The 144,179-nt window shown below is 37.9% G+C and overlaps 7 protein-coding genes and 2 long non-coding RNA genes across 9 annotated transcripts; 5 read left to right on the top strand and 4 right to left on the bottom strand.

Moving 5' to 3' along the window:
• The first annotated feature begins 9,650 nt into the window (after window positions 1–9,650).
• Window positions 9,651–11,503, top strand: LOC124172136. Its single transcript, XM_046551543.1, has 2 exons — window positions 9,651–9,683; window positions 11,169–11,503. Exons 1-2 carry the CDS (start codon window positions 9,653–9,655, stop codon window positions 11,501–11,503), a joined length of 366 nt encoding a protein of 121 aa, XP_046407499.1. The 5' UTR covers window positions 9,651–9,652.
• Window positions 11,504–30,046: 18,543 nt separating this feature from the next.
• On the bottom strand, window positions 30,047–43,307 carry LOC124172290. Its single transcript, XM_046551717.1, has 4 exons — window positions 43,224–43,307; window positions 39,784–39,873; window positions 31,639–33,137; window positions 30,047–30,615 (listed from the first exon to the last, which is right to left on the bottom strand). The coding sequence occupies exons 3-4, from the start codon at window positions 32,959–32,961 to the stop codon at window positions 30,580–30,582; spliced, it is 1,359 nt and encodes a 452-aa protein (XP_046407673.1). The 5' UTR covers window positions 32,962–33,137; window positions 39,784–39,873; window positions 43,224–43,307; the 3' UTR covers window positions 30,047–30,579.
• Window positions 43,308–47,153: 3,846 nt separating this feature from the next.
• Window positions 47,154–49,939, top strand: LOC124172316. Its single transcript, XM_046551755.1, has 3 exons — window positions 47,154–47,579; window positions 47,843–48,088; window positions 49,543–49,939. Exons 1-3 carry the CDS (start codon window positions 47,433–47,435, stop codon window positions 49,888–49,890), a joined length of 741 nt encoding a protein of 246 aa, XP_046407711.1. The 5' UTR covers window positions 47,154–47,432; the 3' UTR covers window positions 49,891–49,939.
• Window positions 49,940–52,421: 2,482 nt separating this feature from the next.
• On the bottom strand, window positions 52,422–68,952 carry LOC124172135 (protein ALP1-like). Its single transcript, XM_046551541.1, has 2 exons — window positions 68,785–68,952; window positions 52,422–53,225 (listed from the first exon to the last, which is right to left on the bottom strand). The coding sequence occupies exons 1-2, from the start codon at window positions 68,950–68,952 to the stop codon at window positions 52,422–52,424; spliced, it is 972 nt and encodes a 323-aa protein (XP_046407497.1).
• A 9,466-nt stretch (window positions 68,953–78,418) lies between these two features.
• Window positions 78,419–86,854, bottom strand: LOC124172134 (zinc finger protein 2 homolog). The gene is made up of 3 exons (XM_046551540.1): window positions 86,795–86,854; window positions 84,323–84,386; window positions 78,419–81,053 (listed from the first exon to the last, which is right to left on the bottom strand). The coding sequence occupies exons 1-3, from the start codon at window positions 86,852–86,854 to the stop codon at window positions 79,408–79,410; spliced, it is 1,770 nt and encodes a 589-aa protein (XP_046407496.1). The 3' UTR covers window positions 78,419–79,407.
• An 8,454-nt stretch (window positions 86,855–95,308) lies between these two features.
• LOC124172132 lies at window positions 95,309–107,081 on the bottom strand. Its single transcript, XM_046551538.1, has 4 exons — window positions 107,000–107,081; window positions 106,149–106,268; window positions 95,425–95,544; window positions 95,309–95,314 (listed from the first exon to the last, which is right to left on the bottom strand). The coding sequence occupies exons 1-4, from the start codon at window positions 107,054–107,056 to the stop codon at window positions 95,309–95,311; spliced, it is 303 nt and encodes a 100-aa protein (XP_046407494.1). The 5' UTR covers window positions 107,057–107,081.
• A 2,986-nt stretch (window positions 107,082–110,067) lies between these two features.
• Window positions 110,068–111,231, top strand: LOC124172288. The gene is made up of 3 exons (XR_006868116.1): window positions 110,068–110,279; window positions 110,359–110,433; window positions 110,529–111,231. It is a non-coding gene; the product is annotated as an uncharacterized LOC124172288 (long non-coding RNA).
• A 24-nt stretch (window positions 111,232–111,255) lies between these two features.
• On the top strand, window positions 111,256–112,801 carry LOC124172131 (soluble scavenger receptor cysteine-rich domain-containing protein SSC5D-like). Its single transcript, XM_046551537.1, has 3 exons — window positions 111,256–111,449; window positions 111,537–111,747; window positions 111,832–112,801. Exons 1-3 carry the CDS (start codon window positions 111,356–111,358, stop codon window positions 112,799–112,801), a joined length of 1,275 nt encoding a protein of 424 aa, XP_046407493.1. The 5' UTR covers window positions 111,256–111,355.
• A 5,883-nt stretch (window positions 112,802–118,684) lies between these two features.
• Window positions 118,685–137,345, top strand: LOC124172435. Its single transcript, XR_006868166.1, has 3 exons — window positions 118,685–118,724; window positions 131,664–131,867; window positions 136,571–137,345. It is a non-coding gene; the product is annotated as an uncharacterized LOC124172435 (long non-coding RNA).
• The last annotated feature ends 6,834 nt before the right edge of the window (window positions 137,346–144,179 follow it).

The raw sequence follows: 144,179 nt of genomic DNA, 5'->3' as shown, positions 1-144,179 counted from the left end.
AGGATTAAAAGCCCCTTACTAGCACGAGTTCGTGGTCAACTGGCTAAAATGTAAATGCAAAATATATGAAAATATTTGTTGTTCGCACCGATTTTTTTGCATTCAAAATGAATTTTGTGTTTTTTTCTGAGCGTGCAGAAATTTTAAACGAAGTTCTAACATTGATTTAGATGGATTTAATTTATTTACTAGTTGTTCTATTACTCCATTGAAATTAATGTTAGAATTTTGTTTGAAATTTCAATGTGGTCAGCAAAAAAAGTTGAATTCATTTCTAGCATTGAATTTCAAAAGTAAGCAACAAATATTTTTTTGGAAAACACACTGCAAATAACAGTAGTTGACTGCGTGGAGAGGATAGGAAAGGGTCGACCTGAGCGGCCGAAGATGGGACTTGGCTCGTGCTAATGCGGATCGTGAGGGGCGACCGCGTCTGTGGGTCTATTGTGTCCGCGACGGTCACTTTTTTCGACCTGTGCCACAAAGGCGCGGCATTCGTTGGTTAGGGTAAGAACATTCAGGAGGCACTGGTGTGGCATTCGTTGTTTAGAGAAGAAAATCCTTCTGCACAGGTGAGGCATTCGGCGCGAAAGGGTTAAATGCTTAACTGTTGTAAAACTTACATTAAAATTTTTACATTCCCTATACAAACCAATTTGTTAGTAAAAATTGTTATTTGAAACAGGATCAAAAACTGATGCCAAAAACACTTGAGTTATAATTGTTATTATTATTTTGTGTCAATATTTTGCCAGATCTAAAAAAAAGCCTTAAATGTTAATGTTGGAAGGCTAAGTAGTGAGTAGCCATGAAGTTTATCCCACTTACTCCTTTTCTCAATGCCTTCTGCAGGCGATCAAAATTACAATTTTTCACAAAAGCACACACAGGCTTTTTTCATTGGAAAAATAAGAAAGAGGTTTTCCGTGTTTTTGTACGGTGGAAAAAGTCTACATATTGTCCGCTACTCTAACCTTTCAACTTCTTCTTATGGTAGATGGAGAATTTGCTCAATAATTTATCATACCGAACTGAGGAGTCTTACATTTGACATTCTATGTCAAATGTAAGACTCCTCTATATCCTTCCCATATGGAGTCTAATGTAGCTAAACCATTGATTTAATACTTATAAATTGTTTAATATCCCTCTTATCTTTCTCAGACTGCTGAAGCACAAAAGAGTTGACAAAGGAAATATTTAATATTCTGAAAAATACTGCCATTGGCAACCTCCCGTATGTGTATCTACAGTACATTTTGTCTAAAGTATCTGCACCACCTTAAGCTGCATTGTAAAATTCAATTACTACTGATTTTCCCTGGCTCTATGTCATGACTCACCCTGCAGTGCATAAATTAAACTAAGCAAACAGCCTTATATATTTTTGGACATTGGATATTACAGTCTTGTTCGCCGAGAATCCGCAAAATGAAGAGCCCATTGTGCATCCTTTGGATGATGCAAAATCACAAGATCTTTTTATTTTTTTGATCGTACCAATGTATTCAATTGTAAAATCTGCTCTTCAAAAATCTGAGACTAATAATTAAGAGGCCTTACCTAGTTATGTAATGTGATCCTTCGAACCAGGTTTCAGAGCAATGGTGTTATGGAAGGGTATACGGGTTTTGGCTCATTTGATGACCACATATAGCGATTTCTCTCGTAAAAATTGTTCATGCCTATGGAGATCTTTTCTACATCACTTCTGTCATGAAGAGTTGAGGATTTTCCAAGGATGTGGCAGTATCACTTCGACCAAAGGATCTGGAGATGAATGACCGCCTAGAAACATAAATGTTTAAAAATTAGGCAAAGTTAAAAGATAATATAAAAAAAGCAGTTGCAATCCCAGGTCGTATCAGATATAAATATGGAATGACAGTACTTCTACCATGAAAGATCCCCACAATTTGCTAATAGTGGCTTTACATGAGGTTATGTCACACCAAAAATGTGAGGCTTTCAGGTGCAAGAAAGTTGTCATCATGAGAGAGTGGGGACAAATTTTCGATCACAAATAACAAGAGCTTAATTAATCCTTTCAATTCTCAATATTATCACCATTTACTCTATTCTCATGACTTCCTTTTTGATTACAACTAATTTTATTTAATAAATCACTGCCCCCTTTCAGCAAAAAATATCCTGAACACATTACTGTTGTTACACTTTGGCTACAACTAAAACAATTTCTGAACTGCAATGGCAGCAAATCCACAAAAGTAAAAAAAGAACTTGGAAGAATGCCATGTCCCCTGTAAAAATGTGAATATTAGCATAGGAGGATCACCGTTAGTCCGCATAGATTATTGTACGCTATACAACGTCAATTAGTGCATGATATGAGCATGGATGCAAGCATAACTAATGCCAGGGCGCCATAAACCTTATCCCACCAGATAACAGAAGCTACCATTATAATTTCACTGTCATTAAGTCCTAAAACTATAGTAGGGTACACATTAACACTTTCACCATGATCATAAAAACGCTAATTCACTGCACAACTGTATCTTAATATAAATGAAATAATACAAGTTTTCCCTATCATTATAAGTAACTATTCGTGGTGGTGCGATATATTTCCTCTACTTTTCTGTACTCACACAAAATTCTTCACTAAATATCTAAAGCCATCCATTAATTGGAAAGCGAGCTACGAAATCAGTGAGGTTTTAAAATAGTAATTAAGTACAAGAGCACAATTAGTAAAAACTGATGGAACCATGCCTCCACGGCAATGTGGCATGATATTATTTCGGTATTATGTGAAAAACATGAACCATTGAATTCCCATGAAGATAAAAATAAAAAGTTCTCTAAATAAATGAGGAAGGCTAATATACTCTGGCTAAAATTCACTTCAGCCAGTTAAACAACCATAATCAATAAAAACACCACGTGGGAGAGTGTGAGATGGAATATAACTTATTCAAACGCATGAAGCAAAGGCAATGTAACTAAGCTTGAAAAAATAACCACGAGAAATTTAGTGAATAAATATCGCATGCTTTGCCATATCCACCTCTTTAAAACAAGAGAAAGGGCATGCATGGAAGAGTCAACAAGGCTGCCATTGCAGATACTGTAGTATTTCCGCCATCTATTTGCACCGCTTATTTATTCTTAGCGAATAACCCATATTTTCAATTAAAGAACGAGGTCACTGAGATCTAAAACCATGAAACAATTACCAAATCAACGGTATCAGTAGCCATAAAACTAACATAGGTAACCCACCGCATTTTAAGTACTTACCACTGCTGTAAAAAAGCTGTTATATTCAGCTCAGCCTTCCTTCCTGGTTTTCCTGTATCTTGTAGAATTATTAGACACAAAAAACCGCTATGCATGGACCATCTTCAAATTTAATAGCTTTTAGCAACATAAGACATATTCCAAGTGACGACTTTCACTGGTTCACCGTTGAAATGAATGAAACAGCAATGTTAATCTGTGTATATAGTAAGCACTCGTTCTTTCGTGCACACCCGCAAGCCATCAGCAAAGAGCCCTTCCACAACGGGACCCTCCCCTTACCCCCCTTTCTTCCCCTCCCCCTCTTCCCCAACCCACGGTACAGGACCACGTCCCTCCAAAGGAATCCTCCCACTCCCCTTTCGTCCCCTCATGTCTCATCGTCACGTGATTCGTGGTGTTACGGTATTGCTTTTTTGAAATACTAATTTTATATATTTAAATTATGGTTCAAAATTAATCTATGCTGAAAGATATAAATTTTTTTGCAAAGTAAATACTTAAAAGTTTTATATTATTTGCGCTTGAGTTAACTTTAACATGGATTACTCGACCCCAAACTGTAATACCCATAATAACTACCATTTGAGCGCAGTTTAGGTTCAAGTAGGGCGACTGCTATTGCAGTGAATAATTTCCAATCATCCTGCAGGCTTCAAAACATAAATTTCACAGAAAAATTATTATAAAAAACATAATTTTAAAAATTTCAATTTTGAAGAAGCACTTGAAACATTACTTCCAGCAAGACTGTAAAGATATTGTACAAACAAAACGAGATTTGTGTATGGCAATGTTTAGAGTCCAGCGAAAGAAAATATACTTTTATTGGTTACGGGGCTTTATTACTATTTCCTCAAAGAGTAGTCAGTTAAGATGGTGAAAAGTGCCCCCTGATGTTTCAAAAGATAAAAAAATATACACTTACAGTGCATCCAAAATTATTTGTTTCCCCAAAGTTTCAGGCCTTTACCATGGATGATAACCCCACAAAATTGAGACACAATTTTTAGTTTTCTATCTCCAGTTTTTATTTTTGTAAAATCATTCCCTTGATTTTAAAATTTAAATACAATTACATTCTACCATCCTGTTTTTCATAAGTTTTTGACCAAAAACTAAACTTTTGCATAACTTTGAAGTTTTCAAATTAAATTTTAAATTTTAGGAAACTATAGACATGCCGAAAAAATATATGTTGTTACCCCAACTGTAAAATATATTCCAAATTTTTTTTCAAATTTTCAAATTGGTGGAACATTGTCAAAAGCACGAATAACTGCTTTGCACCATTTGCATCTATGTAATCCAGGATGATATTTGATTTTATTGTTGAGAGCAACTATTGTTGATCAGTTTCTTGTATTATTAATTAAGAATAATAATTAACATAAAAAATGCCAATCACACTTAGATTAATCTTAATTATTGTTTATAACTATTCTGTTAAGCTTTATTTTCCTAAGAATGCGTGAAACTGACGGAAGTGGTGATAATTGGTATATAATCATTTCGAATACGCTTAAAGGGAAAATTATTGAGCTGGTTAGTATTAAAAACATTTGTTTAAAGTGCAAGAATCTGAGCCTGAAATTTTTCAAAATATCTGGGCACACTTTTCACAATCCTAGCCTACTCGACCCTTTGTATGGCAAGATATCATTGATTTTGGTCCACCTCCAAGCTTAGATCATTAAGTTAACTTTAACACCTTATCTCTTATACTCTGTCTAGGTGACATATGAGTATTTCTTCCACGCAATGGGTAGTGTCAAAAACTCTCCTCTCTTATCTTGCAGTCCTTGAAGAAATGCATTCCTAATCATAGACAAGTCTCCATTGGCCATGGATTTTTCTTGATTTGGCAAATGCCTTGTAATCTGATTGTCTTCTATAAGCACTATTCCAACTTTCTTTCAGCCTGCCTATAGGTTGCTTTCCTATTTCTTCTAAAACAACTCGCAACCGCATTGAGGACTGATTCTTTGGAAGAACCGATCATTTTACCAGAATTAAATATTTCCAACGATGAGTAATGCCCTTCCGCTGCAATTGAGTGCCAAAAGTACACCACATCCAAGGCTTGAGTGAGGCTGGATGAATTTGGGGAAAGAAAAACGAAGTGTATATAACAGAATTGAATTACATTGATTATGAGGTGTGATGTAAGATTGCCTCCAATTACCACCTTTTTCCCATCTTGTTGCTTAAGAATTAGAAGCAGGTAATTTTGGCCCAGTCCTTATAAATTTTAAATTTAAAAAATTGTGTGGAGAACTATAGTGCAAACTCGTCATACTCTGAAGAACAATAAAAGAGATAGTAAATTACTTGAGCCCACGGCACAGAGTAGATATATCCCTACTCTGTGCCCACGTGCTCAAGTGACCTTAGTTTTTGGATAATGTGTACGAGTTGTACTTAACAACATACTGTACAGTTGATGAGTTAGTTAGGGCATAAAAAGGCCTCAATTTCCTTCGGCAACAGACGTCATATGATATATATGCAATCATATCCAGTTTTAGGCTATTCCTGATGTATTTACAGATGAAAGTTTGCTGAGTGATATAAAAAACAATCGTATGTGTGAGTTAATTAACCAGTACTTCTGTCGATGGTGACTTTCCAAACCTCCTAGACTTGATCTATAGTCAACCTACTGCCTATAACTACCAGCAAAGCACTGAACTACATCGCTTTGCTGAAGTTGTGAGCTTGCAGAAAACCAAACCTCACATCATGTTTCAGATTTTGGGCTCAAATTGGCCCACAGAGCTCAAGTAGCCCGTGAGTAAATCACTGAACTTGTTAAATACTTTCAACACAGGTTTTTAAGTAGCCCATTTGATTCAAACTTGCCAACATTGTCCTTTACCTTCTACTGAAGTTCTTATGCTTTGTATCTATTTTCATATATCTTCTTATTTATATATCTGCTTATGCTCAAAGAATACTTCTTGGAACAGCTCATCTTCATTGCCCAAGTGCATGGGCGACTAACTCAACATGGTGAGGATGTACTCATGTGCTCTAATTACACAGCAGTGTACCACAAGAGACCCTTTCATATGGCCACAAAAGTAAAGAACCTTTTGCCGCTGAGCTTCATGTATACTCCTCCGAGATATGAGTTCAAGTTTAAAATGAAACGTCTTTGTGTGGTTTAAGTTACTTCAGTCTAAATGAGTTTTTTGAGGTGCATTATATCACAAGACAAGTTGATTGTGTCTTTTTGTCTTTGCATGCATGCATTGTGTTTGACTCATGTTTTACGAAGTAAAATTTTGGGACCTATAAATCATGTCTGGTAATGGCATTGAATTAAGTCAAGTGTAATCTATATATATAAAAGAAAGTCGAAAATCGTGTTAGTTAGAACACTTATAACTCGAGAACGGCTGCACCGATTTCAATGAGATTTGGTTCTTTGGATTCGTCACAGGCGGGGTTAACATATAGGCCATTAAAAAAGGATAATTTCACACAAAAAATTCATCTCTTTCCTATGGACATGCATTTTGGAGTTATAGTAACACAACAATTGATAAGTCGGTCAAAACTACAAATTAAATAATTAGTTTTGTTTTTACCACTTTAATAACTGAATTTAGTAACAATATTACATTTTAATTACTAAATATATTCAAAATATTAATTAAAATGAAATTACATTTTTAATATTTAATTCGAGCTGATTGTAAGCCCAGCCGTGGCCCAGATCGAGTTCACACTTCACTACCGTGTTTGTAAACAAATCTCCAAGCAATTGTTGACAAACGGTAATGTCAGTGTTCCTGTCGAGGAATCGAGTAGTTTGCTCATCAACAAAGAGTTCCAGAATATGATTGATCACCAAAAGAATCAAAGATGGTTGATTTAGTGAGCAAGAACGAAGATGTGGATGACTAAAACGAGGTAAATTCAAATAGTTCGTACTCTGCATGGATTCGAATCTTTTAAATGTGTAACAAACGAAGACGAAATCACCAACTATCTATCTGAATATTTTAAGTCCTTGGACGTACCTGGCTTACCAAGACACGATTTACAGAAAAATGTAGTCTCTGTGCTCATGATCTTTCGAAGCCTAAACCAACCATAACTATCCAACGGAAAGTGTTTGATCATTGAAAAAATTGGTGATGAATGTGATTCACGCAACTTTACTCAAAGGAAAATTCAAAGGTTAGGAAGTCCTCATTCCGTAGATTCCATGATCTCAACTCATATGCCCTTTTGAGCTAAAACGTATTCAATTTACAATTCGTGTTGCATTCGTGATAACGATTAAAAAATCGCATGGTCATTCTTTCAGTTTTTGTGTTGTTTGTGCTCATGTGCTAATGAAAACCCATGATTTTCTCATGGTCAATTTAGCGTGCTATGTTCACGAGTCGATAAACCATCCTCTGTATTTCATCCTTCGCTTCAAGTGCGTAGCTAGGATAGGGGGTTTTGGGCGCAGCTAATACCACGGGTCTGTAGGGTATAGAAAACTCGCTAAGGTAAGCGGGAAGTGTGGGGGCACTTCCCTCAGACATTTTTTGAGATAAATGGTTCAAAATAGGGGGTTTTGCGGCTGTGTGAATAGTTAAATATGTTTTGTTTGTTAGTCATCCGTCCCCCTAATATTAATAACAAAATCTTTCATAAAAAAATTCTCTAAGCTCTTGGGGGGGGGGGGTTTATCCGCCAAAACCTCCCCTCGCTGCGTCACTGCTTTGCTTCGCTATATTTATTTATCCGCTTCATCTTGCGCCTGATAACAAAACAAAAACTGTTGTTTCTCAAAAAGTGCTTGACGCAAGACATTAAACCCGAATGTGTAGGGCTCACCGTGGTGCGTTTACGCATGCAGTACGTTTACGCAGTGCATTTTTTCCAAACAGAGATACTAAAACTGGCGCGCCTTAAGTCATTTAATGCGAATGCTGCTTCATAGGGGCTTTTCTTGCACGATTTTGAGCATCAGTCAAGCGTCGGTCTGGGGTCGTGTCAACCTGCCCCCTGAATGGGCCAAGTGTATGCAACAGACTTGGACCTAAAAACATTTTTTTACAGCTAATAACGCAAATAGCCAACAACTGAATGCGTATAATTTTTATTTCATGAACTGCTTTATTAAACCACAATGCCCAAAATTTCTTAAGCTAAAACGTAAGAAAATTTGTTGAAAAAATCCGCGTAAACGTGCTCCGATTCACCCTATGTAGATTCAATAAAGAAAATGTCTTTCTGACAAGCAATTTTGGTACTCATTTACGTAGTTTTATTTAATTTGTACCCTTATTTTATTATAATAAATTAAACATGATTAAAAACGATACAGCCGCTCCTGATTTATAAATGGTGTAAGTAAACTGTAAGTTCATTGATTGTTAGGCGGTACGAAGTTCGCCGGGTCAGCTAGTATTAATATAAATAATAGTAATGGCTGAAACTTGGTGAAATCCTTAATTGTGGGAGTTGAAGAAAGAAAACTTGGCTATTTCTTTATAGTGATTTATTGTGATGAAATATGGTTTCATTACAGTGGAAAATCATCAAGGTGAGGAATAAACCTAAATTTGGTGTGAAAAACTCATGTGAACTTGCAAGCCATCTCTCACATCAAGTGTTAGTTGCGTATTAGTTTCATTCGACATAGTGAATCTGCAGAGCATGTCAAGAAAATAAGTAGCGCATTTAGTGGAAATCACCCTCCTCTAGTCAGATACACCCTGTCCAGTGATAAGTGAACTTCGTGAACTCCCGAATTGGTGCAGAAATCAAAAGTTTTTTCTTCATTGGCAAGCATTACAAACAATTAGATTAGCTATGGGGTCACCGATGTCCCTCATCCTAGCAGAAATTTATAGTAATAATTTTGAAAAACTTCAGTTCTCTATTATACGTCATTACTAAGAAAAGCAGAAAATGGTATCGATGTGTAGACAGTGTGTTATCTGAGTGATGAGGAATGTCATGACAGCTAATGCCGTTTCTGAGAGTGCTCAAATCACAGGATAAATGCATTCAATTTAGTATGGAGGTTGAGAAAGAAGGCATGCTATGGAATGTTATGGATGTAGACCACAGACTCAATTGGATTACGTGTCCACTGCTGGTTATGATTTTTATCGTTTATAAGGATGGTAAATCAGATTTCCTTACATTTGCTGTCCTTATCAGATGATCATTGAGAATACATTTTTTATCATAATAATTACCAATTTACTTCTTGTTAACATGGAAAATATAAGCTATTATATGAGTTTATATGGTTTAAGAATTAGTTATATTTAATCACCTGCAAGGATGTTTCCAATTCCCTTTCCATTAATATTTTGGTGATTACTTTCAGTTTAATTCCGTGGAGAATGGAGAGCTGATTCAGCATCAGGCAATGGCCATGGAGTCTATGACGGAGTCATTGGGTAAGTGCTCCTAAGTGCTTGAAAATGACTCTTCACAGAAGAGACTTCTAACTAATTTTGACCAGGCAAATGTCCCAAAACTGAATCTCAGAATTCAATCAGCTTTTGCTATCCTTGCATGAAATTTTTTCATACTTTTATTCTACTTTCTATTGTACAAAAGCCTGTTATTCGTCAATATTTCTATAAATTTCACTGAAATTTTTATTTTTATATTTAGCTCGATCCCCTGTCCTCGAGGTGATGACTGGGCATCTTAACCGCTTGACTAACGCTCACCCTTTGCAGGGTGGCTCTTATACATTATTACATTTGACCTGTAAATGTTTAACTGGATTTGTAGTTTAAAATATTGGTTATACATGTAACTCTGTATGGGGGGTGATTCGAGGACAACTCGCAATGGACTATAACAACATAATTTGATTGAATTCTTTGACCAGGTTTTTGGACACTCCACTTGGGAAGGATGTAGCATGTGAATTTGTCATCCTTCTATACTGTCTTTGGTTTATTTTAAAAGTTCTGCAGGATAATTTAATCAGTTTGGCTATTTGCTAGTAAAATTTTCTTTATTTTTCAGTGAAATAAAGCAATATTTGGAGTCAATTGCATTTCTAGGGAAACTCCTCCATACTTAACCAAACAATATTGCCTTTAAGATTGGCTAATAGATAATAATTAAAACTTGTGAAGAATGCAAAGCATGAGATTCCAACTCCCACGTCATTTGTGTGGTATCGATAAACAAAGTTAACATGGAGCTTGTTGAAATGAGGATAAAAGGTTTGGTTCAATTTTGAAATAATGGGAAAATTTGGCATTGATACATACCCCATCCAATTCTCTTTTTTGTGCTCATGGAAACTGTGCTTTATTAGGTCAAACACATATGCGTGGAGGAAGTGGAATATGGGAAAAAATAATTTGGCTAAAAATAGGCAAAACTCAATTTCAATGCCATGTGTGCAGAAGTTCTAGTTCTGGAGAGTAATGACAGTAAGCGACCAGCCCATGCTTATTTATTCTTGTTAGCTAAGATTTCATGGATATTGTTTCATCGAAATTTTTAATTGTGGTACAATGAAGTACAGGGCATTACTCTCATTGAGGGTGAATATGAGAAGTTGAATAATTGGTATGTAATTTTACATATAACTACTAGGTAATATTTTTCATCAGAATGCTCTAGTACCATATTCCGTAAAACTGTGCACTGGCGTGTTTTCTGGTGTAGGTATTTTAAGGTTAGTGCGTAATACCTTACTGAACTTCTTTTAGCAGCAGCAGTGTGCATTTGTGAAGAAATGTATGGAAACTACCATAAAAATTAATTGCCACATTTGTTATGTGTATGACAACTAACCAAAAGATCGGTTGAAGTTGCAACTTTCATATCTGTGTAACGAGTATTATAAATTAGGTCAACGAATCATAGATTATATTTCTGACTTCACTAACTTTAAATGTGAAATTCTTTTCTAGATCTCCCAGCTCCTGAAAGAGCCTCAGCTTTGTTTGGATTTCTTGAACCAAAAATTAGATCCTCACTTTCAAGGAAAGGATTGAAGGTGATGGATGAAGACATTGAAAAATGTGTTGCCCTGCTTACTGATAAGAGAACTTTGTGCTCAATTCCTGATGATGGACAGTTTCATTCAAAATGCAGGGGTGTGTCTAAAATCAAAGTAGATAGAGCAGAAATGACTGTTGCTGAGGAAACAAGTGGTTGTGATAACCCAGACACCACAAAGGTTTTCAAGGTCACTGGCAGTAAAAAGAGTGGCCCCAAGGCAGTCACACGAGAAAAAAAGACATAAAAACTAGCATGATCAAAAATCCAGGTAAGCGTGCAAGATCAAAGAACAATTCCTATCATTGCTTCAACTGTGGGGATGCATTCAATGCCAAACATGATCTCATCGAGCACCTGAAGATTCATTTTGGTTCTGGCAATTTGGATATGGATGCTACTTTGACAATCGGAAAAGATTTCTCAAGGCAAGGGGTGAGACAAAAAGGAAATGGGCTTCTTAAGGTAAACTTTGGAGTAACAAAGGAGAAGAAAAAATTGAGGGAAGTGAGGAAAAGCTTCATTGTGGATGGGAAATCATTGACAGATAGTCCACAAAAACCAAAGAGACCTTATTCCTGCAATGAATGTAAAAAGTCATTCTCTTGGAAGAGTCACCTTATCAGTCACATTCGGACGCATACGAAGGAGAAAACTTATTCCTGCGGTGAATGTGAAAAGTCTTTCACTAACAAGAGTGACGTTGTCCGTCACATTCGGACTCATACGAAGGAGAAACCTTTTTCTTGCAATGAATGTGATAAATCTTTCTCTCAAAAGGGTAACCTTGTCCTTCACATTCGGACTCATACAAAGGAGAAACCTTATTCCTGCAATGAATGTGAAAAGTCTTTCTCTTATGGGAGCAGCCTTGTCCGTCACATTCGGACTCATACGAAGGAGAAACCGTATTCATGTAACGAATGTGAAAAGTCTTTCTCTGATAGGAGCAACCTTGTTTGTCACATGCGGATTCATACAAAGGAGAAACTTTATTCCTGCGGTGAATGTGAAAAGTCTTTCTCTCTGAAGAGTAACCTTGTCCGTCACATTCGGACTCATACGAAGGAGAAACCTTATTCCCTTGGTGAATGTGAAAAGTCTTTCTCTGCTAGGAGCAGCCTTGTCCGTCACTTGCAGACTCATACGGAGGAGATATCGTAATCATACAATGAATGTGAAAAGTCTTATGCTACCAAACGAAACCTTGTCTTATACATGCGTGTACATAGGAAGCCTTATTGTTGCATTGATTGTGAAGAGACTTTCTCTCAATTGATTCTCCGATGAGAGAAAAATTCCCCGATTTCTCTCAATGTTTTCTCTCATTTAAAACAGTGTTCGGTCTTAGTATTAGGTTAATTAATTAGCGTTCATTAGTCATCAAGATAAATAAATCTCATTACTACGATAACAGCATGTTTGAAATCGAATAATTTCCATTAATCATCAATCAAATCAAATAGTACAATAATATTCAATTAGGTCTGTGACCTAATTTCTTAATGTTCAAGTATATTTACTCTACTATATTGTCAAGGATCAATAAATTATTCATTTATATTTAACTGCTATTTTTAATGGTAGTAAAGTTTTTAAATTTGTGGCATTTTTCAGTGAACCTCTCCCCTTGAATTTCTGGTATCCCCCCCAGAAATTTCTCTGAACTTCCTCCGAACTTATCCGCAGAACTTCTCCCGCTAATGACTTTTCGCGCTAAGGTTTTTCGCGCCAAGGATTTTCGCGCAAAGGCCCTTCGACTCAAAGTCTCGGAAACTCTTGTCTCCGGAAAATCTGACCTCCGGAAAATCCTGCCTCCGGAAATCCTGCATCTGGAAACCCAGCACCCGGAAAACCAGCCCCGAACCCAGCCATACCTGGAGAGCAAGACTTATATAGCACTACTGCGGAGGAATACCTATTCCTTGGCAATTAAGGGGAAATGGGTGCTGAGGCACCAATATGGAGTTTGGAGTGAGAAGAATTACCATAGCCCTATCACTCCTCTCTTTCCCTCCAACACCTCACCCCACTATCTCTCTCCCCTCCATGTTTTCCAATGAATTTCCCTCTGATTCGAGTGATGTCTCCAACCCAGAAGATTGAGAAAATTCCGGCCTGCACGCTGTTCCCCGCGCCTACCCCGGGTAGGATGACTAATGCTTGGCGGAGCTGCTAGTCAACAGGGGCAGATACGCAGCTGACTGAACATCGCCCTTTTTACCCCTCCACTTCTTTGCAAAATCCCTCTCCTCCACCCTGACAGGTCGTGGAGTATGCAAGCCCTCTCTTCTGCACGGGCGCTCGTGGTGGATGGATGGCGTGACTGACATGGGTGATTTTAGAAAAATTATAGAGTTGGTACTTAGTTTGGTAATGTTTCCTATGGGATCATTGGTTATCCTCGTTGTTTTCTGTAATAATTCTGATTTTGAATACTTCTACTTGAAATGGATATTGATTGAAAATAACTGTAAAATATTTTGACAATTGTTTCTTGAGTACTGATTTCTTGTTTGTGGAGTCTTTCCCTGAACCAGCTTGTGACCGACGACTGGAGTTCCCTATGTCTGGGCTTACGTGGACAATCTCCAAGATTTAACGACGCAACGCTACATTTATATGAAAGCCATTCATTTCAACACTTTTGATAAAAGTTTGAGGCACTAAGTCTCAAGAATAATTTTCTATGTGGCATTAATTTTAATTGTATGATTAAATAATGTTTGTCTGTCTCATCGATGTTAGTTCATGTAATGCTTCTATGTAATTTTTAGGAAAATGTCAAGTTAATGATAATGTACGATTGATTAAGAGAGATCTAAAGTATACAGTAAGTATACTATAGGGCTAACGTCATAGGAGGGAATCGTATTGACTATTTTAATTCTGAAAGAGCCGATAAATGGCCGAGTTGCCGCTGAGTTGCGAGCTAGAGGCGAGAGATCCATCGTTCAAGGTCGTTCTAAATCTCTCTCTTCTCCCCCTTCCTTCCCACCCTCCCCTCTTCCAAACTCTCTGTCCGTTTAAACTTAACCAATAGGATCTCTGTCCGTCTTCATCGCCTCCGGCTGAGGGAAGACGATCTTCGCCTCGGACCGAGAGAATAGTCTAATAGTCTCTCTCCTACCAGCATGCGGAATCGGGACCTTGCGGCAGGGTCCCATAAGAGGGGTTCATTCACGCTTGACGAGCTACGTCTTCCACGAATCCTTCGATCTTCTCTTCTGCTTTACTTTCCCCATTGTCACTTAAACAATATAACGATTTGACCGTTGGATTATTCTTCCTCATAGAATAATCCTCTAAGGTCGTTAGAATATCAATTGCGTACGCATGGTTTCGCTGATGGTAGACCTGCCCGCCTTGTGACGGTGCAGGATTCCTCGTCCCTTCCTTCCTTCCCCGTCCTTTCCTTGGAGGCGTCGTCGGGCTCCTATCGCGGTGGCGCCTCCTTTCCTTGTTCCTTCCCGTCCTTCCCCTTCTGGGGGCAGAGGAGAAAAGCTAATCGCTTATAGTCCTCGCCTCAGGAGTGTATCCCGCGAACCCGACCCAAGGGTTTCGTTACCATTGTCACTTAAACAGTTTTACAACGTGCAGCTGTGAATAAAGGTTGAAACGGTCACATGTACGTCAAAGATCGAAGTCTGAATGCCTGGCAGAAGAGGGAGGGAATTTTCAGGGGGGCCTTGGGCTCTATAAATATATATTCATAAACTGAACGAATAGGATTTCAAGTTAATAGCGTCACGAAAATATTCACTCGAACGCCACGGATAACGACGAAATTGTGAGAGGAGATATGCTCGAACATCGAATGGAGATTGGAGGGGTTTTTATATTCAGCATGCTTATAATATGCGAGACATAATGATTCGTTTGAAAAAATACTGCAGCCTTCCTCAATGCGGTATTGGAACATAGGCAAAAATGAGATATAATATCGCCAATGGTGTTTTGGCGGAAGACGTGGTAATGAGCCTCTTTTTGAAACTTTATGGGCACAATTAAAGAACGCAGTTAAATATTACTCGTGAACATGTGTCTGGGCTAAATATTAATATTCCTGAATAAGGGAGGGCGGAGAGTCCATGAAAGAGGGCGAGGTTAAGAAAGGGCAGGCAAAACGTAATGATTTTTGGAAAAGAAAAAATGGGGGAGGGCATGAATGGGTTAGAGAGTTTTGGTGTCCCATTGAGGGAATAGCTAGTGTCGGTGGTGAAGGAAGGGTCGGGAAATTACACAGGGTAATGACACGGTAGGTGGGGCTCAAAAGGGAGTAGAAGGGAGAGGAATGCAAATAACATCGGGAAATTGAAGCGGTGCGAGTTAGCGCCGCGCAGTTGTGCGGATCCAGAAAAATGTGGACACAAATGATGTTTTGGACTTTGTTGAAACCCTCTTTTGCTATGAGAGTTATGTTGCTATATGCCTGGGGCACCACACTTCATGCTTACTTTTTTATGAAAAAATTTAAAGTTAGATACATTGCGTCATTTTGCACTATTTTACCGGAAACGTGCTTTTTCTGTTTTTCGAAAATAACGTATTTTAGATATTTTTTTTACTTTATTCCGCCTATTATTTCGGAAAAGAAACTATGTACTATATTCATTTAGACAGTATACTATCATAAATTCTAGATGTCAACCGTTAAGCGATGTTGATGACTGCATCAGGAGTGAGTGAAGAGGAGTAAATGTTTTCGGAAAAAATCGCATAAATGTTGAGTTATACAAAAGTGACGTCGATTTGCGCGAAAACCTAATTTGGTGACAAGAAGGTACAGTATTATAAATACATAAGTTAAAAAAGCAGCTATAAGTTTTTGCAAGTAACCGAATAACAGCGATTTTTGTGCATATCCGCCGTACGTACGAGCGTCAACACGCGAGCATCAGCGCAGAGTAGTCACGTGGTCAAATGTGTCTTCCTATATTTCATTGAAAAGTATTAAAAAATTAAGAAGTTAAATTGAAAGAGAACAAATTCCCCAAGGCCGTACTCTTTGGTGGGCAAAGTGGGGAAGGGGTTGGGAAGGTAGAGGTCTGACAGGGGGGGTAAAACACAGAAATCAAGCTAAAACACTGTGAAAGCAAACAATCGCGCAGCACAAACGCTCACCTTGCAGATTTGCTCTAAGGAACAAATTTCCGCGAATACACACACACATACTTCCCAACACCCACTTTGCCCACCAAAGAGTACGGCCGTGGGGAATTAATTCTCTTTCAACTGTTCAACAGACGTAGATCGTTCATTCACTTATAAAAAGAAGTTAAACATTTTGTATTATTTTCTATTTTATCTCTATCCAAAAATACTAAATTTAACGATAAAATAATTTTGTTGTTCGATGTTAAGCGCATTTTTGACGCAGAGAGAGGAGGATAATATTTTATTTTATCGCATGCATGCACGACTTCAGTCGCGTTTTGGTAGTCTTATGATGTAAAGACTAAATGCTGCTTGCACTACGTTTGGGAAAACCCACCATTGACTTTTGTTTCTTCCGATCCGAAGTGGCAGAAGATCCGTTACTTGAACACCTGCTGCACCCAAGGGAAGTGGGAAGCGGTCCTCAGTCGGGACATTCTGCTATTTCGCAATGGAGCACCACCCAACTTGACTTGATTGCTACACTAGAGGCAGTTTGACTGCAAGTAAAACACACGTGTTAACACTAGAATGACCGGGGCAAGCCGCATACCTATAATGACCGCCAGCGGTCAATTGACCGTTCGCCCTTTTCTTGCGCTTTCTCATTCGTTTTCCCTTCATAGTTAAACGTAACGAGAATGGAAGTGTTCTGATCACCTTTTAATGTTCTGATTAGTTTCACGGTCAGATTTAGTGTTTACCTTACAAAAAATATCAATTACACCAAAAACTATTTCTTTCAAATAAAAATGTGTATCACTTGCACAGTTACAAAATAATACGTGATGTGTTTAAAAACTCAAGTAGCATTTCAGAACACGTTATTTGCTGAATTTTTCTGGGCAAAAATTTGTTTGTTAAAGAAAAATTTGCATATCCCGTTGTATTGTAACTATTTCAGTATTTAATGTGACCATTCAGAGCATTCATGAAAAATAGGAAGAATGCATTTTTTGTGCAGCTAACGCTTGAGGTAGGATTCCACAATAGATCGTAACTTAAAAGTTCATTTCCGGCATTTCCTTCCGTTTAGCTAAACGCGCAAGTGATTCGTTTGTTTGAATTCAGAAGATTTCATAAAATAAAATATTTTCCTTTGATATTTTTCCAGATTTATTGAAAAGTCCTTCAAAAACCAATTGTGGCCTTTAAAACGCTTTTGTGCTTCTTTGGTTATTACCTGTTGTGCAAATGTAGTTTCTATGCTTTAGGAATTTACTACTATTTCCATGTCTTTGACGCTTAATTTTTATTTTCTACCACGACAGTATTACATAATGTACGTAGAAGAGTTTTTTATTCTCAGTACCTTTATTGAAGTTTCATTTGTGACCACATGTAAAGATAAATTTCATCAATATTTTTCCTATTTATATCTGCATTATTTCACAATACATTTTTCATTAATGAACGAAAAATAGTATTTATCGCGGTTGTGACGTTAAAAATTACTGTTTTCCACTAAATTAGAGGGAAGTTTCAATTTTGTTTAAACATAACTCCGAAAAATGTCACTTAATTGAAATCATGGACAGTGATAATAGCTGAAACCACATTTTTGGTATAATTGTTTTAAATTACTGCAATGCCTTCTATGGTTAGGTATTTTTTCCTAGTTTTCTTTCTAATGAAACTACAAAAAAGGCATTATCTTTCATTTGGATCTTAGAATTAACTATTTTTTTGGACTATCCTAATTGTGGATGGCGTCTAGTGATTAACAGTTTGGGAGTGACAATAGTTCAGCTCAATATTCAGCGGTATCTTTCTGAATCCTTGAGGTATAGACGTAAATAAAAAGCATTAAGTAGTCGTAAAGAAAACTTAGCGCGGGATTAACCATAGCCCAACGTTCATAGGAAATATTGGCATGGAATCTGGTTTAAGTAAAGGAAAAATTACCATTTGATTTGGTCAATTTCGAAATACCCCGAAAAATATCGAGCACTTAGGGTCGCAATTGTTTACTCTTTGTGATGATCATCCGATTCTTTCAAACCGAGAATGATTGAAGAATTCATGTACTCAGCCGTAATAAAAAGGTGATGGAAAAATTCTTGAACTGAGTCGTAATAAAAAGATTATAAAATAGAGACTTATCCGCAAGCAGATGTTGATTACATTTGAGACGCTGATAGGACGTATCCCTTGAGCAAACAGTCGAAGTTTCGATTCAGTTTTCGTGTGGTATGAAGTCATTGAGGATGTTATTCAAGCCCATCTTCCAAATTCTCATCGCTCTGCAAGTATTCCAACTCTCATGGCTTAACTCATTTTCAGCGTCCAAAGATGAATGGAGAGGCATTGAGGTCGGGAATACGAATATATCTCCGTTTGGGATACCCTACCTCCCCACCGCATTGACTCTGCCTTCATCTGTCTTTTGTAAATTAAGAGGAAAAGCCTCCAAACATACACATGATGCAGAAACCGCTTTATAGAAATGATGGGCAATGGGGTGGTTTCCTATTATTTTTTTATTGCCTAAATCGAAAGATTTTTAGTCCTGGAATACGTATTTCACGCTTTTAGATTTTTTAAATGACGATATCTATTTTTCGCGATCAAATGAAAAGTGAAAATTTTTAAGCGCGCGAAAACGCGACGGGTAAGTATAAATACCGGGAAATCTCCGTACGACGTCGTTCTGGTTCCCGCTGCCGCAAGTGAGGTGACCTTAGGGTAAGGCTCTTGAGCGCTGATACAACGCAGGATGCTAGCAGTTAGCAGAGTACCCTGCTAGCTGGTAGCGCTTGGCTTAAATGAGGATTATTAATACTTTATCAAGCAAGGAAAACTTTCCGTCCTTAGGCAGTTTATTAGATGATTATTAAAACGTTTCCCTGACCTTAGTGCCTAATGCATACAATGGTAACCTCAGACGATGTAAAACTCCTATCTATTGGTATAGAAACTAGGTGGTTCCTGTGACGTCACGTGGAGTGGCATCGCATGGGCACCAGTCTGGCCTTTTTCAAATGAGGATAAAATTGATCCTTGCCAATTGTCCAAACCGGTATTTCTAAAACCAAATAATTTGTGTATTATGAATACATTAATGGTGGATAACGAATCGCAATCATTGTCTTTCGTTTTCTTTGATGAAGGAAACTACCCTATTATCCTTTGTAAGTGGAAGCACTAAAGTAGATGGGTTCACCTAAATACAAACGGGAAATAGATTTACACGCCGCACATATGGGATGACATAATTTTCTCCACATTTTTCCTATATAATTTCAAAAAATTCTGGAACCGGAAACTGAAGAAACCAACCCCATACTTATTAACTAACCCGACTCATACTTCACATTTTTTATTCTCCTTCTTAGTCTATTGTATGTATCGTATTTTGAATGCCTTTTTCCTAATCTCATTATGTCGTAGCACATATTTTTGCGAATTTATGATTTATTTACGTCTTATGCATTCCTATCTCACTTTGACATTTTTTTAAAGACGACATAATTTAGCATTTGTATGCAATAAATTTCAAACATACTTTTCATTCAACTTATAATTGGATGGAGCCATACATGATTGATTGGAGATCAATCTAACTGCGCAATTATTTAATAGTTGTTACGAAATCATATTATTCATATTTTACAGCCTTGAACTGAGAATTAAAATCAACAGGAAGAATTGTCCCGAAAAAATTATTTAGGCATTTGCAAGTGCGGATTTGTGTTTTGATTTAGTTACATTAGAAGGTTATAAACTCAATTAACTACTGCCTGATAACATAATATTTGACCCCGCCTCGTCGCAATGGAATATTTGGGATATATACCAAAGATTACGTTCTCCCAATGTAATATAACTGTGCGGTGAATGTGTCGAACGGGGGGAACAAATGGTTCTAATATAAACGAAGAGTACCTATAGTTGTGAACTGAAACGCATGTCAACTGCGTGTCAGTCTGAGTTCTGAGTCCTTGAGGTACGAGCATAAAAATGCCATTATTTATTCGTAAAGAAAACTTATCGCGGGATCGAGCAAATATATCAAGGAAACGTTCACAGGAAATATTATTACGGCAGCTTTTTTAAGTATAAGGAAAATTAGCATGACAGCTCGGTCGGAAAAGTTGAAGTACGACTTTGTTGACTTTGAAATACACCGAGAAATAACATTTTATGGGGCAATACTTACTTGCTATGAGCATACCACAACAGTGCTAATATTTAATAGTTATTTTATCAATTTCTCCATATTCTATGTTATTGTAATAAGAATAAAAGTACCCAGGAAGATTAATCCCAAAAATATTATTTTAGTTAGTTGCAAGTGCGAATTTGTGGTTTGAATTGGTTACATTCTAAAATTATAAACTGCATACACTTCGGCTAAATCATGTAATATTAACACGTTTGCAAAGTTGGAATGAATATTTACAAAAATTAGTAATCTGCCAATGTACTAAAAATATACGGTAAATTAGTTGAACGAAACGGAACAAATGTCAACGAAGAATATCTATAGTTCTGAACCCAAATTGATGCCAAGTGCACATGTCTATTGTCATGAATTAGCAGTAAAATACTCTTATTTGCTGATGACGCTGTAATCCATCGATAAATCAATGATCGCTCTGACTTTGAAATACTATCATCAGATGTAAACAACGATCATTTGTGCAACTGTGATTGGGGACTCGGACTTAATCGGAGTGAACGCACGGCGGTATATTTATTGCGGAAGTCGTCCAACTATCCACATGCTTATGCTGTGGATGGTATACGCATAAAGGCAATAGTGAAAGTGAAGTGCCTGGGAGTATTGATACCTTGGAACCTATCGTGGAGAACGTATGTATGGAATATTTGTGGCAGATCCCTAAAGAAGTTATTCAAGCGTATTATGGGAAAATTTTCGGACGAGAAAGAAAAAAATACAGATACTATTTCGCACTTGTTCGACGACACTATGAATATGGGACGATAGTATGTGGGATCCGGTTCAGAAGGAGTCAATCCGTGAACCAAACAAAATACACAGGAAAACTGCGTTAACTGAATCCGTGAATTGAATAAAATACATACGAATACTGTGCGATTCGTCAAAAAATGTACAGATAGTGTTACTAAGATGTTAAGTCAATTAGTCTGGGAGCGGCTAGAGACTCGGAGGCTGCGCGCAAGGCTGAAATATGATGTTCTCCGTGTCGCTCTTAAAGATTTCTATTCTCAATTGTTCAAGCAATCTAAATGAATAGAAGCAATACATTACGAGAGATATTTTTCCGAATGGATAAATATGGGATATCGTTTTTCTCCCGAACCATAAATGGTTTTAATAACTGCTCGTCGTAATCTTGTTTTAACATTTGCTTTCTTTAGGTAGACGGCTGGTGTCCTAACAACCCGTGCCACACGCCTTTTTTTTGGGGGGATTGCGAAGTAGTACGTAGATGTAGATTATGGATTGAGAAGGAGGAGATAATGCATTTTGTAGACACATTGCGAAAGTGAAGCAATCTATTTTTACGTATAACTTCAAACACATTGCAGAGAGGTTCCAGGGATGAGAGATTATGTTTGAATGAGATTGACAGGATGGAAGCGCAGTGAATTAGAATTGCGAGAAGGAAAGAAATCCAAAATGCACGGAGCTGTGTTACTTCGATGAGACCAATGATGAAAGCCACGAGGGACATTGTCTTAAGGCCACTTTCACCGATGAATTCCATTGCCAACGAAATTCACGCGCATGATGGATTGAGCCGACTGCATATCATTTCGGAGAATTTTTAGCGCAGATAATATACGAGGTTGTGTGAATAAGTTGTCACTCCAAGGCAAACTACGGCTATATTAGCAAAGATAAGTTCCAACGAATAAAAATTTTCCATCTCCAGCCATTTTCTTGCAAGCGAAAATCAAGAAAACCCGATTGCCGCCCACCTTCCATGAGTTGATGACGTCACGAGGGTTCTCGTTCGTGGTCAACCCAACTCATGGTTTGAAAGCCTAGATAATTTAGGGCTACATTTCCTTAGCGTTGGCTCTGCACGATTTTTCAAACAAAAAATATGAAATGCTAAACTCCGAGAAATTCTAAACAAGTGAAATAGGAGAAGAAAAATCAGATCAATGTTTGCGAAAAGTGTAGTAACAGCTCTCGATACGTTAAACGACGATTACAAGTGATCACAGAACTTATAGCAATCTTTTCGGACCACTCTAATTTAAAATACGTTTTCTCTTTTTCTGCCTTTTTTGAAAATTTTCTTATTCTGTACTAAATTATTTCCTTATCATTCATTGCCAGTCGTGGCCAATATACCGTCGACAATGAAATATTACGTTTTTCTAGATAACGGGATATTTTTAAGTAATATAAAAAAAGACCTCAGTAGACCTTGGAGGAATACATCTACATAATACCCTGCGAGCCGCCTCTAGGGTGTTTGGCAGGGGGTGATCAATCACCAGCATGCAGCTTGCTAGTGGAGTCCTGAATGCACACCACACAGTTCAAACAACGTCACGCATTTCAACAAATTATACAACCATATGCTGATATAAATAAAAATAAAATTAAGAAAAATGCATTAAGTTTTACATAGGATAGTAGGCTAAACTACAATCCATGCAATCTATTTATGAGCTACATCGCTGCCATTATAATCTCTTATTGAACGTGGAAAAAAGACATTCTGAATCTATCTGATCTACTAACTATCTCTCTTATTTTGTTTTTTATGATCAGATCTTCCGAAGTATGTTGTCTGCCGTAAGATATGGCTAACTTCGTTGGAAAGACACTGCCCTTGAATTTATCTAAAAGATTTAGACTATTTTTCAATCTAAGGTCTGACAGATTCCCATCCGAGTTAATTTAAGAGGTCAGTTACACTAACAAGACTATAGTAACGACATTTCAAGTACCTGGCAACTATTCTTTGCACGCGTTCTAACTCTGTTACAAAGCCTTTTTCATGAGGGTCCCAAACACTGGCAGCGGTATTCTAAATGGGGTCTAACGAGGGAGAAGTAGCTAATTTCTCTCACTTTGTCGTCGCAGTTTCCTAAAACTCTTTTAACAAAACCCATTTTACGATTGTATACGAGTATATGATTGCGATGATGTTAGGAAACAAAGCTACAATTTATGCTGTTATGACCAGATAACTCAAAATGCCAACGTTGCTGTGTTGCAGAGGCCCAGCCAAGAATTAAGGCTAAGGGGGGGTGCTTTAGGCGCAACTAATACTTAGGGGTGTGGGGGTATCGCATACCCGCCACGGTAAGCAGGAGTTGCGAGGGCCCTCCTCCAGAAAAAAATTAAGAATAATGGTTAAAAATTGGGAGTTTTACGACTTTCTGAGGGATATTTGATAAATCCTAACACTATTCTTTGAGTAATACCGATCCAAATATGTAAAATGGATTAAACTGAAAACATCCTCTGAGATCTGGGGGGGGGGTTATTCCCCAAAAACCCCTTTCGCTGCGTCACTGATGCGTTGGATCCATATCTGTATCATTGCATGTGTGTGGTTTGACACAGGCGTAGGTGGTCACATACGCACGATTCTATCTAAGGAAGGGGACAGAGAATATCCGAGAAAGATTATAAGGGGATGAGTGGGAGGAAAAGAGGAGGATACGAAGGAGATGATAGATCAGTGGCATAACTAGACATATGCTTTGAGGGATGAGGGATCTTTGGGGGGGAAGTTTGTGGGGGCTTCGGGGGATGGGGGATGAGAGATGTAAGTGGGAGCTGGGGGCGCAGCTAGGAATTAAGTCTGGGGGGGGTTAGGTGCAACTAATACCGTGGTTTGTGGGGGTATGGAATGCCCACCAGGATATGCGGTAGGTGCGAGACTAATAAATTGCGGAATTTTAAGATAAATTGTTCAAAATGGTGATTTTTACGGCTTTCCGAGGGATATTTTTATTTATCCTTGCACTATTCTATTAGTAATATCAATCCAATTAAGTAAAATGGATTAAACTTAAAAAAAACTTAGCTCTTGGTGGGGGTTTTTATCCCCCAAAATCCCTCCCTCGCTGCGCCATTGGTGGGAGCTACCCACCCAGAAAACGGGGATTTCAGGAAAACTTTTGAAAAATACATGTCTGAAAATGCATTTTACATCTTTTTGTCCCTTAAAATTTAACTGTTATCAGTTGCAGTTATTATAGATCAAATCCAGACAAGATTTTCAAATAATTTTTTGATATCTCTGAGGCTTTGTTTGGGGATACATCCACCAATCCCCCCATAATTACGCCACTGTAAGAGATAAACACGATGGAGATAAGCAGAGCGACGGCGCATTCTTGAGAGATTGGATCTTGTGAAAGGGGGTGTGTTCACCATTCCAAGGCAACGCCTTCGACTATAGAGATTTTTAACATTTGGGGAAGCTTAAGTGATTTGTGTTCCAGTGAGGGAAGAAGAGGGGAGAAGACAGTGCGGAGGGAAACCCGACGGTAGTTCTCTCAAACAAACGCAAAACATATTCCACGTTCAGCGCTGAGCATTTCCAATACAAGTATTTTAAAATTCCTGTTTGAAATACATTTGTAACTGTTATTTAAAATACACGACTAGCATTTAGTATTTCAAACACACATTTCTGGTATTTTCCCATCCTTAAATAAAAAATTAAATTTTAAAATACTTTTGAAATAGCTCAAAAAACACTGTTGTAACGTTATGTTTCGTAGATTGCTTCGTTTTCGTAGGAATATAAACATGTGACTCGACGTATATATATGCGACGCATCCACGAAGTATGGAATATTCTAAAAAAGGAGTCCCCACCATCGTCGTACATACTCGGAGGTACCGATTTCGAGTCGTCAGTCTGACTGTAGGCGATTGAATGAGTCGACCGAAAGAGTTGATAATTTGTATTTTCTTTGAAGAAAGGATAGGAGGCAGTGTGTAGGGAAAGACGGTGTCTTCAATGAATGAATTCATGCGAAAGGCACGATAGGTACCAAGTCTAAAAGTTCCATCCGAGGGACAGATTGTTGTGCTTCAACTATCCCTAGAAAGTAACAAAGCAGACGCCTGGAATTTAAGAGATAATAATTTTTTAATTATAGATTTTAACGGCAGCATTAGAACTCACGAATAGATTAGATGACTAGTACTGGACCTTATGTATAACTTAATGCATGTTTCTGAATTTACTTATTATTTCTAACGGTATGTTTTGCGTGATTCTAGCTTTGTTGGCAGGTAACCTTAATGAATAGTTCGCAAGTTTGGCTTTTCCATGAGTGCGTTAGTGTATTTTTTTTAGTTAGCGTGTCGTTTTTTGGACCGTGCGGTGTGCATGTGGGAATCTAATTGCATCCTGCATGCCACTGATTGATCACCCCCTGCCAAACACCCTGGAGGTGTCTCGCAGATTATTATGAAGACGTAGATGATTTCCTGATTGACTTCCGCTAGCGTAAGCATTTGGTAATGATATAGTACCCACTGAGACGACTTATTTTTTGTAATTGTTTTTATCATAGTAATCACTTTTCTGACTTTATTTTTGTATTTTCAATGCCTATTTCCACATCATATTATTTTTGAACATGGATTTTCTTGTGTATCCGTTAGTTTCATGTTTGCCTGACACAAAAAGCTTTGCTAACCGACGGTTGATTTTAATTTCCTTGTGTAAACGTATTTCTTTTTCAGTCTTTCAATTGATGGAGCGGTACGCGCTCGGCGGGAGCTCATTGAAGTGAATACTTCTGTCATATTTTATTTATAGACATACATTTTACAGCCATTTTGGGTGGATGTGGGATTACGATGGTCCGAAAAATTTTGTCGAAGTTGAAACCGCAGGTGAACTTTATTATTTGTAGACATAAAAAAACTGAGCATATATAAAACCTAAGCTTTATCGCATAAAAATAGATCATGTCAAATCTTGCTATAAAAATTGGACTGTATCTTTAAGACCACCGTCATTTTTACTGAGGCGACCTTGGTTACAATTTTGTGTTACAATGGAAGACATTGTGGACATCAGTTACATATACTACTCTTAGAGACCACTCCCAGTTATATAAACTACTACGAGATAAATTATATAGGTCCATTGACTGTGTTAAATTTGAATTCGATTCAAATGGCTTGAGGTGACTTTAAAGAAGCCTACCCCGCAATATTCGCGCCGTTAAAATAAATTTTCAATTTTGATGCGGCACGGAAGCCATCAAGGTGATTTTTCAGGTTATTTGCTTACGATTGAGGTTAAATTACTACTGTTTCGCGAAAATAAAACGCTAAGCTGCATTTGGATATTTAATTTAAACTATAATTTGGACTACCCTCATTCCCTGTCGCAGACTAGCGATTAATCACCCCGTGCCCAACATCCTATCTGGAACCTACGTAGGCTTAGAAAAAATAAGTAAAATAAATCATGGGCTTACTTGGTTGATTTTAATTTTCAGTGTATACGTATTTATTTTTCAGTCTTTCAATGGATGGAGCGGTATGTGCTTTGCGGGAGCTCATTGAAGTGAATATTTATGTTTTATTTTATTTTTAAACATATATTTTACAGCCATTTTGTGTAGTTGTGGGGTTGCGATGGTCCGAAAAAAATTTCGAAGTTGAAAACGCAGGTGAACTTTATTATTTGTAGATATTCGAAGTCTTAGCACACCTAAATCCTAAGCATTATCTCACAAAAATTGATCATGTCAATATTTGCTTCAAAACTTATAGTTAAATTATATAGGTCTAGTGACTGCGTTAAATTTGACTTAGATTATAATGGCTATAGGTAACTTTTACCAAACCTACCCCACAATATTCGCGCAGTTAGAATAAATTTTCAGTATTGATGCGGTAGGGTCAAAGGTGGAGCCATCAAGGTGATTTTTCTTGGTTATTTGCTTTCTAACGAAGCTAAATAACTACTGTTTTGCGAAACTAAAACACTAAGCCGTATTTGGATAATTTAAGCCATAATTTGGACTAACCTCAATCTATCTGGAACCTATGTACGCGTAGAAAAAATAGGTCATAAATACATCGTGGGCTTACTTAGCATGTGGAAAATTATTGCGGAAACTTGTTAAACTAACGGAAAATTATCCATGATTTAGTAGACTATGGAATACAGCGAAAATTCTCGAATGCGTTAGGATCGTGATAAATCGTTCCATCTGCTGTACATCCTTGCTGCTTTTTCATTCAAACCGTGCATCACCGAAGAGTTCTCCCAATCCTCGAATTCTGCTCCATTATCTTCTTCAATGCCTGTCCCTCCAACCTGAAAATTCTAGTTAATTTCTCGATTTCATTTCTCCGACACCGCTTCCCTCACCTCCGTAATTCTTCTCGCTCGGAATTATTGAGTGGAAAACATAAAAAAAGAATTGAGTTGACTATCTTCAATTTAAATGTTTCAAAAGTTTTTTAATAATTTTGTGTGGGAAAAACAGCGTACTTCTTTTATAGGTATTCTATTGACGACAAGTCACATTTTGCGTCTGTCAATGATAGACATCAGAAAATTTCCGTTTTTCTAAATTTTTTAGCTTATCAGCGACTTCCACAACAAGATATTGATCGACCGAGGACGATAAGGCGTGATTTGGTTACGAAATCATTGAGCCAAAGCATATTTAGATTATTGAAAAAATGAACTTTTCCAATAATTCCTGTCTGGACGAAAATGACAATTTGTAAATTATGGCCGATATTTGATGACTTGAATTAGAAATTCTTACTATTCGGAATACTTGGGCTTCGTCTGTCAATTGATGAGCAAATGATACCTCACTTCGCCACGGTGCAGAAATATTCTCTAAAAACAAACCTTTCAGATTTCGCTTTAAACTTCGGTGATTATGTTCTTCAGACGGCTTTGGGGTTCAACCAGGCGATGGGAATTGACTTTGATCGAAGGTTAGGCAAGGAAGCAAATGTTACACGTGAATTTGTCAAGGCTATCCCTAAACCCTCTAATAATCGTATGATTTTCAATGACTCCTTTACATCGTGCAAACTTTTTATTGTTCTGAAGGAAAAAGGACTGTTTGACACTAGAACCATCCGTGAAAATAGAACGGGGGAGTGCCTGATAAAATAAAGTAAAACCATCGGCATAAAACCGAGAGGAACATGAAAAACAGCATTTGTTGAAGCTGTAGACAGCAGTACATGTTCAGTGCTTTCATTGGGCAGAGGGAAACGTTTCAGCAGACAAAAAATACTGTTCAACAGCCTCGAGTTATTGGGGAGTGTGGTAAATAGATGAAAGGTCTGGACCTATGTGATAATGCAAATTAAAATTACCGCACTATAATTCTGGGGGAAAGGGCCCTAGTTCATAAACCCATGATTGGAAGGCAATACCATTTAACTCCAATGACTGTGGGATGAGCTGGATAATTATCATTTTTACTCTTAAAATGGATTGATACCATATTATGAAAAATTGAAAAATATAATACTAGCTTTGATTAGCGATTGGATTACAAATTTTAAGGCTGGAATGGGCTATGGAGCACAGCACTAAAATGTCTCATGGCAAATAGGAAATGAACATCAGGAGGTCCTCAAGCATCTTGTTAGAAAAAATTGTCATAATTGAATCTGATGGACCATATGGGATACATATCTCAAACTAAAATAAAACACTGACTCTTTTAGCCATACAAAATTTATTTTATCCGTATGGAGCATGATATGCAATATTGGAAAAGGCTCCACAACAGTTTGGCGCACAAATTAAAAAAGTCCTAGTTTAGTCATATCACATTTAATGAAATGCTATTTCTCCAAATGTGCCTTGAATGGAATTGTAACAGAATACAATATTATACCACGAAAGAAAATAATTCACTTACACAAAAAATGTGCCTACCGTTACAACCACATGATAATGGAATTAATTACTTAAAAAATAAATATATTACTCCCATATATTATCATGACATTTTTAAAAAAGAATAATAAATGTGAAGTAACATAATGCCAAATAAATGAGAACAGGTAATAATTTAAGTGAGGATATCATGCCATTCATCTCCAGAGATAAGCCAACAGATACGGAAGGGAATAATTCAGAGATGCTCAGTTTAGCTCATTGATATGCACTCATTATCCTAGGTTATCAATTACAAGTAATAATCATAGAACAATTAACATGTAAAATATGTACCATCAGACATGATTATAAAATCTTTTTTTTTAAATCCACATATAATGACACTAATGCAAATTAGTTAATGAAATAATTTTATTCTATTTATATCTAATGGAACATATTAACAAAATCTGGATGGTCAATCTGGCCTTACTAACTGGAGTGGTGTAGCACAGGTAAAATCATCAATTCAGAAATATCTTACAAAAATATTTACTGTGAATGTATTTCCTATTGAATAAAACAACACTTCATTAGAACCACATCTCTGTTACTCCGAGGTAGCAGAGAGATGATAGATATTGTTTGACAAATAATAAAATTACAGAAACCAAGAGTAACAAATAACATTGCAGAAAATATAGGAAAAAGTAAAATTGTGAAACAAAATATAAAAAATACTCAAACCCATTTACCAAATGGAAGATTTGACAAATAGAGAGCCATTATAAAAAATAGGCCCTATATATACTATGAAACCCGAAGAATGGCGGCCTCACAAAGGCATGAAATAGAAATAGCTACATTTCATATAAAGATATGGGTAAAATGTTCACCCATTATATTCACTTTAATCCTTGAAATAGCAGCAATTGTGAGGATTAGGAGAAATTGACTGTTGCTAAGAAGTTAGCAAATGCCTACTATTTCGAGTACACCTAATATTATACAAAGGATAAGTGATTGTTGAAAATATATACGTGCATCAATGATTGCAATGATTTTCTCTAACATCAGTAAAAATTTGAAAAGGACCAACTAGAATAAAAATGGACTAAGGTCATAATCATGCAGGAAAATGAATTAAAGTTACTTATTTACATTTCTTAAATGTCGTAATTAAGTAATTGAAAAACATGTAAAAATGGAAAAATATCCCATTTTAACCTTTGTCAAAGTATGACTTAAGATTGCATAATACATTCTACATCACATTTAAATTATACACCAATAAAGCCAATAAAAACAGAGGCTTAAAGAAAATAAATGAATGTAAACATAATGTTCATCTTCAGGGCTGGCTCCATCACAATCTCCATAGTATGTCAGGCCAAATTCGTCTCTAAAACAAAAAATATAAATTAATGGAATGAAAAGTATTGCAATCGTAAACAAAATGCAAAGTCAACATTAGGTCACTTCTCATAAGGAGATAAAATATAACTTCCATTTACAAAAATGCAATGGCAGTAATTATAAGCAGCAATTATTAAATATCTTCAAAGAAACCCATAATCTACAGGAATAATTTATTTTATAAGTGAAAAATATTGGAAGACTTTCACTATTTTTTGGAAGTTACATATAAATCACTGTATCGATATGTCATGGATTTGTATATAGACACTTCAATTTCCTAATATTATTTCATCCTTAACTCAGATATGTATCCATTAGATTAGATTTGATGGTTTTGAATAGTCACCTTCTCAAACTTATAACATAAAAGAACATACAAGAGCTATAAAAAGTTATCTTTTGAAAAGGAATCTGCATCTCGGAATATGGAGAAGTAGAATGTTTGACTGAAATAAATTGCATTTAAATATGTAAAAATTAAAAAACCCTACTCCCATTAAATCAAACTACTCATAGAACACATGAGAGGAACATCTAAGGATTGATGAGCCAATGTACCTGAAGTTTCGTTTCACCTCTACAAACCAAGCATCTCCAGTAAGTGGCCCACTTTTGGGAAACCATGGAAAATTAAATCACGAACTAATCTTTCAATTATTCTTAACCCTATTGATAGTTAAACATATGGATTTACAATTCATTTGCTTATGAAGGTTCAAATAATGATTTGAATGTTTTAATTAAGACAATGATACAATGAAGAATGCCATGTAAGCAAAAACTTTGTATATTCAGGTAGATTATTTTTCTTCTCTTTTACCCCACAGCAATGAAAATAAAGACTGCGGACTAAAATGCTAAGACAGCCAAGACAAATGCATTCAATTCAATTATTGGCAGTTTTCAGATTGAAATGGGGGGCGAAAGGGATGCCAATGGATAAAAAGCAAATTATTTCAAAAGAAATATTATTGGGAATGATGAAGTTTAAGAAAATGGAACTCACCTTTGTCATCGCTAGCAGTTTTCGCATCACGTTGCTGAGGTACAAGGGCAAGAGAAGAGGGGCTTGCTTCTTAAGCCTAGCTCTTCCTTCTGCGGATCCATAATAAGCAATAATATGAGGTACAACTACGGCCAGACAACATACCCTTGCCTGCAGTGTCTTCCCATCCAATGCGTAATTGATACCCCCACTTAATCCCCCTCCCCTCTTCCTCCTCTCCTCCGCCTCCTCTAGAGCCCCCATCCACTCACGCTCTCGTGCCACATCTCCTTTGCGATAAGGCCTCCCCTCATTATCAAAAACTAACTTCAGAGATAATTGTGAGAGGTCCCAAGCTAACATAAAACGAACAACTGTCTCCCTATCACCAGAACATTCCTTTGCACCCACATATACAGTCTCACTCTCCAAATCACAAAATGAAATCCAATCACTCCCATTCGACCGAGTCCCATCCAATTCCACAACCGTCTCCTTCATCCTTCCAATGCGATCAGATTCAAAGTCCACCATCACTTTCACCCGATCATCCCCACTTAAAAACTTAATAATACATGCAGTGCATTCATCTTCATCATACAGTCTCTCATATATCTTACGCATTCCATCAACTCCATTCCCATACACTATCCTTGTCCTATGCATCATGCCTTCCACGCACTCCTGCCTTACTCTGGCTGGATCGGATGTAGGTTGACCTAAAGATGCCTCCCCAATAAGACCACACTTGATAGATGTCACATCCTCCGCTGTTGACGTCACGGCCTCTTCCAGACAACGCAACAGTGTGTCACGTCCACACACCTGTGCCTTGAGTTCCTCCAACGATGAGCTCAGCTGTCGCACTAGAGATTTCATCTCTTGCCTCAATGAGTCCACGGAGGACTTGAGAGATGCAATATCACATTCTGGGCTAGCCACGGGTGTCGCATGATCAGTGCTCCCACTCGAAGATGCTTCCAGACGACGCAAAATAACTTTGTCCCTCCTTTGAACCAACGTCACCAAATTCAGAATTTTAGAGCGTTCTACATCATCAGGGAACTGCCGCACCATCTCCTCAGCCGAAGATAATGCATTCTGTTGACTGTCATCCATTATGACAGTGTCAGCCCCTCTTGCAAGCAACTCCTCGACCCAATCAGCTTTACCAAGTCCCACTCCAAGATGCAAAAGTGTTCTTTGCCATGGATAACGAACATCTACATCTTCCAACATGCCCAGTAGGTCTTTATGCTGGAGCAAAGAACCAGTGAACAAACCGACAATGAGCCTCTCTTCGACATATTTCTCTGCACCGCTAGCAGAAATGTTGCTCACCATAATTGCAAAACTATGAAATAACTACTTAATAAATGTTAGATTCAGAATACAGGAAGTTGCCAAAGTATGTTGGCATTAGTATGAAGGAAGATGGCAGTGGGAACCAAGTGAGGTGGAAATGTTCAGCGAGGAGTAACAGACGATCTCAGCGTTGGTATGAAAGGATGAAATTTTGACTGCAAAGAAACAGAATGAATATCAAATTATTACCATAATAGTTATCAATAGTAGTATAGGAACATAACAACTAGCATAAGCTTGACTACAGAAAATATATCTTGCTTAGTATGCAACCCAGAATAAAAAGGAAAATGCTCTAGAGTGGCATTTTTTAAATGCAATCACTCACAACAACCGTTTCTTGGAGGAAATAACAAATCCACTGGAGACCAAAATTGATATACCAACGCTAAAAGATGTTGTGGACAGTTTTCTATGTTCAAACAAGAGGGAGTACCAATCGTTAATTACGGAACCTAGAATAATGAGCAAAGTGACGTTAGAATGAAAACAGAGGATATACACAAAATGTATGATCTGACATGATGCAATTGGAAAATAGGACGATTTAACTAGAAAAAAAAGAAATTAGAACAGCAGAATAAATTCAACAGATGCAGGCGATATATGGTCAAAGTTCAACATATTTAAAAAAAAGATGGTAGCACTTTTGCACTATATTAAATATACAAGTCTCATACCAGATGACGGCTCCACGAGCCGAAAACCGTTGGGTGTTTTAAAATATGGTGATAAAGTGCAAGTGGATGCAGGTGCTACATAGTGGAAGTCCAAAATCTTTAAATTTCAGCACATTTCCACAATATTTAATACACAACACTTGTACCAAACTATGGCTCTGTGAGCTGAAACACGTCGTAGTCGCAATTTTGTGGAAAGGTGCCACCATATTTTTTTCAATGGAGTAAAGCCGTGTCCCAACTCGTTAGCCATTAGGCATCATGTATTTAGCCAGCTAGATTCTGGGCAGCCAACCACAAGGGAGCATGAATTGGGACATCCTTACGCAGGTGCTGCCATCTACTGGGCACTAGGCCAATGCAAAACAAGAGATATTCGGAATTATTTGAACAAATGATGAACAAAACCCACCCTAAATTGTTAAAATGTGATGTGTCAAGTGATTTTGAGTATTAGATGTCGGAGAAGAGTATTTAATCATAATTTTAGTATCTTAGACAACCTTTATGTAATAGTACAGTAGGGGTATACTTTCAAATTCGTATTTTTAGTTCCGTATGGTTTTGTTAAAGAGGTTTTAGCTAAGTTTGTGGCAAAATGTTTGCGTATATTCCTTTTAATTGGTTTGTAATATTTCAATCATCTCTCAACAAAGTACTTTTTCGAATTTCTTATATTTTAGCAATTTAATTTCTAGTTTTGTATTATTAAGAACAGGTCTATTTAGTCTATTCAAATGGTTACCGCCTGACTTGGAAATTATTTTCAAAATCTATTAAAAGTATGGTTTACGTACATAAATCAGGATTCGGTATCATCTTGTAAACACTATTGATTTTAATTTTTATCACTTATTCCGATTCCAATTTCAGGACTTTGTCCAATAGCATATAATAATAATTGTTTATTCTCACGGGTGTTAACCTAATGTACAAAAAAGTGTTACATAAATAAGAATTTAGACATAGTGTTACTTAATTAAGTATATATTAGAAGCATTTAAACATCAATAACCATTATTTAAAAAAGTAAAAGTTAGCAAAAGATAACATATGATGGGTATAAAAAGTTATAAAATAAAATATACATATATAAGAAGCATATAAACATTAATTAGCATTAAAATGAATGCCGACTTTCCTTTAACTAATTTCCCCGTAATTCTTACACTTCTATTAACGCAATATCATCATAAACAAAATAATAATTAATAATTATTCGAACAAGTCTCAAAACATCAACACTACTTGCAAACAAGTACTATCCCTTGTTGACAGCCATGATGCCCTTTCTCTGATTTCTTCCTGAAGACGCTTTGCACGCTTTGAATCATGGGAAAAGTGGGGCGAAGGATGCACTCCTCGATGCCTAAATCTGGCGGCCGCGTTAGCCGCCTAAATTCCCTCCCTTATGCTGGCTAACGAGTTGGGACAAGATGGCGTCATGGCTGAATCCTGGAATTGGCATAGCCAAATGGCCAATTGGGACACGGCTTAAATGTTCTTGAGTAACAACTTGATGGCGACACCGGCAGCGGTGGAAATATACCTCGAACACTATCAATCTTTGCTAGGTTTCTTTCTGGAGGGCAACTCAAGTGTAATATTTATTTCATCAAATGAAACGCAGTCTTATTCCACTGGGTGCTATCCATGGAATGTATGTTTATGCCAGGTCTTCCTCCTCACCACCTTCTCTCCTCTTAGAAATGCAAATTACCTTAGCTATCAATTGTCTTCCCTGTAAACACCATTACATTGGCGGCAACTCCATGGGGCCTGAGGGGGCCCAATCCCCCTCAATAATTCATTATGGGTGTGAGAAAAAATGTGTCAGGCTTGTCGATTTTTCCCTGAGTGTCCAGATGTCAAGATTCGAGATATGAGGGCTCTAATGTTGATCATATGACTCTTTTAAAATGCTTAAAAACATAACACTCACTACTTATAAAATTTCATGGAGTTTGGGAACTCGGTTTGGGTACCCCCAATATTTTTTGTAAGTCGGCACCCCAGCACCAATACTTATATTATGTTACTTTACTTAACCATGGGACTACCAAACTGTGTAACCTTGAAATATGTTGAAATGGACAATAGCAGCTTTTAAAAGATTCCGTCTGTCATGCTCAATTGGTGATCCCATTACCTCCATCTATTCACCACTTCATCTTTACGCTGAGGTGAAGACGTGTAGTGGAGAGAAGCATTTTTAAAATGGCGATGAGTTCCATGGCAAGGTAAAAATCCATTAAAAATCATGGGCGGCAACATCCTATGAAGAATGCATAGTAAATCGTGTCTACAGGTACTACCAGATCCTCAACCACCGAGGCAAATCAGTCCAAAGGACACAACATGTGTGCCCAATGTTTAGCAATGGAACAATTTCTAATCAATCACTTTGCCTTGTGTACATAGGTTGAGAAAAAAAACAGCCCATGAACATTACTAAATTTTATAAGCTGAGAAATTCTGAACTCTGTCTTAAAAAATTGTTATTTTTCATAGAATTTTCCAAGGTTTAAAGATGAAGAATGGCTTCAAAACTCTTTCCACGCAAGGGATTCACTAAATATTCAAAGGCCCCAGCCAGACACCTTGAAAGTAGACACCTTGATAGGAATACTGTAGGGTTTTGTCCACATACGCCTGGGTTTGAGAGAAAAAACCATTTAATAATTTAAAAATACACTCACATGGAATTTAATTAAAAACTTTTGCCTATTGTTTCATGATTGATTTGGCCTAGTGGTAACATAACTGCATTTTTGTTTTCGAAAGACCAGGGTTCAAGACCCGGAATAAATTTCTTCCAGTCTTCCATTTTCTACATTCTATTAAATTTCTTCCATATTCTTCAGATTTCTTGTTTTCGGATGTTTTACATTTATTTAACTAAATCAACATTTATGTCACTGACTTACCCTTGCTTTGAAATTTTCTTCCTATTGCCAAGATTCATCCAAGCAGGAGGGATGAAACTGTGGTGCTGTCATCGAAGTGAAGGAAACTCATTTCCAAAGCAAATGATTTTAAACATACTGTATTCCCAGAGTTTCCAAGGTTCCATACGGGAGAAAAATATAAAATCAGGGGGAAAAAAACTCTACAAGCTTGGAGTGATTGGCAGAGGGGTATACTATCACTTTGTGGAAGCCAGGAACAAGAGTGAACTGGGTGATGACCTGGACTTTACAAGAATAGGCTATTTCAGCGTAATTTCAGCACACATCTCCAGGATTTGAATTCACTGCCAGTGCTACATGGGTTGCAAATTTCAAGAGGAGATACCTAATCGTGTAATTATAAATAACAATATACGTGTCACTGAACAAGCAAGTGCCAGCTGAAGAAATATTTCAATAAGCAACGACCTTCCAGGAGCCAACAAAAAGCCGTGTCTCCAACTGTTATTGGGATTTCATAATTAAAATTGATCAGACCGGGTGTCCGTAGAGGGGGATAAAAAAGGAACGCTCTCCAGAAAGGAGAAAATTGTTCGGGAGGCTCTTGGGAGAGTGACCAAAGTAAATCAATCACATACAGCGCAGTATGCCATTTCGGCCTCAGGAAAACTGCTTCCTTAAGTTTTTATTGTCTATGCCTGGAGGTGATTTTAGTCCATTAGTGTGTGAAGAAACTGGAGAGTGAATTTTAAAATGTTTCTATAGTGTATTCTAAATCTGGGTAACTTATGAGAAGGTTTTAATTCAAGTTTTATAAAATATGTTCTCAAGCCATACATTTGCAACAATACATTTTTATTGCATATTGATTCCTAGGGGACAAACAAAAAGTTTTATTTATGATGAACTATTAATCGATGAGGAATGAGAACCGATAAGCAGCAAAAAAGTTATAACACCAAAGTGCACATCCATATGCTACCATGCGATGCATATTTTTACACGCAAGTAAGGCTGTTTATTTCACGAATCCAGAACTCCATCTTCCTCCTTCAAGAGAAAAGAGAGATTTCCTCATGTGAGGATAGAATACAAATCCATACAACCGCGCATTATGCATTGTCCTCACTAGCACACAATTATACGCACGGTATGCCTCACAGTTAGTAGAGAATAGAATTATTTTTAGAACCTGGAGGGAAATAGGTTTCCCTAAAGACTTAAGGAAACACAAATGCTATTGCTCAGGTAGCAGTTTTATATAATGACCATCTTGCTTTTCAATTTTGTGCTTTTCGTTTTTTATGACAATTCTCATTCAAATTCCTTGAATGATATAAAGGGGCCAAATAATGAATGAAGATTGGAAAATTGTAGACGGCAGAGCTTTTTTCAGTATTATTCAATTTTATACTTTTGTGCATTATATTATGGAGGTATTTACTCCAATTAATGGTCTTTTTAATGCCACAACAATTTCTCACGGGCATAAGGTCTGATTAAAGGATGAGAAAACCAAATAATATTGCTGCAGGAAAAAGCAAAGAGTGGAGGAAAGTGGTAGTCTGAAGAGGCCATGGAAAAGAAAAGGAAAGAGACTAGCTGATGAGCAAAACTAAAAACAGGACCAACAAATGGACATAGACGTCAACCAGTGCGGGCTATGAACCATTTTGAGTTGGCCAAGTAGCATAGTATGGGTAACTGAAAGTTCACATGTATCGACAATTCATTCCCTAGCGTTTACAGCTTGTTTGAAAGCTCTAGGCACATAAATACATGTGAGGAAAGAATGACTCTCAAAAAGAGAGAAGAGTAAGTTTGAGGGAGGAAAGCATACTTCGCCCATTGGTTGGAATAGGGCATAATGGTTTGCAGTGTAGCCAAAAATGGCTTTTTGGTAACTAAAAATTCCAACTAAGCATAACGACAGAACTCCAACCTCCTGTCCTAGCTATAACATGCTACAAGAACTTCAATCTATTCATCTAGCTCTTCAACTATTCAACCATTGAGAACAACATTTCTTTTGTCCTTTCCAAAATCCTATTACACAGAATATCTTAGCCTTTTAACTTGGAACTCAATATCTCCGGTCTATCGAATCCACTTGAATAGGACCTTGGCAACAAAATACATGGGGCAAAAGTTATTAAGCAACATAAATAAAGTTAAAAAGGCATTTCCTATCAATTGCCAAGTTAAATAGACTACTGGACAGAAACAAATGTTAGAAGAGCAATAGCAACGTTTAGCACTCGGAGTGATCAAACTTGATCATATAGGTAGAGCATGGGTAAAAATCTTCCCTCAGGAGGAACCGGAGAAACTTTTCTCAGACGGGTTGTATGTTTAAGATATTTGCTTTGGAAATGAGTTCACTATACTTTAATGCCAGCTACACAATGTTATCACTCCCGCTAGAATAAATCTTGGTAACAGAGTCAGCAATTCGAGGCAAGGGTTAACAAGTGGCATGAATGTTAATTTATTTAAAAAAATGTAAAACATCTGATTATGAGACATTACAAAAAATGGAGAAAGTGGCAGACTAGAAAAACATTACTGCCGCAGAGTCTCAAACTCTGGTCTTTCAAAGCAAAAAAGCGATCACTACCACTTGGCTAAATCGACCTTGAAATCAAAATTTTTTATTCAAATTCAACGTAACCACATTTTTCATTTTTTAAATGCTTTTTTCTCTCAAACCCAGGCATATATGGTCAAAACCCTTAAACTAACCCTTCAACAGTATTCCTATCTAATAGTCTACTTTCAAATAAAAAAGGTTTCCTCTTCTTTCTTGACTTCACTTACGAAGAGTATCTTTGTCAGCTACTCAACTGCCTGTCGCAAGCCCCATTATCATTGTGAAAAAATGGCAACTTTGAAATAGACTTCAGACCACTCTATGGTAAAGAAAAGCTATAATATACCTAATTGTGACATATAAAAACTGTACGATGCATTTTTTTCCATTATTAATTCAATGAACTTGGCAAAGAGAGAGAACAGAAGCCATTCTCAAACCAAAACATTCATCAGGCAACATCAATACACTCTAGCATTTACATTGCCAATAATTAAAGCAAACACGAAGCTAAGACTTAATTTTCAAATAAAAACCAAAACAAAACAATGACTGCAATTAACCAGGGCCATACTCTGCAACACAAACACCATATTCATAATAAATTGATTATGATACTCACTTGGAGATGGTGGAGGTTCAGTCCGGGGAAGCTAAGTCAAAGCAGACTGGGATGGCTAGATAACCACAGCCCAACCAACACTATAGAATCCTGAAAAGGAAAGAAACACACCATGTATTAATACAACCGAGTATCACAAAACAAACGCATTGGCAGTATCTTTCCTCTTTGTACAAAACAGAATACACAGCTACAACTGTGTAATATGTTGTCATCCTATGATGAGAAAAGTTGGAAATTTAAGATGAAATCTAGACAACAATGTCATCAGGGCAGACAAATAGTCATTGCAGATATAATTCACAGCAAAACCATTTGGATTATTAAGTAATGAATTTCATCTCACAAGGGGAGACCACGAAACTTGCTCCGCCTTTTTCAATGCCGTATTTTTCATGGCCTTCGGAATGGTGAACACATCCCTGAACTAGTAGTGGTTCCATTGAATGGGCCTTAGTTTGGCTGTAATTAATTAATTTTCATGCGGTACTTTTCGCAAGCCGCGTATAGTTCCATGATATCGCATCACTTGCCAGGCGGATCGGGTGGGGTAGTGGTTAGCGTTTATGGCTATCACCCGGGGGACCAGGGTTCGAGGCTAGGTGAAGGCTGTATATTTTGTTGTCTTCATTGTGATCAAAAGGCGTCATCTTTTTCTCTAGTTTTAATTGCTACAAGCATAGAGAGGAGACTATTTTTTTAATCATCATAATGGCGTTTAGGTAATTGAGCAGTGTCATTTCAAACACGGAGATACGACGACTACACTAGCAAGGGTTGGTGTGTGCCAAAATGTTTATTTTTCTTTGCTTATACTAATCAACTTCAACATTAAAAACAAAAACCACTCTAACGAGAGCACATGCCATTAAAAGTTTGCGGCGATCAACAACATGCATGCAGACATAATTAATAAGAACACAAAACGATTATAAAATGCCACATTTCTCGAACACTTGTAATTCACTTTACTCCAAAGGGAGTTTACTTACACAGTACCTATGTGCTAAAAGGACCATTCCAAAATATAATTTCCATTAACAAATAGGTTGAAATAAAATTTGATGACCATGGACCGGGCGTGGTGGCGTATAAAATACGTCAATCTTCGAAAACCAAGGATTTCAACATCGTACGTACATTCTGGGCTAGAATGGTGTCGTGTATTCCTACAATGTACTTTGACTGTCCATTGTCTGTTGAATTGCATATTCAACCACAGTTAGTACAACAGATGATAAAATACATGCAATGAATCTTCCTAGTGAACAATGGAATTAATTTTTTATAACAAAGACACAAATAAAGAGGAACAATATAATTATGTCGAAAGCTTAACAAATGTTAAAACATTCACCTTCATATTTATATAAATAATTAATATTTCATGAAACATGATGAATTCGAAGGATTAAAATTATGTTATGCGAGTAGCGACAGCTAAGTTCTCCATGTTTAATAATCACATTTTATTTCAAAGTTTTAAGCTGATTACAAATTTCAAAATATTACTTTTTTACCTACCATTTGAAGAAGAACCACAGGAAAAATAAATAGAGGATAGAATCACAATTTACAGAAAATTAATCGAAGTGGAAGGGTTTAATTGGGACTCTCAGCCCAAAGTTAAGCATTCAAATCATTAAATATCGTTTAGTTATTGTAAATTTTTTAAAAATATATAAGCAAACGAGACGAAAAAGAACATATCTTAACTTTAAACATTCAGAATGTTTTTTTTCCAAATAACCCTATTTAGAGAATTGATGTAGGTGAATTCACTTACTTTCAACGTTAATAGTAATTATTTGAGCATTAGCATGAGTTACTATACTTCAAAAGTTTTTATACATGATCTTAAAATTGCTAGGTGGATGCCAATAGCAAGATGGACGCCGCACGCTAATATCATTCAAGGAAATCCTTCAAGCAAATAAGGTAGTCTCCTTCATCAAAGAAAACGAAAGGCATTGATTGCGATTCATTACCCACCATTAGTGTTTTCGTAATATACAAATTATTTGGTTTTTGAAATACCGGTTTAGACGAATGGCAAGGGTCAAATTTTATCCTCATTTGAAAAAGGCCAGATATGCACCCATGCGATTCCGCTCCACGTGACGTCACAGGGACCTAGTTTCTACACGAGAGGATAGGAGTTATACATCGTCTGAGGTTACCAATGCATGCATGAGGCACAGAGCTCAGGGAAACATGTCTTAATAATCACCTATTAAAACTGGCTAAGGTCGGAAAGTTTTCTTCGTTTGATGAGGTATTAATAAACCTTTTTAAAGTCAAGCGCTACCAGCCAGCAAGGTACTCAGCTACCCTCTAGCATCCTGCATCCTATCAGCGCTCAAGAGCCTCGATCAAGGTCACTGCACAAGGTGGGAGGGGGAACCAGAAATGCGTCGCACGGACTTTTTCCCATCATTCCTACTTACGCGTCGCATTTTCGCGCGCTTGAGATTTTTCACTTTTCATTTAATTGAGAAAAATAAATATCGTCATTTAAAAATCTAAAAGCATGAAATATGTACTCCAGGAGTAATAATATTTCGATTTAGGCAATAAAAAAACAATAGGAAACCACCCTATTGGAACACACCTGAAATTTCATTCAAATACCAGGAATTTACCTAATACAGGGTGAATGATGGTCATTCACAAGATTATTCGAATGACTTTTCGAATTAAAATTCACCTTGAGAAACCACCTTAATGTAATACAATAGAATGAATAACAATAACAGACTTAATCTTTAAAACCTTCGATCATAGGTCTGAGAATGTAGTGCACAATTTTTTCCCAAGTGACACTATTCAATATTAGGAAAATTATATAAAAAATCATTTAAAATAACTGCACAATAATAATATTATTAACGGCCAACTATGTTTACTGAACCACTTTCAAATACTAACTAATTACTACTACTAGCTATGCTGGAAGGACACAAAAAAATCAACATGACACTTGTGCTAGGGCTTCAACTGGGCCATCATACTTCTGAATGACCGACATATAGATGGGAGAAATTCTCCACACAGCTTATCAACTGACTGTCACAAGCACCATGGTTCTTAAAAATACACTCACAACAAGACATTAGACTTCCAACCTCCCACTGTGATAAGATAAAGCCACGCTACGATTGTGGTATTTTAATAATCTAGATTTTGGATGCATTTTTCCCATTGTAAATGCAATGAACTAAGACATGAGAGAGAGAGAGAATAGAAGCCATCCACAAACCAAAACATTAATTAGTCAACATTATCATTACCTAACATTTATTTCACCAAACAGAATGGACACCACACATGAAAGACTAACTGCTTAAATAAAAACCAGGGCCAATAATGAGTGCAAATTAAAAGTTCCACACACTGTAGCACAAAATCCATAATCATAAGGAATTGATAGTGATACCCACTTGGAGATTATGGCGATTCTGTTCAGGAAAGCTAACTTCAGGCAGGAAGGTATGGCTAGATAACTGCAGCTCAATCGGCACGACAGAATCCAGAAAATGAAAAAAGGTCGCCGTGTATTAATAAAATGGAGTATCAAAAAACACACACAAAGGCAATATCTTTCTTCATCACATGATAATGCTAATCATAGCTATGTCTAAGGCCGCTTCACACGGTGGATGATCATGCCATAATTCACGACATCATCCGAGAAAAGTGGAATAAATAATTAGTTCTGATATACACTAAATGATCGTCATTGTGACAATTCATTCACGAATTATTCCGTTTTAGACGTCAAATGATTTCATTCACATGATCATCTTCGCCATGTATAGTGGACTTACATGCTATGGTAAGACGAATTGGAAAGTTAATATAAAATCTAGACTATAATGTCATCAGGGCACATAAATAGTCATTGCAGTGCTAATTCAATGCCATAAGGATTGGATTATAACGTCACAAACTAGACGTACCTATGTTACAGGTCTAAGAATGAATATGGGTTATCTACGCCGTGGGCAAGAGATAATAGCTTATTCCTAATCCACCAAGTAATTTACAATCAATGACAGCCCTATACCAGCGAATCAATTCAAAGCATTTCCTTATTATCAAGTACCGTAATTCCTTTCTAAAATACCATAAAGGTGTATTAAATTGACAGATTAGCCTAGAATAAGGTATTCGTACAGTGCGATGTTACATTTACTACTAGCTCTCACTAATAACTAACCTTTCCAGATACGTACGTAACATTGGAGAAATTAAAAGGTACTATACATCAGACAAGTCCGTATCACAATACATACAACATAGCCTGAGAATCGATTCATGTCTATTGAAGGTTAATAACACTCGCCATGAAGACATGATAATAATGAGCCTGAAGATTGTCATGCCTCTAACAAACCATCCTATCAATGACCTGAATACGTATCTTCACTAATCATGGAAACACATGATTTCAGGCACACGCAAATAAAATGAAAATAACACTCTCGTTACTCATGTCCACTACTTCCTTCAGAAGTACTTACGTCATCTTCATAGGCGGATCCAGGGGGGGGGGCACGGGGGCACGTGCCCCCCCCCAGACCCTTAAAAATATGATAGATTTTTAATACGGTCCCATTATAATTTCGCTCGTTTTGTATAACAAGGTATCCTTGTGCCCCCCCCTGAACAAAATCCTGGATACAGCCTTGCTTGTGCCCCTCCCAGAAAGAAATCCTGGATCCGCCCCTGGTCATCTTCACGTACCCAAATCTTCGTACAATCACCTTAGTTTGGAACATGGCTCAGAGTATTCAGAATGGCCCTTATATCCACTCAAGCGTAATTTCTAATTGTTCTACGCATAAACAAGCAATCTCAAATTTGTAATTAATCACTATTGAAAAAACTCATAAGCACTACACCTTAACAATCATATATATTTTGAGCTCGATCATTAATACGAACAACTGAATACCACATGAATCATGACCATTGAAATACCAAATGAAATGATATGGCTTCTGAAATTAACCTCACTCTAACACAACCGTAACATAAAAATGGTTACATGAACTTACTCAGGCGGGATTCAGACTCCTACAAGCACTGATATCGGGACATTAAATAATGTTGATGGCAGCGATACGAAGGCGATGAATCCTCAGAAGACAACGACTCTGTATATGTTGACCCTTCGAAAGCTGAGCAGGAAATGATAAATTTTTGGCGCGCGGGACGCTATTCAGAACGAGTATCCAAAATATTCCAGGAGATGGCGGGTGAATTGGAATTCCCCTCCCTCCCCTCCATAGAGGAATAGAAGTTCCAAACCTAAACCCCCTTCTCTAAAATCCTCTCCCCTCCACTGTCCCCCTCACAATACCTCAGTGCCTCAGTCCTCGTGGGTATGACTCAGGGTCACGAGCAACCCCCAAACCCGCTCCCTCCCACTCCCTTCCCCTCACCAACTTAACAGGGCGTGGGAACGGCATCTATCCTTTTCTTAGTTGTTTCGTTCTCCGAAAAGATTCTGTCTTACTTCCTTATTTGGGAAGTCTTGTACATAAAACTTTCGACGATCATTCAATATTATAGTATATTTGCAAATAAGGGCGGTTTTGACATTGCGGACCTCGGTTCAACTCCGAAAACATATCAGCCCACGCGAAAAATGGGTTTTGTTAAAAGAATATTAGGAAAGTGCGACGACAAATTGAGAGAAAGTAGCTACTTTTCCCTCGTTAGACCACATTTGGAATACGCTGCCAGTGTTTTTTTGCACATGGATTCACCGCGCCGAAGGCGCGAACTCTGCAGCTGTCCCGGTGAGCGATTGCTCACCCTAACCAGCCAGTTGACATAGTAATAATCGTAATGGCTTGTGTGTATCGTTGTCTGTGTAGTGTTTTGTTCGCGAGAAAAAAGAAACTTAAATCTAACCTTATATTTAGAAATAATCTACAAACTAAACAGTAGACATGGCATAATTTTTAAATTTTTTGAAAATACAATAGAATGACTTTGAGAATTGGTGACATTGTTATTGCCACAACATGAATATTATAAAATAGAGAAATACTAAAGCATAGTCTATGGAATATAGTATATATTTTTTTTCTTTTTTTTTCCCCTTGTAGTGGATTTTTTTTAATAATAAAATATTTATATATATATATATTTTTTCAATTTTTTCAGTCTTTTTTTGCGTTTTTTTAATGTTCTTTTTTATAATTATTTTGTTATTATTTTTTTTAAATATTTTTTTCTTGTATATATATTTTTTTTTCTAACCACTGCTTGGATATTTTTTTTACAGTTTTTCAGACATATGCATACTAAATATAAGAGTTTTTTTACAGAGAGCCAGTTGGGCTAATTGGCAACAAACAAAAGATCTTGTGAAGTAGTGAAATTATTCTTAATAGTTACGCACCGGGTGAATAAAATTGTGACTGAACTTAAACTAGAAGAAGTAGGAAAGACTCATAGGAGAGAGTTTTGATGAGGCAGTGTATACTTTGTATGGATACTGGGATCGTAGTCCCATATGTCTGTAAGTAGTGTATTATTCGTGCTCTTCAGCCTGGACTTGAATTTAATGACTAGGGAGGAAATAAAATCATTCATTTTGGGAATGTTATGGGCGGAGAGATCGTCGGACATACGGATAAGTTTGCTGATTTTTAAAAGGTGGCGGATAGACTTGTTTTGAAAAGATTCAAGTTTGTTACGGATCCCTCTGTTCTTAGCGTAGATCTCACACGCGTAAAGTACAACTGGTCGAATAATTGATTTGTAAAGTCGTGCTCTTGACTGGTGGGATAGAGGGGTGGAAGGGGTACACAGACAAGAGATTGCCTGCCGGACTCCGATGGCTTTAGCGGTGACGGATTTGAGGTGTGGGGTGAAGGTTAACTTACCGTCTAGCAGAACGCCTAGAAATTTGTGCGTGGAAGCTCTTGGAATCGGTTTCTTGTTAATGTGTGGGGCTGTTTGTGGAGAGTTTTTCTGTCGTCGTGAGAAGTGTAGGTGTGAGCTTTTTGTTGCGTTTATTTCAAATTTCCAAGATGTTGTCCATGAGTGAAGAAGATTTAAATGCCTGTTGAGTTTCCGAATGTTTGCGTCTCCTGTACGGGACGTGGCTGCGATTGCAGTCTCGTCAGCATACATGTGTAGAGTTGTGATGTTTGTGCTTGGCATGTCATTGACGTATAGTGTAAATAGCAGCGGACTCAGAAATGAGCCCTGTGGAACACCTGCTTCCATAGGCCGAAGGGAAGAGATTACCATACTTTCGGCGACACAGAATTTCCTGTTTTGTAGGTAGTTGGCAAGGAGGAGAATGTCGGAGGGAGGGAATTGGAGTTGGTTTAGTTTGTAAAGCCGGTTTCACACGGTCAAATTTTGCTTCAAATTCTGAGCAAGATTCATTGATCAAGGTTTCTCGAATGGACATGACGTCATTGAAACGTCATGATAGCGGCCATGCTGTCTTGAAACCTCTTTGAAGGCTTCTTCGCAATCAAATTTCTCTTGTCTTGAACGGTTCTAAAAATTCTCGAATATTGAATCAGTTTGAAGTCTCTCAGCCAATAGCGAGCGACCATTGGCCCTCCCAGAATGCCACTTGCTTCTCCTGCTCATCGTCCCGCATTACAACGATCAACATGGCCTCCTGGAGTAGGCAAGCAGTGGAGCTTCTAATTACTGCATACGAAGAAAATAGGTGCCTCTATGAGGTATCATCCCCTGACTACCACAACAAGGAGAAGAGGAATACTGCCCTGAAGGAGATGGCTGCTTTTATAGCAGATGTAAGTAAATTATTTCAGTATTATATCTTTCAATGCATTGAAGTTGACGATTAAATTGTTATAGAATAATATTCGCTTTTCGTTAGCATTATCAGGTGTGGGCGACCATCGCCAATCGTCCCTCTCCATGACTGTTAGTATGTAGTAACTCTTTAAGTCTCTTTACATTAAAATGTTTACATTTAATTGTGAAGCAATTTCTTCTTCGATATCGCCTCTTGAGTTTTGTTCAAATTATGAATGCTGCCTGTTTTTACTCTCAGGTGCGACCCGGGACATCCCAGGAAGATATTAGGGCCAAAATTAATGGTCTCCGGACCCAATTTATGGCTGAAAGAAATAAGATGAGGAAGGGGAAGAAAAGTGGAGCTGGCCTGGATGACATCCCCAAGCCCACATTGTGGTGCTATAATGCATTGCAATTCTTGGAGAGGCACAGTATGCCCAGGCAGAGTGTCTCAAACCTAGTTGAAGTGGGTAATGACAATGGGTCTACAAGCAGCTGTGAGGTGAGTAGTCATTGAACTAAGTGTCCCATTCATGACTTTCAGTGAAATTAGATTTTATATACGTTCATACAGTGGATATTAAAAAAATATGTTGTCTTCCCATGATTAGCTTCCATTTCTCTATTTACATTGATCCTCATTCATTTCTATTCATATCTCAGCTTCCCATATTCCCTCTCTATCTGAAACCCAAGGGCTGAAACCCTTTATCTGAAATGACGAGCACGAAAAAAGTTTTCTGTAACAAGCAACGACAGGTTACTATATTTTCTTTACCAGCCTATGACCTGTGCTTTGCATTGCCATATTCTAATTCAGTAAGGAGGGACTAAGATGTGACTTCCCCTTTGTTAATTAATTCCATCTGTAATTTGTGTGCAGACATACATTTATGTTAGCAGTGCTACTTTCATGTAAACCTCTCCTGTGCTTTCATTGCATTTATGTTGGTTTCAGTAATTTCCACTTCCCACTGTGTTTACTATTGGAATATTATAACAAGCTTTTTCGAGGTCCAACAGTACTGTGTATGTTGAAAAGTTTACTTAACTTATCTGCAATTTAAACTGTGGAAGTACTGTCTTCTGTTGATCTTCCTGCTCTAAATCTAGACTACACAATCTTTTGGGTAAAAGGGCATTTCCGGCTTAAAACTGGATGGGAATAGCTTCCTGAATTCTAATTCATGAGGGAAGGGGTTAGAACCAATGAAGGAAGGGAGAAAAGTGGAAATTATTAAAAAAAATATATATATATATATGTTTGAAAAATTAATTTTGAACAATTGTGGAGGGAGGTGGTACATAATGTCATACAATAAATTCACAATGAAACATTTTCCATGTTGGTAGGGGGGCAGGGCATTTATTTTCCTGAGGTTCAGTGAATTCAAGTATGATCTCTCCCCCTGGATGCATTCTTGTTTGGTAGTCAGAGTTCAGCTTCCCCCAATGGACCATATCTCAGTCCTGGACCAATTTCATTCTATCCTCATGACTGTGTCTGACATTGTTAAACATTTATTGTGCATCAGTCACTATTGATATCTGTCTTATATCTGTGTACTTGATATTATGCCAAAAATTTTCAGTTAAGTGCCCCAAAACCTACCAGATCACCAAGTTTAATCCTTGAACCTTGTATCTTTGTCATGCACTTATTGTCCCAATGTCATCACTTATTCTCTGCAGTTTGTTGGTATCCCTCAGATTAGTCTGGCAACTTATACTACTGAATTCCTGATTGAGGCTAGTTGTTAGTGTCAGCAGATGGTCATTATATTTATATTTATCTATCAACATTACATGTGGTTGATATAATTGATCATTACCATGTTGAAGGGCTGTAATGCCTTTAAATGATTTTTCCTACTCTTTATTGTGGTGTTCAGTTGCATCCATTTATTTTTCTCTGGTTCAGTGAATTCAAGTATGATCTCTTTTCATTTGCTTTAGAGCCCAGTTATATCACCCTTTGACAACGGTAGCTGTGTGGTAGCGGAAATGAGTTCATCATCAGAGGGGCAAGCAACAGATTTTGTGGCCTTGGACAAGGTGGATACACCCACTACTGGGTCAGCCCGTATGGCAAAGAAGAGGGGCCAAGAACCAGATATTAGACAGTTCCTGGAGCGAGCCTCTAGTGCCCTTGAAGATACAAAAAGAAGACACACCTCTAATGAGCACTTTGGCCTCTTCGTTGGCATGGAGCTAGACAAATTAGATAATGCTATTGTGAGAAAAAAGGCAATTTGCGATATTAATAATGTTTTAATGAACGCCTTTTTAGAGGACCAAAATTAAAGTACTGGACTTTGAAAATTCTGTAAATAAATGCTAGATATTTTCATAGAAGAAATGTTTTCGTTTATTATTGGTACATGCATAATCATACTATTTCTCTTCCTAATCATTTCCTAAATGCAGTCTTCATAAGCTTATCCCCCTGCCAAACACCCGAAGTTGGCTTGCAGGATATTACATATGTAGATGTAAGCCTCTTGTTTGCAAGTATGCTGGCAGGTAAGGTGTTAATGATTTGAGTTGAAGGGAAGGTTCAAGTATAGCCATAAAAAGTGATTTAGACCATATACGCTTGTTTCTGTTGTTGAATTACTTAGATACATTTATTTCCTTATGAAAAGGAACCTATTGTGATGCTGACAAGACAAATTTGGTTTAAAAAGTATTGAATCTAACACCCTCAGGTTGCCATGTTTGAGATATTCAATAGTTACCTTCATGTATTCCTTGTTTCAGAATGAATTATTCGTTGGCCACTTTTCCAGTCCAACCCTGGATTACTTATTTCCCTCTCCATTCTGCATGATTCACTTCTGCTTACTTCTCCTTATCAGGAATTGAGTTCTTCTCTTCATTTATTTTTAAGTAGTTATTTATTTCATTCACGTGACATCTGTGATGGAAATTATTTCGCTAATTATTCAAGATATTATGTATAAGTTCTACCAAGTCTGCCCTGATATAACTTGATTTAACTACTTAATTCCATTTCCTACTTAAGGTATGCTAATGGGTCTGCATTGCGTGAAACCTTCTGCCTTAATGTTTCTAATTAATATACTGCTTCAAATAATCAGTCTTTCACGTTATTACCTTAATTTTTCAACAATTCTGCATGTATATCATCCACATTGGTTGTTATTTAACCTGTTGGGGAAGGTAGTATTGATGTTCTTCTTGATCGTTTAGGGTACATAGTTCAGGAAGGGATTTGACAAATATTACAGAATCCAAGATCAGTAAACATGAGGGAGTCAATAATTTAAATTTCATGAGGGCAATTTTTAGAATCGAATTCTAAGTTAAACTTCGATTTGTAAAATTAAAATATAACGTTCAATATTTAAATGATTGGCATGTTAGGAAAGGGTTGCCATTAGTGTAAGGTCAATAAAGAAATGCCTTAAACTATATTTTGTCTTTCATATTTATCCATGTTAACTCGAGGGTAGGCCCACCCATTTTATAATTCTGGCAATTATTCTTCCCTTTTCTGGAGTTACAGAGAGAGTTTCTGGAGAAGTATTTTTTCAACATGAAATACCAAATATAGTCATAGAATGTAGGTATGTATGCATAATAAACAGTTAACAAAATGCTGGGGGATGCAGTTCCATGCATTTTTTTAATAAGTAAATCCTAGAATGTAGATGCTTACAAAATTTTAATGTGACAACCAGTCCAGGATTTCTGCTAAGATTATACCAAGAAATTTTATTTCTTTGCTAACTGACCAGTGTATAATTAATTTTGATTGTTGGATATTCAATCCTATGGGTGGTTTGCTATGGATGAATAATAAGTTAAGGAGTTGTAGTGAAATTCATTCAGTAAAATATTGTTTTGGGGTCCCCTGTTTACCATTTTCGTTGTAGCCTGGTCTGCAGCAGAATCAATTAACTTTAGAGAGGAGGTACTGAGTTGTGATTTGTATCATCAGCATAGGTAACTAAATTGCCTATACTAATCTTACTAGGCAAGTCATTGGCTTAGAATAGGAATAACAAAGGGTCTAGAATAGGTCTTTTATTGGACACCCTTGGTGATGTTTAGTGGCTGGGACTTAAAGGTGCAAACATTACCATCCGTAAGGTGGTACTTTAATTTTACATACTCCTTCCTATTAGAAATGAATGACATAATCCATTCTGACACCACCCCACTTAAACCCATTTCCCTCAGTTTTTCGTAAGTGTCCCTAGGTTAACTGGTGACTCATATCCCTTTGACAGGTCATGAAATAGATCAATGATGGTTTCCTTATTGTTTATGGAATTATAAATGGACTGAAGTAAATGAAATGAAGCTGTTGATATATATCTACCCTTTTGGAAGCCATGTTGTGAGGGGTAGAGAATATTACCTATATTTAATCAAGTAAGGAAATATGCGGGGATATTTTGGGGGGAAATCTGGAGTATAAAAACTGGGCATTGTGATCAGATAGGCCAATTTCTATTGTTTTTCAATGGTTAAATGACAGGGAAATGTGAGTGGAGATTTATCTCTAGGGATTTTCACTTCTAATTTTCTCTCTATCCCCATTCCTAACATGCCATTATTCTAAGTTAACATTCTGATGTCAACTTCCTTGCACAATATATTTGAAATGTTATTCTATTGCATACTTCTCAGGTATTGGTGATTGCATCAGGTACTCAAATAGAAACCACAACATACACAGCTATTAGAAATATATTTGTTTTTATACCTTCATTTACATGTACAAACATTTGCTGGTGAGCAACTATGGAACAAAAGAAATTAATATCACCTAGTGTGAGAACAACAACTAAATATAGGGTCAAGTATTACACACGGTTCTGCCATGGCACTTGTCCTTCCCCATTGAAATAATTAGTGAATTCCTCCCTAATCACTAATGCAGAATTGTGGGCTCTGTTTCCCCCTTGCCTCACCAGTGGATTATGCAGGCGAGGATCATTTCTCCACATCCCTGGTATCAATAGTCCATCTGCTGTTTCTTCATCCACAAGCCCTGAACAGACATATGATGTGTCTTTTTTTGTTCTCAAAAAATTGTGAAGGGCCAGGCAAGCTAGTGTTATTTTCTCCACCTTCTCCACAGATAGATTAATTGGAGACAAAAATATCCTGAAACGGTTTGAGAGAATGCCAAACGCATTCTCCACAACTCGTCTTGCCCTACTGAGGCGGTAATTAAATACCCTCTGACTCTGGGAAAGCCCTCTCTCAGGATAGGGCTTCATTAAATAAGGTTGCAGAGGGAAGGCATCATCTCCTACAATGACATAGGGCGTATCTCTCTGTCTACCCGGCAATGGCTTTCCAGGTGGAACATCAAGCCTGTTGCTTGTGAGAGCTGCCCTTAAAGAGCAGTCCCTAAACACACCAGCATCATTAACTCGCCCATTAACACCAACATCATAGTACAAGAATCTGTAATTAGCATCAACTAAAGCCATCAAAATGATGCTATGCGCATGTTTGTAATTGAAAAATGTAGAGCCGTCCGCCCTTGCAGCTCGGAAATTTATATGTTTCCCGTCGAGGGCTCCCATGCAATGAGGGAAATTCCAAAACTTCTGGAAGTCTTGAGCAATAACTTCCCATTCTGCAGCAGTGTTTGGTGCCTGAAACAAAAAAAAAAACATTGAAACAAGTATCCTTCATTGGACACCTCAAAACATCTGCCCAAAAATATATTCCCTCTACCTGAGAGAAGCAATCTTTCATTCAAAAATAGGTATTTACTCAGTACTTCGTCAAGGTTTTCTAAAGATTACTGCATGCGTTACTTTGGTACATTAAAGGTAAGGCATCAACTTCTCTAACTTACCTTCAAAAAATCGTCCTTTAGAGCCTCATACAAAGCTGTGCACACTTCAGGGACGAACAAAGAAATGGTATTATGTGCAATCCTGGTGGAATACTGAAGGCTTTTGTAGGTTTCACCGGTCGCTAGAAATCGAAGCGTCACCGCGAGTTTGTGTTTTGCAGGTATGCACTGCCGACACACTGTATCCTTCTTCGATATTTTTCCGTACACCCTCCCAAGTAAGTCATTAAAATTTAGCTCACTCATTCTCAAAAAATTCCGAAAGGATTCCGGATCTTCAGTCCGTAACTCGTTGCTCAGCAAGCTCATCACTCCGTTTTCTCTCCTACTAATCCATTTCCTCGACCACATCCTGCGCCGATTCCTACGCCTCTGAGCCATAATGCCAACGCCTAAAACGGCCACAGCTAATCCAAGCCGCACAACATTTATGTGGTTCTCATCCATAGTGCTTAAGTACTCGGAACCACTCGGACACTTTTTTTGCCGGCAAACCACAGAAAATGCGCTCAAGTCGCATTAAGTTGCTATTTTGTTTTCCGTATTGCAGGTGCAGCGCTTCAAACTCATCATTGAAGTCTTTGAACGTGTGAAAGTCCCTCCAATGACTCTTGATCAAGTATTCTTGATCTGCCGTCTTGAATTATCTTTGACGCAGTTTGACGGTCAATTTTCCTTGTTCAACGTTTATTGATCAAGGAATATTGGGTGGTGTGAAACCGGCTTAAAGGAGTCCCTTGTGCCAAACTCATTCAAACGCGCGCGCAACGTCGAGAAAGACCGCGTCCGTTGTGAGTCCGCGATTGAACCCATGGCTGATTTTTTCAACTAATCTTAGGATCTGATGAGTTGCCGACATTCTGCGCCGGAAACCAAGCTGGTCTGGGCGAATTATTTTATTTTTCGTGGCACGCTGCCAGTGTTTGGGACCCTCAAGAAAAAGGCTTAATAACAGAGTTAGAACGCGTGCAAAGAAAAGCTGCCAGGTATGTGAAAGGTCGTTACGATAGTCTTGTTAGTGTATCTGACCTCTTACATAAACTCGGATAGGAATCTTTGTCGGACCGTAGATTGAAAAATAGACTAAACCTTTTCGATAAATTCAAGAGCAGTGTCTTTTCTGACGAAGTTAACCATATCTTGCGGACGCCAACGCACTACGGAAGATCAGATCATATAAATAAAATAAGAGAGATAAATTGCAGAACAGCAAGATTCCGAATGTCATTATTTCCACGATCAATAAGAGATTATAACGGCAGCGATAGAACTCGTAAATATATTGCATGACTTGTAGTGTAGCCCACTAACCTATGTAAAAAATGCATGTTTCTGAATTTCTATTCTTTATTCTATTTCTTACAGCATATAGTAGTATAGTTTGTTATTATACGGGACGTTTTTTGGTCGGTGTGGTGTGCATGTGGGAGTCCAAATGCATGCTGCTTGCTGGTGATTGATCACCCCCTGCCAAACACGCTAGAGGTGGCTCGCAGGGTATTATGTAGATGAAAAAAAATTCGTTTTTACAGCGCTCCGGCTGCAGAGGTGTAAGGAAACATGTCTCATTTCCTTATTTAGGAAGTAAGGTTCATGAAATTTTCCTAAGATCATAGTGAATTAAAATACACTTGCTATCAAGGGCGGGTTTTGTCCCTGATGACCTTGGTTCGACTCTGAAAAAATTCCCAAACCATACAATAAAACTTTTTTGCGTTTTTAAAGCGCTCCGGCTGCATATGTGTTAGGAACCATGACTCATTTCCTTATTAAGGACGTTAGGTTCATGAAAATTCCAACGATCATAGTGAATCATAATATACTTACGAGGATGGACGGTGTTTGACCCTGAAAACCTTGTTTCGACTGTGAAAAAATTTCCAATCCACGCGACAAAACATTTTGTTTTTACAGCGGTCCGGCTGCTTAGGTATATGAAACCATGTCTCATTTCCCTATTTAGGATGTCAGGTACAGAACATTTTTCACGATCATAGGAAAGTTTTATGTTCTAGAGAAAACAGGAGGTTTTTGACCCTAAAAACCTTGGATCGACTTTGAAAAAATTCCAACACACGCGAAAAAAAAATATCATTTTTACAGCGCTCCGGCCTCATTGGTATATGTCATTTCCTTACTTAACAAGTCAAGTTCATGAAATTTTTCACGGTCACAGGGAATCATTATGTATTTGCTTTCGTTTGCGGCTTTTCACCCTGAAAATCTCTGTTTGAATCTGACAAAATCCCCAACAAACGCGACAAAACATTTCGTACTAAAGCGCACCGGGTGCATAGGTATAAGGAACCATGTCTCATTTCCTTATTGAGGAAGTCAGTTTCATGAAATTTTCCACCATCATAGGGAATCATTATTTACTTGCGAAAACGGATAGATTTTGACCATCAGAACCTTGGTTCCAGTCTGTTAAAATTCCCAACCCACGCGACAAAAAGTTTCTTTTTTACAGCGATCCGGCTGTATAGATATAAGGAGCCATGCTTCATTATCTTATTTAAAAATTCAGGTACATGAAATTTTCCAAGATCTTAGGGAATTATTACGTTCTTGCGAAAACGAGAGCATTTTGACCCTGATCGACTCTTAAAAAATCCCCAACCCACGCGACAAAATATTTCGCACTACGGCTCACCGGGTGCATAGGTATAAGGAACCATGTCTCATTTCCTTATTTAGGAAGTCAGGTGCATGAAATTTTCCACCATCACAGAAAATTAAAGTTTACTTGCAAGCACGGGCAGTTCTTGAACCCAAAGTCCTAGGTTCGCCTCTGAAAAAATTCCCAACGTACGCGACAAAAAATCCGTACTACAGCGCACTGGGTTCATAGGTTCATTATCTTATTTAAGAAGTACGCGAAGGCAAGGCAATCATAATATACTTGCGAACAATATTTTACTCCCTTATTTACACAGTAAGGTTCATAAAAATCTCTTAGATTATAGGGATTCATAATATACCTGCGAGCACTGGCAGCTTTTGACCCTGAAGACCTTGGTTCGACTCTGAAAAAATTACCAACCCACTTGACAAAAGAATTCGTTTTTACAGCGCTCCGGCAGCATCGGTATATGGAACCATGTCTCATTTCCTTATTAAGGAAGTCAGGTTCATAATTCCTCCATCTGTTTTCATAGGTTTCATCATTGACTGCTCAATTTGGTAGTTTCCTTCATGAAAATAACAAAAGGCATCCCTATTCCTAAGAAGAAACGAGCGGAGAAGTGCGAAGATTTTAGGACCATAAACCTTACTACACATGCATCAAAGATACTGACAAGGATCATCTATAGAAGAATAGAACGAAAAGCAGAAGAGTACTTGGAAGAGGACCAATTTGGATTCAGGAAAAACAAAGGCACAAGGGAAACAATATTGGCCCTAAGACTGCTCATAGAAAAGAGAATGGAAAAGAACAAGCCAACATTCGTTGCGTTTGTGGACTTAGAGAAAGCATTTGATAACGTGGATTGGAGCACAATGCTTGGAATCCTAAAGGAAATTGGGGTTCTTTATAATGACAGAAGAATCATCCACAGTTTATACAAAAACCAAATAGCCGTGATAAAATCAGGGCCCAGCTGTGAAGGAGCAAGAATTAAGAAAGGAGTGCGACAAGGCTGTACATTGTCACCCGTAATTTTCAACGTTTACATTGAAAAAGCCATTAAGGAAATCAAAGAAAAGGCATTGGGAGTGAATATCCATGGAGAAAAGATAAGCATGCTAAGATTTGCCGATGACATAGCCGTTATAGCAGAAACAGAGAAGGATTTGAAAAATATTCTTGCTAATATGGGTAGGGTAATGAGTAGATATCAACTGAAAATAAGCACGAAGAAAACCAAGATCTTAGTATGCAGCAGAAGAGAAGAAGTCAAGACCAACATTAAAATAGGGAGGCAAAAACTGATAGAAGTGGATGAATTCTGTTATTTGGGAAGCAAGATAACTAGTGACGGGAGAAGCAAGAAAGAAATTATCAGCAGAATAGCCCAGGCGAAGAGAGCATTCCACCAAAAGAGAGACCTGCTTACAGCGGGAAACTTAAATATGGATGGAAAGAAACAATTTATAAGAACCTACATCTGGAGTATGCTCCTATACGGAAGTGAGGCATGGACAATGACCGCAGCGGAGAAAGCAAGGATAGAGGCCTTTGAAATGTGGTGCTACAGAAGAATGATGAAAATCAAATGGATCGACCGAGTTAGTAACGAGGAAGTCCTAAGAAGGGTAGGAGAGAAGAGAAGCCTCATGAAAACCTTAATAAGAAGACGGAACAACCTTATAGGCCACATCTTGAGACATGATGGCCTGATGAAGACAATCGTCGAAGGACAGGTGGAAGGCAAGAATGGAAAAGGAAGGCCTCGAACAAAATATATGGAACAAGTAAAGAGAGATGTGAAAGAGAAGAAATACGTAGGAGTGAAAAGATTAGCTGATAGGAGAACTGAGTGGAGAGCTGCGTCAAAACAATCCTAGGATTGTTGACCAGTGATGATGATTGATTGCGATTCGTTACCCACCATTAGTGTTTTCATAATATACAAATTATTTGGTTTTATTAGTTCCAGTTTAGATGAATGGCATTGGTGAATTTTAACCGCATTTGAAAAAAGCCAGATTCGCGCTGATGCGATGCCACTACATGTGACGCCACAGAGACCTAGTTTCTACACGAGAGGATAGGAGTTATACATCATCTGAGGTTACCAATGCATGCATGAGGCACAGAGCTCAGGGAAACATGTCTTAATAACAGTGGCGGATACAGATGGGGGGCGCAGGGGGCGCGCGCCCCCCCTTTGCGGGGCCACCCGTATTGCCAAACATAGCAGAACCATAATTTTAAGTTTTTTATATCATAAGATGGCATTGTCTTGAATGTGTGTTAAATCACTTTAGTTAAAATTTCTGAAGCTCTGCATGTGACTTGAATATTTTTTATTGCGATAAAAGTAAAGGTAACTCAAGATGTCTTTTGCGCCCCCCCCCCCTTGAATTTTCTCTGTATCCGCCACTGCTTAATAATCACCTATTAAAACTGGCTAAGGTCGGAAAGTTTTCTTCGTTTGATAAGGCATTAATAAACCTTATTTAAGCCAAGAGCTACCTGCTAACAGGGTACTCCGCTGCATGCTAGCATCCTCCATCTCAGCGGCGTACGCATCCTCGCCCCAAGGTCACCTCTAACGGCGGCAGCGGTACTCATAATTACGTCACCCGGGCTTTTCCCAGCATTCATACTTAGCCGTCGCGTTTTCACGCGCTTGGAAATTTTCACTTTTCATTTTATCGTGAAAAATAGATATCGTCATTTAAAAATCAAAAAGCGTGACCTGCGTACTCCAGGGTAATAATCTTTTGATATTGGATTTAAAAATTATAATAGGAAACCACCCTATTGTAATGTCCGTTGAAGTTCCACAACTTAACTTGTCAGAACGTCTAGCCGTGAAGTATACTTCTCTAAATCGTTGATAAACACTAGGATTCATAGATATATTCAACTTTAACATATCTTTCAGGAATAAGTGCGCAGACTTAGCGTAAGGAAAATGTCCTGGTGCGTGGAAATATGGAGTCATCTCCTTAACGGTGTTCAGGTGAACTTGTCAATCTCCCGTGCGTTCAGCTCTTAGAATCTCTTTAGCAACGGACACCATTTGAAAATATTGTGTCCATGGTTTAGCCGTAGGCCCTCGTTCTTCATACCCTTTCAGTTTTCTATTGGACTGATGAAGTAATGCTTTAGATGTTTAACCCTTGGAGGACCAAGGGAGGGCTAAAAAATGTCCACCTTTTTATTTTTTCAATATTTTAAGTACTCATTCACCCAATACAGATTTATAACTTCGTTATATTGTCAAATATAGGTTTAAAAAGATAAATACATCTTGATGTATATGGAAAATTTTGTTCATACAACGTTATGAGAGCGTAAATACGCGGTGGACACAAAGTAACCCTCCCTTAGTCCAACCTGTGACATATTTTTCGACTGAATGGAATCGTGTAATGGGACAAATAGTTTTGTTTGGCATTATAATTTATAACTTAATTAGTTTAAATTAACTATTAACGTTTATTTTAATTCAACAAAAGGCTCCATATTGCATTTATGTATTTAAACTATAGGATGTAATTACATTGATTTTATTTCACAAAGTTCAATTACATAGTTTACATAGTTTCAATTATTATTCTATTCTAAGAAATCAGAATTCGTAAAAATAGTTTTCAATGTATTTATCTTACATATTGATTAATTTTCTTTAAAAATTTTGAACTCCATGTTTAAAATAAATACTCTCTGTTTCTATTCACTTTGCTTACTCTTATAGACTGCTTGGCAGAATTATAAACTGATACATTATTTCGAAAAAAAGCTTCTGAATACCCTTCTAAAATTTTGAATATTGAAGTCATTCCCTCTATAATACTTTCACAAAAACCTTTTCACTGTATTTATTTTATTCATTCATGAACTGGAAAGGGCGCAAGGAGCTCTATCCAGCCATTCATGAAGCATCTTTTACAAAATGAATTTTTGCATACCCCGGAAACACTTTGGTTACCTATCTAATTAGACTCGCAAGAATTCGAAGTATTTTACCTTCATGTCAAACTGGAATGCCATTGATGCGAAAATACGAGTGCAACAAGAACTAGGCCACTTTCTTATCGTGATATTAGTGTTTTTAAATTTATGACACACCGGCTAATTTACTCAATACCTTCACCCTTACCCTCAGCTGCTGCGTGATTTGATCTCTCGCCATTCAAGATGCAATCTGAATACAATATAATGCAATTTATACAATCAGGATACAATCCCAAAATTACCTATCATACGGTGAGCATTTACGATGCATGGCATGCTGTCTGCAAATCTCCTGTGAAATTTTGGTCCTCATGTTGGCATCCTGAGCTGAAAGGGTTTATATCTTTGAAAAGTTTTCCTATCTGCTTATCTACTTGACTGAGAGTGACGTGTAATGAGAATTGGAAATTACAAGTGACACAGAATAAATCAGTAATGAAGAATTGAGTGAAACTGTAGTCCATGGCTGCTATTATGGATGGAATAGCATTATGCTATTCTTCGATATTGCAACCGATGTTGCTATAATATAGCGTATTGCAACGCCTATGCTATTTGGTATTACGAACGGTTGCAATTCGTGTTTTTACTACACCGGAAGACGTAATTCTCAGAATAGCATAGGCCCGTTGCTATTTACTATTATGAACGGCGAATTGCAACCGATAGGGTTGCAATAATAATACGCGGTCTTCGATGCCGAGCAATTCGGTATTGCAACCCAGAAAACGTGCGCATTGCGATGTCGAATTGTTTTTCTGAGGTTAAAGTAACCTAATCAAGCATTGAAAAATGGAATAATAGCCAAAAATAAAATGATATCAGCTTTATTTTAATTAAATAATAGTAGCATAAGTGATGAATATTTAACTAGTTAAGTGATTTGGTTAGGAATTAACATTCGAGCTTAATATATGAAGCACAAGCTTGCTTCATCGACAGTACGAAAACAATAACAATTAATGCAAAGAATTACAACCATTAGCCCAAATTTTACGTGTTTTATTCATATTTACAATTCATAATTTTATTTCATCACTTGACTTGCTACTAAAAATATCCTCAATGTAGGCTATCAGGTCGATTCTTGAAAATTTTCAAGCTTGTGTTAACACACTAACTCGCCAAATATATTAATAGTTATAGCTTTCAATGAAAACCATATATTACCATAATAATACCATATACTTTGATCAGCCGTTCATTTCCTCAATTGGACAGTATATACAAATACATGCAACGAGTCGAAATTGTTTTCCCCACTATTCGCTGCCTTCTACAATTAAAACTAAAAATTTACTAAATTATAAACACGGGCAGTCGACTTGAATTACTTGCTTGAAAACAAAGGATTTCTCCGAACACCAATAAAGTTTCCGAACAAATATGATTCACCACAAACGTTTAATGGAATATCCATGCACTACATCATTAATGCAATCAATATATATCATGTGGAATTGAATACAAATTGTTTCCTCTATAGACAAGTAAGTTATTCACACAATTAAGTTTCAGTTTATCGGCACAGTTCAGGGTCTATCAAAAATTTCAGTGAGCACATAATAAAATCAGCTGATACGAAAACAATGATAACTGACACAACAGCACTTTCCACACGATTCACTATTGCTAGATTCACTTTTTCACAGCTGTTCCATCCATCCTCAAATTCACCATCACCTCCCTCTGCTTTTTCCAAATATGCAGCTGAAATATCGATACTATTCCATCATAATACATGAAAGCACAGCTGTGACGTTGCCACCTACTTCATTTCCTAAACAGAGAATGAACACTGAAATTAGGGAGTCATATAATATATAGATAACATTGGAAACGAAAGCTTCTAGTTCATACAGTAAAACGATATCGTCACGAGCAATACAATAAACGTTGATACATATTAATTCTGATATGCAACACACAGACTTCGAAGCTTAACACATTTACGAAGAAAATCAAACATATTTAGATTTCAATGATTATTTCGCATAGCATATATCTCACGGTAAAGGACCGATCGGATATAGGTAAATCATTGAATATTTATGTCCGATAAATCATCATTATAACAACGAAATTATGACCTAACCCACCTGTCTGAAGCCATTGGGAAATTATCACAACCACAACAAACAGCTGATTTCTTAAATGAGATTTTCAAAGCGTATTATATACTTCCAAGGTTGAATATAATTTTTAAATGTAAATAAAGCAATTATTTATAATTTCAAGTCAATATTCCGTAAAATACAGAAAAATATATAAAATATCTTCTCCCTCATTGGTTACGCAAACTGTTCAGAAAGTTTTTCATACGGGAAGAGGCGGAGCTTCCAAATAGCTCGCGCAAGAAATAGCATGCTGCTATTCCGAACAAAATTATTACTACGCTTCATTCATAATACGGGGTCGTTGCTATAATGACCCGCAGAATAGCATATGCTATTTTTTGCAACGCTTATCCATAATAGCAGCCCATGGCTGCTATTCTGGATGGAATAGCATTATGCTATTCTCCGTTATTGCAACCGATGTTGCTATAATATAGCGTATTGCAACGCCTATGCTATTTGGTATTCAGAACGGTTGCAATTGGTGTTTTTACTACACCGGAAGACGTAATTCTCAGAATAGCATAGGCCCGTAGCAATTCACTATTCTGAACGGCGAATTGCAACCGGTAGGCTTGCTATAATATTACGCGGTCTTTGAGGCCGAGCTATTCGGTATTGCAACCCAGAAAACGTGCGCATTGCGATGTCGAATTGTTTTTCTGAGGCTAAAGTAACATAATCAAGTATTGAAAAATGGAATAATAGCCAAAAATAAAATGATACCTGCTTTATTTTAATTAAATAATATAAGCATAAGTGATGAATATTTAACTAGTTAGGTGAATTGGTTAGAAATTAACATTCGAGCTTAATATGTGAAGCACAAGCTTGCTTCATCGACAGTACGAAAACAATAACAATTAATGCAAAGAATTACTACGATAAGCCCAAATTTTCCGTGTTTTATTCATATTTACAACTCATAATTTTATTTCATCACTTGACTTGCTACTAAAAATATCCTCAATGTAGGCTATGAGGTCGATTCTTGAAAAATTTCATGCTTGTGTTTACACACTAACTCGCCAAATATAATAATAGTTATAGCTATCAATGAAAACCATATATTACCATAATAATACTATATATGTACTTTGATCAGCCGTTCATTTCCTCAATTGGACAGTATATACAAATACATGCAACGAGTCGAAATTATTTCCCCCACTATTCGCTACCTTCTGCAATTAAAACTTAAAATTTACTAAATTATAACAGGGGCAGTCGACTTGCATTACTCGCTTGAAAACAAAGGATTTCTCCGAACACCAATAAAGTTTCCGAACAAACATGATTCACCACAAACGTTTAATGGAATAGTTACGTACATCATAAACGCAATATATATCATGTGGAATTCAATACAAATTGTTTCCTCTATAGCCAGGCAAGTTATTCACACAATTAATTTTCAGTATATCGGCACAGTTCAGGGTCTATCAAAAATTTCAGTGAGCACGTAATAAAATCAGCTGATACGAAAACAATGATAACTGACACAACAGCACTTTCCACACGATTCACTATTGCTAGATTCACTTTTTCACAGCTGTTCCATCATCCTCAAATTCACCATCACCTCCCTCTGCTTTTTCCAAATCTGCAGCTGAAATATCTATACTATTCCACCGTAATACATGAAAGCACAGCTGTGACGTTGCCACCTACTTCAGTTCCTAAACAGAGATTGAATACTGAAATTAGGGAGTCATATAATATAAAATTAGTATTAAAAACGAAAGCTTCTAGTCCATACAGTAAAGCTATATCGTCACGATCAACGCAATAAAAGTTGGTACATATTTATTTTGACATGCAACGAACAGATAGACTTCGAAGCCTAAGACAATTACGAAGAAAATCAAACATATTTAGCTTTCAATGATTATTTCGCATAACATATATATCACGATAAAGGACCGATCGGATATGGGTAAATGATTCAATATTTATGCCCGATAAATCATCATTATAATAGTAAAATTATGACCTAACCCACCTGTCTGAAGCCATTGTGATATTATCAAAACAACAACAAACAGCTGATTTCCTAAACGAGATTTTCAAAGCGTATTATATAAATCCACGGTTTTATATAATATTTAAATGCAAAGGAAGCAATTATTTGTAATTGCAAGTCAATATTCCATAAAATATTGAAAAATATATAAAATATCTTCTCCCTCATTGGTTGCGCAAACTGTTCAGAAAGTTTTTCATACGGGAAGGGGCGGAGCTTCCAAATAGCTCGCGCAAGAAATAGCATGATGCTATTCCGAACAAAATTATTACTACACGTCATTCTGAATACGGGGTCGTTGCAATAATGACCCGCAGAATAGCGTATGCTATTTTTTGCAACGCTTATCCAGAATAGCAGCCCATGTTAGTGAAATCAGTTCAAATAATGAAGTAAGGCAGGTGAAGGAAGTGACTTTTGTAGGAAAAAAGGCAGCTAGGAAGATATCGAGTATGTTGCAAAAATGGCAAGGAAAAACCTGAGTGATCCTCCTCGCGTGACTAGGCGAACCATTCAAAATATATTGCGGAAAAAGCAATGTTTACTACCTGCTGGTAAGGAAAAGGATATGCGCAAGTCATTTGAAAAAATTTCAACCCTGAAATTCTTGACATGATTTTACGGCATACAAATGAAGAAGCAGAACGAACTCGAAGTCTAAAAATGAAACGGCAGAACTAAAATCCTTCTTAGGAGTTTTGATATAGTTCGGTGTAAACGGTGATAGCAAGTTCGAATTGCATGTTTGGTGGTTACAGAGATTATTGGAAGGTCCTCCTATAATGTTGCGGAGAGTTGAAACTAATATCAGGAACTATTGCCTTATTTGATGAAAAGTCTACTCGGGGAAAGACAAAGATGAGAAGACAAAGTTGCGCTTATTTTTCGGTATTTCAAATGGTCAATGCAATATCAACCAAGTATTACATTTGCGAACCCGATATGTTAGTTGATGAAATGTTAAGGTGTAGATTTACAGTATTTATGAAACGATAACCAGGGTAGTATGGGAAACTTATAAGAATGTTCACCAACTGTTATGAGAGGTATGTGCTAAACATGGAAATTATTGCCTCAGAAAATAATGAACCATGAACAAGCAGAGTTTCAAACGAAATAGTGAACGCCTGGTGATCCCAATCAATAATTCCGGGGAAAATGTGTCAATGGGTAGATACTATAATTCTGTGGAGCCAGCAGAAGAACTATATGGATTGACTATGGTTGGAACTATGCAGAGTAACAGAAAACTTATTCCTGAACAATCGAAGGGAACAGCTATTCAGAAGATTTTTTCAAGTTTATTTGAATTTACAGACCCGAGATCCGGGAGTCCACCGGTGACTCTTATCATTCATCACCAAAGAGAAGCCTAAGAAAAATATCGTTTCTCTATCCATACAGCATATAGAAATCTATTCATATCATAATTGTTTCAAAAATAAATGTGACGTAAATTTGCTCTAATACAACACCAAAGGAGGAGTTGATGTTATTGACCAGATGCTATGCAAGTATTCCACCAAAAGATCTACAAGAAGTTGGCCAATCTGTCTTCTTTGCACTAATCGACATTGCTGCCATAAATGGATTCTCTCTTTTTATACTCATTTTCCTCAGTAAAATATCAAAAAAATTAAAAGGAGACATCATTTAGGCATATTTGTTGGGCCTTGAACTTGTGCGGCCACAATACAGTATTATTTGGAAAAGACAATAGGTTTACAGAACCACATTTTATTGATGATGGAAGGGGTCGCGGATAGAAAAATACAGCCGTCATATGTTGCTGTCGAAGTAATTGGCACAGGAAGTTTCCATGCGTGCAGCAACGCACTCACATCAAAAAGAGAAAAAACAAACAAATTATAAAAAACTATGATTATATGTACTTACTATATGTAACAGTTATATTTGCGGTAAACATGGCATAAAAACTAACGTATACCATCCAGGCAATAATGCTGCCTTATCAGAAGATTCGAGTTGATTATTCATTAGCGATTGCTAATGTTAATAATTTTATTACTTATCGGAATGATATGGTTATTGATAAATAAACACTACGAACAATATAGACCATAATTTTTTTAATTAGGAGACGTATTATGATTTATCATGTACTTTTAAATTAGGTAACTGAAAACGGAGTGGAAAATTTTAGGTTTATTTTGAATAATTATAAAATTGTTGTCCTGGAGTACGGTTGCTGAAAATTGACTTAAATTTGAAATACTATGCCTTATTGTTATTTTAGATGCACAGTAATTGGTGATTTAGAAACTTAATTTTCAAATAAGGGCATGAAACCCGGAACCTCTGTGAAAAAGTTTTATCATAATTTCGTTTATGATCAGTTTAAAAAGATTTGAAAATTTCAATATTTTTATTGCGATTTTATGACTTTCAGCTGGATAAACAACTTTTAAAATGTTTTAAAAATGTAAAAACACAATTGTTGAAGATATATTCTGTTTCATGATTAGTTAAAACGAAAAAATATAAGTGGACATTTTTTGACCCTCCCTTGGTCCACGGTGTAACCGGAAAAAGGTTGGTCCTTTAAGGGTTAATCGTCACTTTCAATATCATTGTAGGAAATAGGGTTATTCATTATGCTTTCAACAGTGATGATAAAGTTTGCATCCATAATGTCATCAAGAACAAGATCTTAACATATTATGGTTGCTAAAGTAAGTTAGAGTAATGTGTGATCTCGGACAGCTCTCGCGTAAGCATGGCCATGTAGCAATTTTTATAATGATTTTGGAGCGTATATCAAAGAAAGTATTTCCTTAATGCCGCTCCCTTGCATGATGTAACCAATTGTTATAAAACACGACATGAGCAGATGGAAACCTCCTAATGTGACTGTGATCATTCATAATTCGTATATATCAGGCACAGCTGATGCAATTTCTCGAGGTTTAGCACACAGAGGTTGATCGAAAGTAATAACACATTCGTCGTGACCGTAAAGTTTTGCATTATCCAATGCACAAAGTGAGGTTGTATATATTTTTTCGTATGTAGTTGCTTGCAGGCTGATGAATTAAAGGTAAAAACGAAATTTTAGATTTTGAAGAATTTCAGAACAATGTTTCTCGTTAAGTGTTCAATGTATCCATTGCAACCAGGTAACAATAATTATTTCCATTTGCCATTAAACTATACCAAATTGACTTTTTTTTAGTAACGATAGCGAGGTTTCACTTTCATAATTAAAATTTGTGACTTTAATTTTACTGTAACCTACTACACCATTCTTCTGATAAACCTGTATTGGAACATGAGCTTTTGCGGCAAAATCTTTTGCTGAAAAATTTTCTCTTTTTCGTGGTATAGGCCCCTCTAGTGAAACTGAAGTTGTCGTGGTAATAATTTGAATGACACCCATAAGGTAAAGACTATTATTATCGTGGAGTGTACTTCCGTTGATATCAGCATTGTCCGCAACATACTGATTAAACGCGCCGGTATCTGGTGGTAATATAAGAGGCGGACAATGGAAAACTATTGATGCATCGTACACAATAGTTTCATTATATGATGGGCACATACAAGGGTTGGAAACAATTTGAATGAGCCGTTTTGAGGCAAACCGTCGATGAAAAAAACTACTTGCAGCTTTGACTTGAAGGAGCGAGGTCTAACAGCAGTCATGATAATACGACAGATGTTTGTACTAGCTAATCTCAAATGTTCTAAATTTGACCATTTGTCTTTTAATATAATTTTCTCTAAAAATGTGTCAATGACTCTGGAATAAGATTATTTATATCTTCAAATATGCTACCTGGTGGAGGATAGTGAGAATTATCGATGGCTACCGATTGAACGACTTCTCGTATGATTGCCACCGCAGCTTCTGGGTTCTTAAATCACTCTTCTTTTCCATTTGATTTGTTTTTTCACAACAAGCTTGATTAAATAGATCATGATGATTATCACTTAAGCATATGAATGTTACTTGTCCGGTTTCTTAAATTACAATCACCAAGGGCGCAGCCAGGAATTATGGCTGGGGGGGGCTATCCAATTTAGTAAAATGGATTAAACTGAAGCATTTCTCTGAGCTCTGGGGGGGGGGTTTAACCCCCAAAAAAACCCCTCGCAACGCCACTTATAATCACCATATTGCCATATTTTAATTTCAATCGCAGTTTAATAGTTCTGTTGTCAATATTTGAATTTTCGCCTGCATTTTTCAATTATTCCAGTGCAAACTAACAGTCGTCACTCAATGCTTCAACTTGGGGACAACCAGTTTTATTCCCAGAGGGAGATTTTTAAAAAGAAACATAGCAATCATGATGATATCTAGCCTCAGCAGCCACTATAAATATTGCTCAAACCTTATGCGAGCGATGATCATTTTTGAATTATCATCAGAGCGAGACTGGGCGATTTTCATGATAGATTCTTTGAATGAAAGTGTAGTAACTTAACAAAGTTTAGGCTGGCATTACTGAGCTCGTTTCCTTTAACATTCTTCATTCCATTCATCCCCGCAATAGAAGCAATGATTTTTAAAACAAAAAGGTGATTCACTTAGGCGTGTTCTGGTACGAGGAGGGCTTACCTTCGATGTGCTGGCTACATCTCCTTCAATTTGACTGCTAAATGAAGCAATAGTACTACTCCTAGTGTAGTTTGTCCGACATTTCACATGTACTGCCACTGGTTTTTGGCTTTTAAGATATTCAGTGAATCCATCAGCTCTTCCAGCACTTGCGTCAATAAACGTCATCATACCACGATCAACAGTAGCGTAAAAAACAAGCGCGCCGAAATCGAGCATATTTTTCAGGACGCAGACGTGGTCATGGAGACAGAGAGCTGGCTTACGGAAGATATAAGCGACAGCGAAGTTTTTCCTCCAGAATATAAAATTTACAGATGCGATCGACGCAATAGAACAGGTGGCGGAGTTTTTATTGCAGTTAAATCCCATTTACAAAGCGCCGCCCACGAAATAATTGACAACGAAATTGAAAGCGTATGGTGTACAATTAAACAACGAAACAAAAGGAGTATTCATGTTTGCTCTTTTTATAGACCGCCGAACTCCGAAGTCGATATTATGTACCTTCTAGAAAATCAAATATCCGCATTTACTCAGAAAGACAGTAAAGGTGTAATAGTAATCGGGGGAGATTTTAATCTTCCATCCATAAACTGGGATACTTACACAGTAAAACCGAATTCAAGGAATAAAGAAATCAGCGAGGTATTACTCAACATACTTGTAAATCACTCTCTCGCCCAAGTACTTGACAAACCTACGAGAGGAAACAAGCTATTAGACCTTTTAGCAGTAAGCGATCCTAAGTTGATAAAACAAGTCGATATTATTGACGGTATAAGCGACCACAGAGTAATCTTTGCAACGTTAAAAATTGATGTGGTGTCAGCCGTAAAAAACCAAAACGCAATATTTACCTATTCGATAAATGTAACTTCACTAAATTTGGCGAGATGCTTAATGACTCCTACAAAAAATTCGTTGTTACATCAAAGGACCAAAGCACAGATGTAATATGGACACGTTTCTTAGAAATTCTGCGCTAAGGAATCAACGAACATATTCCGGAAAACTGAAATGTGATAATAAGGAACCTCGCTGGTACAACAACGATGTCAGAAGAGAACTTAGGAAACAGAGAAAACTATACAACTTTTACAGAAAGTCCATCACGTCTCGTAATAAATCGAAGGAACTTGAAGCTAAAGAAAGTTACGCTGCTCAACGCTCAATAACCAAGAAATCAATGCGAACTGCAATGCGAAAGCTTAAGAAAAAAATACTTGGTGAATTACTCGAAGAAAATCCGAAATCCTTTTGGTCGTACGCGAGAGAGCTTCAGGGAAAAAATTCAACCGTAGATTCGTTATTTGATAAAGATGGTAAACTTGTCACCGAAAATATTGACAAAGCTAACACTTTAAATGCCCACTTCGAAAGTGTATACACTACTGACGATACTCAATTCAATTTACACATCCCATATACTGAGGATTTGATGGAAGAAATATCTATAAAACGTGATGGGATAACCAAAGAACTACAATCGATTAAGAATAGTAAATCTCCGGGTCTGAGGACACGCGAAGGAATACCCGCGCGTGTCCTCAAAGAGTTAGCCCCACAAATAGCGCCTTACTTAGAGATCATATTCAAGAAGTCACTCTCCGAAGGGAAGTTACCGCCCGACTGGAAAATTGCAAGCGTTACACCCATTTTCAAAAAGGGAAACAGAAATGACCCAGGCAACTACCGTCCAATTTCACTAACATCAATTATAGGCAAGATACTTGAACATATCGTTGTTAGTAATATCATGACTTTCTTGGACAGACGTAACTTCCTCCATGACTGTCAGCACGGATTCCGAAAAAATAGATCCTGCGAAACACAGCTCGCGCTCTTTCTTCACGACGTTTTAAAATCTGGTGAATCGAAAAGACAAGTTGACGCACTATTTCTAGATTTTAAGAAAGCTTTCGACACTGTACCTCACAATAATAATACATCAGGTGTTCCACAAGGAAGCGTAATCGGCCCCTTGTTGTTCATTATATAGGTACATTAACGATCTCTGCTCCCGCATTAGCAGTAAAATACGTTTATTTGCTGACGACGCTGTCATCTATCGCGAAATTAGTGATCACTCTGACTGTGGAAATCTATCATCGGACTTAAACAACGTTCATTTGTGGAGTCAAGAGTGGGGACTCGAACTTAATCTGAGCAAATGCATGGCGGTACATTTTTTGCGGAATTCGTCCAACACTAACAATGTTTATGCAGTGGATGGCATTAACATAAAGGCAACAGACGAAGTGAAGTACCTGGGAGTTACTATAACCTCGAACCTCACGAGGGGAACACATATAAAGAATATTTGCGGCATAGCCCTGAAGAAATTAGGATTCGTCAAGCGTATTGTGGGAAGATTTTCGGATGAGAAAGTAAAAGAAAGGTGAAATTATCAGGAGAAAAATACCATTAGTGATAGCATTAAATGCTAAAACATGGTTTAAAAGTGCCAATTGATCAGCCGCGTCCATTGTAACCACGTTTATCTGCAAGGATAAAATCAGCATTCGCGGGCTCGCGGGTATCATACCTCATTTGTTTGACATTCACGCAGTAGCCACTGCCCTTCTTGGCGCTGGCATCGGCTCGAAGAGCACGAAGGGCACAAAATCCCGTAAGGGCGGATAGGGCACAGGGCGCAGGGTGCACACTTCCGAATTGGGACACGGCCTCTATTCCGTTCTCATTCCTCCTCAAGTGTCTCCATTTCCTCTCTTCCCCAACTCAAATAAAACAATTGTATCAATTAAATGCACCACGCACCATTTGTACCGCGAAGATTGAAACCGAGGTCGACAAAAATTCTTTTATAATCGTGAAACATTGCAAGTGTTAATTTCAATATTTAAACTAAGTTCAACAGATTCAGGCTTCAATAGTGTGGTTTCCTATTATTTTTTATTACCTTAATCGAAAGATCATTACTCATGGAGTACGTATTTCACGATTTTAGATTTTTTTAAATGACGATATCTATTTTTCGCCAATAAATGGAAAGTGAAAAATTTCAAGCGCCCGAAAACGCGACGGCTAAGTATGAACGCTGGGAGAAGTCCGTGTGACGTCGTTCTCGTTCCCGCTGCTGTAAGTGAGGTGACCTTGGGGCGAGGCTTTGAGCGCTGATACGACACAGGATGCTAGCAGGTAGCAGAATACCCTGTCTGCAGGTAGCATTTGGCTTAAATATGGATTGTTAATACCTAATCAAACGAAGGAACCTTTCCGACCTTAGGCAGTTTTAATAGGTGATTATTAAGAGATGTTTCCGTGAGCTATGTGCCTCATGCATGCATAGGTAATCTCAGACAATGTAAAACTTCTACCTACTTATATAGAAACTAGGTTCGTGTGACGTCACGTGGAGTGGCATCGCATGGGCGCCAATCTGGGCTTTTTCAAATGAGGATAAAATTTACCATTGCCATTCGTATAAACCGGTATTTCTAAAACGAAATGATTTGTATATAATGAATATCACTAATGGTAGGTAACGAATCGCAATCAATGCCTTTCGTTTTCTTTGATGAAGTAAACTATCCTATTGGTGGAAGTTGCGCTCCCAATGTATGGATAAGCCTTTGCTGGTGATTAATAGTTTCTCCTGTTGAGATGATACGAAAATATGAGTGTATAAACTTGCATCTGCTACGGGACAATTTTTTATTAGATTTGGATGGATTAAAAAATTTTACTGTAGGAGTATATTGAAGTTTGGAAATTAAAATATTTGTCCTTCACCCGCGGCGACGTTTCTTTTGCTGTTTTTATATATCAATAATCTCGAAGCGTATTGACACACTGGAACACTTCGGTGTTGTCATTAGCCGTGGGATATCGTTTCTGATCTACTTTCATGGCAATCATCTTCGACTTGCAAACCCTACTCAAGACCGAATGGAAGTCTGACTGCAAGATCAAGTGCCAGATGCTTGTTAAGTAAACAGAATTATCTCAACCACAGAATCAATCAATTCGCCCCACATTTTTCGAACTTCGCGCGTTATTTATTTCTTTCATTTTCTCTTACAATTAGATGAGTTATTACGACGCGACGGTATCTTTTGTGTTAGGTAACTTATCAAGGGCATAAAACAGATGTCTTGCTGGTTCATCTCGAAATATTTTCAACCATAACTCCAATTCTTCAGCCACTTGCGATGGAGTGATGGATTTTATCATTGCGCTACTTTCAATGAAAAAAAACTGTGCAAAAATAGCGGAATAACTCCTTGATATTTGGGTTAAATATGTATTCCCCTTTAACACTTACGGTGCCGGCTGCTAAATTTAAAGCCCTACTGGAAAATCAAGTAATTTCTTATTATATTCGTACATTTTTTATAACATGAGCATCAAAAATATATTTATATCGATATTCATTTACATAAAAATGGCCTTTGCTCTTCTTTATGAATGAGTTGAATAACATTTAATGCTATATTTTTAATATATAATTTAGCAATGAAAACCTACTGTTTATGAAAAATAAAAAAGTTGCAACTTATGATACACCGCCATAACATGCATAATAATTTTTTTTATACGCTCAGTTTGAACTATTTAAAGAATGTAAATCATAAAACAGCATTGTTCCAAGCAAAGCATTATAAATCCTGAATGACAAAAGGGTTAATGCACCCTTAACGAACGATTCCATTGGCCCAAAGAATTTTCACACAAAGTGGCCAAAGATGAGAATGCCGGTAGCTACAGAGGGCTTTTCGTCCTCAAGACATAAAGTGAACTCTTTTTCTATCGAGCCGTTGATTGTTGAAAAAAAACAGAACCACTAAGCAGTAAACTGGATAAGTACCATTGGTGAAATATTACGGCTTCACCCATGCAAAGCCAATTAAGTAGAAAGGCGTAATATTACGTCCATGGCAATCCTTAGAAGGATTAGCAGGAAGTAATGTTACGTCCATGGCACGCAAAGTGTTAAATTGCACTATTTAAATTTTAATTTCACTTGAAATTTTCGATTTTTTCGTATGGAAATATAACAACTACACACATTTTTCTATTCTAGACTTCAAAACAAAGTTAAAAAACCCGTGAAACCCATAAAAAAACCAAAGAAAAGAAACATAACATATGCATGCAAAAATATTAAAAATAAAACCTAAGAAGTATGAAAAATGTTAAACAACAATGTTACTTCTAGTATTATCTTTAATAAAGTTTTGTGAATTGCGTGCCATTACCCATTAACAGATGCCATTAACAATTCTAGTGGTTAAAAACTCTCATGTCTGTAATGTATTCATATATTTTGTGCATTTTTGCAAGAGAAAAAGTACATAGAAAGTACTTTGTGTTACAGTTTCTTCTCTCTTCGAAACCCAACTATACTGTTTCCTTAAGGTACTAATTCCTTGATTCATACCTTGAAAGTGCGAAATTTTCGCTCGGATTATCGAGTATTATTTATTTTCCTTCAATGCAATTTGGCCGGCCAGCACCAAACAAAAGGGGTCGCTGCTTTGACTTTTTATTTTCCTGTGCGCCAGACTGCGCGGCGATACAACAGTGTATTCGTGTGTTGTATATACGGCAGGATGAAAATACATACTATTAACACTCGAGCTATGTAGCTTGTTGGCGAATAAAGTTCGCCAGTCTTCGAAAACCAAGGATTTCATCATTGTACTTACATTCTCGTCTAAATTGGCCTCGTGTATTCCTATATTTTACTTTAACTGTATAGAGTGTGATTTTTCAAAGCTCGAAGTATTGTAGCAGATTTTTTTACGATCGACAATAGGAACTCAACAACTATGACCTATAAATTATGCCGCACAACCGGCTGTGTATCAAATCTGTACCGACATATCAGTCTCAGCTATGCATGTACCAGCTTGGAGTAATTTCTACAAAGGAAGATAAATTTTAACAAAAATCGAGTTTTATCATATAAAATCGTGGTTAAAGTACGCCAAGTGCCCAGCCATGTAAAAATATCAGGCTTGCCTGCATGAGGTTTAACGTACAAACCCTGCATACAAGGACCATGACACTCGGACAATGTCTGGATGGATTGTACATTACACCCAGGTACTATGTTTTTCACTAAAATATACCAATACTCTGAATATTTTCAGGAATTTATCCATACACAGTCTCAAAAAGATAAATCCAAGTTTTCAATAGAGTCACTATCACAATCAGGCAGGGATGGGCAAAGCAACATACTTATTTTCAACTTTGATTAAAGAAGTTGCAATCGCTCGAGAACAGCCATTTTTTGCTCATGTTTGCTTTTGCACTTCGTTCAAGTTTTCCCTCTTTTCTGTAGAAGTGGAGGTCTCATTTGTGTTAGAAATAATGCGGTCCTCTTGCATCAATCCATTCGAATTATGTATCTTCATCAGCCTCCTCGTTACCGTTTCCGGGGATAGCATGCTCCATTTGCACGTCCTCGGGCTACATTCTTCATTCTCCCTCAGCAGCTCGAGAATTTTCCTCTTCCTAATCACGGGGCGATCTGGAGATAGTGTGATCTCCAGATACGTGTATTCTATTACCATTATTCTCAAAAGGTCTTGCATCATTTTCCAGCTCATGTACTGTCTCTAAAAAAGCAAGATACCCGAGTTTGAGGAGCTCTAGCGTCTAAACGAAGCAATCAACTTCAATGAAATAAAGAGCATACGAAAGAGAATTCATTTCTGTGTCGGCATCTTACAAAAATTTCGGCGTCATGGTATTTCCTGTTCTTAATATTTTTTCCCCAAAATTACCCGTTTTAGGCGCGTAAAATCAAGTTTCCCTAATTTGAGCGCTTGGCATTACCGTAGTTTTTGTTCCTGTAACTATAATCTTGATATGAAGAAGCCACATCTATCACTAGTAGTTAGCCGAAATCAAGCTGTTTTAGCTACTAAAATTAACGGAGTTGTTGTATAAAACGCAAACCTCTGCTAACTTCCAAACCGGGGGGTCAATTGAAAATTGATATGTACAGTTTTCTTCCGTAGAATGTTAGTAATACATATACGTATATCATACACGTTAAATGTCAGCGGTAAAAGAAAAGTAATAAACAGGCAGCGAACCGACAGCGCAGTCCCCCACCTGTTTACTGGCTGTGGTCCAACAAGTTAGGAGCAGAAGAAGCCGCTTCCGTAACAGGGAGAGAAACGTCCAAGTAATATTAGCCTCTTGGTGCAGCTTGGCTTCCGACTTGCCCTCAGCGCCGATTCCTCGTTCAACGATAGTTTCGCCGGCGTTGCTGCAGGCGTGTTCAGGTTTGAAATGTCGGATGCAGATGTTTTGCATTCCTATATATGGCTTGATTATGGTAAGATGCGGCATTCTATGGCAATTGGCTGATTTTGGGAAGTTTCTTCGAGGCGTTGGAGAGCGAGTAGCTGTCCTCCCTGTTGAAGCTTGGTGTTTTGGCTATTTCTATAGTCTCTTTAATTAGCCGGAGAAATTATTGCTTCTGTTTGGTGGTGAGTTATCGAAGTACACGTTGTGCATTTGTCTTCCCCATACATGCTTGGCGATGGCGGATAAACAAAATTATCTATTCTTGGTAGCTCTTTGGTGTTCTTTCATTCTTCATTTCAAGGCTCGTGATATTTGGCACATGCACGAGTCTCCGCAAGAGCACTCGACTCCGGAATGTTTTGACTTAGGGAATTCCATCGTGAGTGATAATTTAACGCTGGAGAGACGGCGACTCCTCGGGATAATTATGTGGTTGTTTCCCCTTGCCTCCCTCATCGCAGTACTATAGCCGTTTACGTAAATGTTCCTACGCCTGCAGTGAACTGAGTGTCGCTGTACTGACCACCGTGGCCTCTCCCTTTACTCATATGAAGATGAACTGCTGCCTTCTTCTCCAGATGATGCGAGGCATACTTAGAAGCCTCCCATCGCCAAATCACTGCATTTGCTAAGGCTTTGTGTATTATTTAGTTGGCCTATCTTGCCTAGGGATAGGCTCATATCTACTCGAATCACGGCTGCCTTTTCTCCACGACTGCTTATTCGACATATAAACTTGCTTATGTCGCTGCTACATTTTATGACTAAATGTCAACACAACATCTTCATACCCGGCGGACGCAGTCGGTGGCTGTAAACCTTTAACTGGGGGAGCGTCAAAATTTCTCTGCCACTGTGTGCGGGACATTAGCGGGGAAGATATTTTTCCATCGAAACCGGGCGTGTGTCTAGCAGGCGGTGGACCCTCATATTCTGGGACTGCTCACCCTACCCCCTCACGACGGACCACGAATGTAATATGTCCTTGGTAATTACGCAGAAACTGAAGACCCGCCACCAAAAGCATAAAAAATAGATACCAATGCGTTGACATTAGTTTTCCCGGCTAATGTACAACAGCAAGATAAATAAATTCCTAGGAAATGCAAGGATTCGTTGGAATGGTTTTCATCGTGAATGCGCCGTGGAGAGCAGGGAGCTTCCTCTCTCTCCAAGAAGGGACAATCCGGAAAGCGCTCTCTGTAGGTGTGTATCAATTATTTTTATTTAAGTTTTTTTTTCTTAATGTATTGATGACTTTCATCTCGTTTTTGTCCTTAAGTTTGATCTTATTCTTTCTTATTTCCTCAAGTTGTTCTTTAATATTTTTTATCTATATTACCAAAATTGACAGCCGTTCGATATATCGGGTGCCATGCACGTGGGTCAATTCTCGTTGATAATGTAACAATGGCTGCTCTTATATTTACCCAAAAATTTTATTTCAGCATAGTGAATTAAATTTAAAAATTTATTTAACGATTGAACGCAAGCATATTGGTAGAAATTATCCATAAAAAAGATATTTTCCTTGGCAATAAATAAATATAAACTCCCAAGTGCACCTCTGGAGGCGACAATAATGCAATATTACCCTCAAATGTAACATCATATAATCTTTATGAGTGCAGAAAGGGGAGTCCTCTAGTTAACCTAAGATGCATTTCTTCATTCTGAAAAGGTATTGAAATGTGAAAGTCGACTAGACTTTTTCTTTATTTTTCACAGATAAATTTTTGAATCACATATGCATACAAAGTATCATAAATTCTAAATATAAAAATGTCAACCTAGCTTTGTAGGAGGAACTTATGGCATTCCTCGGCGATAAGATAATGTCAGGATACGCTTAATCTTTTTGATATGTAATCTTCAATACATGTTTATCTGTCCGCTATGTGTTTCCAGACGGCTGAACGGATTGCGAAAGTTTGTACCTAGATGAATCCCTTGCTAACAAACTCCATAGTACTACTATTGGTTGCGTCCAACGTGTCCTCTGAATTATTTTCTCATTAACAAACACTGCAAGTGCGCTCAGCGCCACCTAGTATCCACTCCCCATCCTCTTCTTACTCTCCCACCCTCCGATATCATCCCCATTCACCTGCCAATGTTTGTACATCTTCCTCCTCCCTTGCTGCCTTTTCTCGCAACTTCACCGTTCTAAGGTTAATAGCCCACGATTTTCCTTGCTGTCCTATTGACGGTGCATTCCGACAAATCGTGACGAATTGCTCAGCCGCGAGTGTAAACAGAGAAATAGAAATAAAATTGCATATCTTTTAACAATGAAAATAAATGACATGCTGAATTCATTAAATTAACAAACTCAGTCATTATTGCTAAGCCTTTTATTGCGCACTAATATCACATAATTTACAAATAGTGGACACAATAATAATTATTTTAACAAAGAATATTCAAAGAACACATGATTAATTCTAAGAAAATTCGTAACCAATTAGAATATGACAATGAAGACTAGACTTAAAGCCAGAAACATTGGAATGAATATTGTGGACGTCTTTAATCAAAAATGTGTAGTGTAGGCTGCTTCATACTAATCTGATAGCCTTGGCGTGCCCTTTTCTGCTACTACTCTCTTTCAATATTCATTACGAAAACCCAAAAACACATTACTTGGCACGCATTTCATAGAAACATGTAGATGGCCCATCATCCCTATTGACACAATACAATCATTCACTTCTCGTTATGCAGGCGAAAATTAAACATTAGACTCCTCAGTGCAGCTTTGCATGAGGTTTAAGTAGAACATGTGTAAGATTTATATGAATTATCCTGAACGCGAGAAAATGTTGCATGCGCAAAGGTGATTTTTCTGAGGGAAAGCACACAAAATGGATAGAGTATCTCACTTTTGAGCGCATGTGGAAGTTGAGATTAAAAATAACAGTGAAAGACTTATTGCAAAATACTCAATAATAATACAATACATTTGTACGTTTACACATGTGGTGGTCAGGGCCGCTCCTTGTAGTTATGGACTTGATGCGGACTATGCTCATATGTGTGAGCATGTATGAATATCTGTAAAGGTAACCGCAAAACACTTTCAACGAATGTTTCATTGATAACGTTTATCTACTGTGTGTGTACGAATGGGTTACTAGGTGGCATCATGGCGCGACAGACTTGCTGCAGACGTTGCAGAAATAAAGCAACTCGTTGTTTTGCACAAATGTACTAAGAGGCTCTTCTGTAAAAAGAATTTTCGCACATTCTGCACGACAAAGGCTTCTCTCTCGAGTGTATACGAAAATGTGTCACTAAGTGGTTCTTATTCGAGAAAGAATTTTCACACTCGTGTCATGATTTAATGCCTCTCTCCCCCATATGCAAACGCATGTGACTGTCAAGAGAACATCTCTTTGTGAAATGCTTGCAGCAAATGCTACAAGAATAAGGTTTCTCTCCCGAGTGTCTTTTAATGTGTGAGGTGAGGTGACTTTTCCTAGCGAAAGACTTTTCACACTCATTGCATGAAAAAGGCTTCTCTCCCGTGTGTGTTCGCATGTGACTGTCGAGAATACTCTTCTGAGTGAAACACTGGCGGCAAATGCTACAAGAATACGGTTTATCCCCCGTGTGGGTACGTACATGTGTAACTAAGTTGCTCCTATCCGAGAAAGACTTTTCACACTCGTTGCATGAAAAAGGCCTCTCTCCCGTGTGAACACGAATATGTCTAACTAAGTCGCACTTATGCGAGAAAGACTTTTCACACTCGTCGCAGGAAAACGGTTTATACCCAGTGTGAGTACGAAAATGTCTAAGTAAGTTACTCTTATCCGAGAAAGACTTTTCACACACGTTGCATGAATAAGGCCTTTCTCCTGTGTGAGTACGTACGTGCACGTAGAGAGTGTTTTTCCTAGAGAAGGACTTGCTGCAGACCTTACATATAAAAGGCTTCTCTCTTGCGTGTGTCAGCACGTGACTGTTGAGATGACCTCTTTGTGTGAAAGACTTGCAGCAAGTGCTACAAGAATACGTTTTCCCTCCTGTGTGTGTAAGTTTGTTAACGGTGAGGTCTCTTTTCTGAGTGAAGGATTTAGTCCCTTCACTGCATGAATATAGTCTCTCTTCCTCTCTCGGACCCACGTGATTGCGTAGATTTCTAATGCTAGGTGACTTTGAAGATAAAGTTTGTGTAGTTGATTTCTCTCCTACAGTGAAACTTCTCGACAATCGCCTTCTATTTTTCTCGTCCCCTTTTCCTCCACTGGTTTCCTTGATAAGAACATTTTCTTTTCGCATAGGCTTTAGCCTTTTCCCATCCAGCCCACTTAAAGCATTTGAGTTGGTAGGCTCGCAAGATCTTCTATGTCCGCTTGATGGAAGTGCTTCCAGAGACACATCTACGATTGATGATTCTGCTGCAGCATCAAATTTACGAGCAACAAAATGAATTTTCATGTGTTTCATTAGCTCCTTTTTGTTGTTGAACACATCTCTGCAGTTGAAACAATTATATGAATCTTCGTTTGAACTGTAACTGCTCCCTGGATTTTCGATCAAGCAATTAAGTATCTCCTCATTGCCTCCCATGATGGTCTCACAGCCACTTCTGTAATTTCTACTTATTCTGATAAACCTAAGGTTATGTGAGGTATTTGGTGCATCACAACCACTTTTCTCCCCAACAACAGCCATTGCGGCTCCACCTCTGCTGCTTTTAAGTGATTCAATGTCTTTGGTATTACATTGTCTGTCATCAGGAATTGAGCAACTTGGTATCTCATCAGATTCAGAAGCACCACATTTTCCCAAGTCTTCATCTATCAGATTTTTCTCTATCTCTTCATGGGATGTTCCATCCTTCGAATCAATTTGTGTCACCAAATCTGTGGGACCAATGCATTCATCAATTGAATGATTCCTTAGATTTCCTTCTGCAAGCAGATATGAAGTTGATGTTGATTGCTCGGGCAAATCTTCGGCAGCCGGGACCCCTAGAAGAAAATTTCAAATAGCAACCAACACAGTCAAACATGAAATTTAAGACTACAACATCTTCTATTTAAAATCCATGGAATGGATGAAAAAATGCACAAACAGGTGGTACAGTTGCTGCCCAAGTTGGACTTGAACTTAGAGACTCGATAAAAATATATGAAAGGGAAAAGAACACATAGCATAAAAATGACGAGGGCAACATGGGCGTAGTAGAACAAAAAAGACGAAATCATGGGTTAAAATGCTACGTATACAAATAATCAAGCACAAACATACGCATCACACATATGGCTTCCAATTCCAGGAAAAGAATAAAATTAGACCCCTTTTAGAATTGGTCCTTTAAAAGGGGAAAATATTTTTCTTGTAAATCGAATATTTAATGGTTGGTGAATATTTTCTAAATTAAAAAGGTTCCTAACAATGGCAATCACAATTAATTTTGTGGTACTGCAGATGAGTATCTAGAAAAATTATTTCGAATTTTTCCTGGATTAGTTTTCATAGAGGTAATTAAAAATTTAAAGATAAAAGCAATGAACAAACAGACAAAAGAAACTCCCTTCAGTGAAATATACCCAACTGTCATGAGATAAGCTATGGTTTGGAGCGGCACTGGGGGCAGATATTCCAAGTATGCCACGCAAGCCTGAGCTCTTATTTGTGTTGGGATAGTAGCATTTCCACTCTTTTTCATTATATGCAGTTTAATCATTTCCCAAGCTTTCTTCTGCAGAAAACCACTCCTAATAACTTGAGAAGATATTTAATGAACCTTTAAAATTCCAAGGGCAATGGAAGCAGACATTTTCAATAATTAGTTAAAAAATTACCGAAGGCTGCCATCTTGTATTACGTCCTGAAGTATAGTTTTTGCACAGAATTGGACGTCCACTACATCAACGTCAATTTTAGTTGTTGTAGGATGTAAGCATATCAGATTTATTTTGGCTATCCCTTTCAGCATCAATGGCATAATCATGATGTATTTTAGAAATAATAAGGACTAATTTATTATTTTGGGTCACTATGACAATATCGTCAATTCTTCTGGGAACTAAAGAGAGATGAATTCTCTGCTCTGCTTTTGCAAGGGAAAATTTCTCTCTGAATTCATCTCTTATTTCTTTTTTTTTGCACCAACGTATAAAGACCTTTCTCTTTCAGCAATTATTTTGGTTAAGGGAACAATACATTTTTCTTCCCTGTTGTTCATTATATATACATTGATGAACTCTGCTCCCGCATTAGCAGTAAAATACGTTTATTTGCTGACAACCCTGTCACCTATCGCCAAATTAGTGACCACTCCATGACATTCTATCATTGGACTGAAACAACGTTCATTGATGGAGCCAAGAGAGGGGACTTGAACTTAATTTGAACAAATGCATGACGGCACATTTCTTGCTGAATTCCTACAACTATGACCATGTTTATGCAGTGGATGGTGTTAACATAGTGGCAACATACGAAGTGAAGTACCTGGGAGTTACGATAACCTTGAACCTTCTGTGGGGAACACACATAAGAAATACTTGCGGTATAGCCCTGAAAAAAATAGGATTTGTCAAGCGCATTGAGGGAAGATTTTCAGATGAGAAAGTAAAAGAAAGGTGCTATTTTGCGCTCATCCGACCGCACCTTGATGATGCAACGAGCGTATGGGATCCAGCAAAGAAATACTTAATCAGCGAACTGAAAAAATACCAAGGAAGGCTGTGTGGTTCGTCAAAAACAGACAGCATTACCCAGATGTTATGTGAATTGGACTGGGAGCCACTGGAGACTCGAAGACTGCATGCTAAGCTTAAATTTCTTGAACAGTTGAGAATGAATTTCTTTAAAAGCGAAACGGAGGACAAAATACTAGAGCCCCACTATATTTCCAGGTCCGATAGAAGCGATAAATTAAAAGAGTTGTTTTGCAGAATGGGTAGATACGGGAATTCGTTTTTCCCCCGAGCCGTAAAGGACTTTAATAAACGCTTGTCCTGATTCCCATAGAGCATCTCCTTTTTATTTAAGAACAGCGTAAGTCCTAACACCCCCTACCACATGCCTTTCAAGGGTATTATGCATATTGATTGTAGAATTATTTGATTGATATCAATAAATCGTCTGTTTCTTAGTCATACTGATTTCATTTCTAGAGCATACCTATAAATTTAATATTATGTCAACCATATTTTCTCCTCCAAGGACGCTTCTTGCCAAGTTGTCAGTAAAACCTAACAAAGCACCATTGCTAATCCCAAGGACAAAAGTGTGAATAGGAATGCACTCATTTAAAAGATTTTCGCTAATTTTCCCACGAATTCAAAATGGTCCAAAAGTAAAGCTAATTTTTGCCCTCATTTGACCAAGTTCCATGTTTAAATTTTCAATGCTCCATTCTGGCTTTTTGGGTGTATGATTTTGAGGATTCACACCGCTTTTCACCGGCATTTCTAGAAAAAAGGTGAGTGGCTACTACGAGTAAATTTTTTTCTTTCAATAAACTAGTCTCCAAGCTTAGCTGAAGCAAGGCAGCATTCTTTTTATTCATTTAATATGACTCTTTAGCTGTCAAAAATGCCAAATAGAGAAAATAAAGAAAAAATTCTTAGCCAATGCTCATTTACATACCCAACAATTTCAGTGAAACAAAAATACTTTGTTAGGGAAGACCATTAAAAACGATTCAAATGACTACAAAAAAGTACGTAAATATAAAACTTCTCCCCTATCCAATTACCACTTAAAATAAAGACAACAGGAAATATGGATGGATGACGAATTCAGGTTCTTCATCCTTCAGAATCAGTCACAATAAGGCCGATTTCAGAAGAGCCCACTTTCCACATTCCTTCATTCTCCGCATGGCACAAGGAAATCCAGTTTTCTCATCTGAAAGCGATCTGAGTTTCATGACCAGTTGACGCTGTTGATGCTGCAGTGCCTGGCCGGTTAGAAATGGGCGCAGTGGAGAACACCGCATGATTTGACTGGTATGAAGGCATCGGTAGGGACATTAGATTATATTAAAGAACAGCACCGTGCCATGTGAAAGTGACCTAAGCCTTACTTGTATGCCACTATTTGAGGCCCTTAAAAGCACTCATCCATGGCTTCCATTGTGGACTTATGGGACACAGTCAAATTTTCAATAATTGCTCTAGTCACAGTTAAAGTTGGCTAAATAAAAGCATTTACTTGTATATCCTCCACATTAACATCAATCCCTCCAAGTATAGAGTTATTTGCAACCCGTAAGAGTACTCACCAAATGCAGACTCATGGGCAGTAGCTGAACTCTCAAATGGGTCCCCATCCTCACTTACAGTATGCTGGAAGAAATCATCAAGATATTAATCATGCGCAAAAAGAGATTCAGGAATTTTTTTGAAAGGATGATTTAAATTTTTTTATGTACCACATCGTATCAAAATTTGGAATTCCACATAAATTTTTTCCTCACAAAATAAAAATATTTTCAAAACTTCAGGAAATTAAATATTATTCCATTTTTTTCAACATGTAAACGGTCTTTGATTTATGTTCCGCCTGCATTGTAATATTATCTTCATTGGATAGCTCTGCAATGGATGTAATTTAGTTCATGTGATACCATATAATAATTAAGGTTTCTTTCGCAACGAATGAACCAAAATAATGCAATGGAAACTAGGCATCTGTGTGAAAAAATGGGATACAATGTGACGCTGCTATATTGCAGAAAAAGATTTCCACACAGAAAACTAAATTTTTCAGTGATAATCATGGAAATGATGATAAACGGCAGGCATTTGTAAAATTTTGCACAATGATAAGTAGAAACAAATCATGAAAAAAGTGCTGCATGCGAATGTTGAACCTAGTACCTCCAGAGAGTAGCCAAACACCATAACCACCACACTACCGCTGCTACTTGAAAGGAGACCATTTATAAGCAAATATATTAGGTACATAAATGTTGAACTGCATTTCCCTTTTAAAACCATTGGTTATAAAACCCAATATGGGAGGAGATTTGTGGACAGGTCCCTATGAACTACAACACTACAGAGTTCGATTGAAATGTGAGAACTGATTTTTCTTAATGAGCTATGAATTATCAGTCCTGGGATTTCATATTGTAAAATAAACATCTTCATGAGGCATGATTTATTGGTCGCAGGATATTTTATCGTAAAATAAATATCATATTGATATTTGCTTTATCGCTACCAAGATTTAACATAGAAAAATATAAGGCAAGAAAACTACAACAATTAAATACAAAATAAAGAGGAAAAAATGAATTATTTTGAGATAAGAATATGTACTCTTTTCAGTTATAAGTAACTTTGAATCGAATAGGTAAGACTTCCTGTAACTCGTACATAAGCCTAACTAACAAGGGGAGACCATGAACCTTGCTACGTCTTTTTCAATGCCGTATTTTTTATGGCCTTCGGAATGGTAAACACATCTCTGAACTAGTAGTGGTTCCGTTGTATGGGCCTTAGTTTGGCTGCAATTAATTAATTTTCATGTGGTACTTTTCACAAGCCGCCTATAGATCCATAATATCTCACCTCTTAGCAGACGGGTCAGGTGAGGTAGTGGTAGTGTTTCAGGCTACCACACAGGGGAACAGGGCTTCGTCATGGCTACATATTTTGTTGTCTTCATTGAGATCTTGTCATCATTGTCGTATTGTGATCATACGGCGTCAACTTTTTCAATAATTTTAGAAAGGGTGTTAACCTCAAACGAAATAACCAATTTAAGTAGATGCTAAAATTGAGTTTTGGCTAATAATTCACAGTTGTGAAAAAATTTCTGCAATAGGTGCATTACATTTTCTTTTGTGCTCCGTTGAAATTTGTGCGCTTTTGAAACGGTCAGTTTCGGTGGGAAGTCAGGCTCGAATGGCTGACGTCATACACAGCTACTTTGCTGACTGCATGCTTTCAGTGAACGCCGTTATTTAAGCCTTGCTTGACTTTGTGGATGCCATAGTGAGAAATGCCTTCCGATTGTGGTTTTGTGAGGGCTAATTCTAATACTGTGCCTTATATGAGCTAAGTGCCTGATGCTCATTTTTCATTTTCAATTTTTTTCAATAAATAGATGGTCAAGGCAAGAAAAATCTAAATACGCAGAAAATAAATCAAATAATGACATTTTTAGTGCTCTGGAAATTCAAGGAGTCAAGCGTGCAAGGTAAGAGTTAATGCATATTAACTATGATAACACTGTAAAATATGTTAATTGTACTTATGAGTATATTTTGTATCAAATATTTAATTTCGTTACCATTTACTTGGCCTTGGCTGGCTTCCTTTTTTATTTGAATTATACTCTAGTAAATGCTGAAATGGTTCTCAAGGGATACATTTCATATTATATTAACAATCCCTGCCACACAATGATCTTTTTTTAAGTTTCAATGGCTTTTGATAATTTCTAGCGTATAAAAACTATGGTGACTACAGGGAACTAATATCGTAAAATAATCAATTATGTTCCTCTGAGATTCGTCTGCATCGTAACATAGAATTGCAAATTGTTGTCAATATTTATTCTTATAAAGATTACTGAAAGGCCTCTTGAATACACACCAATTTTGGATAGCCAGTAATATACCGGCCGATATTTTACCGGTGAAGCGCTGCTTGCACACACCCCGGATTTTTACAGGTCAAAAGATAAGTTGCTTGGTTGTTGAGCCGGTGCCAGAGATCCGTAGTGGCAATGGTCAGTAGCTTACAGACTTTTTACCCATGCCGGAGCGCGGTCCGTCAGTGTTCAAGCTTCCATGCCCTTCCATTGTTCCCCATTGAAATGTAGACGGCCATCCAAAATTGGCATTCTATGGGTCTAGGGGTTGAAAACTATTTCAGCGCTGCTAGAGAAGAATACGGCTACTGAGCAGTTTGTTTTATTCAACTTAAAAGAGAATAATATATACACTATGAAAAGAAGAGTTTGTCCTCAGCACAAAATAAGAAAAAACTACAGGAAATAAATTTTGTCATTAATTTTTCCGCCTTACCCAGAAGGAAACAACATTTACAAATTCATTTCCATCAATAGATACTAAATATTTGATGGTATTAGATTTTTTATACTAACTCCATGTCAAAATTTGTTTTATTGGATCAGAGGTCTTTTGTATTCGAATTTCAAAACATTCAATGATATTCTGTACTTAGCTGTAATTGGCTCAAAAAGACAAAGGACAAATTTGTTATGCTTCGTAAAAATTATTAAATTTTTAAAGTAATTTGAAATAAGAGAAAGTTGTGTGGATAGTAGAAGAAACGTATGTCTTACTGATTTGGAATTGGTCTCCTAATCTCTCCAAGCTGTAATTTGATTTTATTTTGATGATAGTGATGAAAATGTCTCTAGTGGTATACTTAAATATTCCAAAGAGCAAATCAATGACGTAAATTGGATCTTTAGGTATTCCTAAGTACCTCTTGCGGCAACTTCATTATTAAGTCAATTATATTATTGTTTCCACCAATTCCAAAACTGCCAGCTGCGTATGTGCTCGAGAAGGGGGCGAAGGATAAGTGATCCTAGGGCAGGCTAGCGGGCCCTCGGGCTTGCTGCCTGCCAAGACCGTCATGCGTGGTGTAGAGCCACATCCTCCACGAGGTGTCCCTGGTTTTCGCAGAACATGACGGATCTAGACCTGGCTGGTCGATAAACTGCTCCCTTCACTACGGTGGGCCCCTGCGCCAAGGTGACCACGTGAGGTGGGGCGGAGGGTGAGAAGTCTCTAGCAGGGGCGACTCCGGAAACCAGGCGACCTCCGGTTTTATTTAGCCTTACTCATACATGCGGGGCTCTGTATGGGCAGGACCTTTATTTCCCTAGCTACTCGTGGGATTTTCATGGATATCAAACAAAAATCTAAAACCTCATCGGAGGCTGCCGCAAGGCGGTCTCTGTCTCTATCTGGGCAGGAGGAGGAGGCCCTGTTGATGAGCCCCTGTGGGGATCGAGACGGGAGCAACTCAACCGCCCTGACAAAAGGGGGCCCTTCGGGGATCCCCACCAAAGTTGGCCCTACTTCCAACCCCTCGGGGGAGGAGGAGGGCTTATTATCAGACTCCTCGGAGTCAACACTGAAAGAGATGCCTCATACTCCCATGACAGTGGAGTCCGACTCCGGTGCTTCCACCTTAGGGAGTGTGGCCTCTGACATGAGAAGGCTCTTCACAGAGAGCAAGATTTCCGCCAAGAGGAATAAGAGGTTGCGGAAGAGGGAGAGGCAAAGGGCTGCTAAGGCTGCCGGAGGATCTGCGCCCCCCCCTGCGAAAGGGTGTACTGCTGGGGACAATGTACCCAGCAGGGGCCCCGAGCGGGGTGTGGTTGGTGCGGAGACCCCGAAGGCCGCGGCAAAACGGAGCCGAACCCCTGGCGACACTCCTTCCGGCGAGGCGAGAGACAATAAGAGGGTTAAACCCTCATATGCTGAGGTCACCAAGGACCTCAAGAGGATGGCCATCGTTCCTCATAACTACCCGACAGGGGTGGTGACGGAGGAATGGATTGCGGAGATCGAGGGGCGACTGGAAAAACTCTGGGACGCTGTCCCAGAGGGCCAGGAGCTCCCGATTTTTATGGGCACCAGGCTCATCAATGGTGCCATGGAGGTTGCCTGCTGCAACGATCTATCAGCGTCGTGGCTGGTGACCGCCACGGAACAGATGGGACCTGTAGAAGGGATCGTCTGTAAATGTGTTGAGGCGGACACCCTCATAAAGAGGAGGAGACTGATGGTCTGGGTCCCAGGACACAGCAGGCCAGAGGTCAAGCCTCTTCAAGAGCGACTTAAACGCGTCAATCCTGGGCTCAACATCAGCCTTTGGAGGACGTATGACAGGCAGGTGCTTGCAAAGGGCACCCGATTCATTTTGGGTGTCGATGAGCCATCTGCCGACATCATATCGGGCCCCAACTTTCAAAGGCATATCGGCCTTAGCAAAGTTGAGGTTGCTTTCCTGGGGACTGCAGGGGGGACGGATAAACCGAAACCCCCTGATGAAGAAGCTGCCTCAACCAGCAAGGAGGGAGTGGAGAAATAGTCATGGCAGGCATCACTATGCTCCAGGCCAATCTCCAACACTCCAAGGCCGCCTCAGGGATCCTGCAAAGGATCCTTTATGAAGGTAGGGTCAATGTTGCTCTGATCCAAGAACCATGGGCTTTCCAAGGTAGGGTCAGAGGTTTGAGTACAACATCTGGTAAAATGTTTCATTGTACCAATGCTGATAGACCAAGGACATGTGTCTTTGTTAATGGGTTGAGAGCCATGCTCTTACCACAATTTACCTCCAGGGACCAGACGGCAGTCCTGCTGACTCTGGGGACTGGTGCTAACATGAGGAGGATTGTTACCTGTTCCTCCTACCTACCATATGACTCTCCGGAGCTGCCGCCGACTGCGGAGTTGGAGAGGTTGGTAAGTTATTGCAGATCTAATGGTCTAGAATTACTAGTGGGGTGTGATGCTAACTCACATCATTTTGTGTGGGGGAGCAGTGACTCCAACGATAGAGGCAGAGCCCTAGTGGAATACCTCATGACAACTAACCTCCAGGTGCTCAACAGGGGCTCCTCACCCACATTCTCAAACAGTTTGAGGGAGGAGGTGCTAGACATTACTTTTTGCACCAATACACTGGTAAGCTCAGTGGGTGAATGGAGAGTATCCAACGAGGTCTCACTGTCAGACCACAGGCATATTCTCTTCACACTTATGCTCGCCGCTGAAAAGCGAACCACATACCGGAATCCTAGGAGCACGAACTGGGTAATGTACCGAGACTATTTAAGGGATAGCCTGTCACAGACTATTCCTAACAAATTCAACAAAGTGGAGGAGATTGATGCTGCTGCGGAACATCTGCAGAAGTGCATCATCACCTCTTACGAGATCAGCTGCCCGTTAAGAACCAGGAAAGAGAGTGGTAATCCACCCTGGTGGGGAGCAGAGTTAGAAAGTCTCCGAAAGGAGACAAGAAAACTCTTTAATAAAGCAAAGAGAACCAGGTTGCCGCAAGATTGGGAAACCTTTAAGGACACCCAACGTAGGTACAAATCAGCGATCAAAAGCTCAAAAAAGAAGTCTTGGAGGCGCTTTTGCGAGAATGTGGAGTCAGTTCCACAACTCTCAAGATTTCATAAAATCATTGCAAAAGACCCGGAAGCCGGAGTAGGGTCTCTTTTGCTTCCCTCGGGAGAATATACGTCTTCTGACAAGGAAGCATTAAAACTTCTGTTGGAGACTCACTTTCCAGGCTCCAAAGAGTCGGAGGAGATGCAACAATGGAAGCCTCCCACCCGTCCGGCTGTGACGGACTGGAGACTGGCCTCCAGCATCGTTAAATATGAAGTAACTAGATGGGCTATAATGAGTTTTAGCCCTTACAAATCGGCCGGCGAAGATGGAATTTTCCCGGCACTTTTACAAGAGGGACAGGAGCTGGTATTACTCCCCATGGTAAGGATATTCCGCTCCTGTCTTGCATATGGGTATATCCCAAAGAAGTGGAGAGCTACCAAAGTTGTCTTTATCCCAAAACCAGGGAAGACGGACTACACTTTGGCCAGCTCATTTAGGCGCATTAGCCTAATGTCTTTCCTGCTGAAAACGCTGGAGAAGATAGTTGACAGATATATCAGAGATGGTCCCCTTAGGGACCATCCTCTGCATCCGCATCAGCACGCCTACCAGAAGGGCAGGTCTGTGGAAACTGCACTCCACAACCTAGTCTGTAGGATAGAGAACGTACTGGAACATGGTTTGTATGGGTTTGGAGCGTTTCTAGATATAGAAGGAGCCTTCAACAATACATCCTTTGAACAAATCTGCCTGGCAGCGGACAGGCATGGAATCCATACACACATTGTGAGATGGATCAGATACATGCTTGAGCAAAGAACTGTTACCGCCCGTCTTGGAGGGAGCTCACTGACGGTGACTGTGACAAGAGGGTGTCCACAGGGTGGGGTGTTGTCCCCATTACTATGGAATATGGTAGTCGACAGTCTGCTGTTAAACCTCCACAATACCGGTGTATTCACACAAGGATACGCTGATGATATCGTGATCTTGGTTTCAGGCAGATTCCTAGACACAGTATGTGAGCTTTTGCAGAAAGCCCTGGACAAAACAGCCCAGTGGTGTTCCGAAACAGGACTCTCTGTTAATCCAGAGAAGACCAATCTTGTTCTCTTCACTAAGAAAAGGAAAAGAGAGGGATTCACTTCCCCCTACCTCTTGGGAAAGAGACTAACACCGTCCTCATCGGTCAAATATCTTGGAGTCACTCTAGATTCCAAGCTCAACTGGAGAGAGCACATGGATAGCAAACTCAAAAAAGCATGTGCCTCATTATGGACATGTAGAAGAGCCCTTGGTAAATCATGGGGCCTTCAACCCAGAGCCATTAGCTGGCTATACAATGTAGTGGTGAAACCTAGTTTCCTCCACTGCTCAATTGTATGGTGGAAAAAGACCAAACAAACTACTGTTAGGAACAAGCTTAACCACCTACAAAGAATGGCCTGTATGGGCATTACAGGAGCAATGAGGACGACTCCAACCTTGGCGATGGAAACTCTGCTGAACCTCCCCCCACTTCATGTGGAAGTAGAGGTTCATGCAAGAGCCACGTTATACAGATTGAGAAATCTAGGTATGTGGTACGACAGAGGAAATTTCTCTGGACACAGACAACTGTGGACGGGACTGAGGGAGTCTAGCACCATTTTTGAGATGGGGTCGGATTCCATGATGGCGACGTTCAATTCTTCACCGCCTCTTTTTAAAACCCATTTCCCAAACAGGGAATGCTGGGCAAAAGAAGAGGGGAAAGCCCTTCATAATGGAGCCCAAGTGTGGTTCACTGATGGCTCCATGAAAGAAGGGAAAGCAGGGGCAGGCGTTTACAGCCAATCCCCCCCTAGGAGCATACATGTTCCCCTAGGAAGATATGCCACAGTGTTTCAGGCAGAAATTTTTGCTATCCTAACCTGTGTGCACGCTATTGAGGAGACAGGTCTCTACAAGAGACCAATCCATATATGCACTGACAGTCAGGCTGCTCTAAAAGCCCTGAACTCACCTTGGTGCAGATCTAAACTATTGGCTGAATGCTACAAGGCTCTCAATATTCTGAGCAGCCGCTGCAAAATAGAACTTTTCTGGGTACCGGGACATTCAGGTATCACCGGAAACGAGAAGGCAGATGAACTGGCAAAGGCCGGCGCTGAACAGAATCCAATTGGCCCAGAACCAATTGTGCCAGTTGCCCCATCATTTGGGATGGCTGCAATTAAAGTGTGGGGAGCAACCCAACACCTAAAGATCTGGCGGGAAACACCGGGTTTACGTCAGGCAAAAACCCTTATAGGAGAGATCTCTCCTAGACTCGAGAGAAGACTTCTTCTTATGAACAGAAGTCAAGTGCGGACGGTAGTAGGCCTGCTTACGGGTCACTATCACGTAATGAGACATATGCACCTGCTGGGGATAACAGACTCAGATAGGTGTAGATGGTGTGAGATGGAAGAGGAAACAACAACTCATCTAATATGCGAGTGTCCCGCAATCATGAGGACTCGATATAGACACCTGGGCTCACCTTTTATAGAGCCCAAGGAAGTAAGAGATCTTCCCATTGGGGACCTTTTGTCCTTCGTTAAGGACATTGGCCTCTATGGATGATCAATTATCGGTGGTTAGCACAATGGACCTATAGGTCTAAGTGCCCTGGGAGCTGATCCCCCACCGCATAAACTAATCTAATCTAATCTAATGTGCTCGAGAATATTTCATCAACAAACATTATGTTTGGCGACTGTATGGCAATCTCTGGTGTACTAAATATAAGACTAAGTTGGGATCAATTAACTTCGGTGATCATTGAATAGTAGCAATCATTATTCTTAATCTTTCATAAATTATTTTCCTTCAAATTACTTCAATAAAAATTGTTTTCGATCAAAATCCGTTTGACTTATTTAGGAAGACCGCAAGTAAAACTGTTTATCACGTTAACTGATGTTATGTATCTTATATGTAACAATGGAATTCATTATAAATTTAACACTAACATAAAATGATATTCACAGCATTAATACAATGTTTTCCGCTGATTTTTCGTCATTTTGCCTTGCTGCAGTAAACTATTTCCTTCGAGTACGAGAATTAAGTAGCACAGTATTAAAAAGTTTTCCTGGATTTCTCATTGTGGTCGATTTACAAAGCCGTACAAACCAATATATATGCGCCTTCTTCCTAATTTCCTCCATTTTCACCCTCGTTATTTCTTTGCTGATGCAGGATCACAGGTTTGTTGACGGGGTTAACAGGTTCCGCGAGAAGTTTGCTGTGTGTGACTTCAGCATGCCTTCGGCAACCATCATACGCTTTGGAGCATTTGAGCTGATCCTCGTATTCCACACTTTTCGCTTAGCCTTTTAAGGGTTACATTTTTTAATATGAAAGTGCTGAAACTGCCGCCAGCATCCCCTAGGGGTGTACTTTCATTTAAGACAGTAAAAAAAATTGGTGAACAATTCTATTGCAACAACCTTAGATATGAGACTATTTTTTTATCATCATAATAGCGTTTAGGTATATAAGCAGTGTCATTTCAAACACGGAGATATGAGGACTACACTAGCTAGGGTTGGTGTGTGTCAAAATGTTAATTATTTCATTGCTTGTGCTGATCGACTTTCACATTAAAAATGAAAACCACTCTTGGGAGAGCACATGCAATTACAAGCTCGCAGGGATCAACAACATGCATACAGACATAATTAATAAGAACACAAAAGGATTATAAAATGCCATATTTCTTGAACACATGTAATTCACTTTACTCCAAAGGGAGTTTACTTATACAGTTCCTGTGTGCTAAAAGAACCATTCCGAAATATAATTTCAATTAATAAAGAGAGTGAAACAAAATTTGATGGCCCTGGACCGGGCGTGCTGGCATAAAATACATCAATCTTTGAAAACCAAGGATTTCAACATCGTACGTACATTCTGGGCTAGAATGGTCTCGTGTATTCCTAAAATGTACTTTGACCATCTATATTGCGAGTTTTCAAAGTTCGAAGTATTGCAGCTAATTTTTTAAGAACAGCAAGAGGAACCCATCACACGTGGCGTATAAATTACGTCGCATGACCAGCCGTGTACCATTATATCTGTATCACCCATAATGTAAAAGATTTATTTAATTTCTACAAATAAAGACAAATTTTAACAAAAAACGAGTGTTATCATATATCCACATAACATAGGCAAAGTATGCCATTCACCCGATTGTGTAGAAATAACAGTCACGCCTGCTAGAGGGTTAAAAGCAACAATTACACCAAATGTGTCTTGTGCTCGCCGCTTCCCAAAATCTTCCATAGCCCTTTCATCATTATAACAAGAGGCCCACCAAAAATGTCATTTCTTAAAAAAAAAGCCACTGTTATAGCCTCCTATTAATCTTTCGGTATGCTTTTGAGGAGAGTAGCAAGCAGAGCCTTCACTTCTCCACGTTGGAAATGACACTGCTTGAATACCTAAACGCCATTATGATGATAAAAAAGTCTTATGTCTATGTTTGTTGCAATTAAAAATTAATGAAAAAGTTGATGCCGTATGAGAACAATGAAGACAACCAAATATATAGCCATGAGGAAGCCCCAAACCCTGGTCCCCTGAGTGGAAGACTTAAATGCTATCCACTACCCCAACTGACCCGTATACTGAATAGTGCGATATTATGGAACTATATGCGGCTTGTGAAAAGTACCACATGAAAATTAATGAATGACAGCCAAAATAAGGCCTATTCAATGGAACCACTGCTAGTGCTGTGGAACACTGTTTGCTCGTGGCCACTACATTCCCACTTTCTTTTGTGTGCTATTGAATGCTAACCAGTTACTAACAAGCATCTATGAAAGGCATTTGACACCAAAATAGTGGGTAGCTTCTGAAAATCACAGGTATTTTATGTCATCATGTGAATAACAGCAAACACATGAAACACTATGGGCCACCGAGGAGCCCCACGTCCCCACTGGAGGGCTAATAAGGTTAAGTTTATTGGTCCCAGGATTTTATATAGTAATGTATAAGGCAAGAAATCTACTACACAAATGAACAACATATAAAGGAAAAAACAGATTTTTTATGATGAGAAAACTTATTCGAGTAATTAGTAACTTTGAATCAAATAGGTTACCTTTAAACCTGCGTAAAAATCACAATGTCCTCACAGTTTCCATGATAAACATTTTTACCCACTATATCCTTCAACAATTAATTAAATTCCATAATAATAATTCTATACATACCTGGGCATTCTCATCTGGAGATGGTTCCTCCTTTGCCCCGACCAGCATCCAATCCAGGTCTGCCACCATGGCTCCCCTGCCCTGAGCTTCCACCTTTTCGCCTTGGGAAGCAGTTAAGGTATTGGGCTGCAACATAAACCCCAATAATCATCATTAATGATTGAGATACAGAAAGATAAAAAAATAGATTTTGAGAATTCCTCACACAAATAAAATTAAAGTTAGTTTCAAATGGATATATTCTTCACACTACCCTGTAAGCTGCCTCAAGGTAATTAATGTCAGGAATTTATAATATTTATAATAATTTTGTTAAAACTATGACTTAACTACATTCCTATTACTTCTCATTTTCATCGCAAAATCCCTGCAAAAGCCTCCTGATGATCCTCAGGGCAATCGTTTCTGGAGATGCAGAACTCCAGATAAAATCTTATTCGTAACAGTAACTTATTTTATGAAAGAACTTTGCATGAGAATCCAGAGCTCATAGGTAATAATGTACATTCATGGAAAATAAATAGGGTCTATAATGGAGGATAAATTTAGTGTATGTTATGGTTTATAATTCAGTTAAGAGACATCAAACATTTTGACAAATAAATTAAACTTACTCAGAGATGATATAATAGAAGACCATTCTGAGTTAACAAAAAAGAGAAATCTGTAGATAAACTCCTTATAGCACAAAGCATGCATAGCTTTAATGGGAAAATATGAAGGTTCTTTTACTTTGCATGGACAACTGATGAGTAGGGATGGGAAAATTTCGCCATCATGAATTCTACGTATTTAGACAAAAAGTGTCCTGGTTGAGGTAAGACATTACAATATACACCAAAGTGACTGGGGATATGACTTTTGAACTCACGAAATGTTGCAAATTGTGTCCCACAATACGAATTTTTATTTTTTTGGGGAAAATTTTGAAACTAATTTCAAGCACAGGAAAAAGCATTACATTACACGGAATGGTTTCAATTCGATTAAAATTAACACAAGTGGGAGTATTCCTTAGGTATGTGGACAAGTGCAGTTCCTCATAGCATAACTAATGTTGCGATACAATTGCGGGAGGATGGCATCGCGTGTTTTCGATTTGCTGCAATATATGGCAATCTCCCATCCTTACTCTGAGGGAATAACCATCTATTTTCTCTCTGAGTTGAACAACAGAAGAGCAATGTATGCAAGTTTTTCTTATCAACATCACAAATGGAATATTATATTAGTCGAGGAATCTGAAGCATCCCCCTAGAACTGTTGTCACTCCGTGAGCATTATAATCAGATTTCAGTGGTAAATTCCGAGTAGAACTGTCCGCTAGCCTGATGAATGCACCCATGGACTGCACGTGCCTGAATACCTGCTGTTTGGATCTCTACCTTTTAGCTATATCTGTCAAATAACTGTTTTTCCATTGTCCATTGTTAAGTATTGCTGCTGGTGTCTCAGACATTCTAGTTATTTTGACGAGTTATTGTAGTGCCGAATGAAAAATTAAGAAAAGGGACAGGGCTTTTCAGTATCAAAAGGATGGATTTTATTGTATCGATAAAAGTATGGTTATGTTCAAATTCTGCAATTGTCAGGTAGCTTGGGAAAGGAAAGACTCGATTGAAAAACATTGGAAATCTTCGAAGCATCTAACTGCTGCAAAATTTGGTAAGTATGGCTATTCTTTAAAGTTAAAAACATCAATCTCTATCTGCATCAACTGCTGCCATGAAAAACCAAATTGATCATCATTTTGGAAAGTGGGTAGTATGAAACTTTCTCAAAGCTGACATTGTTCTCTACAAATTGGAAAATGAGCACATGAAGTCATTTTTGAATGAGAGGAATAGATGGATCAACAACTTTCCTATTTCCACATGGTAATTTATTGAGACCAACCATGGTTTCGTTGCAGCGTAAAATTATCAAGGTTGCTGTAACGAAACCATGGTTGGTCTCAAAGAATGACCATGTGGAAATAGCAAAATTGTTGATCCTTCTATTCCTGCGATTATGGATTTCCACAAAGTTACACCCGCTACTGTTAATTATTTTTGAATGAATTCGTTGAGGGCAAGTATACGAGAACAGCAGCTTTTTGTTAATTAAGTCAAAGCATCCTAATCCTTTCCATAGTCATAGGAAAACTAACATTTTATTTACCCCTGTGAATAATTTTACCTCGCTACTGGCACTGGAGAAATTACCTACATTTGCCAACTAAGGGACAAATATATTCCTGATCTAAAATACAACACGAAGACTCAACTGAAGGACAAGTAGGTGATAGTTTTTTGTGATAAAACAATGGACAAGAGAGAAAAAATGTTTTTGTGATCTTGCTAAAAATTGTTGAACTGCTTGATAGTACATTGGACAATGTAGATGGTAAAGTGTGTACTTTGGAAACTGCTAATTCAAAAACATGCTCAAGAGCAATTTTAGACACACTGAAGAAGTATGAAACACCACTCGATTATGTAACAGCATTAGTGTCCGACTCTGCTCGCTACATGACAAAATGTTTTCATGAAATGGAGGATTTGTTGTCAGACAATGTTATGATAATTCAGTGCTGGGCCCATAAACTTAATTTAATACTGTATACTCTTGTGAAAGATCTGCATATTTTGCATCAAGCAGTATCCAAAGTGAAGATGGCATTCCTTAACACATGAAAAAGGAAGCACCTTTATAGAAAACATATTTGAATACAGCCTACCCCGAATCAGCAAGTGCCACTATTTCCTCAGCCATTTTTAACCAGGTGGAGCTCCTAGTATGAATCAGTGGCATATCTTGCAACACATGCAAAAGGACATTGTAGGGTGTATGCACAGTGAGGACATGACAAGAGACAATGCTGGGTTGATTTTATCTTTTGTATTTCATAAGAAGATTAGGAAGCAATCCAAATCTGTCACGAGCAAAATGGCCGCCGCCACAGTCACACGTGTGCTTATCGTCCCGGTGATTATGTGTTTTTTGGTGGTGCAAACGCGGTTTTCTGCCAGTTTTATTCTGTTTCATGCGGGTGAACTCACTCCCCCTCCCCCTACAGATTATCATCGTATTTCTGTGCTTCGCCTATGCTCTACAAGAAGTTTTGTGTTTCCGTGCTCCCTGCCTTGTGGTCTCCCCCTAGTGCACTCCATCTCCCGACGATCCCTAGTGCCCTGCCCCAGGGACTCGCGTGGCGTCCCCGGTGACTCGGGCATTCTCCGTGTGCAACTAAGTTCATTTCTGCACTTGTGTTCCTTGTGGAAGCACTTGGCTTTCCTCATCCTTCTTGCTGGTGATGTTAATATTAATCCAGGTCCGGTGTGCAATTTGTATTACCAGAACAAGAGGAGCATTCTAAACAAACTCTCGGACCTCGCCGCTCACATCAGTGAACTCTCCTCTTTCCAAGTGATTGCGCTTACCGAAACATGGCTAAGTGAAAAAGTTTCTGACTATGAGTTGAACTTCAATTCCTCTCACCAAATTTTCCGACGAGATCGACCCACTCATGGTGGGGGCGTGCTTTTGGCTATTGATGCAAATTTACCTGCAATACGACGGATGGATCTAGAACTTAAATGTGAAATAGTGTGGACAGAAATTCAATTCAACCGTGGAAAAAACTGCAGTCGGAAATTATTCATTGGTTGCTTTTATCGCCCACCCAATAGCGCCCTATCCGTCCGCGAGGAGTGCTTTGCCTCGGTTCTCTGTGTCCGCTCGCTTGGTGATGTGATCTTATTTGGGGACTTCGATCTATCTATTCAGTGGATATCCCGCACTGCTGGTCGCACCGCCACCCCCGCTGATGACTTTTTCATTCATCATTTTATCCATGGGCTAGGGCTTGAGCAGTGCAACTCCTTTCCCACCAGAAATCTGGCAACACTGGACCTAGTGCTATCGTCCTTCCAACTTCCCTCAATTACTGTTGGGAGAAACATTTTTACATCTGACCACGAGTCGCTCTAGTGCTCCCTTGTTCTCCTCCTCCCCCGACTGTCGCATTCATCCCAGCCCCCCAGGATCCTCAGAGCATGGAACAAAGCCGCTTGGCCAGAGCTTAACCATGCACTTTCACTTCTTCCTTGGGCCCTCTTGGAGGGAGGGTCTCCCGAAGACGGCACGGAAGTCTTTTATGACCTACTCCATGCTGCCATTGAGGATTTCGTCCCAGTTCGCCGTCTATCCAAAAAAAGACCCATCTGGCAGTCCCCGGAGACAACACTTACCCTGAGAAATAAACTCAAGGCTTGGAAGCATTGGAAAAAACACCCCAGCCCCCTATCCCGCGCCTTGTTCGTTACGCTACGGCGCCATGCTAGCTTCCCCATTCGCCGAGACTACAAAGCCCACATACAGGACATTTCTGTCGGAATTCGTGACAATCCGAAGCGATTCTGGACGCTCATTAATGCCAAAAGAAAGTCACACAGAATCCCTGCCTCTGTGTCCTGCAATGGAAATATTTCTAATAGTGATGAACGCCCGGAGGTGTTAAATGAGTATTTTTGTGCAAACTTTAACTCTGCCACTCCAACACTCCCTCTCCCGAAGCTTCAACCCGTATGCCACCAGTCCCTTTCATCCATCTCCACCGATCCTAAAGAAGTTCTGTCCTTTCTAACGGCTCTGCCCTCCTCGAAGGCCACCGGGTCCGACAATATCGGCTCCTTCTTTCTCTCTTGCACCGCTAACACCCTTTGCATCCCTATATCCATCCTCTTCAATAGATTCTTCTCCGTTGGTGCGTTCCCAGAACAATGGAAGAGCGCAAATGTCACACCAATTTTAAAATCTGGCCCCAAAGGAATCGTGGAAAATTATCGTCCGATTTCCATTCTCCCTGTTTTGTCCATTATTTTTGAGAGAATCATACATAGCCGTCTTCTTCACTTCTCCCTCCCCTACATTTCTCCCCATCAGCATGGTTTCCTTCCCGGCGGGTCATGTCTCACTAACCTTGCGGTACTGCACCACCATATTACCAAATCTTTCGAGTCTAACTCACAGCTCGATGTTTGCTACGTAGACTTCTCCAAAGCTTTCGACACCGTTAACCACACATTACTAATACATAAACTTAAACACCGTTACAATATACATTCGAAGTTTCTATCTCTGATCAACAGCTTCCTCAGCTCACGTTACCAACGGGTATTGATTGACGGCATCTCATCCTCTTACTTACAAGTTAAATATGGTGTACCGCAGGGAAGCGTCCTTGGTCCCCTTCTATTCGCACTCTTCATTGACGATATTACGGAAGGTATCAGCCCTTTTGGCTGCAATGTTCTGTTGTACGCGGACGATTGCAAGATTTTTAAAAGAGTGGATCTCCCCACCGACTCACATTCCCTTCAATCGGCACTCAATTTTATCACCGATTGGTGCTCGACTTGGCTGATGCGGGTCAACCCCTCCAAATTGGTGATGATGACATTCACGTTGAAAAACAATCCCCTGAAGCACTCCTACTGCCTTTTAAATAAGCCTATCCCCCTTGTAACCTCCCACTGCAACCTAGGTGTGACTTTTGACGATAAATTAAAATTTCATGATCATATTTCGCTGATCGTGAGGAGAGCAATGGCCATTGTTGGTATGCTTTATAGACTAACAGACCTTCACGACCCAACCGCATTAAGAACAGTTTTTTTCGGTTGTATTCTCCCCATACTTGAATACTGCTCACCAGTCTGGTCTACCGCCTGCCCCACTACTCTAAGCTTGCTCAACCGTCCTTTAAACTTCTTTCTTGCAGTAGTCCGCCATCGAATCCCCACACTCAGATATTACGCCCGTGACGCTATCCTTTCCTCCCTCAGGATACCTAGCATAACAAGCCGCCGTTTCTTATCAGATCTCATGTTTCTACATAAAGTCTTTAGTGGTTCTCTACGGACAAACGAAATTCTCCCTCTTTTCCGATTTCATATTCCTCCTCGCGCCTTACGAAACAACTCTCTGCTTCACATTTCGCGATTCCGTTTCTCCATCTCTCAACGCTCTTTGTTCTCCCGAATCCCCTCCTTGTTTAACTCCATCGCTTCGAAAATCCCTTCCCTGGACCTATTTTCCTCTGCTACTAGTTACAAAGCCACCTTAAAATACCATCTCAATAATTCACCATTGTCTAATCAATAGTGCCCCTTCTCACGTTTAAAAATTTTGTTTAGTGTTACTTTTCATTTACTGTGCTATTGTTTGTTATCTTTTATATATTATTTATTTGGGAACAGTCAATTTAAAGGCCTTTGTGCCGTTTTTGGTGATGAAATAAATAAATAATAAATAAATAAAATACAGGCTATGTTCATCACAGAATATGGCAAACACTTTGTTGAAATGACCACATTTCTGGAAGGACACTCACAGCCACCCGTACCCATTCTAGATGGGCAGCTTAGGGGAATTCAGCAAGCACTTGAACTCATTGCATGAAGGAGTTAGGGGAGCAATGTTATTAAACTGCTAGAGGATTGTGGAAGGACAGTAAGTAGGGGAAAATGAGTGCTGTCCTGTCCAGTGCAGCTTCCCATGCTGTAACCAAGCTACTGGAGTTCCGGGCTAATGATCCCACTTCACAGTTTTTTAAGTAAATCAATGTATTTGACCCGGCTGAAATAATACAAATGATTATCACTGAAGAACTTGAGCAGAAAATTAAGAGAATAAGTTTGTGTTCCAAACTGGATGATATTGATGTAATGCCATGTTACAAAGAACTGAAATCTTCTGTGAAGAATCCTGTAACTGGAAAGCTAAAGGTAGATGTTACAGCAGTATTGCTAGGGATTTCACTAACATTTCCAACAATTAGTGAAGCTGTGTTAAAATCGATTTGGATTTCTTGCCTAAATTTCGACTGTGAACGGTTCTTTTCTATATACACAAGAGTGTTGGGTGATAAGCGTCATCATTTAGCTCAAGAGATTCTAGAACTTTTTATTGAAGTATACTTTGAAGGTTGAAACAAACAAAATATAGTAGATCATGTAGTGTAAGTATGCAAAATGTTGAGTGGCATTGATTCTCAGTTACCCTGGTAGCTTGATTTGACTCTACAGTGTTACCTATGTTATTCTAGATCCAGTGGGATTTGTAAAAGAAGTAATTTAGATTAAAATTTACATATTAGAAATAATTAAAACTTACTAACCACACTAAAAAGAATGCAATTTTTACACAGGTCACATTCCCCATTTCACTACCGACAGGTATTACAACGTACTTTTCAACTGAGATCCACTTTCGCGGTTACACCACTGAGGTGATTGTCTGCAGTCATGACATAGCTAAAAGGGAAGTGTCACATAACCGAGATATATTTGGTTAACCTATGGTACTGACCCTTTTCTAGGTTTCGAAATAAAAAATAATGTAAGTATATATTTAAACTTGCAGTTTTTGAGAAAACACCAAAATGTCTATTTGAAAGAACTGAATTTCCAATTTCAAAGTGCAGCTTTTCTCCCTCTCAAACCACCAAAAAATTCCTATCCCTACTCATAACTGGTGTTTTATTGAGATATTTTTACATCCAGGGACTAAATAAAAATTTGCAATGCAATTTAAGTACAACATCATTAGGTTTCCAGGACTGAACCATTTACAACTTATTTGCTAAAAAGGTATAAGACAATGTTTTCAAAGTGAAGTTGTTTCAGGTGGAAAAGGAATATATCCGTGATAAAAAATAACAAGCAAATGATAACGTCACCACTTTGAAGTAGAAATCAACTACTTACCATGGCTTCAATAATATGTGATTTTCATGTTTCATAACCTTACAAACAAACTGATATGCTACGCTACACAAAGCAGAGTAACCAGTTCATTGATAAGCCACAGAAAGTCTAGCAACCAGTGATGGATGAAGCAAGAAAGAAATATCAATTGGAATAGTAAAGGCACAGGGAGCATTCTACAAAAAAAATGATCTACTCAAAGCTGAGAATTCAAATACAGAGGTAAGGAAACAATGCATCAGATTCCAAGTATAGAACACATTTATAAATGGTGGCTTCAAAATTTACAGCTGCAGAACAGTAAAGAGATAATCGTGAGTTTAAACTTCCACGCAATATTGCTTTGATGATCTCTATTTTCAAAGCAACTGACCTCTTTCATTTTCTCTTCAAGGTTAATGGTTTTTCTTGATAACTTATTGATTTTTCTACACCCATTCCTATTTTTGGCCATTGTTCTCTTGGTTTTCCCTCTGAATGGCTCTATCAAAAGCACCTACTGCTGCACTGTACTCCTGTGACACAAAGGGCCTACCACTGCTGGGAGGGAATGATGCCAATGTGTTTGAAACTAAAGCAGACCCTTTATGTGTTGATACTATTCATACACAACTCGGCCACTACTCCATTTCTGCCACGTGAATACCGATGACCACGAAGGCTTTAGCATAGATCCTCTACCTGGAAGTAAATCGCCTGATAATGTATGATGGCAAAAATTACATCTCATACCGTATTGCTTAAAAGCAACTCATTTACACTAGCTCCACGCATAATTAATGATCAAAATTAACTATTGTCATTCTGTTAAGGCGAGGAGATAAATTACTTCTGTAGGCCGACTATCTAGACCCAATGACAAGTAATGCTTTTGTCTATTGCACAGCAATGGATTTCAATTAATATTTAAACAAAGAAGATTTGAGGCAAGCAATAACATTAAAATGCGTAAAATGATAGCACTTTTATGTGTAATGACCGCAAGTTCACGTGTTATCATGAGAGCGATAAAGTTTTTTGATTAGGCTTCACTGCTTTTCGATGTTTCCCCAAGGAACGAACTTGCACTACATCCAAATTGCACTATAGGAGGCATGGGTGTACATCCATCTGAACCACAAATTTTCTATGGCAGTGGCAAAATACCAATAGCTTTACAATTACAACATTACAAATACATTTTCCTTGTACTTTTTTGGACACATCGATCGGAAAAAATGAAGAAAACCATGGCACGAGGTAAAAGCCGACCTTGTGCAACTTGCATCACATGTCTATCCCACTGTGCAGTTGACGGGAGGGGGAAAAACGGAAGCTGCACAGGGGTATTATTTTGAGTTTTACATGGTCAGCATTGAAAGTGTTAACATCACTAAAAATTGATATGAATTGGATGGATGAGGCAGATACTTTGTGGAGATCCATTATGAAATATGAAGTGAAAACACTTTGCACTTTCCACATAAAATATTTTATTACACACGAGTCAACATGTTTCACTGCACTGCAGCATTTTCAAGACTAACAAAGAAATTAACCGTACCAATATATATATAAACAATTTGCACACTCGCAACATTTGAGAAATGGGGGTGGAAGGTGGGGTGGAAAGGAGGGTCGGGAATTTAAACCGACCGTTGGTCTGGGTTGAGGTAGGGGAGGGGGGGAAGGTGACTGTTTTCAGGTGCTCGGAGGGTTTTTTCCCCGATTAGCTGAGGGAGGTCAAGGATCGGAGAATGGAAGGGAAAAACATGGTCATTAGTAATAACATCTTTCCTACTAATGGCAGAAACGATGTACAACTGTTCCCAGATATCCATTTTTTCCCTTTATTAACTCGTTGCAGCATTAGGAGCATAAGAGGGACTTTGAAAACAGGGAAGGAAAATCCCAGTTCGCGGCACACCTCCTAGAAGATGGACACCGGGCTGACTTCATCCCAGAAATGCTGCAACGAGTTAATAAAGGGAAAAAAATGGATATCTGGGAACAGTTGTACATCGTTTCTGCCATTAGTAGGAAAGATGTTATTACTAATGACCATGTTTTTCCCTTCCATTCTCCGATCCTTGACCTCCCTCAGCTAATCGGGGAAAAAACCCTCCGAGCACCTGAAAACAGTCACCTTCCCCCCCTCCCCTACCTCAACCCAGACCAACGGTCGGTTTAAATTCCCGACCCTCCTTTCCACCCCACCTTCCACCCCCATTTCTCAAATGTTGCGAGTGTGCAAATTGTTTATATATATATATTGGTACGGTTAATTTCTTTGTTAGTCTTGAAAATGCTGCAGTGCAGTGAAACATGTTGACTCGTGTGTAATAAAAATATTTTATGTGGAAAGTGCAAAGTGTTTTCACTTCATATTTTAAAAATTGATATCTTTTGGCTATCAACCTGCATCGCCGATATCCAACACTCAATTCAAAAATGATAAAAAAGGTCTAACATGTCCCTCCTCCCCACAGTGAATTACTCTTCACATTCATCATAAAATCCAAATCTGCATCAATTTGATTACCCTGAACATCAATCTCTCATAAGGAATGCGAGTTATGTAGTTGAATCTTGCTAGCAGCTACATCACGATGTCACCGTCAATCTGTTTCACTGTACCTAAGTCAATAGTACTCAGTTTAACTCTCAATTCCTACAATCCCCCCTTTCGCTCCATGGTAAACTGAAGTGAAACTGTGTTTGTATGATCACATAACAAATGACTGCTTAGTGCCGAGATGACAGAGCGCTTACTTGCTCAGTGAGCAAAGTTGAGCAGGCAGTTTGGCAAAATACACCAAATCAGTTCATTACATTTAATTCAAATGATTCAAACATGAAAGCTTTTCTGTAGTTGTTCATGACTGAACAGGCAAGGCAAAATGCAGTACGTTTCTGCAGAGAGGCATAAATAAATGATGCATAAAAGAATGACATTGTGCCGTAGAAAAATTAAATTACACTTGGCAAAAGTACACTCACCAGGTCATCAGTGGCCAATGGATCAGAGGCATCACTCGAAATTCCAGCTGGATTTGACGTGTACAGCACAGGAGAGTTCCCTTCACTCAGAGGGTCTTCATTCTCATCTTTCACATGAAACTAGAACAGAATAATGGGCGTCACTCAATAAAGGCCAAACAATAATAACCTCGTTTGATAATGAAAAGTCCTCATTTAATTGAGACCACTCCAGCTGGCCAAAATACTCATGAGATTCTTGCGACTCACACAAAAAACTCTAGAATATTAATGTCCAAATAGGGATGGGAGAGCTATGCCACCAACATCACATGGTTAGAATGAGAGTATTGGCCACTTACAGTAAGGGCACAACAGTGGGAACGATACATCGAGGTTCCACTGTATATTGAATTGTCTTCATCATTTCTTCACCTAGGCTTATAAAAAGGATCCACAATAGTTTATGATGGTTCCTCAGTTGAAATAATGGAGGATGATAGCTTGAACAAATAGAGGGCAATCAAGAGACAGCCACCACTAATAGCTTATAGCCACCACTAATGGCTTGAACAGAGAATTGATAAGGGTATCCAAAATTAAACTCCACGGGATAAGAGACATTTCTGTCAAAAGATTATCAATGCTGTACAACTGCTATTGACTTGCATGAAAAAACATTTGTGTGGTTCCACTTCCTGCCTCATGTGTCACTACTACAAAGAACATCTGAAGATTGCATTAAGCCAGTGACTTCCCACAAAATACTTAAAGTTATAGCAGACACACCCCCATTCCTCATACAACCGAGAAATTTGTAAGACTGAAGGTGATTAGACTCGGTTTTCACTGTGAGTGAGATTATAACTTACCAACTTATCGTCCCTGGGCAATAAGCAGTCTGGGACAGGAATGTACACTTCAGTCATTTGGGCTGAGCATGCGAATTCTGAAGTGTTCTCAATGTAATCTTGAATGCAGCCCTTAGTCTCCACACAAGGCTCCGACTCCTCATCATCTGCTCCTCCTCCTTCAAAACTCTGAGGAAAAAGTAACAGGGATAAACCTTTATCTCTTTACAGCACATATATGGGATACTCTAAGCGTTACGAAGAAGAATGTTACACATATTGCCTCTGTTATCATATAAAAATAGCCTGGTCTCCGCATGCCTGTTAATCAAATACTGAAAAGCTACAGCGCAAACTGAAAAAAAAAATTAACAGGAAGATCCCTGATATTCCAAGTACACAGTGTCTTTTCTAGATATCTTGGGGACCATGGAAGCTGCCCCTTCACAGCAAAATACACGACAGAGAATGGAGATATTTCAGATGTATCATTTTTCCATTTTTTTCAAATCATGAGAAATAAAATGAGAGACTGAAGATTCAATTTTTTGCAGTTAAGGAAATGAATCAATCAAGTTTCTTACTCTTGACACTCAATTTGCTTCTGCAATTATCATTTTTGTAGTAGTAGCTGTTAAAAGGCCAAAATCACTAGTTATTGTTTTCTCAACACTAGAATCATGGAATAAACAAGTGGAGCATGTTTTCAATGTAATTGTTATGTTCTCTTACTTCTTGTTAATACTCAAATATAAACTCTGGAAGAGAATACAGGGTGTAATATTATTGCAGAAAGAAAACAGACCTCAATATCATCTTCTCTTCCAAAACTATTTCATGAAACATTTTTTTAAATTACCCTGTTATTATTATCCTTAAAACATGCAAAACCAAGTACAGAGCAATTATGTATTACGGTCGAAACAAAGTTCCAACTGCCTGTCAATAGATGACTATAGCATTGATTGCTTGTCAATTTTGAACTACCAGAATCATGATGACTCAAGCTTAGACATTAGGTAAAAAAAACTGCTCAACAACCACGATGAATACGTCACGGCATTAGATACTTAGTGTTGAGAGAAGAGTACCATAAAATTAACCGAGATGCTGCTATAAGACAAACACTGTTACACAATTGGTATCATTGCTTCAAAGACAATCATTTCAATGATGACAACTGTCTATGTGAAGAAAGACCAAAAACCTCCCGAGAAAATCAATTGGAAGCATTGCTCAATGAAGATCAATGCCATACTCAAGAAGAGACTACTTTGTATTTGGAGTTGCCCACCAAGCCATTTCCAAGGGATTGCATGTATTGGGAATTTAGTGTCAAGCAAGGAAATTGTGTTCCCAATGATTCAACAGTAATTCCACAGCAAGAAATGCTCAACCTCACATTATAAGCCTAGAACAATGTACGTTAAAACCTAGCTGGAAACACAGTGCAAAGGCTGAATGCACCCACCAAATTCCCCAGACATTGAATCATCTGATTATTATTTGTTGCATTCAATAATACATGGTCTGGCAGATCAGCAGTTGCACTCATATGAATACATTGAAAAATGGCTTTATTCATGCATAACCTCAAAAGATGAACACTTAAACCATTCCCGTGTTCAAGCTCTGCCACAATGATGGGGAAAAACTCAATATAGCAATGGACAACAACCTTCCTTTCACACCTCTCCCATAAGATATTCTAATAGCTACATTTCCATCAAAGGGTGGGCAGAGCCTTATTAATTAACCACAATTATAAATTATTAATCACATCATCCATTAAAATACAAAATAAATACACATCACGAAGTAAATCTTTAACTCTACAGTTAGGTGAAAAAGTTTATCTCCACAGTTACCTGCATAAACTCAAAGGTACTCCAAAAAAATCAGCAAAAAACATTAATTACTCCTTATGAACTAAGAAACTATTTCTGTCAACACACTCCAAACTCATTGAGCAAAATTGATCCACAAATTAAAACAGCATCCCATTCCAAATATCACGCAATTAATACACAAAACGTTATCAAAACAAATACAAAAAAAGGTTTCAAGAGAAAAGACCTCAAAATAGATTGTAAGAATTAAGCTTCTCTGAGGATGAATTAATAGTCTTTATTTACGTCGATAGCCCCAAAAAAATAAGAACGCAATAACCTTGCCAGGCATGCATATCATAAAAAGAATTATCACAGGTTTTCCCTGCACATAAAATCGTAAAAGGTTACATGGGAATTCCACTGGGTCAGGTTCTCCAACTCTATCTTACAATCAGCCGAAATTTCAATGTACGAGCTGTCCATCGTCATCAGTGCACCAGGACAACTCGTTGAAATAGAAACGTCGGCCATGATGGAGTAGGAGAATCTGGCCTGGCGTAACTCCTGACAAAGCTTCTGCATGCCATATCCTTTGCAAAGATTTTGAAGAGTGTTATGAAGGACAAACATCTCAGTACCTAAAAAATATATTTCCTAACACAGGTAACCTTTGAACTTATTTATGCTAAGGTCATATTTAAACTTGCTAACCACAAAATTTGTAGAAAACTTTCAAATTTTACAATGTATTTTTAGAAAGAAAATAATTTATCTAATTGATTGTGTAAAAACCTGTTTTTATTAGTACAAATGCAAATATTTTTAATTAAGGCATTAACAGAAATGGTTCTAGTCAAATATGCTGTGATTTAAATATCAAAGTTGATGCAAATATAAAAATTATATTCCAATATTGGAAAATAGTTAATAAAAACAAACTTAACAAATACAGAAAAGATATACCACATCCAAGTTCCTAATTTGCTTTCTAATTTTACATTTTTGATGAAAATGTTTTCTGTGTTAATTTTTCCGCACTTAAATTAATTTCTAATACTTTGCCAGTCTTGCCTTCATTGTAACCACCACCTATTCATACAAGATGACTTGAAAATAAACAATCAATTTCCGAAACTTCGCAAAGATATTTTTAGTTATACATAACCATAGCCTCATGAGGTCCTAGTTAAAGGTAAGGAAGAGGCTCCGAGCTAAAGAAAGATAATAGGTTTGCGTGCACATGTGGAGTTTTAGAGATTGGAGAGAGGGATAACCTCAGAAAGCAACCTGATAACAGCGCCACCTCCGTTTGCCAATCGCCGTTTGCTCTTCAACTGTTTCCCCGCCGATTGTTCTTCAACTATTTTCCCGCGCGCAGTTGCCGAGTGTTGCTGTTGGTTGAGTGTGCTACAGACCCCGCGGTTGCCGAGTTGGTTGTGTTGTTGTTGCTGCAAACCACGTGCGTCGTGGTACGTTGATAAATCGTGTAATGAATACATTTCCTCTGTGAATAGATTCGTTGTACTTAAGCTATCTTATTTTTCGCAGCATCGCCCATTCATCATTTGGTCCGTGACTATCTGCTGATTTGGTCCGTGACTATTTGCTGATTTTCTGTTCTTGGTAAGTGGTTCCCACTATATTTACTGATTATATGATTTCAAGTCGTCCTTTCCAAAGATTCCGTTTATTTATCCCTCTACGCTATCTCGTTTCAGATTGGTACCCCAAATTTTATTTTGCCCTGTTTTCCCCTCGATAAGTAGCCGTTTTCTTGGTAAGTAAATGCATAATCAAATATCCTCAAGCGGGGAGCAACAGTATTTTTCCTTTTTATTGCCAGATTTCTCCTCTGATGTTTGGTTCCTGACCCACCGATGGCTAGTTAAGTAGTAGACTACATCGTGTACAAGCTCTGCTTCGCCTTGAAGCCATTTCATTGATACTTTCTAAGTTATCTCAGTTTTTTACAGTTACGTTTTTTTATTTTATCATGCTATCATATCTTGTTTCAGATTTCCATCCCCATTGTCTTCGCCTCTTCGTGTAGCCTTTTGTTCCCGTTTTTCCTTCCGTATTGTATAATTTCTTTTGGTAAGTAATTCCACTACATACAAAATATTTGGCTTTGGTGTGTTGACTAAGCATTGCATATTGTTTGGTGTTTTGGGTGAGAACTTTCAGTGAGTATTGTGTATTTAGGAGATAAATTTCATTCTCAGTGACTATAATTTGCTTAATAATAACTTGCCGCAGGTATATCAGTAGCAGATATACCGTATGATTAGTTTGTTAATATTAATTATGAATTTAATTATACTCTCGGCACATATTTTCAGTTGTGATTATGAAGTTTTGCCTAAATTGTCACTCATCAATCTTTCAGTGTAGTACTGATTAAATTTATGACTTCTCTGTGACAGTTTGACCATTTTTAGTGGCTGCACCTGGATTACTAGTAATTAGTGATTCCCAGTGGAAGTATGCCGTTCCTGAAGTACAGGAGTTTGGTGAATTTGATGTCAGTGTGATACCCGTATCTGGGATGCAAGTTCACCAGGTGGATTCAACAATGTTGTTGGCCACTGAATTTTTTAATGACACGGTTGTCCATTTGGGCACCAATAATTTGATATGTGGTGAGTTTACCATTGGTATTTGTTTTCTTTGGGTGTATTTCTGTGTTGAGATTATTCTGTTAGATTTTACAACAACCCTATGTACAGGTGAGACACCGGAGAGAGTAGTAGAGCACCAGCAGGAACTGTTGACGAGGATTCGCCTGAGGAATCCAAAGGTACGGCTTTTCCTCTCTAGTGTGTTGAAGAGGAGGGTGAATTACTTCAAATCGTGGACGTTACAGCGAAACCTGTATATAGAGGAGATGAATTTGAAGATTGACAAATTAAACATGCTTATGAAGCAACTGGCTTTGAGGTAATTCATACATTTAGTCAGGGCTGTTCTTAAACATGTGTTCCTAACTGTATTGTTTGTTATACCTAACTTTGCTTTTGGCAGGATGAATGTGGTCTTCATAGACAACTGGCGGGAGTTCGAGGCCCAGAGTCAGGATCCCTTTGAGTTCTTCTTGGGAAGGGATGGCCTTCACCTGAGTAGGCGTGGTTTAAGGGTGCTCACAGGTAATGTCTATCGTGCTTGCCTCCAAGCGAGGAGGGATTACCCTCGTTCTCTTGCCTGCCTACCACCTGCACCCTCTCCTGCCTCTTCCCCTGCGCCATCTCCTGCCTCTTCCCCAGCACCCTCCCCTGCCTCTTCCTCTGCTCCCTCTCCTGGCCACCATCCTTTATCTTCCCCTTCGTTTTCTGATGGCGCTGGCATGAATGCTTCTCTACCTTCTTTTTCTTACTCTGATGCTCTTTGTAGTAACTTGCCCCTTCATAATGATTTAATGCAAGTCTCCAGTTTTCAGCCTTCTGTAAGACCTCTTCACCTTCCTTCTGTAACTAGAACCAATGCTTCTTCATATTCTTCTCCGCCTCTTAGTCCTTCATCTTCTACTCCCTCGTGCTTTAAGTTTACCACCGTGACTAGGAGAGGCAATCATCACTGTAATAAACCTAAAATAGTTCCAAAGCATAGTAGCTCATTCAAAATTCCCTTAAATAACCGGTGGTCTTCTCTGTCCTCTTTGAATGACTCCTTCATGCCTTCTTTTTCTTCAGTAGCAAACCGAACAAAAAAACAGTCTTGTATCAAGAAAAAATCAATCTCTCCTAAAATGTTTCCATCTTCAGCATTCTGCCGCCCATCCTCATTGCCTTTAATATCTGATGTTCGTAACACCAACAAAGATGGGACTACTAAAGAATTCCCTGCCAGACTTTGCAGGCAAATTGGTTTCAAGTTGAAAAATCCTCTTACTGATAGATTAACTATAAAAATTCAAAACGGTGGCTCATCAGAGGGAAAACTTGATATTCATTCAACTTTATATCCAAGAAAGTGTCCTAACTGCAATAAAGTGTAGGTATGCCAATAAATCTTCATTTTGTCACCATAAAGCCACTTGTCCGAGGATTGAGAAAAGTGATAGTAATATTTCCTATCCTAGAGTGTGCCAAATATGCCTGGTGTCATATTCTAACAAGTGTAACTATAGTAGGCATAAGAAAACCTGTAACGAAAAGTCACAATATATTGTATGTCCTCATGATGACTCTCAATCCGACAAGGCTTCACATTGACTATTTTGAATTTGATTGAATATTTTGTGAGCGCAATTTGAGTGCACATATGTAAATAATAGAATAGTTACTGACGCGTGGCATTTCGCCACCAGAATCACTTTTAAAGCAGCCTTTGGTGGTCCAAAGCCCACATGAAAAATGCTGATGGGAATTGATTAAAATAGTTACTGTTAATTGATTACCTTCGGAAAGAATTTGTAATTATGGCTTTTTTTCTCTGATGCAAGTACATAATTATTCAATATTATGTGTGATGTTTTATTATTGCTATAATAATTTTTTTAGCATGTTGATGATGTGTGAATCAAATGATGTTTTTACAAGGCCGTAATAAATTGTGTATTTTATTGTACCTGGTGTTCTCATTTTCCTTTGAGGTCTCCATTTAAGCCTAAGCATCCATATCTGTATGCATATTGCATGATTAATTTACCATTTCTTGGATAGGTTTTGTAAGCAGATTATACATTTCACTTTCAAATTGTTGCGATTGCAGGGTTACCACTGTATAAGATTGGTTGCTGGTGAATAATGACATCATGTCATCATGGTTATCTCTGTTATAGCAGAAGTTTTGTCATCATTGATTATTGAAACATTACAACTAGTCATTCTGTTAATGCTTCTTACTGGGGCATGCTTTACAGTATCATCTTAACAGAATTCTGGGTGTTGTCATCAATGGTGGCATTTAGTAGGTATACATGTATTTCATTCTTAAATTCATGTGCACACCACTAAACCTTAGTATATACCTTCAAGGGATTAATTCCTGATCTTTGGGGGATGATTGGTATAATTAGAATTCAGCAGTGCTGTACTTGGGCCGGTACGGACAGGTACGGCGTACCCCCTAAAATCCAAACTCGTCATAAGCGTACCGGTTAAACTATCTTTTTAAATATGTAAAAAATAGACTCACTCTAAATTGTCCAATGGATTTCAGAATAAGTGATTTTTGGTGAGTACCGCCTACATTTTTTCCCAACTACAGCACTGGAATTCAGTATGTGAAAGTGACAGCTAATGTGAGAAGGCAGGTAAGTTATAAGAGCAATGTTGCCTAGTACCTGTCATATTTTATTCAACCGATGAAGCAACATTTATCTAAAATGAATGGCTCACAAGTATCACGGTAATGAGTTCTTAAATACGCATTTCTTTCAATTATTTGACAGTCCTAGGGACTGTTCCCGGTTCTGCCAACAAAGGTTGCTTTTGAGGTTATCATTGTGCATCGGAACGCTGTTCAAGATTTTGTCCAACTTTATTTCATCTAATCTTTCGTCATTAAACTATTTGTTTACAAAAGACTGTTTCGTTTTCATCCTACATGCCTTACTGTTATTTTAGATACGAAATATATATCATTTAAATAACACATAAGTTAATACGTTTAGTAAACATGGGTTGCTCTTGAGGTTATCCCAGTCCTTCGAAATGAGTTGTTGCACTGTGCTTGTGTTTATTTTATTCAACCGATGAAGCAACATTTATCTAAAATGAATGGCTCACAAGTATCACGGTAATGAGTTCTTAAATACGCATTTCTTTCAATTATTTGACAGTCGTAGGGACTGTTCCCGGTTCTGCCAACAAAGGTTGCTTTTGAGGTTATCATTGTGCATCGGAACGCTGTTCAAGATTTTGTCCAACTTTATTTCATCTAATCTTTCGTCATTAAACTATTTGTTTACAAAAGACTGTTTCGTTTTAATCCTTAACGCCTTACTGTTATTTTAGATACCAAATATATATCATTTGAATAACACATAAGTTAATACGTTTAGTAAACATGGGTTGCTCTTGAGGTTATCCCAGTCCATCGAAGTGAGTTGTTGCACTACGTTTTTGTTTATTTTATTCAGCCGATGAAGCAACATTTATCTAAAATGAATGGCTCACAAGTATCACGGTAATGAGTTCTTAAATACGCATTTCTTTCAATTATTTGACAGTCGTAGGGACTGTTCCCTGTTCTGCCAACAAAGGTTGCTTTTGAGGTTATCATTGTGCATCGGAACGCTGTTTAAGGTTTTGTCCAACTTTATTTCATCTAATCTTTCGTCAATAAACTATTTGTTTACAAAAGACTGTTTCGTTTTCATCCTACATGCCTTACTGTTATTTTAGATACGAAATATATATCATTTAAATAACACATAAGTTAATACGTTTAGTAAACATGGGTTGCTCTTGAGGTTATCCCAGTCCTTCGAAATGAGTTGTAGCACTGTGCTTGTGTTTATTTTATTCAACCGATGAAGCAACATTTATCTAAAATGAATGGCTCACAAATATCACGGTAATGAGTTCTTAAATACGCATTTCTTTCAATTATTTGACAGTCGTAGGGACTGTTCCCTGTTCTGCCAACAAAGGTTGCTTTTGAGGTTATCACTGTGCATCGGAACGCTGTTCAAGATTTTGTCAAACTTTATTTCATCTAATCTTTCGTCTATAAACTATTTGTTTACAAAAGACTGTTTCGTTTTCATCCTACATGCCTTACTGTTATTTTAGATACGAAATATATATCATTTAAATAACACATAAGTTAATACGTTTAGTAAACATGGGTTGCTCTTGAGGTTATCCCAGCCCTTCGAAATGAGTTGTAGCACTGTGCTTGTGTTTATTTTATTCAACCGATGAAGCAACATTTATCTAAAATGAATGGCTCACAAGTATCACGGTAATGAGTTCTTAAATACGCAGTTCTTTCAATTATTTGACAGTCGTAGGGACTGTTCCCGGTTCTGCCAACAAAGGTTGCTTTTGAGGTTATCATTGTGCATCGGAACGCTGTTCATGATTTTGTCCAACTTTATTTCATCTAATCTTTCGTCATTAAACTATTTGTTTACAAAAGACTGTTTCGTTTTAATCCTTAACGCCTTTCTGTTATTTTAGATACCAAATATATATCATTTGAATAACACATAAGTTAATGTGTTTAGTAAACATGGGTTGCTCTTGAGGTTATCCCAGTCCATCGAAATGAGTTGTTGCACTACGTTTTTGTTTATTTTATTCAGCCGATGAAGCAACATTTATCTAAAACGAATGGCTCTCAAGTATCACGGTAATGCTCATTTCATATACAGTAAACTTATTAACTTATATTACTTCATATATAGTAAACATATTAACTTATATGTATAAATCTATGCAAAGAAATATCCCAATTTTTTTGCGGTTACATATGTCATATATTACAACACTTTCCAATCCGGTTTTCCTTTAAAACTACATCTCTTCATTTTCACTTAATTTTTAACTTCGCGGCGTTTTGTGCCTCTTTACGCATTTCGCCATGACAGGTTGCTTTCTGAGGTTATCCCTCTCTCCAATAAGAAGGACTCGCACATGTGACTCTATTTGACAACGCATTGACAAACCAATTTCTGGGTCTCTGACACTACATCTTTAGCAGCAATTCGTCAAGGATTTTTTGTTCACTTTAACATGCTCCGATTACCTAATCAAATACTTAAAAATGTAGCGTGGTATAGCACAGTGGGTAGATTGCCTTTTTGAGTTCATAAATATTGTTATAACCATTTACGAGAAATTGGACTTGTTACACTTTTCCGTAAACCGTTTCGCAAAATGCATCTTTGTTGATTCCTACTGCTGTCGACATAAACCAAAGTTTCACCTTTAACTCTGTAATACTTTTACTACACCAGTCTTCAAATAAGAAATTACGATAAGTACTCACCCTGAAGCAACTACTCGGCAAACTTTTACCCAGAATGGCGTTTGATTCTAAACAAATCTTTTTGAAAACACTGAATTCCCTAAGTTTCTTCAAACACAGTGGACACATGGTAGTGGGCAGGCCATCTCCCACAGCAACCTGAGATGTTAATAAACAAGTTACACATCAATAGTTTGGAATTAAATCATAAAATGAAGTAAGCACCATTGCCAAGAAAAACGAAAACATTTAATGTGCCACTTACACGTAAACCGACTAAATCATGTAAGGCATTATTCATAATTATTTTGTTACATTTCAAGTAAATTTGATGAGCCACTTACTTGTAAACCAACTAAATCATGTAGGGCATCCTTCACAGTTATTTCGCATGCTACATTCGAAGTGAATATGCTGTAATAACAATCATGCTTCTCCCTACAAAGTCTGCAAAGGTCTATTTCTGGATTCCTATCTGAAGATTCCGTGAAAATCCCGATGGTGCGACTCATGTTTTCGATTCAAAATCTTATTTACTTTTTAAATGTTTATCGTCAAAGAAATCATCTACTCAGCATTGACAAAGATCACAAATTCCAACAAGGAAACTACATTGACTAAGATGATGAGTGAAAATATAATACTTTAGAATTCTCAAAGAAAGGAACACAAAATCCAACACATGATGAATCGATGGAAAGATATATGACGACTCAATAGCATGGATTGAGAAAATTTTCAACAATTTATGACACGACTGTAAATTCTTCGGACAAACATCCACGATAAGATTAATCCATAACTTTCACTTGTTATTATTAGACTATAGAATCAACCTCAGTATAGAACCTAAGTTTTCTAGTTGCCATTTTATCCGCCAACAGCACACCTATAGAGCAGGACAAACATCGGTGTGTGAAGAGTAATTTATTTCTATTTAAAACAATAAAGGACCATTTCATTTAAAATTCATCAAATTCTCGATTGATTTTAGTGCAAAATTGTTTGGTTAAAAGTTATTCAATCACCTGGCAATAAACGAAATTTAAAGCCCAACTTCGTCGTCCACAAGGTCACATTTCATCTACAGTCTTTAAAGAAATGAGAATTTATGAGAAAGAGTTCAAAATTCTCTAATGCAGCATTAAAAATTGTTAAAATATGTATTATTCAAATAATGCAATAAACCAGAATGATGCATCACATATTGTCGGAAATATTTGATTTTTCGATTTTAGGCCTTTTGCATGCGCAATCCTCTAGCGGTGCAACATGCAAATTAAGTCCGGTATGTAAACTAAACCTTGTTACCTTGGTCAGTTAGGAGTAAGGGTGTCAATGAGCATCGAGTCCGTGTAAAATATTTGCTGTCTTTTCTGTCGAAATGCGATTAATTTTTAGGCACAATGTAAATGTGAGCTTTTTATGCACTTTTACTTGATTATTTTGAAGTTTTTGCGTTGGCGTAAGTCATAGAAATGAACATAATGCATTAGAAATTTGTAAATTGCTGTGTGCATCGTTTGTTTGAGGAGTGAACTGGTTTAGAGATAGAATGAGTTATTGATGTGAAAATATGAGTATTACCACTGGGAATTTCTCTGAGTCTTCAGAAAGGAATTTCGAGGGTACTCCGTGCAGACTTTGCATGAAGAAAAATGATTATTATAACAACATATTCTTTTCGATTGCTGGAAGCCAGATAACTGTAAAGGGTGCCTTAGGCGATTTTGTTGACTTACAAGTAAGTGAGGGTTTACATTTTACTGATCTCCTTAGTTATTGTTTTATTCCGTTTTATGGGCATGTTTTCTACAGCAAGTCTGAAATCTCTCGCGGATATGTTTTCATTCCTTTCGTAGGTTGGTGTTGGAGATGGCCTGCATGCAACTATATGTACACTGTGCTTGAAAAAGCTCACCGAAGTCAACGATTTCAGAAATATTTGTCATGAATCGGACGCAGAACTGACTAAATTTTCGTGTAGAAATTACCTGAGGGTGAGTGCATCTTATTTTTTTTCATTGGAAGCCTCGTGTAACTTTCAAATAATGTGAAATCATTCACGTAACCAGATATTAACTTGTTCGTGTTAACTTAACGTGTTTCCCGGCCTTAATAGTTAAAAGTTCATATGGACTGGAATGAAATTTTTGTCAAATGTTTGTACTTGTGGTTTCAACAGATTATAGCAATAACTTGAAAATGTAATTAATCATGTATTTGATGAATCACTTGCCAAGGCGGGCGATGTATTTGTTTGCACGGTACACGTACGGGTTAATGTCTAAATGTATGAACGCGAGAGTGAACGCCATAATGCACTGTGTGACCACCCAACTTGTGCGAATGCATGCACAGAAAATAGAACTTATTCTAATTCGGTTCGTGCATTCGCACATATACCGTTCCGGTCCACAAAAATCATTCAAGAAAACGTACATCAACTCATACCTTTTAATGCATCGTGGAAACAGGCCTAAATGCTTAGTGACTGCATCAATGTATTACATGAAAAATCAACTGAAAAGCACTAATAGGGAAGTGCACTAGTGTTTCAAATGCACCAAACACATTTTTTAAATTAGAGTTCAGAATAACATAATGTCGTAAAACCACAGTTTAAATCCTAATAGTGAATACTTGATTCGAGATAACCGTCTGAAATATGGAAAAATTCAAAGGCCGCGAAAACGGGTGTCCATGTTGAATATTGGCCGTGACGTCACAAGGCAGTAGCAGAAGGCAGCTTCTACACCGTTTAGTTCTACCACTATTATTGCATAGAAAAATTACAGAATTTGAGGGTATCCGTTTTTTGCTGTCATAAAATATCTTCAGATTATATATGTGGCTGCTTCTCTTTTGAGTAAACGACTTCATCATTGCGTAATACATTAATATTCATTTACGTGTCAACTTCAAGTTTGGAAAGAGTAGTACGAATAGCACATTGAATCTTTAATAAATGCATGATGGCATTTATTTTTCGCTGAGTATATTTTGGCACAATGCCGTTTATCATGCCAAAACTTTTTTTGTAAGAACCGAGTCAAACTAATAAACCTATTTCAGACGTTTGCTGCAAGACTTATTCGTTGCGTATGTATTCACGCCGGCCGGAACGTTCGCCCTTCGCTACTAGAATCATGGGATGTTAGCCTTATTTCCGAGCTGGCTGGTTGTTGCAATGGTTAGCTGTCCAGGATGGGTTCAAGAAAAGATAATCTTGGTTGGGAGAAGGAAAATTCCAACGATTTATAAATGGTATACTAAACTTTGATGTATTTATGGTTACTGAATTTTTGAATAAGGAGGACAGGTTCAACGCTCCATAGAATGCGAGACGTTAAGGCTAACAAGGGGAGACCGCGTACCTTGCTGCATCTTTTTCAATTAGGGCGTTAGTTAGGCTGTAATTAATTAATTTTCATGCGTTACTTTTTACAAGTTATATATATAAATTCAAAATATCCACAATTTCCTAATGGGTCGGTTGGGGCAGTGGTAGAGTGCACGAGTCAAAGGAAAGATAACCCGAAGGACCATGATTCAAGTCTACGTCATGGCATTATTTTTTGTTGCCTTCATTGTGATCATACGGCGTCTAGTTTATCATTAATTATAATTGCAGCAATCATTGACATGAGACAGTTTTTTTTATCGTCATTATGGCGTTTAGGTATTTTAGCAGTGTCATTACAAACGCAGAGATACGATGACTACAAGGGTTGGTGTGCGCTAAAATGTTAATTTTTTCTTTGCTTATACTGACCAACTTCCACATTAAAAATGAAAACCACTCTTGCAAGAGCACATAACATTAAAGGCTCGCGGCAAGCAACAATATGCGTACAGGCATAATTAATAAGAACACTAAGGGAATATAAAATGCCATATATCTCGAACACTTGTAATTCACATTACTCCAAAGGGAGTTTACTTACTCAGTACATACCTCAGTACCTTGTACTCAGTACCTACCAGTTTACCTCAGTAGCTGTGCTAAAAGAACCATTCTGAAATATAATTTCAACTAACAAATAGGATGAAATAAAAGTTGATAACCCTGGACCGGGCGCGCTGGCGTATAAAATACGTCAATCTTTGAAAACCAAGGATTTCGACATTGTACGTACATTCTGGGCTATAATGGTCTCGTGTATTCTTACAATGTACTTTGACTGCCTATATTGCGAGTTTTCAAAGTCCGAGGTATTGTAGCTAATTTTTTAGATCAGCAAGATGAACCCGTCACCAGTGGAGTACAAATTACGCCGCGCGACCTGCCGTGTACCTTTATATCTGTATCACCTATAAATGTACTAATTTCAACAAATAAAGATTAACTTTAACAAAAATCGTTTGTTATGATATATGCACATATCATGGGCAAAGTACGCATTTTGCCCGGTCGTGTAAAAAAACAGTCGCGCCATAATTCTTTAACCAAACTACTTTCAGTTTATAAATTACGTAGGTCTACGCGGAAGATGCTATATTTTGACTCAACACACGTTCTGATGTGACTGAGGTACCTATTAAGTAAATTATTATAATATAAATATCAATTTGATCTTACAATACCTTCAAATGATCTTCAAAACAGAATATCATCGATAGGTAAGAGTCAGGAGCAGCCTTGAACCATTTATTCCGTATAGCTTGTGCTTAAGGCACGGGAATGAATATCTTCTCCAGGCTTTTGTTCCGACGTCGAGATGAAATTTGGAACAAAAAATCATTTATAATTCTATTTTGAATTCATGTTTTCGGTACTAGACGACATTTTTAGGAAGCAAACTCCACCGATTCCCGGAAACTCTCGCCGCGCTAAAGAAGGCGACGGAGTACAGCGATACTCCACTGGTGACTACTGCCTTGTGACGTCACATCTCAATCAAGATGGAGGCACTGTGTTTCAGCGCAACATGAAATTTTCCGACTTTCAAAACGTTTTAAAGTGCATACCCCAGATGCAGAAAATAAAAGTGACTATACTAATGTTTCTTTTTTAGGCAAAACTTTCAAATTCAGCAATAAAAAAAAATTAGTGCACTTCCCTATTATTAGAGATCAAAACTTAATGAAGCATTAAATTTGTTAGTTAACAATATTGAATGTTATGAAAGGACCCCGCCAATGATCGACGGAGCAGTGAGAAAAGTCCAATTTCCCACATTGTGTTTCCGAATCCTGACGAGGCATTAATTAACTCGCACTTGCTACCTCAATGGTGACGACCGAAGTCGCTTTTTATTTTGGTATAACAAGTGTTTACGATTCATTCAGTCATAAAAGTGAATAATTTGAATTTACCAATGACCAACTCATAACACATATCAATGAACGTGATGAATTTTGTGGAATATGTTTTCCATGTATTTCTTTTGCTTTTTACCTCCTCTTTGTTTTACAACAGAATAATTCAGCTGCAAAAAATATCCAATGAGGCATTTCAACAAATCCATATAAGTATTTTAAAACAAGTTTAGATAGTTGATTTGTGGCTATTTACTTAGTGCACTATTCATTACCATGTTACAATATTATATACGTATGCATTTTTTATATTTGTTTCGTAATTGATTGATTTGATAACTTTATTATTTGTTTAAATTACATCTGTCAGATGTTAGTAAAAAAATATATGCGCTCGCATAAAAAAATGTTTGTTCACATAATTTTTTGTTTAATAGTATTTCGTGTACATAATATTGGTGCTGTCAAAAATGAAAGTGTGGTATACATTTATTGCTAGGGAAAATGGGCTCATTCCCATAGGTGTGTTATTTCTAAGAGATATTTTTCCTGTGAAATACTATTTTTTTTGTATTTAGATGTTTTTCCCTTGCAGGAGTCCTCATAATTCTCGCAGGGGATATTAAACTCAGTAGTGCTTTTTAAATCAGTCGAGGTCGTTTCTTTACCGTTCTTGCTTAAAGGTCTGTTTACTCCATGCATTTACCTGTACCAGTTATTATCTAAATATGTGAACTCATGAATGTAAACAAAAATGCACCGTGGTACCACACAACTTGTGTGAATGCATGAATAGACAATAGATCCTGTTCTGATATGGTCAACGCATATGTACACATTTCATTCTGGTCTGCAAAAGTCGTTCATGCATTCACTCAATAACTTGTGTATGTTAATGTGTGGTGTAAACAGGTGTTAATAATATGAGGTGATGATTTTGATTCTCGTGATATATTTTTTTGTCTTCTTTTATGGTTAAATGCTTATTATTTGTACATATAAGTTTTTTTTGCAATTAGACTCATGGATTAGAGAATGGGATGTGTTTAATTTTATTGATCCATTTTGTTTAATTAATTTTGAGTACATGGAAAATTGTTAGCTTTTTTATTTGGTTTACACTCAAAGTTAAGGTTATTTCTAGAATCATATTTGCGCCCATTTTTTAAGTTTATTTACTAATGGGATGTGGTTTTTTTTATAGATCAATTTTATTTAATTAGGAGTACATGAAAAAAATAATTGTTAGTGTATAGATTGCAATGAACTACTTGAACTGGATACAGTCAGTCCTCGTTCTACGTCACCCCGTTTAACGTCATTTCGCGATAACGTCACAAAAATTTTAAGACCGTGATTCGTTTATCGCCCCATCGCTTCGTGATAACGTCACGTATTTTAAATTTCGCGCGAGAAAAAAGGCGTATCGGAAGGCGTTGCAGGTTGCTTGTTTCTTGGGCGGTAATGCGGTCAGTCTATTCAAAGTGTAAAACGGTGTGTATATTGTTAATTTTGATCTATTAATTTGGGATTTCTTAAAATTACTTCTTCAGAAGTGTTGAATGTGTTAGTAAATTTGGATATCAACAAATCATCAGGGCCAGATGGTATTCCACCGATATTTCTTAAGAATTGCTCGCAATCACTCACATTTCCACTCACCCTGCTCTTCAACCATTCATTAGATAATGGTCTTTTCCCCTCTTACTGGAAATTAAGCTACATTACACCTATATTTAAGACTGGTGGTTAAACTGATATTAGTAATTACCGGCCTGTAGTAACTCTCTCCTGTGTACCTAAAATCATGGAGAAAATTCTGGTTTCTCGAATTACTCCTCATTTCAAAAATATTATAGTACCACAGCAACATGGCTTTATGCGTGGTCGATCAACCTCAACTAATCTATTGGTGCTGCAAGATTTTATAGTTGGTGGTTTGGAGTCCAATTATCAAACTGATGTGATATACACTGACTTCAGTAAGGCTTTTGATCGAGTGAACCACAAGTTACTGATATCCAAATTGAATTCCTTAGGTATTCATGGCAAGCTCTTAAGCTGGTTTGAGAACTACCTAAAATCCAGATCTCTGATGGTCCGTATTAATCATGTTTTCTCTGAGCCGTTTCCCTGTCTATCTGGTGTACCTCAGGGCAGTCATCTAGGACCTTTACTATTTTGTCTTTTTATAAATGATATTCATAATATATTCGATGACGTTAACTTCTTGCTCTTTGCTGATGACTTAAAGATTTATAAGCATATTGCTTCCCTGCAGGATTCTCTTGTGCTACAGAAAAACATTGACCAACTAGTGCAGTGGGCTGATGCAAATGAGTTATCACTCAATGTACCAAAATGTAGTGTAATGACTTTCCATCACTCTTGCACGCCCTACTTTCATGAGTATACCATTAATTCCACTGTATTAGGTAGACCTACTGCTGTCTGCGATTTAGGTGTTTGGTTTGACAGCCAGCTCTCATTCAAGGTACATCTAGACCGAACTGTCTGCGATGCCCTAAAGAATTTAGGTTTCATAAAGAGAATCTGTCTAAAATTTAACAATCTTCATGCTTAAAGGACTATTTATATAGCTCTGGTACGCTCAAAATTAGAATACTCTATTGTAAACTGGTCACCTTATTATAATACAGACTCAATACGACTTGAACGTGTTCAAAACAAATTTCTCAAATTTATTAATTCAAATTAGGAATACCTCATTCTGATTACAATACTTCATATCTTCTATCCCTTTTAAATCTGAAATCCTTATCTGACAGGCGTTCCTCCATTGATGCCCTATTCCTTTACAAAATTATTAATTCTTATATTGACTGTTCCTTTCTTCTTTCTTTAGTAAATTTTAATGCACCCCGACATAATTCCAGAAATCCGCACCCATTTGTTATTAACTACCATAGAACAAATTATGCCTTTAACTCCCCGCTATCCAGAATGATGAGGAATTTTAATAGACTTGGCCAAAGTTACGATTTCTCTATGTCCTTTTCCAGATTCAAATGTCACCTGTGGCAAAGATGAACTTTTTTTTTTTTTAATTTTTTACTGGAGAACATGTTTATACTTTAAATTTTATTTTGTTGTATCTCTCTACATGTTTTATTCATTGATGTGCAATTCTGTATAGATTTTTTTTCTTTTTCTGGGTTTATTGCATGTGTGTTCAGTATTTTGTATTGTTTATCATATGTAAAACTAAATGTAAGAATATGGTTAATGGGTTATCCCGTAAATAAATGAATTGAATTGAATTATGGTTTTGGCAAATTTTAGCATCAGAGACACTTCCACGAGAATGTTCAAGATAACAATGTTCACAATAATTTTGGTTTCTGTTACTGCGACGATGTTTCAGCGATGATGATGCCCAGGCGACGCCCGCCCGCCTCAATTCGCAATTAAAACCATCTCTTCGATTTCATAATCCCAGTTTGCCCGCCCTCGATCATTTCCGCCATTTCGCTCCTGACCGGTCCGAAAAGAAATTCTCGTAGCGAACGTAGGGTCTATGGACCGATGCTCCGGATCCCCGGTCTGTTGCGTCTGGTACCATTCATTGTACCGCACTCCATAGCGAAGCCGAAAAGCAAATGCGGGAAGATACAAAAACGGAGAAGGATTCATATCGATGACAGCATGCTGTCATCGATGAAGACAGGAACTCGTATTTATGCCATAGTTTTGCATTACCACCGTAAAAAAATGCCCCAGATATGATACGCCAAAATTTTTTCACGTGGGAATTGTGAGGTCTAGGAGCCGATATTCAATTTTTACATTGTTTCTTATGGGATATTATGCTTCGATTAACGTCATTTCGTTTATCGTCACATTTTTCAGGAACGGTAGGTGACATTAAACGAGGACTCACTGTAGTCTTCTTTTCTAGTATATTTTGCAATTTTATTTTAATGGCTGTCTTCGTGGGCAGTTTTTAGTATAAGTGGTGAACGACTTTGGTCAAGGAACAATTTGTGATAGTTTATGTAGCGATCACTAAGTTCAAGAGGTACTTCATGGCTTGCACTTGGCCACATTTCATATATGGTCTTTCAGTATGAAAAACTGTAAAAAATCTCATTAATGTCGAATGAAAAAAGTTTTAAAATATCTATGTTTAAAATAATGCAATGCACCTCAATAATATTTCACTCATCGTTATATATACCTCATTTTTTTATGGTAAGCCTGTTGCATACGTTAACCTCTAGTGGTGCAATACGCAAATGAAGTCTGGTATCTAAACTAATTCTTGCTAGCCTGGTCAGTTATGAGCTAGGCCGTCAATGAGCATGGAGTTCGTGCAAAATATTTGCTGTCTTTTTTGTTGAAATTCGATTTGTTTTTGAGGTCATATGTTAATGTGAACTTTTTATGTCTGTTTTCTTAATTATTCTCAAGTTTTTTGCGTTGGTGTACATCATAGAAATGAACGTAATGTATTAAAAATTTTGAAATCACTGAGTGCTTTGAGAATTGTTTGTGGACTGGTTATTTGAACTGGTTTACAGGTTGAATGAGTTATTGCAGTGAAAAACATAAGTATTACCATTGGGAATTTCTCCTAGTCTTTACAAAGGAATTGGGTGCTCTCCTAAAATTAAAAAGCTAATTTTTTTTTCAAGTTTAGATGAGTAAGCTAAAGTTATTAATGTATGCAAAATAATATTTTTGCTTATAAAATGTATATGCAATATAAATAATTCATGATTCTCAATATTCTTGTTGCTAGAGATCTTCTAAGTTCCCAACAATTACCAAATTCTTTCATGCTACAAAAACGCCCTGTGACATCAGCAAGTAAGCAGACTCACTCCATGACAATAACAAAACATTAACAATGATAACAAAGATCTACGACGATAATGATACATAACTTGAAGGGTGTGTCAAAAACAGTGGTTAATAGTTTAAAGTTTTTACGGTGCTTGTATTGTGCAATGGTTGACTCCGACTTAGTAAATACGCATCCTGGGAACATTCTGATGGTAGATTAATTCATGGCCACTTATTTCTTCTCCAGTAATGAAATTTTCTTGGTGCGGAGTTGAAAAGCTGCGAAATTGAAATGTAACATAAACTAAATCAATAATCTCATTTGCTATTAATCTAAAGCTTGGTTTGTGTCTCATTTAACTACTGTCATTTACTCATTGCTTTTAATGTGTACTTTAATGGTGATGGTACTTGTTGATGATGTTAGATGGTACATTACTTTTAATGGTGCAATATTGGAGTATGTAATGTTAACATTTTGGAGAAATACAACGGATCATATTTTACGCTGATTTACTTAGCAATCCTAAGGTCTGGAAGAGAGACATACCTTGTTTCAGCAGTTTGTTAGGTTCAAGTGTTAATAAATTTGAACGTTTGCACTTTTGAGGCTAAGGTGACACCAGAACATTAAGTGAGAGCAATAAGCTTATACTGTGTAAATCTCCGTGGATGAGGAGGATGAGGAAGTAATAAGTGCTATTTGTCAAGATGGTGCTGCATCTTCCAGTTTGCATACATTCTTTAAACCTGTCAATTATTCAGGATAAATATTTCACATGACTGATGTTGGAATTAAGATATTAGAAAATAAATTGTATTGAGAGATGCATAGGTTTTACTAAAACTGGGACAAATAGTCTACTGGCACAGCATAAACCTATTGTTTACTGGCCTCTGATGTCACGCTCAGCCAGCTCGCGGTTACTCGCGGGAGATTCCGAATTGAGGTTACTTGAGTGGGGTGCTCCTGACACCACATAGAACATTGAAAAAATGGGTTAGACAATAATTTATTTGAAAAAATTCCTAGGATTAATGTATTTTTAAGTAAAGCATCATTGAATCTACAATGGGTCATCCCATAGAAGAATAAACAATTTAATTATTGTTATTATCATTGCCCAAATGCAGTACAATAAATATGAACAAATGGAATTAGATTTTATAGTGAAGGAATCTAATAGAAGGGAAAAATTTAAGTTTCAGTCTATCATTTAATCATCTGAAAGTACTTATTATGATTTAAATCAATTTTTACTTGCAGTTTTAATGTGAAGGGAGAGTGTCATCCTCATGGTAGAGGTGACTCACAATTGCCCAGAAAAGCGATGCTCGATTATAGTGTTGACATGTCTGAAACAATGACCATTGTGACTCGGTGTTCCATCTGAGAAATTTTGTTCACACTTCTAATACGTACCTGATAATACTTGGATTATCCTGAGACTATACTTGGGGGTGATGTTCCCCCCAAAATTTATAGCCTAATCCTCATCTGTCTCCTACAAAAATTACTTCCTTAGAATCTTCAATATGCACAGTGAATAATGTTATCGTGGCATTAGCACAGTAGTCCATTTTTGCCTGGTGCTTACTCATATTTCAGCAACTTATCAAAGTTTCGTAGTCTAGGTTCCTAATGAAGATAAACACATATTGATATTTTTACACCTTATTTTCCTCGTCAGTAGCTCTTAGAATTTTTCTTGCAGTCCTTGGAAATATAAATCATATTGTTCACGCACATCCAATTATTGCACGAGCAACAGAACAATTTTGTTTTAATGTCTTTATTCTGCAGACAAATGATACATCTACCACTTATTTCTTTTCTTTTCTCCATAGCACTTTCACGTGTTGATAAATCAGCAAATATGCTGTCTTTCTTTTCAGCTCATTTGAGATCATTTTATTTCTGATCTGATCCTTATAAGTGACTGCCAACTCCCTCAAAATTTTTTGCAGGAATTCTGATCTATACATCTTGCTTCCTAGATTTATGTTATTGTACAGACTGTCCCAACGGTGGTGCGTCATTTTTGACCTCTAATTTTAGTAACTCCCACTCCAGCAAATATTTGTGAAAATTGGCATACTTGTGGGGAAAGGTCCTATGTTTTGCGGAATGCAAGCAAAATTTTAGAATTTTGACCTTACAATGTGGGCCCAAACCAAAATTATGAATTTGCCTTATGGGGTTTCAATGTTAAAAAAATCGAGATAGAAAAAAGTCAGAATTTCATTGATCAGAATGTCAATTCTTAGGTTTTCAGATACGAGGAAACCGAAAATAACACTTTTGTTCACGAAAACTCAACTGTTGACCCAGTAAGGTCACAGTCAAGGACATAAGGGTGCTTTAGTCATTTTTGCAGTTCATTTATCAGTATTGTTGATATTTTGGCCTTAGGAGGTCACAATGGGGGTCAAGGGTCTTAGAGGTAAACGTCGGGCCATCGTGACAACCAGCGTGTCGAACCATGGGTTTTTAAGGGTTCTTACGACAGTTTTGTAGTTCATTTATCAGTATTGTTGATTTTTTGACCTCCATAGGTCATAATGGGAGTCAAAGATCATGAAGGCATGCTTTGATATATCAACGAAACTAATGTCCCCACCCAAAGGGTGACCTAGTGAGTGAATAGTGCCCATTTTGTTAAGTCGTTACCCTACTGAGGTCATAAGGTGGCCAACATTCGCTGAGGTTTGCACAAAAATATCCAGGGAATTAACCCGCTAGCCGGAAGGTTTTCAAGGATGCCCCAAGACAATGGAGCGGTGAACACCATGCTAAATTAAAGGTTTAAAATGTGTTCTAAAGGGTGGTGCCGTTCCCATTTCAATGTTACTAAATTAGTGATTAAGAAAGGGAGGTTGGGTTGAGTTGAGCCAATTTCAAACTTAACTGTGCATTAAATTGAAAGTAAAAATTTGGTTTACATTAATGAGAAAGTCAGTCATATTTATAAATAATAATATAAATAAATATAGAGTACCCATTATTCAATTTGCCCTCCCTCCCATGCCAGGCACAATGTAATTCACTTGACAAATGATCCAGTAAAAACGTCCTCGAGCATAATTGGGGTAATAAACTCTGCACATCTTATTATCTCTCTTTTCTGTTCTACAACATTATTAAATGTTTTTTATACCCTAGCTGCTTTAAAAATCCCCATAGAAAGAAACCGCACGGAGTGAGGTTGGGGTTTCTTGGTGGCCACTCAACTTCTGTCCCCATGGACACCAGCCGATTTCCAAATTTCTCTTTCAGCACATTGAGGACTGCCTTAGACCTGTGTGCAGGAGCTCCATCCTGCTGCAACCACACTTCCTCAGCATTTCCAAAGTTTTCACGCTCCATATCCCGGGAAAGGCTTTCCTCCAGCATAGCCTGATAGGTGTGTCCTCACATTCCTTTCGAAAAAGTATGGCCTAAAAAGATGGCTAGCTGTAATGGCCGTGAACACCATTATTTCATTTCTGTTTAACGACCGCTCACGCTGTGCCTTGGGATTACTTGTCACCCAATATCGTGCATGGGTTGAAGACACAGCACCATTTTAAAAAGATATTGCTTCGTCCGAAAGCATGAGCTGAAACATAAAGGCAGTGGATAAATTTCATTTTTAATTTAGATACATCATACTAGTTGATATAATATTATCAAAAGACAGTAAGAGCAAAGAAAAATGACATAAAACAACAGAATGAATAAGATACTAACCTGAAATGTGATCAAAGGGTTTTCATTAAGCTTGTCAATCATCCAGTTGCTGAAATGGTTTCGATAGCCATTCCTTCACAAAGCTCCTGCACCATTCTCATTTTATAAGGCCTCAAGTTTAGAATTTGAAAGGGTGTTGTAACACAGATCTGGAAATGTGCAATGAAAGAGCACGATGGTGGATGGATCTTGATGGCTGAAGACTGAAGCCACAGCTGTGTTTCTGTGCTTTGATAACATTGTTGGGTGTCCTTTACAATTCCTCATCTTAAGATGTTCCATGATGAAGCAATTTCCCTTCCTGAATTCGTTGTATAACCTGTGGTCCTCTGTTCTTCTAAGGCAAACGCCAATGCTCAAAGAAAATTTTACGAATCGTTTTGATAACTGACTTTCCGTTTAATATGTAAGTCTCGATTATATCCACCCTGATTGCGGGAGTAGGGGTCTTCACGGTGGTTCTTTCCACTATGACTAACGACGAACTAATGCCAAAGAAACATGCAGCTGAAGAGTTTCCCAAATGGGTAACATTGTTGCTGAGGTAAGGGTGCCTGCATGAAAATACTTGAAAAATGCATCAAACAGTTTTTGAGACACAATAAGGTCAATGTGTAACTTCGTTATTTATGTAGGGTTACTTTATGATATGTGGACAGCAACATACCTTGGAACAACCTTTAAAGTCTTTTGTCTGTCATGGAAGTTGTCCTGATATTCCTGTGAAAGATTCTGTGACATTTGACCCCTACGTATTCATCAGAGGTCAAAAACTACTAAGAGGGATATGTTTATTGCTCCACTGTCTTGGGCATCCTTAAAAAACTTCTTGAGTGATATCTGACTTATTTCTAATTGAAGTGAGTTGTGTCCTTGTTTATTTCTATAATGCATTTAGAATTATGGTAATTGTTGAGGTGTAATTGTTAGACAGAACGAGAGATATTGTCGCTGTGGGGCCCTAAACTTAAAGGAATTTTTTCTTGTACTTCAGCCCTAATCAAGCCATACTTTGACTATCGATTGATTTTCATGACTCGGCATCGTTGTTCAACGATCGCAATTTTGACTGAGGAGAATTTGAAGAAATGATTTCAATGGAGCTATTATTAGTATGAAAAATTTCCCTCTTGATTTGTAGGTTGTGCAGTCAGATGGCTTCCCGAGATGCGTCTGTTCTGTCTGTCTGGACAAGCTAAGGTAAAACAGTATCTATGAGGACTACTGTGTTTTCAGAATCCCCAGTGTCCTGAGTAACGCTGCACCTTCCAGCTATAGTTATGATTGGAGGGTAAAGGCCACAGAAAAACCGCTGCTTGATGCTGGAGTTGAGCAAGATCCTCTGGTCAGTGAGTTATTGATTAAGGCAAACTCCATGTTGAAGGTGGCTTACTTAACTCTTTCTGCCAAAGAAAAATGTTTTCCACTCTACACATAGCATTAGAATACTTTTAATCTCTCTCTATTGAGGTGTAATTTTGAGAGGAATACTCTTGTGTTTCCTTCCCACTGATTTGGGACTCAACTCAATGGGGTGCCGGGCTATTACCCCAGGCACTGTAGTAGACCCTCTAGGCCATGAGTCCACCATCAAATTATTACTAGGCACTGTTTTTAATAGAAATATTATTTACGACTCACAATAATTTATACTTATGTTAAAATAACTTACATGTTCTAGAATGTACTCTAACTTACATGTACCTGTAGAATTTGAAAGATTGGGTAAGGGAAATTTGGTTACTGTGCGATAATAACAAAGTGCGCAAAAAACAATCTCTTGCCAAGGAATTGAAAAAGGACTTCCAGTGTCCAGACGGAAGAAGGTCCTAAGGGTATTAGCATATTAAAAGTGGCTTTGGTATTCAGAGTCCGGGCAAGAGCACAGTTGGGTTGGGCCTTCCGGAATTTTGCAAACCATAGGTGATGTCATAACAGATATCACTTTTCATTGCTGCGTTTACATTCATGGCATCGGTTGCATATGTTAATTTTTAGTTGATATACGGCCGGTGATTATTTTATTGTTGACTTATTAACAGACTGTGAATTTGACTACATTGAGCCTGAAAACCTGAAAAAACCTGGAAAAAACTGAATTTCACTATGTAGCCAGAGTGGCAACCCTATAATCTCCTTTAAATCACAGGTCGAAAGTCATAGTTTTTGCATTTAATTTGTCTAAAGAATGCATTCATTGATGCGAATCAATCCAGAAAATAAAATAATATTAAAGAAAGAAAAAAAACTGTATTCAAAATGAAATAAAGGAAAGGTATTATTGAATCAACAAAAGAAAGGTAATTACTGTATATTTTTGTAATGTTTGATTCTCCATTTTGACAAAAGTTGTTATTCAATTAATTTTATAAGTTTCATTCCCATGCAAACTACACTACAGACATCAAAAGCATATATGCGCAAAGTCACTTTTATGTTAACTTTTAGTCTAACTGGTTTAGGTGAGAATAGACTCGCCACTACAGTTTTTATGTCATGCCTGCCTGCAGCGTGATCATTTAGTGAGATGGGGAGACTTGTTACCTTTGACCTGAAGACAAATGCAGGATGGGCGTTGAAATTTTGGTCAATTAAAAATGAGAAACACGCTGGTGAGCCCAGAATTAGGCAGTCATCACAAAAATTATTTTCACCACTTTGGGCAAAATATAACGTGTTAGCGCGTGTAAGAGGCACAACTTTTTTCCCAGATATTTCATCCAAAAATGGGAGTGTGTCTCTTGCACAAACTTCCTATCTTCCCCCTCCCCTTCACCGGTCGCAAGCCCAAGGGGAACTGAGTGGCCTTGGTTTTCAACGTGTATCTGTCACCTGAAACCCTAGTTCAAAAACAAGCGGCAGGCAGGGGAGTTTCTCCCTTAGTGACATATTTTTAAAATGCTCCTGTTTGCTTTTCTTACTCCTTAGCATAGCACCATCATGTCCGTACCTCAGAGGTATGCATGGAAAAGTTTGCACTGGGTTTTTTCTCTGGAGGGCACACTTAATTTACTGCCACCAGTGGGCATCCTGCGGCATTTTTACTGCAAATGGTAATCACATATCAAACGCAAAGAGAAACATGGGGAAACTCATAGTTTTGAAGGACAATACCTGGTTAATAGTCAACATCTGCCTTACCAAGTAATGTCCATTACGCTAAGGCCCTGATTTTTCAAAAATCATCGTCAGGTGCTATTATGAGGATAATTACAACTGAAAATTATATTGGTGTAAACAGCTGCAGTTTAAAATATTTGAGCTAGTGTGTACATTGTTGGACTAAATGGTGGATAGAAGAAATCGGAAATGCTTTTAAGTGAAGAGCACTGAAGGAGGGGTTGAGGGGAAGGAGCACGCTCTGTCTTTCAAGCAATGAGGCTACGAGCAAAGGAGCAACACGTCCGATCTTGCATGTTACTTGGTTGCCTTCAAAGTCAAGGGGCGAAAGATGTGATATAAGCAGTTTGCGTTACCTGAAGTTTCCAGTCTGTATTGTCTTGTTTGAATGCACTCATGCTACGCTTGTTTCTTCTGAAATGGTTCTGTTTAGACTAAGTTGAATATTAGTAGCCTTGTTGTAACTATAAATCTTGGGGTCAATAGATTAGAGAAAACTTAAATGATGTCAAATATGTGTCACGTTAGGTCTCATTCTTTTTTGATCCACATGCATGTCATACAATCATAAAATTGCTGAAAGCTAGGGAGTTATCTTCGAGCTAAGTAAGTGACTCACATAGGATTTGGCCTCCAGAAACTGGGTGAATTGAACCTGGTAGACCAAAAGAGGTCAGTTGGTGAATTGGTGTAGGGATGACACACGTTTCCATTGTCCCCGTGTAACTTGAGCTTTTCCTTTGAGGTAAGTGATTTATGGTCTCTGGGGTCTCGAAAAGGAAAAAAACTACAGAGGCATTGGCTGATGGAGGGGTGGGAGTGGATTTGTGAAATCTACGATGTGGTTATTGTACTATGGTGCTTAGATTCCCCTCATTGTTGTTCAATCTCTTGGAAAGGTTCACGCTATGTGCCTGTCGTGTTTTTCCTTAAAATTTTCCGTGGCTGTAATTCTATTGCAATACTCCTACGACAGCTTTTAATCAGTATTGTTCATGAGTAGGTTAGCGAGCGAGGACTCGCAAAAGCTGAATTAATATGATGATAGCAGATATTCCATACATAAATATATGGGATTTCTGCTATCAAATGTAAGAGTTAATTCTTCTGCTTACTTAAAAGCTCGGTAGTTTTTGTGTTTTAAGTCATGTGTGTGCACGAAACATGAGTATTACATGATCGTGTGTTTATTTGTATAGGAACAGATATTTAAAAAATTGATCATCGTTACAAAATAGATTTATTTTTAGTTAAAGTGGCAATTCATATGCCTTAATGAGAGAAACCATGCATGATATATTAATGCATGAGCTCCAAAAAGGAGCTTCTTAGGGGTACGCTGTTGCACAATTTATTCACATCATATCAACTTAACCTGATCCCCTGTATGAGTTATTTGATATGATTTTGGCATTAATTGAAATACGTGGCAGTTCTGCATGTCTGGTGGGGAATGTTTTGTTCAGAACTATGTATGTAATGTATGCATGCTAAGTATGTATGCATGTAATAAAAAAATTAAAAATTTTTAAAGTGAGAAATAATATTTTTTTAATTTTAGCATAGCAAATATATCGTTGAATGATATGCTGATAGTGAGTGCTATAATAAGAAGCATGTTGCATCATATATCAATGCATGGGCTCTCAAAGGAGGTTCATTGGAGAACACTTATATAGCCTACCTACCCATTTCAGCAATTTTTTACTCAGAAATGTGGAGTTCTGTTGTCATGTGGAGGAGTGGAGGATTTTCCTTCAATCTTTGATTTCAGGTTTCTATGTTATCATGAATGTTAATGGGAAAAGTAATTTTTAGTGGAATGGGGCCTTTTTAGAAAGGGTCTTGAGTTATGGTGACATTAGAGCATCCATGCTTGGGGATCCTGCCAGTTGGTGAAACTGAAGGGATCGGCAAGCATGGGTTCATTCAAATTGGATTTTTAAATATAATGCACTCATGTTCAAAAGCCTCAAGTGGTAAATCCACGTCCTTATTTTCAACGTTAATATGTTTACGTGTTGTGTGTGTAAGCTACTAAAACATTTTATCAAATGTATTACATTTTTGTTGAATTTTATGCATTTGTTTGTTCATGACTGGTTGATGATTCATAGTATTGTTTCTCACTGAAGTGAGGATAGTCTCTTTTTATATTTCTGTTTTAACTCATCAATAATGTATGCATGGTAGTACCGTACTACATAAAAATTGAATTTCTGTGAATGTCAGCACTTTTCACTCTCCATCCTGCAGCTACCGTAATTCCACCAACCATCTTGTAGATGCAATGATTCTCTCAGCAATGGTTTCTTATTCTAAGAGGGTCTGTTTTTGCAAGTCAGCGTTTTTATCTGTTAATTTGATGCATATCCTTCAGCACTACATGGTGCTTTAGAGATTTACTTTGGTTTATAGCTTTTTGGCAGCTGCATTGGTGTACCAGGGCTTTGGTCATATGTAGTTTGTTCTCGTTTGCTGAAATGCTTCGCAGATGTACTCGTGTTAGTACATATATGGTATAAACTGAAGTGGTGTTGTTGCATTGGAATTTGACCTATGTAACCTCTGGTATAATCTCTACCCTCAGTAGGCCTGAACAGTCTCTTGTTCATCCTCTTCCCTTCCTACTGCTCCCATTAATAAGAGGCTGCAAAATGCTGTAACATCTCTAGGCAATGGCTAGAAGTGGTTAGTGGTGATGTAGTCTCATCAGCGCCAACTGTGGAATTACCTCTAGGGTCTTAACTTCTTAGAACTGTGGTATACCCACATTATAAGAATATTAAATTTCCTAAAATGCCTAATTGGTATTATTATCTTAATCATTATTTCCAATACATATAATTTTATGAGGCAGTTTTTAAGTTTATCCAGATTTTTTGTCCAATTATTGTCATGTAGGTATTCTTTACTTGACTGTTCCAGATGGATTTCTTAAGATATGTAAAAGACAGAGCAGAGGCGAACTTGGACAACAGGAAATCTCTTCCCTCTGTCTATCCAAACAACATATGGATACACTGAAGAGAGCCATGCCTTCCAGAGGCTCAACTCAAGGCTTTGAAGTGATGTATGGATGTTAACCCAGAAGTACTGAAGCATGAGGCATTCATCTTAATCCAGGCACAGCAGAGGCTGGATTTAATGGCAAGAATGCAGTCCTGATCTGCCTGCATACAACTAAGCATCAAGAGGTGTGAAACCCATGGTGTCCACCTATGTATTTCACTGTTTAAGTATCTTACTTCACAAATCTCACCTCAAATAGGAATAGGAATAAGAAAGCAATAATGAAATAGCTGTTGAAGGAAATAAAGTGGCCAGAATTTGAACTATTTTACCCAAATCACTAAAAAAATGTGAAACAACCATTTGTAAATGTTGCTGACAAAATTTCGATTGATTGTGACAAATAAATATTAATCTCTCCTTTGTTTCTGCTCATGCAAAAGAATCTTATTAGCCTTAAATTGCTTGTACCTTATATGCAATACTTATATGTATGCCAACTATTTAATTGTACTGGATTACTTCAACCAAAGTAACTGTCTGTAAGTATTACCACAGACATTTCCAGGTATACAGTTAAGAATTTTATTGATTTGTAAAATCACATTTAAATTAGGTTGTTAATGTCATCATTTCATCATCTTCGATTGTGAAAGTGTATATTCTCTATACTTGCACCACAGTGGGCCATCGAATCAGTTTCCTTAAAACGTGAATTTTTGTACAATCTGCATATACTGGAATACCTTTTCTTATACATTGCAGTCACACTTCTTCTCCTAACTTTGGAAGAAAATATATGCATTTCATGTGCAACATTGCTTTCAGTTGTAATATAAGTTTTGGTGGTGAATTAGCAACTTGATTTTATTCTTTTTTTTCGGAGTTTCACCATCAGATGTAGGCTGCTTGTGCATTGTTCTTAAAATAAAACATCAGAGTTACTCTTTAGTGTAACAAGCATTTTATAGTAGCTGTTTAGGAAAGCATTCCCTGCGGAGAGGGGATTCGAGAATACCTCCGCAGTATCCCTGCTTGTCGTAAGAGGCGACTAAAAGGGTCGGAATCACAATAACTATGAAAGTTATGGTTCCTTAGTAATAAAAATTGGAAATAATAATTTATTATATCCTAGAGGCATTAAAAGAATGTCATTTGAAGGTCAGATTAAAACTAAAAGAAGTTATCCTGCATACTGTAAAAAACCTTTGACAATAGGAATGACCTTAGCTGGCATTTTAATTCAGACATTGTTGGAGTGGTTTTAGATGAACTGAAAGGGCATTGCAGAATTTAATACACAACTCTGGGACCCTCCTAGAAGAGACTTCACCATTTTGTTGGAGATATAGTTCAGTTACCTGTCTAGTATTATGTTCATGGTAGCACATGCTTTTCACAAACAAAGATAAATTTTCCCTTGTAAAAACCCATGCACATAAAATGTAAATACATGGTACAGTAAGCAATTCTAACTTTTTAAAAAGGGGTTGCCTATGGCTCCTAAACTTATCATTATGCATAGATCTTAATGTCTCCTTTTGAATTTTAAAAGTAAAAAAAATTGAAAAGGATCATAGGCAAGAAAACAGGAAATACAAAAAAACAGTCAACTATTCAACTCACTGCTAACACATGCAGTGTAGAACTGAATTACAATATGAAGATATACAGTGGAACCTCGGTAAAACGACACCCTATGGTGCTCCAATAATCACTCGCTATAGCGAATTGTCGCTTTACCGGAGGTGGATCAAATAATAGCCAATGAACCTATTGTCAACACTTATATTCGAACAGGGTTGGTGTGGCGACTGAGATATTTCCTGTACAATAAGCGTATGCATAAATCCTGATGGAAGGCGATGTTTATTGCATCATATTATTTCCTTACCGTAATAACAAACTTAATTACAAGTAAACTTTATCCTATTGTCAACACTTATATATGAACAAGATTTGTTTGGGGACGAAGATAATTTTATCTGAGAAACTGAAGCATGAATTCAGACAGAATGCGATATTTTTTGCATCACTAAATATTCTTACCTTAACAGCAAACTAGCCGTTCAAATTATAAGCCCCGTACTGAATGAAAATCATTGCTTTGTCAATCATTTTTCCGATGCACAACTGACCAAACCACACTTTTCTTCACACTGACAGCACTTACGTGATCAATCCATTAATACGGTATTTGTTTACTAAAAATTCCAAGAATTATTGATAATGCTGTATCGTGGTTGTATCCTTCATCCAATGTTTCCATTGGTTATTGTTTGGTTATGGTAATTGTACTTACCTGTTGGTTTCGTTGAAGGTAGGCGATAAATCGTATCGCATTTGTTTCCGCAGACGAAAATAGTAGAAAGTGGCGAAATGACCTGGCCTCGGGAAACTTTCTCTTTTATCAAGTGCATTTATCTGCATTATTGATGTAAAAAATTTGCTAATCATGCAAAATAATGTTATTATAACAGCTGTTGTTTCGCAATAATAAAGTAATAATTGGAATGTTCTGCCCGCGATGTTATTGCTATAATGTATTGAGTGCATGCACTGCAGTATGAACGATTTCAATCAAAATTAGCTATGGTACAAAAGATATTAACTTGAAAGTTCTTCGCGAAATATATTACGCAAATATGCAGATGTCAATTCAGTAATATATAAGTAAGTTGCAAGACACAGCGGGTAATATAAGACGCATGGGAAATAATATGTAACAATATATTGTATGCTTTTCATTTCATTTATGAAATGAAAAGCATATTTATTTGATGAACCCTATGGACAACAAATGTAATAAGTATCAATTTGTTAATTTAAAATTCTCAATTCTCTCGTGACTGTGAAACATTAAAAAGGATGTAGAAGTTTTGAAATAAAATTAAAGCGCACCATTAACTTTTTACAGACGCCCTTGCCAACAGCACATTACCTGCATCTAGAATAGGTAACGAAGTATAATTAGCAAAATTCCTCATAAATTATAAAATTAACTTAAGAAAATGTACAACATTAATAAACAAAATATATTATTCAAATAAACTTGTGTGAGACAATAAATATGCCGTTATTTCAATCCCCCACGGCTTGGGAACTCACTTAGACTCAATCACAAAATAAAATAGTAATTAAACATTTGATTTTTAATTGATCAACGAAAATTAATTTAAAAAAGAGTCAAGCGTTGCTTGCTTCAATTTTCTTTCCGTTGCACGCGTTACATACTTCTCAACAGCAGTAAACGAACCAAGATCGTCTGCTGAGGCACTGCTTGCCCTGTACACGTCATTGATTACTTCAAGGGCCTTTAATACATCATTTTTTGGTGGAAGAGCAACAGCACTGTCCTCCAGATCCTCTGAATCAGAGCTCGATTCAACATGTACATCGTCATTGCGCACGGTATTTAATATGGCATCGTCAGTCATTTCCTCACGAGTGGGGTGTGAGTCATCAGCTTCTACAAAACTACTATAATTACACGAACCGAAATGAGTTTCTATCGATTCCCAACCTTCAGGGTCCTCTCAAATTATTATCAAGCTCGATTTCATCGTCTTGATGAGCTGAAAAACCAGCATGTTTAAAGCACGAGGCTATTGCATCAGCTGATATTTTGTCCCAGCTACAAACAACAGCAGGCATCGCATCCAAAATATTCCACTTCATCCTTATGAAGTTTTTTAGTTCCAGTTGCCTGACTACAAAATTCACAAGCAAAGTTCTATAATGATGCTTCAACAATTTTATTATTCCTTGGTCGAGTGGCTGCAGTACGCTAGTTGCATTAGGTGGCAAAAGAACAAGTTCTGTATTTCTAAGGTCGAGTTTTGGGTGGGCCGGGCAGTTATCCACAAATAAGACGACCTTCCTATTTTTACCTCCTATTCTTGCGTCGAACGCCCTTAGCCACTGAGCAAAAAGTCCGGAGGTCATCCATGCTTTGGAATTATTCTCATATGTGCATGGAAGATTCTTGATCCCTCTAAAAAAACGAGGCCGACCCCACTTCCCAATAACCATTGGTTTAATTTTATCTGATCCGTCCATTTTAGTACACAGAAGAACTGTTAATCGCTCCTTGCTCCTCTTGCCACCTTTGCAAGAATCACCCCTTACTGCAAGGGATTTGTCTGGGAGTAGATTATAAAACAGTGCAGTTTCATCGGCGATATATACATCTCGCGGGGAATACTTCTTGAGATATTCCACTAGTATTGGAGTCCACTCTTCCATGGCTTCGGGATTCACAGCGCATGCTTCGCCACCAATTTTATGAAGGGATATACCCTTTCGCGCTTTAAATCGGCTCAGCCAACCTTCCGAGCACTTGAAGTTTTCTATTCTTAATCTGTCGCTAAAATACTCCGCCTTAGCCTTAGGCCCATTCACGGGAGTTCCTGAAGATCGAATTTGGCAAAACCATTCAAACAAAGCGTCTTCCAACACTTTATGGTCACCATTCCTCAAGCGCTTCTGCTGCAATGGTTTGCCCTCCCGCAATACGGCAGACCTAATCTTATCTTTGTTTTTTAAAATGGTGAAAAGCGAAGAGGAAGATAAATTATGTCTCCTGGCCACTTCACATTTGGACAGCGCGCCACTCTCGCACTGATCTATTATTTTGATTTTATCACTTAGATTAAGTGTTTTCCGCGTTTGAGCCATGGTGTCTGCCTTTCAAATCCTCTCTCCTTACATGACTCACTGACGTGCGGGTGTGCTGTCGACTGCCTCCTCCCCGCCAAAATCATGGTCCTTATAAGAGATTCCGCTTTCACCCCTCAAACGCCGACCCTCAAACACAACTCTGGGCACAGTGCACTGCCACTAGGGGAAATATGGAATTAACTGCGCTGTCGGCGGCGGTATATGCTTTCGCACTGTGCCCAAACCTGTGTTTGAGGGGTAAAAGCGGAACCTCACGCAAAAATCCCGATCAGGAGATAGCAACCAGTATATAAGGGACATGGCCAAAATATTTTCACCAAAATTAACTACTTCTTTATCGAACGATAGTTTGCGAGATAAATTTGAGACGGAGCACACCATTAACTTCATTTCTAACAGATCGCTAGCAATTACAGAGATTAAGGAGAAGTTTTTCCGGTGGCGAAACCCTCGCTATGGCGAGAGCCAACACCAAAGGGGCCTCGTAAAAACGGATTTCTTTTACATGCTAATCACAGGGTCAGTTGACGGTGCATCCGCGAACTCTCGTAATAGCGGGGGTGTCGCAATAGCCCGTACTCGCTTTACCGAGGTTCCACTGTAGATAGTATACACTTGAGTAAGCCAGGTCCTCGCGTGTCCTAAGCACCCCACATTTTTTGTGGTGGCTCATGAGGAAGGAAATAAATTAAAAATCCAATTTTTAGCCCTAAATGTTGCATTTTGTCATGGCATGAATGTACAATCTATTAGTCAAAATTATTTGCTAAAGTTAAGTGTTCCTGTATGTCTTTTGCATGAATTAATTGGCTTACACATCAATATCGCCATCCTGATATCCAACCACAAAAGTTAAGAAATGTCTACAATTTCAATCCATTGTTATTCAACTACAGAAGTCTTTCGGCAAGTTAAATAAAAACAGATTGCTCTTAGTACCTTCTAGGTGCCTGATAGCAGTAGTTTGGTCTGCTTTATGAGCTGAAGGTGTGTGCAATTGCAAAACCTGAACATCTTGGTATCACATGGGAAAGCTCAAGGTGATAGCATTTTTTACATTATGAAATTAAATATCATCACTCTCGAGGAAATAAAACCAAGAATCACAGATGAATATCTATATCGTAACAGTTACTTTAAATTTTTGTTGCTATCGCCTAGATCTGAGAAAAATCACTTTCTCTGTCCCACACCTCACTGTCTTTGCTGCAGTGCAGTTCATTTGTAATGCAACATTTTGAAGCCTTATCAATGCCATCACTGATTCAGAATTCATCGTGGGCAGTAGTAAGATATTATAGTGATGAAGGTGTATATTCTTGGTTCAAGTGGAGTGCTGGTGGTGGTTGAACTTTGTGGAGGAAATATGCATTACTTAGGCGTAGCATTGCGTGACACAAATGGGTGAAATGATTGGATCCAGTGCTTTGAAGGTGGGTCTTCTAGGCTGTGTGGTGGATGCTGCAGCAATGGTTGAACTACTATTACAACTTAGTGGCACAGCAACAGAATATACCATGTAATGGTTGAATTACTAATTAAATAGCTATTGGGTTTCCACTGCTTCTCCTACCCTCCTATAGGAACATCAGTTTTTTACACTGCTCTTACCTGTGACAAAACATTTTGGTATTCAGTATCCCACTTTGTGAAAAAAAATTTACATTGGATTGCGAATAAGCAAACATGATGAGAGCACAATAGACTTAGTTGTGATTGTGGCAAGTTCTTGGCCATTCTCATTAGGGAAGCATTCCCTGGAAATGGGGGGCTAGAAAGTCCAACAAGTATCCCTGCTTGTCGTAGAAGGCGACTAAAAGGGTGACGGTGCAACAAAGAGATGGCCAGCCTGATGCCTTTCTCTGAGGCATCCTTTTACAGTTGGTTCCTATGTACAGCCTCCGCAATGAATGTACTGTAATTCTTCGTTAAAAATTTGTTCGCACTAATGTTAGCAATCACCCTTATTTTTTGTGTATCATACACTTAAAACTGGTGGTTATGCTAAATATACTTTACAAATTTTCATAAAGACAGGCAAGAGGCTGTTTAAAATTATATAAATACATGAAAACAAGACTATTGACACTTAGGCTGACTCAGCTACAAAATAAAAAATGCAGGGAAGTAGGCAGTATTACTGACTGACTGAATAGAACGCATTGTTTTTCATGTAGCGCATTGGTGCCACCATGGTTACAATATTGTGATTTGGAACGCGGTTTACAGACAAAATTCTTGACCGTGGCCTTAAGATGGGAATGCCTAATGATTTATAAATATGAAATGTGAAAAATAAGTCCCGAAAATGATAAATAACAGTCAAGATGCTTTTTGGCCTGTTCAAGAGTGAGAAATACGCACATTACGTACCAACAGAAGGGATTTACAAAAAAGTAAAAAATGTTACCTTACCACCACTAAGGTAGAGTTTCACTCTTACATGCAAACTCCACACACAACGCGATATAATAAACCGTGTTAACATTCTTTTTGTTACATCTGCAAGATGATTTCCCCCAACACGACTAAAATAAGTTACCTGTGTTGGGTTCGTTTTTGTAAAAAGCAACAAGAGTTAGAGAAAACATATTTAATTCTCCATTACCAAGTTATAACGACCGCTCACGCCACACGTCTGCTCACCATGACGGCCAGTACACGAGAAAGTGCTAGACATGGAGAATACATTATATAGGAGATTAAAGAGACTGCCACTAGGTGTTGCCATGAGCATCCCGAGCTAACGAAGTGTTGCCAAATGTCGCAGTGTTGCCTATTCTGCAATGACGGGTCGCTGCATGGGGAAACGTATAGTTTTAAAGGGCAATAGGACGGACAGAAA

Source organism: Ischnura elegans (genome assembly GCF_921293095.1).
Source record: "Ischnura elegans chromosome 13 unlocalized genomic scaffold, ioIscEleg1.1 SUPER_13_unloc_1, whole genome shotgun sequence".
Lineage (NCBI taxonomy): Eukaryota > Metazoa > Arthropoda > Insecta > Odonata > Coenagrionidae > Ischnura > Ischnura elegans.
This window is presented reverse-complemented; position numbering and strand designations above follow the sequence as displayed.

Coding starts and splice junctions, on each gene's coding strand:
- LOC124172136 (XM_046551543.1), top strand. CDS start 9,653: ATGGCCATGGAGTCTATGACGGAGTCATTGG. Junction 9,684..11,168: donor GTCTATGACGGAGTCATTGG/GTAAGTGCTCCT, acceptor ATTCTTTTCTAG/ATCTCCCAGCTCCTGAAAGA.
- LOC124172290 (XM_046551717.1), bottom strand. CDS start 32,961: ATGGTGAGCAACATTTCTGCTAGCGGTGCAGAGAAATATGTCGAAGAG. Junction 30,616..31,638: donor AACTGCTAGCGATGACAAAG/GTGAGTTCCATT, acceptor TTTTTGTTTTAG/AGACGAATTTGGCCTGACAT.
- LOC124172316 (XM_046551755.1), top strand. CDS start 47,433: ATGGCCTCCTGGAGTAGGCAAGCAGTGGAGCTTCTAATTACTGCATAC. Junction 47,580..47,842: donor TGGCTGCTTTTATAGCAGAT/GTAAGTAAATTA, acceptor TTTTACTCTCAG/GTGCGACCCGGGACATCCCA. Junction 48,089..49,542: donor GGTCTACAAGCAGCTGTGAG/GTGAGTAGTCAT, acceptor CATTTGCTTTAG/AGCCCAGTTATATCACCCTT.
- LOC124172135 (XM_046551541.1), bottom strand. CDS start 68,952: ATGACGTTTATTGACGCAAGTGCTGGAAGAGCTGATGGATTCACTGAA. Junction 53,226..68,784: donor ATGTAGCCAGCACATCGAAG/GTAAGCCCTCCT, acceptor TTTTTGTTTCAG/GCACCAAACACTGCTGCAGA.
- LOC124172134 (XM_046551540.1), bottom strand. CDS start 86,854: ATGGAAGGGCATGGAAGCTTGAACACTGACGGACCGCGCTCCGGCATG. Junction 84,387..86,794: donor CCGGCATGGGTAAAAAGTCT/GTAAGCTACTGA, acceptor GATTTCTTCCAG/CATACTGTAAGTGAGGATGG. Junction 81,054..84,322: donor TGCCCATGAGTCTGCATTTG/GTGAGTACTCTT, acceptor ATTTTCTTCTAG/GGGTCCCGGCTGCCGAAGAT.
- LOC124172132 (XM_046551538.1), bottom strand. CDS start 107,056: ATGACTGAAGTGTACATTCCTGTCCCAGACTGCTTATTGCCCAGGGAC. Junction 106,269..106,999: donor TGCCCAGGGACGATAAGTTG/GTAAGTTATAAT, acceptor ATTCTGTTCTAG/TTTCATGTGAAAGATGAGAA. Junction 95,545..106,148: donor CATTGGCCACTGATGACCTG/GTGAGTGTACTT, acceptor TTTATGTTGCAG/CCCAATACCTTAACTGCTTC.
- LOC124172131 (XM_046551537.1), top strand. CDS start 111,356: ATGCAAGTTCACCAGGTGGATTCAACAATGTTGTTGGCCACTGAATTT. Junction 111,450..111,536: donor CACCAATAATTTGATATGTG/GTGAGTTTACCA, acceptor CCCTATGTACAG/GTGAGACACCGGAGAGAGTA. Junction 111,748..111,831: donor ATGAAGCAACTGGCTTTGAG/GTAATTCATACA, acceptor TGCTTTTGGCAG/GATGAATGTGGTCTTCATAG.